The sequence below is a fragment of the Cryptomeria japonica genome, chromosome 2 (assembly GCF_030272615.1).
Source record: "Cryptomeria japonica chromosome 2, Sugi_1.0, whole genome shotgun sequence".
Classification (NCBI taxonomy): domain Eukaryota; kingdom Viridiplantae; phylum Streptophyta; class Pinopsida; order Cupressales; family Cupressaceae; genus Cryptomeria; species Cryptomeria japonica.
The window spans coordinates 120,162,720-120,306,898 of record NC_081406.1 but is presented as its reverse complement, the minus strand read 5'-3'; the positions used below and the strand labels follow the sequence as shown (position 1 = coordinate 120,306,898).

At 36.9% G+C, this 144,179-nt stretch overlaps 1 protein-coding gene across 2 annotated transcripts; it reads left to right on the top strand.

Annotated features, from left to right (window-relative positions):
* Positions 1-41,352: 41,352 nt before the first annotated feature.
* Positions 41,353-129,367, top strand: LOC131049907 (uncharacterized). 2 transcript variants are annotated; one of them, XM_057983990.2, is made up of 8 exons: positions 41,353-41,477; positions 41,594-41,727; positions 81,409-81,445; positions 124,319-124,392; positions 124,478-124,571; positions 125,004-125,086; positions 128,765-128,819; positions 128,897-129,367. In XM_057983990.2, exons 2-8 carry the CDS (start codon positions 41,656-41,658, stop codon positions 129,034-129,036), a joined length of 555 nt encoding a protein of 184 aa, XP_057839973.2. In that variant the 5' UTR covers positions 41,353-41,477; positions 41,594-41,655; the 3' UTR covers positions 129,037-129,367. The 2 variants fall into 2 exon arrangements, with proteins under 2 accessions (XP_057839973.2, XP_059072427.1); XM_059216444.1 differs by having other exon boundaries at positions 41,361-41,477; positions 128,921-129,367.
* Positions 129,368-144,179: the final 14,812 nt, after the last annotated feature.

Here is a 144,179-nt window from a genome sequence, read left to right as displayed (position 1 = left end):
ATGTAGCGTCGTAAAATTACGACACTTGCAATTTTGACTGCATTTGGTTCTTCACGATGGCGGCGCAACGTTGAACCTGAATGGAGACCCCGAAACCTATTTACAACACCAAAAACTACATCTTTCTGCACCTTGGCCTGATCCTCCTTGCACCCTGCTGTCCCGGGAGGTGGGACCATGGTGCCCAGCGCCCTGGTCCCTGGCCCTATTTTGGGCCCGGTCTCTTGTTGGGCATTGGGTCTTCAAGTTTGAAATTTGGAAAATAATGTTCCTAGGTCGGCCTAAGGTCAGAAAAATCAGTCTCCTAACCCTAATTGACAAGTATATAAACTACATTTCCCCTCCCAGAAAAGGAGAAAAAAAAACATATGTGTGCAAGAGGTGGAAGCGATAGACAAACATTCAAACATTCAAGCATTCAAGCATTCCTTCAAGCAATTGAGCATTCTAGGTCTCCATTCAAGGCTAGGTGTTGCATTCAAACCAAGGATTCAACCATTGAAGAGAAGATCATCTACAATCTACAACATACAACATACAACATCATTACACCTTCGCATGTAAGAATACAAACATTCTTACAACAAGGTATCAGTACTTGTTTACATTACAAACATTTACATTTACAGCATTCTCATTTCTTGGTTAATTCCAAAACCGGGGTTTGACTTGAAGGCAAACCCCTAATCCCTAACCCCCCAATCGTCCTCTCTTTTCTGTGTGTAGGTTGCAGGTACGCGGCTGTAATTGAAGATCTAGAATCCTTGTGCAGAGACGAACAGATCCCCCTTCGTTTCGCGGATTTTTTGGAGGACCGTGTGCACTCCGGGCACCATCGTCCCGTCAACTTTCGCTCAAATTTGCAGGATAGCATCGTCTCGACATTTTACAGCTAATTTCAGGTCCGCAACTTCATCCCGTGTCTCTATCTCCGCCTACAAGCGAATCTTTCTTACTTTACATGCACTCCCAGTTCAATCCTTCTATCTACATTCTTTACAAAAGAGGGTATCCTTGCTGTCTCAACCCTTGAAACTCATTTAGAATTCAATCTTGCATTATGTGGGATTGGATCTTGTGAGTTTCAACCCCTCTTTTAGATGTAAAGTCTCTCCTAAGTGAAAACTGTGTGTGTGTATATATATATATATATATATATATATATATATATATATATATATATATATATATATATATAATAAAATAAAATTTAGTGCAAGTTATGCTTCGCGCACGAATAGGTACCTAATTTTCAGGATGTGCTCGATTGGAAAAATCATAAAAAATAAAATACTCAACAAAAAATTACAAAAAAATATACATCTTCTATTTCTCACTCTTAGCTATCTTTTTGCCAAAGTATTTGTCAAAATACTAAATCTAACTATGATTTTTTTGATGTGCACGTCAGACACTATGTTATATTTTTCAAAAAAAATCAGGGTCTATTTTTTCGTGTGCGAAGGATTTGACCCCCTTAATCTTATCCAATTTTGAAAAAGTTTAGTAGTTTGGAAACTATATTCAGCATACTACAATATTTTTTCTTTTAATATATTCATATCTTGAGTGGATGACTTTCAAATTTTGCCTCCAAGTTCAAGTTCACCTGATTTCATAAAAGATTATAAAAAAAAAAGTGTCCACTTATACCCCCCTTTTTTACCACCATCTTTGTGCACTTACCCTAAGATTATTTGTGTATCTTTAGGAAAACATGTAACCTTTGGTAAATGTAACAACATTTAAATATATTATAAACCTTATAATGATCATTTCTCCATTGTACATGGAATCAAATTTATGAGGTTGGATAATTAAGAATGTTCTATTATTTTCTACCTCTCATTTGTTGTATTTTATATCTATATCTATTCTTGTATACTTCAATTCATTATTCTCTGTTTGACAAATTATGACTCTATTACCCAAATATTTGGCGTTACTCCTACAAATAAATGATTTAATCATACTCCTCAAATAATACAAAATTGACAATCATTAGTGTAGGATTTAATTTTCCCACTTAATAACTTCATGATTCAAAATACCTTTAAAACAAAAATTATTGATTAATCATTTTAGGAAGATCTTGTTCTTGTACCTTCACCTTCTTTTCATGCAATGATATTCTTGTTGGTCATATAAGATAGTTAAAGTAGTTGGTTTGTCTTTAACCTAATTACGATATTTAAGATTAAATCTACTTTGCATATTAGTATAAATTATATACATTGTACCATATCTCAATAGCTTGGGTCTTATTCAATATAACTCTAGGAGTGTCCTCTTGAGTCTAAACTAATCTCAAAGTGTAGGATGTTTTATCCACTCTCATAAATTGGCATTTATCCCTCATTAATTTGTGGATAAACATATTTTTACCTTATTGAAGACACCCCCTAACTATTAGGAAATAATGCTTCATACCTAGGTACAATTAATCCATTTCCTACATAAGCCATGACAAAAAATCATGTGTACAAGCTTAAAGAATTACCATAATGCAAAATAAAATAGACAAGCCACAAGATAACACAAGATATGCCCTAGTGTAAACACTTAAAAATAATTATTTTAATTATTTTTAATTCCTCGCATAATTAATTAATTAACTATGTTAATTCAAATTCCTCTCAATATTAATTAAATATAATTAATATTGTCACTATAGCATATGATTGATTTATTTAATAAATAAATCCCTTTCTTTATTCTTCTCAAAAAATCAAATCCTCACAAATCTTCCTCTTAACTAATTAATTTCAATTAATTAGTAACCTACATGATTCCTACAAATCATCTTCTTAATTCATTTTTCTAGAAACTCTCTAAACTCACTTAACATTATTCTTCTAATTTTTTTTATTCCCTCCACTCATTCTCTCCTAGTCAAATTCCCCTACAAATATTAATCCCACCTAACATTTCCTCTAATCTCCCTCCTAATGAGTCATTAATGGTTAATCAGCATGATTAGCCACAAAGTCAACTCTTTGTCCTTTTCATCCAACCACTAACTTTAAATGCTCTTTTCCTAAGTGAATGTAAGATTTTCGAAATCACACATTCCTCTAGGCATCCCCTCTTCCAAGAAATTTTTAATTCCTTTTTATTCCTCCAATCCCCATGATATCCTTTTTTGGAGAATTTTTAATTCCTCCAATGCATCTTGTGGAGTGGAGATACGAAATGCCTTTAAGGCATATTTCTTGGTCTCCACACCCTCTCTTGGACCTTGTGTGAGCTCACAAGTAAATCTTAGCCCTTTATCTCGAATTCATCCTAGCCATCCATTTTTCTCTCCTCTTCCTATAAAATAGGGCTCCATCCCTTCATTCTAAACATCTTGAAATCCAGTAAGTTTATGCTGCCCTTTTGAACCCAGGAAATCATCTTGGCAACTTGATCATCTCATTCTTATCATTTTTCAAATCCATTTCATTTGTGCACAACATTGAAGAGCCATCCACATCTAGCAATCAAAGGAGCACATCAAGTGGAGCATTATCAAGGGGCGTCTTCACTTCATCAAGCTCAATTCGAAGGAGAAGGTAAAATAGCAAGGTGAAATGGTCTTTTAATGATATTTTAGCATTCTGCATGTTTATTTCATTATGTTTTGATCATTTGACCTTCAAATCTGTTTTTCCCTCTTCATTTTGGCACGCCCGGTGGGACCCACGTCTCTAAGAACTAATATTTTTTTAAAGTTTTTGTGAGTTGTGAGACGCAGGTTCCAAAATAGCGCGACTGCAGAAAACAAAACAAAACAAACAAAAAAAATCTTTTTTGCAGGTTCTAGAATAGCAGCTTTGTATTTCTATGCAACTTCTTCTTTTCTATTTCTGTTTGGTTTTTGTTTCTATTCTTTTTATGTTTCTGTTTCTGTTTCTGTTTCAGCCGATAGCTCTGCAATTAGCGCGAGCGTTTTTGTGGGAATTTGAATTCCTGTTATCCGATCTGTTATTTGCTCTATTATCTGCTCTGTTTAATTATAATCTGTGTGAAAGTGGAAGAGTATGCTCTTGTCTATATAGACAATCAGAAATCTAAACCTTTCACTTTTCTATTCTGTTTAGCGCGACTGTATGCTCTGACTGCAGGAAAGTGTGAAAATAGGAGAGTATGTTCTTGTCTATCTAGACAATCAGAAATCCGGACCTTTGACACTTTTCTATCTGTTTAGTGCTACTGTCTACTATGTTAATCTGTCTGAAATTTTTAGGCGCTAACTGTAGTCTGCATTTCTTTTTTTTCTGTTTCCTATTATCTGCTCTATTTAAATATAATTTTTCTGACCGCAGAAAAGTGTGAAAGGAGATTATGCTCTTGTCTATCTAGACAATCAGAAATTCGGACCTTTGATATTTTTTTTTATTCTGTTAAATTTAAGGTTTCTGCTCTATTAAATCTAGAGTTTCTGTCTGCTCTGTTAAATCTAAAGTTGTTTTTTTTAATAATTTTTTTTCTATTTTTTTCGCCATATCTTCTTTATCTTGATTCCATTTTCCTCCAAACTTCACCAGATTCTCCGCATTGCCATTTTCCACATTTCCTTCCTTGGAGACCTTATTCCAAAAATCCACTTTTTGAAGCCCAAAATCTCATGTTTCTCTATTTTTAGGGTTTGTCATAACTCCTTCCCCTTTTATCCAATCACCTCCAAATTTTTCTCATATTATCCATCTCCAACTTTTGCTTCTTTGTCCCTCTTGGACAAATTTTCTCATTCCTTCATCTCTCCTCCAAAATCCCCATTTTTCGCTTGCCTATCCCTTGGAAAGCGACAAAAACCTAGTCAAACCCCATTTACCCATCAAATCTTTCTTCAAATCCACATTTGTCATTAGTAAAAAAGTTTTTATTCATATTTTTCTATTCATTCCCAAAAAATCAAAAAAAAAATTTTTTTTGTCATTTTGTTGTTTTTTGCAGGACGCTTGTTGAAGACTCTATTTTTCCAAACTACTAATCAAGTTGTTTTGCAGGATGCTTTTTGAAGACTCCATTTTTCAAACTACTAATTAAGTGGTTTTGCAGGTTGCCTAGTTGATTCAGCCAAATATTGTGCATTTATTTAAATTAGGCACCTAGATATTAATTAAAATGGAATGAACCATTGTCTTATGTATCTTTAAGAAAAGCATAAAGGTAGGAAAGTATGCTCTTGTCTTACTAGACGATCAGAAATTCAGACCCTCCAACCTTTTTTTGTTTGATTGTGTGTTTACCTCTAGCAGGCCTGCCCTCCCAACTTTCTCTTTGAGAAGGTAAGAGGGGAACGACCCAAGTGAGTACACCCAGACCTGGGGTTCCCAACTCACTATAATAAATAGGCCATTGACTACGAAAGGGTTAATGGTTGGGGCTATATGAGAGTTCACTCTCACATTGGGTGCTTAGTAAGATCCTAGAGATCTCAATCACGTTTGCATGACTACTAAGTTCTTGGTGTTTCGTTGGGCTATAGGCCTCAATTGCACTTGCGCAACTTCGAAAGGTAACTCCTAATGGGAAGACTTACTAAACACCTTGTTCATAGTGGCCAAAAACCTTCTAGTCATTGGTGCAAGAGGTCGGACTTCTGAAGTGGCCCATATTCTTATGGCCCTTAGTAGAGACACAAAGTTCACCATGAGGAGTTTTCATGGGAATTGAAGCTTGGTTGTCCTAAGAATTGAGTGTCATGGAGGGGAGCAAGTGGGGTTAAGCATCTAAGTGTCCGCTTTGGGTAAGCGTAGATGGGAATCCAATTGGGATCCAATGACTATTGTCCTTGCCAGCCTTAAGAATGTTGTATATGAGCATGAGTGTCTTTGATATAATATGCATTTGATCACTGTGTTTGCTTTGTTTGATACATACTTTCCAAGAGTAGACTAAAAACACATCACTATCCCCAAACACTTTGCAAAAACATTTGTCAAGACACAAACAATTGTCCAAGTCATTAACCACACAAAGTCCAAAATTGCATCAAAACTTTGTCCGTCCCATTTTTCATAAGCCCAAGAGAGAAGCTAAGAGTTTATCCTCTACGTCAACATTCAAGTTTGTTCTTTGAAACACCTATTATCGTCCAAATCAGGGTGGTCATATCCCTTCATACAACTTGTCATTCAAATTGATCCTCCATTAAGTCGTATTCATGTCAAAGACAACCTAATTATCAAGTTTCTTCTAAACCATCACTACCATACCTTCTTCATCAATCATCCTCAAATTTCTTAAATCCTTTCATCCTCAAATTTCTCAAATCCTTTCATCACAAATTTCTCAAATTCTTTCATCACAAATTTCTTAAGTCCTTTCATCCTCAAATTTCTTAAATCCTTTCATCACAAATTTCTCAAGTCTTTTCATCTTGAAATTTCTTATATTTTTTTTTTTTTTTCATCACAAATTTCTCAAGTCTTTTCATCCTCAAATTTCTTAAATCCTTTCATCACAAATTTCTTAAGTCCTTTCATCCTCAAATTTCTTAAATCCTTTCATCACAAATTTCTTAAGTCCTTTCATCCTCAAATTTCTTAAATCCTTTCATCACAAATTTCTTAAATCCTTTCATCACATTTTTTATAAGTCTTTTCATCACAAATATCGTGTATGGTCGCAACTCGATCCCAAAAGAAAAAGATGGTTGAACAACAATATGGCATGCCAGACATTGATGTTCTATACAAAGATCCCATGCAAGATCATACACAAAGTGGGCAGCCTAGCGATCAAGATCAAAGTCAAAATCTTGACATGGTTAACCAAGATGAACTTTGTCCGGAAGTGCAAACTTTCCTAGCGGATTCTTATAACCAAGAGATGATGGAAAAGTTTATTAAACACAATCCTACTGCACTTCTAAAAACTCTCCTTGAACATGGAGCTCAACTTCCGCTTGAATTTAATAGATCTTCTCTCACCCAACAACCATAAGGAGACCTCGCTCCCACACAAAGTGTTGCACCTACTATTCAAACTCAATCAATTGCAACACCATCAATCATCTAGGCTCAATCAATGTCACCTGTGGTACCTCCCACCATGGTCTCCATCCCACCTTCTTCCTCCTTACCATCCATACCACTGTCAAATCTGATCTCATCCATTCTCCAACAAACTTCTATACCACCTCCTATTCAACCACAAATTTCTATTCCATAAACTTCCCTTCCTCCCAACAATGTCGCAAATTTTATCCAGGTCATATTCAATCCCGTCACAACAATTGGCGGATCGCAACCAACTGTCCCTCAAACCCCAGTGACATCGGTCATCACATCCCACATTCCCACCTCCTCATCATATCAATATATTGGTGGTGGTGCACCTTCTTTGGTTCATCCAATTCTTGGGGCAAATACAATTCATCAATAGCAAAGTCCACAACAAGACTTCATCAAAGAAATTCAAGACATGAAGAATATCATCAAGGATATGAAACAAAGGACTAATAAAAGGAAAACTTACTCGTTCGAAAAGTTTTTCCCTTATCCTTACGACCCATCTATATCAGTTGCACCATATCCCCCAGGATTTGAGATCCCTAAATTCATCAAGTATGAAGGCAAAGGAGATCCCCACGACCATGTCCAAGAATTCCACATCTTATGCCAAGAAGTCTCCTATAGTGACCTTTATCTTCATAGACTCTTTCCCAAGAGTCTCACGAGAGACACCTTGGCATGGTTCTCATCTTTACCACGAGGTTCTATTGTCTCTTTTTCAGACTTGGCAGAAAAATTTGTGGCCCACTATGCATACAACATGGGTAATTATATATCTATGATGGACTTATGTAATACAAAATAAAGGCCCGAAGAAACCTTTTCCAATTTCCTACAAAGATGGCGACATCTTATCAAGAAACTCCAGTGGGACATGCCAGAACAACATCAAATTGAGCTATTCCAAAAGAACTTGATGCCTGAACTTTCAAGACCTTTAATATCTCAATGTATCAAATCCTTCCGAAAATTGATAGATAAGGGCCTCGCCCTCGAACATGTCTTGTTGGAGGAAGGAACCTTGAAACATTACCAAAAATCAACACAAAGTTCTTCTTCTTATTATAACGACAAGCCAAAATTCTGGTCCAAAAACAAAAATATGGTCAATGATGGTATAACTGATGCAAAGCGGGTCCAAACCGTGGTAGCTCCCCTAAAATCCACCACCAACAATCATCAATTCAACAACCAAAATCAATCCCAAAAACCTCACAACAATGCCTCAATCCAGGGACGACCACTCCAATCGAATAACAGGACTCCAAGAGATTTCACTCCTCTAGCTGAGCCTATTGAAGTGGTGTTTCAAAAACTTGTCCAAGCAGGTATAGTGGTTTTTCCAATCACTCGCCCGTTTGACCCCAATCAACCTAAACCAAGATGGTATAATGAAAATGAATATTGTGAATACCATCATATCAAGGGACATGATACATGAAAATGTATGAAACTGAAGATTTACATACAAGATCTCATTGATAGAGGTGAGATTGAGATAGCAAATACAAAACCTAGTAATAATAATGACAAACTCAAAATGTACCAGGAACCCTTCCCGAAGCATGATAAAGGAAAAGGCTCATCATCTAACGCAATGGGTTATGACTACGCTATTCACGTAACCGGTTTTGACTTTTTGGTAGGTCGCATTGAACCTGCAGACAATAATGTCAATGTCATAACCATCCAAGGAGTTAATCCTCCTTCCCAAAGAAGACCAAATCCTACTCAGATAGTCATTCAAGACGCCACGCCTTCCACCTCCCATTTATAGAATGACTACAATGCAACTACACGTTGAGGAAGAGTCACCATCCAAGGAGTTCCTCCCCCACCAAACCCCCCACCCATGTCTTCCACCCACCGATATAACCTCCTTGATCAACTTGGGAAGACACCCGCATAGATCTCCATTTTGGAACTTCTCAAGACCTCCCCAGTCCATAAAGAAATTTTGGAACAAGCCCTTCTCCAATCACACATTCCAGATAACATCAACACCACCCAATTCCAAGCCCTCATTGGAAACCTTGCTGCCCAGAAACACATTGTATTTAACTCCAAAGATGCTCTCGCAAATGAAGACCATAACAAACCTTTACACATCGAAGCTCTTATCCACAAGCACAAGTTCAAACGTATCCTAATAGATGGTGGGTCCGGGCTCAATCTGTGTACATACAAATTAATAAAACAATTGGGACTTTCTGAGGATCTGATAGACACATCAGGAAGGATCACAATAAAGGCATATGATGATGCAGAAAGAATTTCAAAGGGCGTGATCACCTTACCTCTTCAAGTGGGCCCCATTACAATTGAAACCCCTTGCCAAGTACTAGATCTCGACCTCCCCTACAACATTCTCCTTGGGAGGCCATGGATTCATTCCTTGCAGGCTGTACCCTCCATCTATCACCAATGCATCAAATTCCCCTATAACGAAAGAGAGATCACTATCAAAGGTGATCCCCAACCTTTTCAATATTGCAAACTATTAGAGGGGAAGCATCTGTATCATTGCCCACTAAATAGACCCTCACCAACACCTCCATCTGACACATCAAATGTTGCCTCCACATCATCCCAACCAAATAATCAAATCAAGATCTTGGACAATGGCTGTGGAGAATACAAATTGGAGGACGTCTTATTAATAGGCAACCTCCCTCTCTCTCCTAAGTCATTTGGAAAACCAAAAGAGATAAAAAAAGGACCCAAAACCAGTCATGCAATGTCAAAACACCACCTTCCAGCAATGGGGCCCACTTGATAACGAGAGCCTCAAAGCATATATCTCTTCATGGCTATATCGGGAAGAAGATGAAGATCCAACAAGAATATCCAAAGAGATGTACCCAAAAGCATCTGCCATAGTTAAAAAAATGGGTTACAAAGGACACGATCTGGGACCAAAGGAGAAAGGAAGAAAAACAACCATAAATCCTATCTCCTACAGATACAACAGAGGCTTGGGGTACACCCCGATGCCTAAGATTACTATCGTTGGTGCCCATTCTAGTCCTTCTTCGGATATTGAAAGCGCTGACGAAGAGGAATTCCACGAAATGCCTTATGAATATGAGAAAGATATCTTCTTGGATGCTTACATCAATACCATCACCCCCGTAACCCCTCCCACTTCACATGAGCTACATCTTCTCCATCCTGAACTCATTGACTAGGGCCAATGAGACAAACCCACTTTAGATATTTGCACCGACGATAATGCTCTCATTGCTCTCTTAATAGCGCAAAATATGGAAGATTGTAGCAGAATAGAAGGTATTCAACTACACGAAAAGGGATACTTTGGTAGTCAAGTCAATGCCCTTAGCCACAAAAAAGATAATAAAAGAAAAAGATATGATTCCCTAGGTGAAAACCTTCCTGAGGTGCCTTTGGATGAACAAGAAATAAAAACAAAGGGCGTATTTGAAAGTGAAAACCTGGAAAAGACACTTGACGATGAGGGATTTGACCTCCCTACCATTGGTTACCTTCCACTGGACAAATCAAATTTGTTGATAGAAGAAACAGACAGCATCAACATGGGCACCGAAGTCATTCCAAAAAATGTGCTCATTGTCAAATCCCTTACAGAAATCGAGAAACAAGACTTCATCAACTTCCTTACATAGGTAAAAATCAATTTTGCATGGTCCTATTCCGATATGCCAGGGTTGGACCCTGCCTTGGTGGTTCACAATCTCATCGTCCGCCCAGATGCAAAACCTATAAAACAAAAATTGCGCAAAATGCACCCACATATTGCACTCCTGGTCAAGGCGGAACTCCAAAAGTTGTTAGACGCAAAATTTATCAAACCAATAGATTATGCTGAATGGGTCTCCAACATTGTACCTATCAGCAAACCTACTAGGGGCATCCACATCTGCACAGATTTCTGAGATCTAAATATAGCTTGTCCTAAAGATGATTTCCCACTCCCCAATATAGACATGATTGTGGACCTTACAACAGGACATGAAATGTTATCGCTAATGGATGGGTTTTCTGGATACAACCAAATCAGGATAGCAGACGAGGATCAGCATAAATCTGCATTCACAACACCATGGGGTACCTTTTGTTACTAGGTCATGCCTTTTGGCCTTAAAAATGTTGGAGCTATGAATCAACGGGCAATGACAATAATTTTTCATGACCTCTTGCACAAAATTATGGAGGACTACGTGGATGATCTGCTAGGAAAATCCAAGACAAGACAAGAACACATCCCCATTCTAAAACAAATCTTTGAAAGATTGGAAAAATACAAGTTGCGCCTAAATCCCAAAAAGTGTGTGTTTGGTGTCACATCAGGAAAACTACTGGGATTCATTGTTTCCCACAGAAGCATTGAGGTTGATCCCGCAAAAGTAAAAGCTATTATGGAAATGCCTCTGCCAAAAACTCTCAAACAACTGCGCAGTCTCCAGGGAAAACTCTAGTCTGTCAGGCGTTTCATTTCACAGCTAGCAGACAAGTGCCATCCATTTGCACACCTATTGCATAAAGACGCAAAATTTAAATGGGATTACCTGTGTCAAAAGGACTTTGAGAAATTAAAAGAATATCTAGCATCACCTCCCATATTGATGCCTCTTGCTCCTGGAAAACCCCTTATTTTGTATATATGTGCTACTGCAGCGGCATTGGTGGCATTATTGGTGCAAACAGATGATCAAGGGAAGGAACATGCCATTTACTACATCGGTCAGACATTGGTAGGATATGAACTCAATTACACCCTCATTGAAAGAGCATGCTTGGCATTGGTGTTTAGCACACAAAAACTCTGACATTATATGCTAAACAACAAAACAAAACTAATTGTTAAAATTGATCCACTTAAATATCTCTTGTCCAAGGCTGCTCTCACTAGTCGAATGGCTAAATGGGTCATGCTCTTAAGTGAGTTTGACATTGAATATGTGGACAGAAAGGCAATCAAGGGACAATTCATTGCAGATCAGTTGGCTGAAGCTCCACTTCCAGGTGACCATCCTCTTCTCACAGAATTACTAGATGAGTTCATTATGACTGTTACCACATCCTCCACATGGAAATTGTATTTTGATGGCTCCTACACTCAAAATGGATCGGGTGCAAGAATATTATTGGTCACACCTCAAGGAGATGGCATCCCCAAATCATACAAGATAGCCTTTGCATGTACCAATAACATAGCAGAATACGAGGCCCTCATCACAGGTTTACGCTCGGCTATCCACTGGAAAATAAAGGAATTACAAGTCTATGGTGATTCCCAACTCATCATAAAACAAGTCAATGATGAATACCAGATAAAAGATGATAAACTCCTTCCCTACCGTACCATGGTTGAAGATCTTAAGCAACATTTCATGGCAATCAAGTTTGACCAAATCCCACGAACAAACAACAGGGCTGCAGATGCAATGGCCACCATTGGCTCCCTCCTTCAAATGCCAGCACAACGTCAGAAGTGCAAGTTCTTGGTCAAGCAATTGTTTATACCTGCATACGACCTACCAGAGTCTGAAATGGCATGTGTTCTCATTGGTCCTGAGTCCCCTTGGTACCAAGAAATCTTCACTTTCCTCAAAGACAACACCATTCCCCCACACCTCACCAAAACCCAACAGCAAACCTTCATCCGTCGATGTGCCCGTTACACCATCCTTGTAGACACCTTGTTCAAAAGGCATTTTGATGGTTCCCTCCTAAGGTGTTTAGATAAACAAGAAGCAAAATGGGCATTACGTGAAGTACACGAGGGTATCTGTGGGGCACAGTTAAGTGGACTCACATTGGCTAAAAAAATTTTGAGAATGGGATACTATTGGCCTAAAATGGAAGAAGATGCATACAATTATGTGAAGAAATGCATCCCTTGCCAGCAACATGGCGACAAGATTCATGCATCGTCACAAGAATTGCAGCCATTCATTACACCATGGCCCTTCTCGCAGTGGGGGCTCAATCTCATTGGGAAAATCCACCCTTCATCTTCCAACGGACATAAATTCATTATCACTGCCACTGAATACTTCACCAAGTGGGTAGAGGCTATCCCTCTTACTTTCACCACTGGCAAGCAAATATCCAAATTCATCCTGAACTACCTAATCTGCCGATATGGCATCCCAAAAGTTATCATCATAGATAATGGTAAACAATTTAAGAACCAGGATGTCAAAGAACTCTGCCAAAAATTCAACATCCAACATCACTTCTCCACTCCATATTACCCCTAAGGCAATGGCCAAGCTGAGGCTTCTAATAAAACCTTAATAAAAATCCCCAAAAAGACAGTCAATGAAGCGGGTCATGATTGGCACCTCCAAATCCATCCTGCATTGTGGGCCTACCGCACCTCCATCCACACCCCCATAGGCGCCACTCCTTATTCCCTAGTATTTGGTTCTGAAGCCATCCTTCCCCTTGAGATCGAGATCCCCTCTCTAAGGGTATCACTGCAAAACATCCTACCAGAGGAAGAATACAGAATTGCCTGCTTACAAGAGCTAGAATTGTTAGATGAAAGGCACCTCAAGGCCTTGAATCATCTCCGGGTATATCAAAACCGTTTGCGCATGAGTTATCATAAAAAAAGTCAAAACCCAAGAATTCCAAGTTGGTGATCTTGTCCTCATGGAAAATCAAAAAAATCTACAAGAAAGAGAAAAGAAAGGCAAGTTCGAGCCTAATTGGCTTGGACCATATGTAATCACAGCAAAATATGGATCAGGAGCTTATCAATTGGCTACTCCTGAAGGCGATCCTTTGGATGATCCAATGAATATCATGCACCTCAAAAGATTTTATGCTTAGTCCTTAGAAAGTCTTAAATTGTAAAAAAATAAAAATCAAGAAATTTATTTATTTTTTAAATGAGAAAAAGATCCTGAAAAAATCATCACTTTGGTGAAAACCTAGCAAACAGGCACCTTATGACACAAAAAAATTAAAAAATCAGAAAAAGAAAAAGAAAAAATAATTCGTCCATTAGTGAAAACCACTTGGTGGCGCTATGGACAAGTACCTTGGTGAAAACCTCTATGCAGACACCAAGGTAAATAACTAGATCCACTGTCTATCATGTTGATACTACAAATCATCTGCCATCTAGCCCACCCATGTGCAACATTCCTTCTTTTCCGCCTTCCAATAAAACATGCATATGATGATGAAGTCTTCACCTGAGTCATGAACAAGGAATGTACCATTGAAACTGAGATTTTATGCCTCTGTGTGTAAGCTTCAAGAAGTCTTGAGAAACAATCCCAAGTCCATCCTAGTTCTACTCTTGGCAAGAGGTATCATGTTGTCGCAAGGAAGAGACTTTTAGATTTTGTTAGATCTTTTCATATAGGCTTGCATCTTTTGCCCTACAACTGCCACTATTTACGACTGCCTGGGTTCTTCCATATCCAGGTATGTTATGATAGGTGCATACTGGGGCATATTTCATAGTATGGCATGTTTTGGATCCTTCTTGTATAAATCAGCAACCTAGTACTAGTGTTTATCAACACTTACCTTCTCGTGTACAAGAGGTATCGATGTGTTTGAGGGTTTCCTTGCACGAACCCACAACTATGTATTAGTGTTTCTTAATACTTGCATTGTTGTGTGCAAGAAATTCCCATTTGACTACAAAGTCAGTCCATGCCCTGCGTTTCTCATGGCATCCTGATTTCTATAATCAATGGTGCAAGTCACTCAGGGCAACATCAAACTAGGTTGGCTCTCCACATTTGTTGTGCACAAAATCTCACCATCATTCCATCAAATCCTAAACTCAATAATCCCATGGAGTTCTCAATTGCCCCCATTTTCCTCCGCGATCTCGCATCTCATATTCTTCTTTCCAAATACCTCACGACTGCTTCATATTTGTTCCTCATCTATCCCTTCCACCTTAATTTTTCTTCCTCTTTTTTTTTTTCCTCACATAATCAATTCTGATTCTGATTCATGTCTTATACAGGATGTATCCTTCCTGAAACCAGACGATATGATCATGTCTTATACAGGATGAATCCTTCCTGAAACCAGACATTGTGATCTGATCATGTCTTATACAGGATGAATCCTTCCTGAAACCAGACGTTGTTATCAGTCATGTCTTATACAGGATGTATCCTTCCTGAAACGAGACACTCCGATCATGTCTTATACAGGATGAATCCTTCCTGAAACCAAACGTTGTGATCAATCATGTCTTATACAGGATGAATCCTTCCTGAAACCAGACGTTGTGATTTGATCATGTCTTAAACAGGATGAATCCTTCCTGAAACCAGACGTTGTGATCAATCATGTCTTATACAGGATGTATCCTTCCTGAAACTAGACACTCTGATCATGTCTTATACATGATGAATCCTTCCTGAAACCAAACGTTGTGATCAGTCATGTCTTATACAGGATGTATCCTTCCTGAAACTAGACACTCCGATCATGTCGTATACAGGATGAATCCTTCCTGAAACCAGATATTGTGATCAATCATGTCTTATACAGGATGAATCCTTCCTGAAACTAGACAATTTGATCATCTTTATCTTATACAGGATGAATTCTTCTTGAAACCAGACTGAATCTAGATCTTATCAATCGAATCAAATCAAATCTATCGGGATATCAATTTCGCAAAACTCCAAAGATCAAATACCTCAATTGATCTCCCGAGGGGGCATCACCATACCATAATCTATCAATCAAGAGTCGGGGCATCCTATCAAACCAATATCAGCATCAAAACAAGATTATTCTTTGAATCAATGTGTCATCACACCTCGCTTCAAAGAGGGGCAAAATGTAGACACTTAAAAATAATTATTTTAATTATTTTTAATTCCTTGCATAATTAATTAATTAACTATGTTAATTCAAATTCCTCTCAATATTAATTAAATATAATTAATATTGTCAATATAGCATATGATTGATTTATTAATAAATCAATCCCTTTCTTTATTCTTCTAAAAAAATCAAATCCTCACAAATCTTCCTCTTAACTAATTAATTTCAATTAATTAGTAACCTACATGATTCCTACAAATCATCTTCTTAATTCATTCTTCTAGAAACTCTCTAAACTCACTTAACATTATTCTTCTAATTTTTTTAATTCCCTCCACTCATTCTCTCTCCTAGTCAAATTCTCCTACAAATATTAATCCCACCTAACATTTTCTCTAATCCCCCTCCTAATGAGTCATTAGTGGTTAATCAACATGATTAGCCACAAAGTCAACTCTTTGTCCTTTTCATCCAGCCACTAACTTTAAATGCTCTTTTCCTAGGTGAATGTAAGATTTTCAAAATCACACATTCCTCTAGGCATCCCCTCTCCCAATGAATTTTTAATTCCTTTTTATTCCTCCAATCCCCATGATATCCTTTTTTGGAGAATTTTTAATTCCTCCAATGCATCTTGTGGAGTGTGGAGATACGAAATGTCTTTAAGGCATATTTCTTGGTCTCCACACCTTCTCTTGGACCTTGTGTGAGTTCACAAGTAAATCTTAGCCCTTCATCTCGAATTCATCCTAGCCATCCATTTTCCTCTCCTCTTCCTATAAAATAGGGCTCGATCCCTTCATTCTAAACATCTTGAAATCCAGTAAGTTTATGCTGCCCTTTTGAACCCAAGAAATCATCTTGGCAACTTGATCATCTCATTCTTATCTTTTTTCAAATCCATTCCATTTGTGCACAACATTGGAGAGTCATCCACATCTAGCAATCAAAGGAGCACATCAAGTGGAGCATTATCAAGGGGCACCTTCACTTCATCAAGCTCAATCTGAAGGAGAAGGTAAAATAGCAAGGTGAAATGGTCTTTTAATGATATTTTAGCATTCTGCATGTTTATTTTATTATGTTTTGATCATTTGACCTTCAAATCTGTTTTCCCCTCTTCACCTAGGAAAACCCTCATGAGGGGAAAAAAGAGCCTCCAAAAACATCCATACTCCAATTAGTATTTGTTAATAAAGCAATAAAATGTACTTACAAAGTTACAATGAATACTTCTGAATCATCAAGCCCTCTAATGCATTCTCTGTGTGTACAAGCATCAATCCACACATCCCATGCCATGATTCACATATGCAGCCATTCAAAGGACTCGATAAAATGACAACCCAAACCACCAACCAACTGTAGACATCTAAGATTATCGCATGCCTACAAAGGGTATGTGCACCAAGTTGTGGTACCAAAAGGGGATCTTAAGATGCCACTTTTTTTTATGAAATCAGCAAAGTCTGAACTTCAACGACAAATTGAAGATAGTTACACTCCAAATTTGAAGATGCAAAAAGAACAAGAGTCTAAGTTCTTTGAGTCTACTTTCTAAACTACTAATTTATTTTGAAAATGGTGGAGATTAAGAGCTTCAAAAAGGGGAGCCACAAAAAGTGGTCCCATTTTTATGCAAAAAACATAACATAGCGTTTGTTGTGGCCCCCCTAAAATGTTGACTTTTTTTTTTAATTTTTAAAATCACTTCAATGAGAAATCAACTAACACCTTGTAGTTTATGCCAGATTTTTCAGCTAATTTTTTACTAATTTTCAAAGTGGACACATCCTGAAAAATAGAAATTTGAGCGTGCTCCCCCCTAAAATCATTGATAACTAATCAAAAATCAAAACTTTTTTTTAAAAATTATGTAGAATGGAATCTAGTTTCTAAAAATATAAGTTTCTTCAAAATTCGATGAACGTGTAAAAAACTATACCCAAAATAGTGCATGTTGGTTTTTGACCGAAAATGGACACACTAACAAAAGAAATTATAGATGAAAGCCTTAATGAAATAAAAATGCAAAAAAAATTACATGCTTGGATAGCTAAGAGAGGGATTGAGGTTTCTATGGTGTTTTTTTTAGTTTCATTGAAACACATGCAAACTTGATGGAGAGCACAACCAAAAATATGTGAAATTTTTTAATCTTATGATAAAAACACGTCTCAGACCTGAAATGGTCATCCAACCCTTTGGTTTGGATACCCAAGTACAATCTAACCCAAAGGGTTGGTGGTTTCCAATCCAAACCATTTGGCGAGCGCCAAATATATGGTGCTCACCCTATTTGGTGCTCGCCAAATGCAAAATTTTGAATTTTCACATTTGGCGCGCTAAATTCGGCACTCGCCGAATGTGAAAAGTCAATTTTTTGCATTTGGCAAGCACCAAATTTGGCGCGCGCCAAATGTTCTGCATTGTCCAATGTGAAGGTTTTGTGAGTGTGTAGATTTTCCAATCTAGGCACAAGTTATATCCACCCTCAAAGGAGGATATATACATGAAATATAACATTTAAGTATAAGTCACATTTCAATATGCCTTTTTTATTATACTTTAAGTTATATTTCATGTATATATTGGCAAGATGTTTGAGAGTGGTTTCAACTCTATAGGACTTATAATGTAGATTCTAGTTTTAAGAGGATCATATTAAATTTCAGACTTAGTCAAATTTCAGTAATCAACATGCTCCTATTAGCATTCTTTGGCTATGTATCTCACTCTCTTTATCGTCCCCAAACTCTAGACCTATCTCTATCTCTCTCTTGTCTCTCTCACTTCTCTCTCCCCTCTCTAGGTAAACCCAACTTCTCTACCTTTAATTCCTTCCTTAAACCATATCTATCCTTGACTCCCTCTCTCTCTCTTCTTCTCTCTCATTCTCTTATTATTTCACTCTCCTCCCTCTCCATTCTCTTGGTAACTACCTATCCCTTCTATCTTCTCTCTCCCCATATCTAGGTCTCTTCCTACCTCCCTATTCACCTCACTACCTCTCCCTCCCTATATTATTACCCACCTCTCTCTCCCCTTTAGGTATCTCACCTAATTAATTGTCCACCCTCTATTTCTCTCCCCCCATCTCCATATTTCTCTCCCTCTCCCTTACCCCTATCCATTTATGAACTCTCTCCCTCTATTCTCTCTCTCCAAACCTATCTATCTCTGCATTCCTTAGGTCTCTGAATCCCTCCATGTCTACCTCTCCATCCATCCTCTCTTAGTCATCTCTTTTCTCGTCTATCTATTCCCTCTCTCCATTGTCTAAGTTGTCACCTCTCCCTCCTACTCTCTCTATCTCCCTCTCTCAAATTTATAGGTTTCTCCCTCATTCCCTCTCCACCTCTATACTTATCCATTAATTTCTCATTAGGCACCTATCTTAAAGCCCCTCTATCTATCTCTCTTCTATCTCTCCCATCTAGGTATTTAACCTCTCTCTCATGCTCTACATATCTCATCTCTCTATTTATCCCCTCTCTAGGTATCTCCCTTCCTCTCCACCTCTCTCTCTCTCCATCATCCCTTACCCATCTCCCTTTATGAACTCTCTCCTTCTCTTATCTCTCTCATCACCTCTTTGTCTACCAAAAAATCTAGACCTATTACTTCCCCTTTCTTCTCTCTATTTCTTCTCTCTCCCCTCTCTAGGTCTCTCCTATACTCTTTCCCTCTCTCTCACCTTCCCTCCTTAACTTTATATCTATCCTTCCCTCCCTCCATCTCTCTTCTCTTCTTATTGTTTCTCTTCGCTCTCTCTATGTTCTCTTAATGAATACCTCTCCCTCCTAACATCTCTTTCCATGCCTATTTTTCTCCTTCCCTCCATCTTTATATATCTACACCTCCCTCTTTGTCTCTTAATCCCCATATATCTCCTTCACCTCTATCTTTCCACCCTAGGTCTCTCACCTCTCTCTTCCTAGGATCTAGCTCTCTCTCCTCTCTAATTCTTTCCTTTACACCACCCTACCCCTCTTTCTCTCTTTGTGAACTTTTCTCTCTTATTTCATTCTCTCTATCCCTCACCTATCTACTCTTCCCTCTCTAGGTTTCTCGGCCACTCCCTAACCACCTCTCTCTTTCTTCCTAGATCTCTCTTTCTCTTTATTCTTCCCTCTCCCCTCTTTTTTCTCTCTCCCCTATTTAGGATTTAGATAATAGGTTTTAGGATATAAGGTTTATGGTATGGGGTCCAAGATTGATGGAACATTTTTTAGGGTAGATAGGGTTGAGGGTAGTGGTCATATTGATAGTCAAGACAACATATGACCCCTTAAGACACCATATGACCCCTTAGGACACCATATGACCCCTAACAACACCATATCATGTCCTAAGGGGTCATATGGTGTCGTTAAGGGTCATATGGTATCCTAAGGGGTTATATGGTGTCGTTAGGGGTCATATGGTGTCATATGGTGTTCTATGACCCCTTAGGACACCATATGACCCCTAACAACACCATATGGTATCCTAAGAGGTCATATGGTGTCTTAAGGGGAAATATGGTGTTCTATGACCCCTTAGGACACCATATGACCCCTAATGACACCATATGGTGTCCTAAGGGGTCATATGGTGTTTTATGACCCCTTAGAACACCATATGACCCCTAACAACATAATATGGTGTCCAAAGGGGTCATATAGTTTCCTAAGGGGTCATATGATGTCCTAAGGGGTCATATGGTATTCTATGACCCCTTAGGATACCATATGACCCCACACAACACCATATGATCCCTAATGACACCATATGGTATCCTAAGGGGTCATATGGTATCATTAGAGGTTATATGGTGTTCTATGGGGTCATATGGTGTTCTATAACCCCTTAGGACACCATATGACCCCTAACAACACCAAATGGTGTCCTAAGGGGTCATATAGTATTCTATGACCCCTTAGGACACCATGTGACCCCTAACGTCACCATATGGTGTCCTAAGGAGTCATATGATTTCCTAAGGGGTCATATGGTGTCCTAAGGGGTCATATGGTGCTCTATGACCCCATAGGACACCATATGACCCCATACAATACCATATAATCCCTAACGCCACCATATAGTGTCCTAAAGGGGTCATATGGTGTTCCATGACCCCTTAGGACACCATATGACCCCTAATGACACCACATGGTGTCCTAAGGGGTCATATGGTGTTCTATGACCCCTTGGGACACCATATAACCCATAAAAACATCATATGGTGTCCTAGGGGGTCATATGGTGTTCTATGTCCCCTTAGGACACCATATGACCCCATACGACACCATATGACCCCTCACGACACCATATGGTGTCCTATTAGGTCATATGGTGTCGTAAGGGGTCATAGAACACCATATGACTCCTTAAGACACCATATGACCCCTAAGAACATCAAATGACCCCTTAGGATACCATATCGTGTTGTTAGGGGTCATATGGTGTCCTAAGGGGTCATAGAACACCATATCATCCCTAACAACACCATATGACCCCTTAGGACACCATATGACCCCTAATGACACCATATGGTGTCATTAGGGCTCCGCCTCCCTGCAGAATGAACTGTAGATGGTAACAGCAGAAAACAATTAGTAGTAGGAGCCCCCGAACAATGCCCAAACCGGAGGTGGAGGATGGAGCAGGATGGGAGGCAAGAAACTCTATGTTGGGATGAAAGTCACTTTGGATGACCCGCGGCATCAGAGTCAGTATCATTACCAGGCCGAGGAAAGAACCAAACTAGTTAAGTTATTACCATATATGATAGGACACTTTTGTACTGATTACGCGATAAATAGAATATATTAGCTTAGATTTATTCTCCCATATATGATAGGACACTTTTGTACTGATTACGTGATAAATAGAATATATTAGCTTAGATTTATTCTCCCATATATGATAGGAAAATGTTACTGATTACGCGATAAAGCTTATATTTATGATAGGATACATTTGTACAGATTACGCTTGTTTAGGATAGGTTACTTTTATATAAAATTTTTTGAATGATTATGCTAGTTTAGGATAGGTCAATTTTTGACTGATTATTCTATTTTGTTAATGATTCATCGTATAATTTCCGAATTACGCGATAAAGCTTAGATATATATGATAGCATATAGACTTGAACCTTCAACTGCGGTAGAGTAGCTGCTGGAGCTAGGGCTGGAGATGAAACTGAGACTGCAACTGGAGCTGGAACAGCAGCTGTTGATAACCCTTTCTGGTAAATAATTGGCAATAGTTTTGAAATGTGTGATGTGCAGATTCCTTTTCTAGCTGGTAAATAATTGGCAATAGTTTTAAGACGTGTGAGGTGCAGAATCCTTTTCTAGCCATTGCAAAATCTCACCATTCATTCCCGACACTAATTTGGGGCTTTTGGGGGAGGGAAGCAGGGAACGAAGGAAACGAAGAACGAGGGATGGAAACAAGCAGGGAAGGATGCACAACCACCAATACTCATCTTACCTACCCAACCTTACCTACCTTAACACCACCTACACTTACACCTGTCCTAATGGGTCATAGAATGCCATATGACCTCTTAGGACACCATATGATCCCTAATGACACCATTTGACCCTTTAGGACACCATATGACCCCTAACGACATCATATTGTGTCTTAAGGGGTCATATGGTGTCACAAAGTGGTCATGTCATGTACTAGGATGTTAAAAGGGGTTATATGGTGTCCTAGGGGGTCATCTATATGACCCCTCAGGACACCATATGGTATCGTTAGGGGTCATATGGTGTCCTAAGGAGTCATATGGTGTCATTAGGGGTTATATGGTGTCCTAAGAGGTCATATGGTATTCTATGACCCATTAGGATTTCATATGACCCCTTAGGACACCATATGACGCCTAACGACACCATATGGTGTCCTTAGGGGTCATATGGTGTCCTAAGGGGTCATATGGTGTCATAAGGGGTCATATGGTGTCCTATGACCCCTTAGGACACCATATGACTCCTAAGACCATGATATGGTGTCCTAAGGGGTGATATGGTGTTGTTAGGGGTCATATGGTATTGTTAGGGATCATATTGTGTCCTAAGGGGTCATATGATGTTCCATGACCCCTTAGGACACAATATGACCCCTAACGACACCATATGGTGTCCTAAGGGATCATATGATGTCGTAAGGGCTTGTATGGTGTCATTAGGGGTTATATGGTGTTATATGACCCCTTAGGACATTTCATATGGTGTCCTAAGGGATCATGCAGTGTCCTAAGGGGTTATATGGTGTTGTATGACCCCTTAGGACACTATTTGGCCCCATAGTACCATATGGTGTCCTGAGGGGTGATATGGTGTTGTTAGGGTTCATATGGTGTCGTTAGGGGTCATATGGTGTTCTATGACCCCTTAGGACAAAATATGACCCCTAATGACACCATATTGTGTCCTAAGGGGTCATATGGTATCTGTAGGGGTCATATGGTGTCCCTAGGGGTCATATGATTTTCTATGACCCCTTAAGACACCATATGACCCCTTAGGACATGTCATATGGTGTCTTTAAGGGTCATATGGTGTCCTAAGGGATCATATGGTATTATATGACCCATTAGGACACCATATGACCCCTAACAACACCATATGGTGTCGTTAGGGGTCATATGGTGTCCTAAGGGATTATATAGTGTCCTAAGGGGTTATATGATGTTCTATGACCCCTTATGACACCATCTGACCCCTTAGGACACCATACAACCCCCAATGACACCATATGGTATCGTTAGGGGTCATATGGTGTCCTAATGGGTCATAGAATACCATATGACCCCTTAGAAGACCATATGATCCCTAACGACACCATGTGACCCCTTAGGAAACTATATGACCCCTAACGATACCATATTGTGTCTTGAGGGGTCATACAATGTCACAAGTGGTCATGTCATGTACTAGGATATTAAAAGGGGTCATACAGTGTCCTAGGGGGCCATAGAACACCATATGACCCCTCAGGACACCATATGACCCATTAGGACACCATATGGTGTTAGGGGTCATATGGTGTCCTAAAGGGTCATATGGTACCCATTAGGACACCATATGGTGTTAGGGGTCATATGGTGTCCTTAGGGGTCATATGGTATTCTATGACCCATTAGGATACCATATGACCCCTTAGGACACGATATGACCCCTAATGACACCATATGGCATTTTTAGGGGTCATATGGTGTCCTATGGGGCCATATGGTGTCATAAGAGGTTATATGGTGTTCTATATCTCCTTAGGACACCATATGACCCCTAAGACCACCATATGGTGTCTCGAGGGGTCATATGGTGTTGTTAGGGGTCATATGGTGTCGTTAGGGGTCATATGATGTTCTATGACCCCTTAGGACACCATATGACCCCTACCAACACCATATGGTGTCCTAGTGGTCATATGGTGTCCTTAGGGGTCATATGGTGTTCTATGACCCGTTAAAATACCATATGACCCCTTAGGACATGTCATATGGTGTCGTTAGGGGTCATATGGTGTCCTAAGGGGTCATATGGTATTCTATGACTCATCAGGATACCGTATGACCCCTAATGACACCATATGGTGTTGTTAAGGGTGTCGTTAAGGGTTATATGGTGTCCTGAGGGATCATATGTTGTCCTAAAGGGTTATATGGTGTTCTATGACCCCTTAGGACACCATATGAGCCCTAAGTACACTATATGGTGTTGTTAGGGGTCATATGGTGTTGTTAGGGGTCATATGGTATCCTAAGGGGTCATATGGTGTTCTATAACCCCTTAGGACACCATCTGACCCCTAACTACACCATATGGTGTCCTAAGGGGCCATCTGATGTCGTTAGGGGTCATATGGTGTCCTAAGGAGTCATATGGTGTTCTATGACCCCTTAAGATACCATATGGCCCCTTAGGACACCACGTGGTGTTGTGAGGGGTCATATGGTGTCGTATGGGGTCATATGGTGTCCTAAGGGGATATAAAACACCATATGACCCCTTAGGACACCATATGGTGTTTTTAGGGGTCATATGGTGTCCTGAGGGCTCATATGGTATCCCAAGGGATCATAGAACACTAAATGACCCCTTAGGACACCATATGTTGTCATTAGGGGTCATATGGTGTCTTAAGGGGTCATAAAACACCATATGACCCCTTAGGACACCATACGGTGTCTTTAGGGATTATATGGTGTTGTATGAGGTCATATGGTGTTCTAAGGGGTCATAGAACATCATATGATCCCTTAGGACACCATATGACCCCTTAGGAAACCATATGACCCCTTAGGACACAATAAGGTGACTTTAGGGGTCATATGGTGTCCTAAGGGGTCATAAAATACCATATGACCCCTTAGGACACCATATGACATATCCTAAGTGGTCATATGGTGTCTCAAGGGGTCATAAAACACTACATGACCCCTAAGAACATGATATGACCCCTTAGGACACCATATGGTGTCGTTAGGGGTCATATGGTGTCCTAAGGGGTCATAGAACACCATGTGACCCCTTAGGACACAATATAACCCGTAACGACACCATATGACCTGTAACAACACCATATGACCCCCCAGGACACCATATGGTGGTCTTAGGGGTCATATGGTGTCCTAAGGGGTCATAGAATACCATATGACCCCTTATGACACCATATGACCCCTAGCGACACCATATGGTGTTGTTAGGGGTCATATGGCATCCTAATGGGTCATAGAATACTATATGACCCCTTAGGACACCATATGACCCCTAACGACACCATATGACCCCTACCAACACCATATGGTGTCCTAAGGAGTGATATGGTGTTCTGAGGGGTCATATGGTGTTCTATGACTCCTAGGACACCATATGACCCCTTTTAACAACCTAGTACATGACATGACAACTTTTGACACCATATAATCCCTCAAGACACAATATGGTGTCGTTAGGGGTCATATGGTGTCCTAAGGGATCATATGGTGTCATTAGGGATCATATAGTGTCTTAAGGGGTCATATGGTATTCTATGACCCATTAGGACACCATATGACTCCTAACGACACCATATGACCCCTTAGGACACCATATGACCCCTAATGACACCATCATTAGGGGTCATACGGTGTCATAAGAGGTCATAGAACACCATATGACCCATTAGGACACTATATGGTGATGTTAGGGGTCACATGGTGTCATTAGGTGTCATATGGTGTCCTAAGGGGTCATATGATGTCCTTAGGGGTCATAAAACACCAAATTACCCCTTAGGACATGATATGGTGTCGTTACAGGTCATATGGTGCCCTAAGGGGTCATATGGTGTTCTAAGGGCTCATAGGGCTCATATGGTGTTCTAAGAGATCATATGGTATCCCAAGGGGTCATAGAGCACCATATAACCCCTTAGAATACCATATGACCCGTAACGACACCATATGACCCCTTAGGACACCATATGACTTGTAACGACACTATATGTTGTCCTAAGAGGTGATATGGTGTCTTAAGATAGATAGTAATGGTTTCCTAAGGGGTCATATGGCCCAACATGCTCCTGCACATAACCAGATGGGTTATATAGAGATATAAGATACCTATGGGGGGAGAGATGCGTGAGAGACCTACCTAGGGTGAGAGAGAGAGGGTTGAGATAGATGGAAGGGATAGAGAGAGGTTGGTAATGAGATATGGATGGAGATGTAGAGAGGTGGAGAGAGAATGAGGGAGAAACCTAGAGAGGGGTAGAGAGGGTGTGATGGAAAGCTGATGATGTAGATGATAAAGAGAGAATAAGAATTAATAGGGAAGGGAGAGAGAGATGGGGATAAGGAGGGAGATACATCTTGTCACCATGCACTTTGCTAAGGATAATGCGAATATGTTCTTCTATAAATTCTTCCTAAAAGTATACTGCATTGTGTAGTTTCATCTTCTCGAGGATGCTATACTCTGGTTTGATCTTCTTGTCATCTCCATAGAACAGACTTAGCTGGGAGTGAATTACTAGGGATCCTAGGTCTTCCAACTTACAGTCTATATACCCTGAAATATCTCCCTTGACAATAACTTCGGCAGGAATTTGAGATAGGGCATTGTATCTCATTTTCTTTTAAAGAAACTTAGGTGTATCTACAGGTGCACTAAAACTAGAATGCGATGTAGAAGCCATAATTAAATGATAAGAAAGAATTTCGGAAAATACCTTCACAATCTGAAATTTAGGTTTTCCAATATTGCGCATAGTGCACCACTTCGGTTGCTAGTTCACCGCTTAGTGTTCTTCACTGATTGCTTGAAGATGATTGCAATATTTCACACATGATTTCTCCAAATGCTAAACAAATTGCTCTGGTTGCTTTGCTCTTGAAGATTCTTCTTTCAAAAATAGATAAGTGAAAATGATGACGAAAACCCCTTTTAAACAAACTCTCACCGACCATAATAAATGCATCACTGCTAGGGTACAAACCCTGATTTTGCCTTTTACCACTTCAGATCTTCTACCAACTGATAGGTAACATATATCGGTAAAGGTCTATCGATGATTCGAAATATTTTACCGATATGTTCCCCCTAAGCTTTTCTGAAGCTCAGTTTGCCGGTTTAGAGACTTCCACACTAGGTGCAGAAGCAGGTTCATCCTGTGACTCTTCTTCTGATTTCTTTTTCCAAGTTTTATTCATTTCCACCTGAATGGTTTCAACATCAATATTCCCTTCTGGAGTGATCGGTATATCACCTGATAGGTTCTTTCTCAGTCTGCAAGTTCTGGTAGTGTGTCCCAGTTTGTTGCAATGATAGCATACCATTCCAGGTGTTCTCCATGGTTCGTTATTCATACTTCCATTCTTCCTTCTACATGCTACAATAGTGTGACTGCTACCATGACAGATCAAACAAGTTGCTTTCCAACTAGTTGCCGCTTGATAACCGACTGGCCGATGGTCATAGGTATTGTACCAGTTGGGATTCCAGTTCATAGGAAGTTCTTGAATAACTCCTTGAGTCCTTGGAGAATATCTCCCAGTGTTGTACAAAACTGACGTACATTCAAATTCGCTATGCCCAAACTTGTTGCATGCATAACAGTTTCCATTGAATCTATTGGATCTGGGCATATTGTTTTGAAAATAAGGAAAATTGTTGTAGGCCTTGCTTCTACACACATTGGCAGTATGTCCTTCTTTGAGACAATTAAAGCAAATAGGTTTAAATTTTTGCTTACCTTTATCCTTGGATGTCGGTTTCTTCTTTGATGCTTCAGCTTTTGTTCCAGAGGTCTCACCTTCCTCATACTTAGAGAAACCAAGTACAGTGGTATTCTTTGCTGGTTTTGCCAATTCCAGCTTTTGCTCCAACTTAGCAGTACTCTGATTGAATTTGGAAAGTATTTCCTTTGACTCAGTAAGTTCCTCAGAAATAGTAGCATTAGATTCCATCAAGGTTGTATTCTCAGAAATAGCCATGTTTAGTTCACCTTGTATTACTTATTTTTCCACTTTACTCTCCTGGAGATTAGCGGTAAGGGTACTGATTTCTTGCTTTAGCTTGGAGAACTCATGATCTTTGTGTTTTACCAGATCTTCAGCTTTCCTTCTGTTCTCAAGCTCCTGACTCATTCTGATAGTCAGTCCTTCCAGCTCCCTTCTCAGATTTGACTTTAGATTCATTCAATTTTTCAACTTCTTCAACTAGGGCATCCATGTCAGCTTCATCAGAAGAGCTATTTTTAGTGAGTTCCATAAGTTTCTCAACATGCTATCTTCTTTTGGTCAAAGAGGCTTTATACTTGACTTTGAGTTCATCATAGGCTCTCTCAGTCTGAGTGAGACGATGAGTAAGTTCTCTCACACTGTATTCCCCCATATATCCTTCCAAGTGGTTAGACTTATAGAAAGGTTGGCTATGATACCAATTGATGAATACTAAGAGGGGGAGTGAATTAGTATGCCAAAAAAAACTATAGGTAGTCTTTTAAACAATTTAGCAGATAACCGGTGCAGTAGATTCACTAATAAACTAGTTAGGATAAATGCAAACCAAATAGAAAACAAAGGATTCACCCATAAGAGCACAATCACCATAACACAAGATATTTGACATGGAAACCCAAATGGGAAAAACCATGGTGAGCAAAAACTCACAAGTAACTATCTGCGGAATAGTAACCAGACCGGTTAAGGTCATACAATGTTCTTCACCAGAATAGATCCTCTTCGGAATCTAGATCTCTGTTAGGAGATAAGTCCTATTAAAGACTACTCGTTAGAGGACTTAAGATCCATAGTTGTGAACCACCTTGTTAGAGGATTTACAAAGGCTTTGTTGAGCCTACCCGGTTAAGGGATTTAGACTTGTCAAAGATGTGAGTAATCAACAAGTGAATGATCTAGATGCTAGCACAATATGCTTAATGATATCCTTGACAACTCCTTGTTAATGCATTTCAGCATTACTTCAGTCTTCAATATCTCCACACTCTATCTCTTCACACAGACCTAATCTTCTCTTCAATGATCTCACATAACGTTTTCTATTCTATGTCTGACATATGCAAACCCTAGACATGATGTCCTTATAAAGGAATCTGATTTTATGTTGGTCCAATATAATTAGACTACAAGTTCCTAGGTACAGTGCATCTAGACACATTTGGTAATACGACACAAACACACCACCAAAGTGTCAGTGGATAATAACTCATCACACATTATAGTAATACCGGTTGGTAACTCATCACAAATATATACCGGTTAATATATTATACCGATTACCGGTTGTCAAAAATGAAAACTAGAAGATCGTAGTGTTCCGATCAAAAGTTAACTACCGCTTGGGTCCTTCGTACTGCTTGAGATTCTCGAACCGCTTGGGGTCTTCATACTACTTGAGATCTTCAGTCAATCTGTGACTGGTAAACCATCTTCTGCAAAATACTGATAGTCTAAAGACTATACATTCAATAATACACAATATTGATTGGAATAATTACCGATTGAGCATAACTCATACATCAAGAAAATGTATGTCCATCAATGACAATCAAAACATCATCAAAATGCCAACAAAGATAACTATGGACATAGATAGAGATGGAGATGAGATGAATATGAATATGGAGAAAGAGGAGAGAAAGATGGAGAAAAGGGGAGAGATATGGAGGGGAAAAGAGAGAGAAGAGAGAGAAAGAGAGAGGGGTAAAGAGATAAATATGGAGATATATATAGAGATGAATATGAATATGGAGAAAGAGGAAAGAAATATGGAAAAAAGGAGAGAGAGATGGAGGGAAAAAGAGAGATATAAGAGATAGGATTAGTTAGATGTTGAAGCTCAACAAATAAGTAGAGAGAGAGATTGTAGTATCGAGAGATAAACAAATAGAGATACATGGATAGATGAAAAGAAATATGGAAAGATGGATATAAAGAGGAAAATAGATATGAATATAGAGGTTTAAAAGGAGAGATAGGGAGAGAGAGAAAGAGGGAGAGAGATGGATATATAGAGGGAGACATGTATATAGATAGAGGGGGGATAGAAAGATAGAGGTAGAAAGGAAGATAGAGTGAAAGAGGAAGATGATAAAATAGATAGAGAGATAAAGAGATGTAGAGTGAGAGATAAAGATATAAAGATACATAGATAAAAGAGGTCTATAGAGGAATATGGAGAGATAAAGAGATATATAGATGGTGAGATAGAGTGATAGAGATATAGAGATATAAGGAGACATAGAAAGAGGGAGAGATGGAGAGACATACAAAGATTGATATATAGATATATAGAGAGAACTATAGATAAACAAATAGATATGAAGGGATAGGGAGAGAAATATGGGGAGATAGAGGAAGAGATAGACATATATTTGAACATGAGTGAGATATAGATATACACAAGAAGAGAGAGAGAGAGAGAGAGAGAGAGAGAGAGAGAGAGAGAGAGAGAGAGAGAGAGAGAGAGAGAGAGGGATGCAAAGAGAGAGATAGAGAGAGGGATCCAGAGAAACAAGTAGTGTGTGTTTATGAGTTAGAGAGAGCTATAAAAAAATAATTTTAAAGATAATTATTCTAATTAATAAATTAAATTTTAATAAGACAAATGTATAAATTAAATTAATTCTATTATCTTTTAAAATTATTATTTGTAACTTCATAAGACAAAAATAATTAAAATTAAAGTTTAACGTAATGTAAATAAAACCTTAAAAGAAGAAGACGACGATTAGAATAATTTAATAAAAAATAAGATAGAATATCATAATAAAAGAAGATTAAATTAAAATATATTCTTATCAAAATAAGATATAAATAAAAGATAGATTTCTAGTTCAAAAAATAAGTATTCTACAATAATTAAATAAAAAACAAAATAGAATATCATAATAAAAGAAGATTAAATTAAAATATATTCTTATCAAAAGAAGATATAAATAAAAGATAGATTTATAATTCAAAAAATAAGTATTCTACAATAATTAAAATTTTAATAGGACAAAAAACTACAAATTAAATGAATTTTAATAATTTTGAATTAGTATTTGTAATTTCATTAAAAAAGCTGGGCTTAGCCAAAACACTAAACATTATTGATTCCCCAGATTGTGCAAAAGAGGTGAAGAGAAGAGGGAGGAAATCAAGAATAGAACTCATTAGCAAAGCGGGCAAGGCTGAGGGCCAAACTACTTTAACTAATCTCTTTCATGTAGGGAAGGGGAAGATCCTTCCCAGAGCGAAATGAAGCTCTTCACATGGAATGTTAGGGGCCTGAATGCCCCTAACAAGCAAAGTATCTTAAAACACTGCTTAACTAAATATAACCTAGACATAATTATGATACAAGAAACCAAATTAGGCAAAGATGAGTTAGAAACATTTACCAAAAGATTGGGTAGGAGATGTTTGGAAGGCTTCCCGACCAATGGGACTTCGAGAGGATTAGCAGTAATATGGGACCCAAGGATAGTTGTCTTTAACCTTCTCTATAAAACCCCAAATTGGCTATGCGGCAGGGTCAACAATATAAAGAGCAATTTAAATTTTGCCCTATTTAATATCTATGGACCTATCCAGAATAAGGATAAAAAGAAAATCTGGGATGAGATAGAACAATTCCTCTTCTTTATCCTAGATAAATTATGTATTATTGGTGGGGACTTCAACGCCATCATTGACCCTTCAGAAAAATGGGGGGGCATAAAAAAAGTTAACCAGGCCACTACTGATCGTAGAGACTGGATCCTCAACTGCAACCTCATGGAAATTAAAATAGAAACTAACACGTTCACCTGGAATAATAGAAGGAAAGGTTTCTGCAACATTGCAGAAAAATTGGATAGATTCTTCATAAGAGGAAATATCGCCAACATTTCAAATATCTTTGATGCAAAAATCCTTCGTCTCTCGGGCTCTGACCATTTCCCGATCCAGCTCTTCATCTCTGAATCCACCCCTTCTTTGAAAAGTCCTTTTAGATTCGAATTAATGTGGTTAAGACATGAAAACATTATAAAATTGATAGAACAATGGTGGACATAAGTTAGAGTGATTGGCTCTAAATCCTTCAAATTAATCACCAAGATAAAATCAGTCAAACAAAATCTCATAGCTTGGAATAGAAACTAGTTTGGGGACCTCTTTGAGAAAAAAACTGAAATAGAGATAGCCCTAAAAGAGGTTAATGAAGAGGTCATTAGGTCTGGAATGGAAAATATCCTCTATATGAAGGAGAAATCCTTACTAACAGAATATGAGGAAATCTTGGCTAGAGAGGAAATTTTTTGGAAGCAAAAATCTAGAGAAAACTGGTTGGAATCTAGTGATAAAAACACCAAGTTCTTCCACAACAACACTAAGCAGAGGAGAATAGTTAATAGAATAACTAAAATCAATACCAAATCTGGGGTTCCTAGTTGCAACCCGGAGGTCATAGGGGCATAAGCAATTGACTACTTCATGAATATCTTTCATAATCAAGATGGCTCTAGATTACCCCTGCAGAATGAAGTGATCAAGTGCATTTCGAAAATAATAAATAAGAATCATAACCAGTTATTAAATGCAAACTTTTCTAAGATAGAAATTGAGAAAGCCCTTTTTCAAATGAATCCAGACAAGGCTCCTGGGCCTGATGGATTCCCAACTGCCTTTTTCCAGAAATGTTGGCACTTCATCGGGGATGAAGTCACTGAGGCATTAGAAGGAATCAGGATTTCAGGGAAGATCCTTAAGGAATTATATAATACATTTATAGCCCTGATACCAAAAAAGATAAGGCTGAGAGTTTTGATGAATTCAGATCCATTGCTCTATGTAACACATTATACAAACTTCTCACCAAAACAATAGCAAATAGGCTCCACAATTTGCTCCCCTTGGTAATTAGTGAGGAACAGACAGGTTTTGTTCCAGGCCGCTCAATCTATGATGGAATCATTATTGTCCAAGAAGCAATACATATAGTTCAAAACAATAAACAATCAAGTATGCTCATCAAATTAGACATAAAAAAAGCCTATGATAAAGTTGATTGGCACTTCTTATGCAAGTGCCTAGAAGCTTTTGGCTTCGCTAAACAATGGATCAATCTTATATATGAACGTATATCAACACCAAGAATGTCAATCCTTTTTAATGGGACCCCTGTGAGCTTCTTCAACACCTCTAGCAGTCTAAGGTAAGGAGATCCGATCTCGCCTTTCCTCTTTATATTAATGGTTGAGTCCCTTGGTAGACTATTGAAATTGGCTAGAGAACATTCTTCTATTCAGGGAATTCACATTACTAGTGGTCTGGAAGCAACCACGCATCAACAATTTGTGGATGACACTATGCTCTTTGGACAAAGTAGTGTTTAGGAAGCCAAAGCCATTAAACATATATTGCAAACATATTCAATTGAAGAGAAACTAGTAGACAAAATTTGCAAAATCCTAAATTTCAATAAAGGCATTATGCCATGCAAATACTTGGGCATCCCTTTGGACAAAGGATGCAGATCTTCAAATCCGTGGGATCAAATTATTGAAAGAATAAAAAATAGAATATGCTCATGGAGTAGGAAATGGTTATCTTCAGCTGGCAAGGCTACGATGATAAAATCAGTATTATCGGCTATGCCCATTTACCAACTTTCCTACATAGACCTCCCTTTAGCAAAAAAGAATGAAATTAATAAACACATCAAAACCTTTTTTTGGCAAGGAGCTAGTGAGAAATTTAGAAATCCTTTGATGGCCTGGGATAAAATCTGCAAACCTAAAGAGAAAGGAGGCTTGGGGATTAAGGACATAATACTACAGAGTAGAGCCCTTGGGGCTAAACTAGTGTGGAGAATGCATAATAACCCACATTTAAAATGGGCTAGGATTCTATATAACAAATATCTCCATAGCAATGACCCAACAAGCATCTTTAGAGCTCTTTCACCACCCAAGGGATCCAGAATATGGAATTTCATGATGGATTGCAGGGAATTAGTTTCAAAAAAACTATCATGGAATCTAGGGAATGACAAAAAAGCACTATTCTGGGCAGATTCTTGGGGGGGTTACCCTGTACTAAACCCAAAAAACAAATATGACACCTCTAAGGTTATCCTGGAAAGACTTTGGGGTGATAAGGTTGCTGATTATATTGAGGAAACCACAGTGGAGGGTATTAGAGTGTGGAGGTGGAAACAATTTGATAATCTGGGACTTCCAGCTAATGAAGTTAAGGAACTAACAGAAGCACTACAGCTAAGGAAAATCACTTTGGAGAAGGAGGAGGATGGAGTAATCTGGGTAGGGTCTAAAAATGGCAAGTATAGTACAAAAGATGGATACGACCTTCTCACTGCACATGACCATACCACTACTAAAGACATTCCATTAAAACTATGCTGGGACAATAGATGTCTCCCCAAAGTAGGGCTATATGCCTGGTTGGCATTACATAACAAAGTTTTAACGACTAACTTATTCAGAAAAATGGGTTATGAAGGACCAAACAGATGTCCATTATGTGAGAAGGCTGAGGAATCAATCAACCACCTCTTACTAACTTGTGAATACTTGCACAACTACTGGAGTTGGCTCAGGAAACAAATGAACTGGTACTCACCCATCCCAGATTCAGTCATAGCCATGTTTCAGGCATGACCCATCTTGAACAAAGGGTCCATTTTTGAGGGACTGTGGGTGGCAACTCCCTCTATGCTTGTTTGGGAGCTTTGGAAAGAAAGAAATAGGAGAATATTTAGAGAGGACAAATTGGAATGGCAACAACTCACAAATAAGATTGAGGGGGCCATCATAGAGTTAATTAACAGTCATTGTATGAAAAACCATAAAAATCTGGAAATGTCTCAATGGGATGATAAAATGAGATTAAAATGGATTGGTTTAAAAATTCCTTCGTTTATTGGGGATGGTCCGATTAGTGCTAATCACAAGCGCAAAGAATGCAAGTGGATGCCCCCAGAGGAGGGTCGGGTCAAACTAAATTTTGATGGAGCATCTAGAGGTAATCCAGGTGTGGCAGGCATTGGATGTTGCATGCATAACTCAAATGGTGATGAAATAGAAGCTTTAGCCTACCCTTTGGGACTTAGCACAAATAATGAAGCTGAACTCAGAGCGTTGGAAGAAGGAGTAAAACTATGTAAAATTTTGAAAGTTAATAAAATCAATATAGAAGGAGACTCAACCATTATCATTGACGCCCTCCATAAAGGGACATGCCTAATTGGACACTCAATCCAACCCTTCAAAACATTCTTGATCTGGCCCAATCCTTTGAGGGGATAACATACATATATCTCTTGCATATATATATATATATATATATATATATATATATGAACTTATAAATATGCATATATACTTATGTATAGGTAGATGCATCAAAACATGATTATCTTAGGTATTTGTCATAACAAATTATGTTGACCTTAGTGGAATTTAGAAGGAACCCTCCAATGCTGGTTACTTCCCAAGGCCATTAAGATATGGAAATGCAACACATGTGATTAAAAATTAACATAAAATCCTCGACACTAAATATCTAGGAGATAAGTATACTTGTTGGGAAATTGCCACATTAAGGCAAGTAGGAACCCTATTTTCAGATACCAAAGACTAACGGGGCATGATTCCCTTTTATAATAGGGGCCCTGTCATTTAAAAACTGAGTAATTGGACAGGTATTCACCATGCAATGCATGCCCAGTTGAAGGGCTCGGGGTGGCTTCTATATTATCTCTTTACACTGCATATGACTGTGGCTTACTGCTATTTTAGGCAATGTAGTATGGAAGGTTGTGACATCCCTCCACCATATAGTACTGTCTGAAAGCAAGCTAGCATAACTATGCTGATTTCCTGTTAAATCTCTGGGTTAAAGGGAGGATATGAGGTCCTTTTATCCTGAAGTCAACGCAAATGGAGAATTCCGGATGGGTTGATTTCAGGATACAAGACTCTGTATCCCCCCCTATGTTTTTGATTAACAACTTTGTGTAGCTGGCAGGGGAGGAAGGTGACAGATTTATGACAAACCCATCTTTGTCAGAAGATTCAGGAATATGAAAAAGGCATATTGTTCCACTCACCCCTGGAAGATTGGAAAAGTATGCTAGTACCGGGGCACCACCCAAAAGACACATAGACAAACAACAACACCAACACTATGGAAGGACTGAACACAAAATAGTATTATGAATATGTAAAAGGGCTGGCCAAGCCTAATTGAAATTCAGTAAAATGGCAACTAATGTATACTCAAAATGCTAGGAAGAAATTCCTTGGGCAAGACTGGATGTTTTCTTACATCGGTTCTTTCCTACCAGTGCCCACACTGAACCGAGGTGTAATTTTTTAAATCTTATAAAATTTCGGCTATGGCCTATTACCTATCAAAAAAAAAAAAAATAAAAAAAATTCACTGGATGAACATTTAATCATTTCAAAAAGTAGAAAAAATAGCTAATTCTTTCTTTTTTAATGATTTTGTCTTTTCCACTTTTAAAACTTTAGAAAAATATGGAATATTCAAGATACCATTAAAATATATTATTATTAAAAGCATTAAAAGTCAATTTTTCTTTTGTGCACATTCTTTTTCTAATTAATCATATTAAAATATGCTTCTTTAGTTTACAGAATACTATTGCATTCACTAAACCTGCTTTATTCAATTAGTATGCACCAATCAAAAGTGATTATTATTGTTTTTTTTTAAAAACACTTGGTTTTTGTAAAGTTAAGATTTATATTTTTGAATTTAAAATATTGTAAAAATTATTTATCTACACTATGATTGGTTTAAAAAAATTGGTGTTGTAGAAGCAAATTTTAGGGATGATAGATTTTTTAAGTTTTTTTGGATTTCTTTGTATTTGAAAAACTGAAATTCTTATTTTAAATATTTTTTTCCTTTTTTATCATTATTTTTTTTCTAAATAAACATATAAATTTTAATAATTATTATTATTTATCTCAAAATATAGATAATAAAACCAATTATAAAGATTTCATTTAGTTTAAATGAAATTAAATGAAAAATTAAATATAAATATTTCTATTAAAAAAAAAACACAATCATTATATTTACTTTATAATTATATTTTTTGAAATCGTTCTATTTTTTAATACTTTTTGAAAATCATAATTTTTTTAATCATTTTAATTTATACAGAATAATTTAATAACTTTTAGTCATAAATTTAAATATTTTCATTAAGTTATTTAAAAAATGTCTATTTTCACTTTTATAATCATTAATAGTTATTATATTAAAACTAATTATAATTAATATTATATAAATATAAAAAATAATATAATATTATACTTCAAATTAGTAATTATATTTGAAATTAATTTAATTATTATAATTATAATTATATAATTTTTTAAAACTAAATTAGGATTATGCTTTTAAGAAAAATATATATTTTCATTATAAAATTTGTATTATATTATAATTATTATGTCGAAGCATTCCCTATATGAAATGAACCACCTACTTATTGAAATCAATGGTTTAAAATTGGGGAGAAGAATGAAGACTATAGAATTAATCGCTTAAATTTATATTAATTTAAAAAAAAAGATTTTTTATAACAAAAAATAAAAATATACATTTTAATATTATTTATTAGTAGTTAATTTTTCATTAAGTTTAAAATTTATTTTAATTATTTATGTCTGTTAATAATAATTAAAATTATTATAATTAATTTAATCAATAATTATTTGTCTTATTTAAATTTTAATTATGATAGAATAATTATATTTTGAATTAAAAAAATTATTTTCTTACTATTTTCTTTTAATATTATCTTCTTTTATTAGACATTCTATTATTTATTTATTTATTTAAATTTTTCCTCTTCTTCTTTTAAGGGTTGATTTTTTATTAAGTTAAAATTGTATTCTAACTATTTGTGTTTTTTAATGGAATTACAAATAATAATTAAAAGAGATTAGAATTTATACATTTTGTCTTATTAAAATTTTATTTATTATAGAATAATTATATTTGAATTTTATTCTAATTTATATAATAAAATAAATTTCAACTCAACGCCTACATTAAATGTTTAGAGCAAGAGAGAAAGCAAGCGTAACTTACTTTTGATTACTCATTTCATGCCAATAATTTAAGGATATCATATGTCCTTGGGGATTTATGTTGATGGTAGCATGTCATCTGATTATTATCTCCATCTCCATCTCTCTCCTTTATCTATATCTCCTTACTTCTCCCTATATCTCTCTCTTTTCCCCTTCTACTCCTCTCTCTCTCTCTCTCACTTCCTCTTTTTATATCTCTCTACTTCTATGTCATTTCTCTCCCTCTCCCCCTCCCTCTCTATTCTTTTGTATATCTTTCTTCCTCTTTATATCTATATCTATATATCTTTTACTCACGCATTTTGTCTTACTCCCTCCTTATCTTTATATCTCTATCTCTCTTGCTCACACAAACACACACTCAACTCTATTTCTTCATCCCTATCTCTATTCTATCTCAATATCTTTATATATTATACACTCCTCTTCCTTCATCTCTCTCACTCTCTCCATATCCCTCTCTACCTCTCCATATATCACTTCCTATATCTTTATCTTTCTACCTCTCTATCTCCCCCTCTCTAATTCTCACCATCTTTCTATCTCTATTTCTTTCTCTCCCCCCTTTTCTCTCCTTCCATCTCTCCCTCTTGCTCACCCCCTCTATATTTTACAAGTTATATTTACTCTCTAGATCCTTTCTATCCCTATATCTATCTCTCTATATCCTTATATATTGCTTCTCTTCCTCTTTCTATCTTATCTCTCCCTATATGCCCATCACTCCTTTTTTTATATTTCTCTACTTCTACTCTCTAATACATATACACACACTCCATTTTTCTCCCTCTCCCTTTCCCTCTCTCTCTCTCCCCCCTCTTTATCTCTCACCCTCTCTAAAGTCTAATATTTTCTCTCTATTACTTGTATTTGTCAGCTCCTTTCTCTCACTCTTTCTCCTCCCTCTCTCATTTGCTCCATATCTCTTGCATAATATATCTTTTTCTATTTTTCTCTTCATTTCTTTTCGGCTTGTCTATCTATCTCTTTCTATACATATATCTCCATCTCTCTATCTATCCCTCTATCTATCTATATTTTCCTCTATCTATATCAATTTCCCACCACTCTCTCTCTTTGGGCCATCTCTCTCTTTATCTTACCCTCCTCTCTATTTCTCCCCATCTCTCCCTCTCTCATTCCCTCCATATCCCCCTATTTAACTCTTTATCTCTACCTCTCTCCCTTTTTTCTTCCTATATATCTCTATCTCTCTCTTTCTTTTCCAATATATATCTATGTCTCGTATTTCTCTCACCCTCTCTCTAGTTCTATTTGTCTCTTTAGTTATCTCTCTCCCTCTTCCTCTCTCTCTATATCTCTAACTCTCTAGTTCTATCTCACCATATATATATCATCTCTCCCTCTTCCTTTATATCTTTCTCCATCTCTTCCTCTTTGTCTCTCCCTCTCTATCTCCTCTCTTTCTATCTTTATCTCCCACTCTCCCTTTCTCTATCTTTTTTCCCCTCCTTTTTGCTCTATCTTCATCTCTCCCCCTAATCTCTAGACATGCCTCCTTCTATCCATCTATCTCTCTCTCATTCTCTAGGCTCTTTTTGGACCTCTATATCCATATCTCTTTTCCTCTCTCTATATCTATCTCTCCCTATCACTTCTTTCATCTATCCCTCTATCTTTATCTCTCTCTACCACTATATCTCTCCCTCTCTCTCTATATCACTTCATATCTCTATCTTTATCTTTCTATATCTTCATCTCTCTCCAACTATTTATTTTTCTCTTCCATATCTATATATTCCTCTCTCCTCTCTCTCTGTCTCTCTCATATCTCCCTCCTTCTCTCCATCTTCCTCTCCCTATTCTCCATCTCTATCTTTGACTCCATCTATATCTTCATCTTCTTCTCTACCTCTATATCTATCTCTTTACCAATCTCTCTCACTTTTACCCATCTATATATCCCGCTTTCTAGCCCTATCTTAACCTCACTCCTGCACTGACCCTATTGCAAATATAATATGAGTCTGTTGCTAATAAAACTTGATTATCTTCTCAATCCAAAGGTTTCATTTTAGTTATGATTGAATCCTTGTAAGTGGATACATAGTTGATTTTAAACTATCACCTCTCAATTAAATCCTTTTTTGTACAAACAACATCATGACCACAATTTGACCTCATGCACTACACAAATTTATTCAAAAAATAGACCAATTTTTCCCCAATTGACCTTCCACACCTCTTTAGCACACCCATTGCACACCAAAGTGCAATTGCTAGTTTATATTATTTTATTAAAGTAAAAGTTGTAGTTAATATTATATAAATATAATTATTCTAATATAATTTTAAAATAACAATGATTCAAAATTATGATAATTAAAAATTAGAACAAATATTTTTATTACAATACTATGATGGCAAGTACTTGCCACTACGTGACACTTGTTTTTTTTTAAATAATTTTTTTCTAATTAATCAAATTAAAATATATATATTTTTAGTTTTTTTATCATTTTAAAAAAATTAATATTAACGTAAACATAAGATTGAGATCAATTCAATCATAGTGCATCCTTCTAGTCAATTTTGAACCATTGATTTCAATAAGTAAGTTGAAAACTTCATATAAGACATGCCTTCGACATAATAAAATAAAACAAATCAAATTATAGAATCTAAAATAGTTTAAAATTGCAAAATAAGGCTACCGATATAAAAATAAAACAAGTCAATTTATAGAGCCTAAATTTTTTTAAAATTGCAAAAAAGGACCAAAATTCTAGAACGGTCCAATGTTCATATTAATTTTCAAAACAAATCAATTTATAGAGCCTAAAAGAGCTGGGAAGATAGAAGAAATACTATATCGAAGAGTTTAACCTTACCATCAAAAAACATATATAAGGGTCAATATGTTATGGAAAGCCAAAATCTCCATTGCTCAATTAAAAACTAATTCTCATCAACTCCATCACGAAACTAGACTTATTCAACAAGTAGTTTGTAGAGAAATTAAGAATACTCATCATCATACTACACAAAAAAAAAGAGTTAAAACCAGAAATGGATTTGTGAAAGGTCTTTCCCATAGACCATATTTAGCCTGTTTAAAATAATTTCGTTCTTTCTTTCACGGTCTCAGTAAAAGTATCCACGAGTTAACATCCTTTTTCAAAATCATTTATTTTAAACAGTAAGCATTTTAAATGCCGAAGGCTTTTTTCGTGGCGCATGGAGGTTGAGGCGTTCAGCAAGAATGTTCACTAATGAAGAGAGACAGAAGCAGCGAACTGGCAAATATGGCACTCCCAGGGAACAATACCTCCAGGTTTCCGTTATTTTCCCTCTATTTCTTCTTTGCAAAAGTTGCATTTGTCATAGATTTCGCTTCTCTGGGCTCTTTACAGGGTTCCTGAGTGCTTAGGGTTTCAACTGCTGCAATTTAAAAGAAAATAATTCAGGCTTTAAAATGGGTAGTTTGGTTTTGAAATCGGCAAAAAAATATTATAAATAGTTGAAGAAATTCAAATTCAGAAGTTGGTAATAGATTAAATTTTCAACCATTAACCACTCAACTCCGCTAGAGTGTACATCCAAATAAGAGAAGCCTAAATTATAATCAAAGCAAATAGGAAAAATAACATTTTCTATTAAAAACAGGAGTACAATACATCTCCTGAATTATATCTCTCAAGTGTGACCTATTGTAGAAATCTGGTTAAAACATATGTGAGATTTAATGTTTCATTAAAGCAATAAAGTGAATCGTGGAAATGGACTTAATAATACTATGATACAGCAATGCAATGAAAACATTGGGGGAAGTTGCGGGCTTGAATTTGGAGGGGGTTAAAACCGTACTCCTCATTTGAATTATATATAAAGTAAATGAAAAAAAATCCTTTTGTGGAATGCATCGATAAGGAGTCTTATACACAAAATTTTTGTCTTCCTTGATGATGACCTAAAAACTACCATTCTATCCTCGTTCTCAAAGACAATATACTCGTTAATTCTAACTTAAATTTTGGGCCTTTTGGTGATTTCTTTACATGCTTCTCTTCCTCTTCAGGAATAAGTGTCACATATTTGACTTGGTTTTGAGGAACTTGTTTCTATTTATGCACCTTGTTTCCTAAAGTTCTTAGCCTATGCTTACTTTTGCGCACATAACTAATGATGTTTTTTTTCCAAGATTTCTAGCATCTCTGTAATCTCTTCACTATCTTAGATCATCTCTGCCTTTTCCGTCCTATTTTACCTCTTCCAGCTGCAATTATGTTTTGAGACGTTTCTTAATTTCTCAGTTCACCTCAACCCTCAATTCTGCAATTTTGCACACAACTCAACCTACTATAGATCCTTTTTCACCTACCCAAAACTGGTATCACTCAAATTTTTTCAACACCACATTGTAATAACAAGAGAATTTAACCTACTCCTATTTTCAATATTTTAACCTGTCATGGTATGACAATGAGGGAATGGTTCTGGGTCAAATTGGAAGCCATTAACTACTGAATTGGGCAGAGTGCACACCAAAATATTGAAAGTATAGAACATAAAATTAAAAAACAAAGAGTGAAAAATATGTTATTCTCTTTGATTTTATTTTTTGAAAAATGCACACCACATGGCTACATTCTGTACACATTCTCAAAGTACAATACCACTAATTCTGCCTCAAATTTTGGGCCTTTTGGTGATATCTATTGCAAGCTTTTCTTGTTCAATTCCTTGAAAGATTCTGTCATCTTTTCAAGCTGTTTTTGAGAGTTCCAATTCTTGACAAAATTCTTTTACAATTCCCAAACATCTGGATTGCAGAAGCCTCTGTGTCTAACTTGACTGAATATTTATCTTCATGGTTCTGGTCTATTGCTCAAGGGAGAAATAACGAATGAGAAAGATGAAACAATTCACTTTCTAGGTATTATAAGTCCTGGTTGTTGAGTGGAATTTTGAGCAATACAACTGCAAATTGATCCGATTGAGCAACATGTTAAAATTTCATAAATCAAGCTGCATTTAAAATTTGTCATCTTGATAAGTGTTAACATATCAAAATTTGAAGTCTTCCTTCAGAGTTGGAAGTTAACTTTCTGAAGCATGCATATAATGTCTCATGAGGAGGGTTGATAATAGTAATATAGGATTTGTTAGTTACCTGGTGAATCCAGTGAGTCCTGATCTGAGCAGGACCAAATACGGCTTGCTCCCTTGCACTGCCCTACTTGGTGGGTTTTCACTTAGATCTGTGAGTTTGACAGACTTGCTAGTTTTGATATGACTTGCAAGTTTTGATTTAAGGATTCACCCTCAAAATAGCACCAAAAAAAGCATCATGAAAAGTAAACCTAATGAATTAAACCTAACAAAAAGCAAACATAAAACACACAGTAAGTAAACAGAAAGGGAAAAACAAAATTACAGCAAGCACACAAATGTTTTTGGAGCAGCAATACACAACACAAACAGCAAATGCAAAGTCAAAACAAGAAACACAGGATGACAAAGTACAACTACAAACAGTCAGTTTGGAGCAGCAAATTTGAATCAATTTGTCTTATTTCTTTTTCTGTTGACTGTACTGATTTCACGTCTTTTTTGCTCTTTCCATTATGGAACAAGAGAAAAGTGAAGAGGAAATTTTATTCCCCTCCTTATTCTTCTCTTGTTTTTTTATAGTTGGATAAATAGTAATTCATCCTCCTCCCCTCTATTTTTTTAATCTTCCCTCTATTTGTACTTATGTAGCTTACTTACAAAGAATCATAATTTTGGCACAAGAAAGAGAAAACTTTATTCAAAACATGTCACTTAGGTGTTGAAAATGGGGAATTGGTTTGCAATTATTGAAAACAAAACTTAGCGGGGGAGACATTAATCACCTAAAATTACATCTCATCTATATTCTTCGTTGAGATGCTTCTTTGTGCATACAAACCCCTCTTGAAGTTATGAGAGAGGTGCAAGCTTAGGTAGAAAGCTTTTAGGTAAAACACTTAAGAAAGAGGCAAAGACCAGAGATGACAACCATGGGGCATGTAGACATTTTTTCCTCCATTCCCTTCAAGTTCAAGCTCTAGTGTTGACCCTAGAGTTCATAGATCAGAATCAGACTCCCATATTTTACTATGTAATTTTCCAAGTCCCTGACCATTGCTTGAGAGCGTAGGTTGGAATAGAGACAAACACAAAGCGACAAGTAGCCAGGTAATTAGATTTGATTTTTGTTAAATGTGATCTTTTATTTGTAAAGGTTTCCTTATTTTTAAAAGTGAATGCTATTATTATTTTAGAATAATAATTTAGTGGATGCTATTGTTTTTGTTAGGGAGTGGTGCAAGCCCCCAGTGGTGAAACAATATTGAACAGCTTTATAGATTGTGGAAACTTGATATCATTAAAGGTGGAATTTGCGAGTTCCATAATTGATGGACCATGTGAGATATGCTGGAAGAAGGGTTACGCTAGCATATCTAATGGTTGGACCAAATGAAGAAACATGACAGTGAATTTCCTTGTTTCTTCTATAGGCAGAATGGTTTTCCTAAATTCCATTGATACTTCAAGAAAGTTGAGAATTTTAGAAATTCAATGTGAGGTTTTAAAGGAGGTTGTAGCCAAGGTTGGTGGGTTCAATGTGTTGTTGGTAACTACAAACAATTCAACATGTTATGTTGCTACAAGTATGCCTCCAATGGAGAGGTCTATTTGTTTTTTGGATTCCATATTTTGCACATTACTTTGACCTTACATTGGAAGATCCTCACAAACTTTCTTGGGACAAACCCAATGTTCTTTATGATTGCAAAACTTGCAAATATATACAACCATGCTTTGGTTTTAGACTTAATGAGGAAACATACAAAGGAGGAGTTGGCTTGTCTTCGTTTAACCTACTTTATGATCAATATTATGATATTTTAGTCATTGCTTCTATTGATGGCTACTTTTAAGTTGATGTTTGTTAGTGAGGAATGCTCCCAATCTTCATACTTTAGAAGCAATGTTGGAGTTGATTGTTGGAAACTTGAAGTGTTGAGTTGTGTTGGCATTGATGTCAATTTGTCTGGTGTTGTTATTGACGTCACTATGTGTTGTAGATGGTCTGGAAGTGAGTCTTTTGGTGTGGTGGTGATGTTGAGTATGTATGAAGTGTTTCCAAAAGGTTGGTGTGGTGGAAGTTTCAATATGCAGGAAACACTATTTATGTGCAGGAAAGAGTATTTAATGTCCCCGTAGACAAATGCTTTGCATTCCTCTGGATTGTGAAGATTATGAATTGCGTTTTTGGACATAATGTTTATGATCTGTTTAACTTTGTATTGCACTATCAAGTTTATAGGTCCTTTGTTGCTCAAGTAGTAGAGTTGGTTGCTGTTTCAACAATGGGATTGTTTATTAGAACTAGTCCGAATAATGATTGGCGGTTCCCTGTTATGTGGATTCAAGTGTTGTGGCTTGAGGACATGTTCTTTTGGTTTGTGCAGTGTTCCAGTTTAGTTTTTTGGTGTTGGTTTGATCGGCAAGTGAAGTTATGTTTCTTTGAGTTCAATGTTGTTAACTGGTTTGGTTTCCGGCTGATCGAGGTTGTGTATCTTATTTGGATCACACCTTTTGGTCTGGATATGCATTGGAAGTTGTGTTTGGATGTTGATATGGGTCTCATTGTGGTGTATGTAGATCCGTATGTCATGTTCCCATCCTTAACCTAATAATTAGGTTCATAAACATATTAATAATAAATAGATTATCAATCACATTCATATTAATATTACATTATTGTTGATATGATGTAATGCGCTTGCTATGAGGCCAAGAGGACTAAACCAAACAAACTAATGAAAATGCAAATAATTTAAAAAAATAAAATAAAATAAAACCATACTTATGCATAGAGTTACATACCACAACATGATAAAAGAATAAGATGCACAATTAAAAGCTAGCTAAAGTCCTCAGGGCCCCACAATGTCATTACTCATGCATTACTAGAAAACCCAACATACATAACCATATGAATCATCATTAAATGTTATAACATCGTTTATTACAAATAATCATGACACACAATACATTGTCATTTGAATATACATGAGATTATTACATTACAAGGTATCCACAAGGATATAATCTCTAGGAGAGCAAATAATGGAATGAATACAAAAAATCTGGATTATTATGTAAGTCTTCAGTCTTCTCACGAGCCACCTCGAACATGTTGAAGGATGGACAAGACCCAATGGGTGCAAAAAGCACTCCACCCAACCATGTGGTACCATCAGGTCCTTGCCCCGTGCTAGGAGATATCAGCCAGACCCACAGACAAAAGAAAGCAAACAAGGATACATACAAGACTCCCAAGAACTCACAAGAGACTCACAAGACCACTGCCACAAGAGACTCAAAAGAAACCAACTAAGTCCAGAGGCCCAAATCAAACCATGGAAAGATAAATAACAGGAAGAGACCACTAGGTACGTGTTGTGACCTTTTTCACACATTGCCCTGTTGCAAATGGGGACTCCTTGTTTTTGCTTTTTAGGGTTTTGCATTGGTGTCGCAATTGCTAATAACCAGTCTTTTTACAATGAGGAGTTAGAGTTTTTGAGAATTCATCCCAAGCCAAGTTGAGAAATCATGCTCGAAATCATGTATGAATGTTGTCAAAGTGCTTAGAAGGTCTGAAGGACGAGGATCACAATTGCTTTGGGTCATTTCTGACAACTTTCTATTTTTAGAAATTTTTGCTTTTTTTGCTTTTTTGAAAGTGGCATATGTGTTTTGTTCTTCGGGTTATTTCATTATTGCCCATGTTGTCGGAATTTGAAAATCTTGTCTCTAGGTATAAAAAGTAGGGCTTCAAAATTTTTGCTTTTTTAAGAGATTAGGGTTTTGTTCTTTAGGTCATATTAGTCCTGCCCATGTCTTCAGATTCAAATTTTTTTGCTTCTAAGTATAAAAAGCAAGGGTTTGAAATTTTTGCTTTTTTTGTTTCTGAGATTAGGGTTTTGATCTTCATGCCAAATTATTACTACCCATGTTTTCAGATTTTGAAAATTATGTCTTTAAGGGTAAAAAGCAAAATGCAAATCCTAATTAGGGTTTTGTTCTAGAAGGTCAGCCATATTATCAGTGCCCATGTTCTCAGATTTTGAAAATGAGGTCTTCAAGTGAAAAAAGAAAAATGCAAACCCTAATTAGGGTGTTGTTCTAGATGGACCAGCATGGTATCAACATGGCATGAACACTGTTGATCAAGTATAGAGGAAGAGTTTGGGTATGGCACATTGAAAATTTCACGTAAGTTAGAGAAGTAAAAATGGCACATGCTTAGACAAGCTCATCAAGGCTTAAAGTCAGACAAATGGAATGGCAGATGATTAGTCAAATTCACCCAATTATGTCAAGTATGGAAGATGTTTGGGCAGGATCAATGTCCGCCAGAGCATAAGAAAGTTGTCCAAGACTCAGTCGGGCTCACCTTATGATCAAGTAAAATTGTTCGATAGATGGTAAACTCCTACCAATGGTTAATTAACTCTTGGGAAGATTTAGTTAAACTCCTACTTGAGATTAGACCATGTTGGAAGAAAAAAAAAAAAATTAATAAATAAACTGAGGCATGGAAGTGTAAAGTAAGTTGGAAAATAAATTTGGCACATGAAATAAATTAAAATTATTTTCAAGGATTATTTTTTTAACTCTTAGAATTATTTCAAAAAAAAAATTCAAGAATTTTGGAAATTAAAAGAAAGTTCTAGAAGATTCCTTGATAAAGATGAATTTGAGAGATAAAATAAAACTTTCCATTTTGGAAAGATTAAAACGAAAAAACACAAAAAAATAATAAAATAATTTAAAAACAAAAAAAGAACTAAATTTGAAAATCCTAGACTCTATATATTTTCAACCATTCACTTTCACAATTCATTATTCAGTTTGAGAATTTGGAGAGCAATTGAGAAGAAGTTTTCTCTCAAAATTTGTGAATTTTGGATTTTGAAGAAGAATTTTCCAGAAGTAGATTCTTCTAAGTGTTGAAGGTCTAGAAATTAAGCACTTTTTTCTGATTTTAAGACAGATTTTCAAAATCAGAGGTAAATTTCAGTCATAAGGAGGATTCAAAAACTCAATTTGACTGAATTTCCTCACCTTTCTGTCTTATTTTTTATCAATTTTTATCAATTTCTTGACCAAATCCTTCACTTTCAGTTTGCTTTTTTGCAGAAATTTAACCTTTTGACAGGTTGAAAGTGAAATTTTTAGAAAAGAGGATTAAAAATCAGAATTAAAATCTGAAAATAATATGGAATTTTCATGTGTTTTTGCAGGTTAAAACAGACAAAGGATTCGCCTTGTCTAGAAGCATGGAAGATGGTACATGGCTGTCCAAGTTAAAATTTGCCCATGATAAGGAAACAAGGTTTGATCAGCTTGGAATCATGTCAAAGCCAAAAACCGCCCTGCCCAAGCATGTGCCAAGTCTGCCTTGGCAAGGAAACCATCAAGTCACCAAGCATAAGAAGAATGTCCAAGGTATGAGAAAGTCCGCCCTAACACAAGGAAGATCCAACGAAGCATGAAGTTCACTAGGCACAAGAGGTAGATGGCAAAGAAGTCACAAAGTCCGCCTTGGACAAATGGCTAATGAATATCAAAGTCCGCCTAGGAAGAGTTGGAGTTGGCAAGCATGTTAATTTCTAAGTCGGCCAAAAACAAAGTTGGTATGACTTCCTCCAAATCCACCATGAAAACAAGGTTGAGAGAGAAAAGCAAAGGGCTTAGACATGTTGAGAAGAAGATAAAATTGCACAAACACAAGTTGATTTTGGCTAAAGCATAAATGGAATGTGTGAAGATGTCGAGGCAAACCGTAAAAATTTGCCTATGGCTCAAGGATAAGACATAAAGACAATCAACTTGCCATGCCAAAGAGACAAAATGGCTAAAAGGAAAAACAAATTTGACAAAGTAGCACATGAAATGAAGGATTAATTAATTGAATGAGTTGGAAAATAAAAGCTTGATACATGAAAAATGGCTTAAGTGTGGAATTTTCCACAACCAAAAGAATCAAATTTTGACTAAGTGTTAGAGAGGAAACATGAAGAAAGAAGAAAGACAAAGGGGAAAATCAAAGAGAAAATGAATAAAATCTTTGTTCAGGGGCAGAGTTTGTTCTACTCAGCACAAGCCAAATCCAGAATTGAAGGCAAATCCAAAGGCAAAGTGTCCGAGTATAGAAATGGTCAAAATCTTGGCTAGGTGCAGGAGGATCTACATGTAGGTGTTACAAAATAAAATTGACTAGCCAAAATTTGGCTAAGTATGGGAAATACTTCACAGGAAAATTCCAATTTCCTTCATCGTGGCACAACACTTTGTTTCGCCACACTTAGGACAACTACGTAAAGCATGTGCAATCTTCTAAGGTTGTGCTCAAGATTTTCACACTCGTGAATAATACCAACAATTGAACAATATTACTCAAAGCAGAAGTTAAGCATCCACATCACAAAAACCTAAGCTAACTTTACACATTGAATGAAAATCATCCATCCAACAAAAGTATGAGCAAAAAGTTTCACCAATCTAAACTATCAAATCCTTCATTCATCTAACATACATGAAATAAAATCTAAACTATGATGAGGGATAAGAACCATGCAGACTCCAAAATAAGGGAAATAGGCATAGGGGAATTCTTCTTCAAAATTCAAGACACTTGAAAGAGTTTCTAGGCATCAAGAAAAGTCTTCAGGCTTGGCAAAAATTCTAGACTTTTTGAAAGATTTCATCTCTTGAAGAATTAAAGACAAGCTCCCAATCAGAATCAGATGGTGGCAAGAAGACTATTCCAAGCAAATTTCCATGCTTAGGCAATTTTTCGGCACAAATTGGAGAATTCAAGGAGGACATTCAATTGTTCCAAGTCAACATGTCTAGATTCATTGAACACATTGCCTTTCAGCAGAAGAAGGGGGTGCAATCCTAAAAAATAGCATCTTGTGCCACTCGTCTCTCATCTGACGGATATTTGACCTATTTTGGGAAACTTTGATTAGGGTTAGGTTGTTTTAATCTCGACCGTTAATTGGAAATCAATCCTGGCCACTGGATTGTAATTGGGGAGCCTATAAATTGAGCTCAACCCCTCATTTGTAAATTATGGGAGCATGTTGCAAAGCATGTTGAGATAAGCAATTGTTGCTTAGGATTGCCAAAATAATAAGTAATACATTGTTCGAATTGATGGTGATTATTTCCCTTATTTTGTAGTCTGCATGGTTCTTTTGGAATAAAGGGGTAAAAACGTTATTAAAGAACAAAATCAAGAATTACAAGAGAGAACCAGAGTGTCAAAGCCCCATGAGGGAACCACAAGTCCAACCCAAGAGAGAACCAGAGTCTCAAGGCCCCAGGGGGGAACCACAAGCCCAACCCAAGATCAGTCGGCTTCGTAACTATCCATATCCTCAGCAAATATCTTATGCAGGTCCTGACAGTAACCCGGGGAGAGTTGCTCCCAACCTTCAACTTTCCAATCATCATCATGTTCCGAGGCCCACTTAGCCAAACAATCAACTGCTCTATTCCATTCACGAGGAATGTGGATGAAAGACACCTTCTCCATCATAGAACTAATTTTAAGAATTTGGTGAACAATCCCTGCCAACTGCCAATGAACCCCACTCACCTTCTGCTCAATCAACAAGTTAACAATAATTTGCGAATCTGATTCACAGATAACCTTCCGCCACCCCAACTCCAAGGCCCACTCCATAGAATACAAAATTGCTCATCCCTCCATAAAGTTATTAGACTGCCGCCCTTTATGCACCGAGAAGAAGAAAACCACCTCTCCCCTACTATCCCTACCAACACCGCGAATCCCAGCAGGGCCCAGATTACCCCTAGAGGAGCAATCTGTGTTAATCTTGATGGACTCATCTTGAGGGGGCATCCACCTTCCCATCCTTTGAACCTTCTTCATAGCACGTCTACCTCTCCTAACACACGCTGAGGCGGGTGACATCTCCTGCAGACCCAACCTACTCACAATATCAGCCTCTCCTCTATCCAGAGAAAAATTGACCGCACATTTAGCTTCCACCGTCTCCTGAACCATACCAACGATTCTATTCCACACTTGTTGGACTAACAAGCTGACCTCCCTAAAGATCCTCCTATTCCTCTCCAGTCAGATCTGCCACAGTATGAAAATGGGCCCAATATGCCAAACAGTTTGAAGAAAAGAAGACAAGATAGGAGGCCTGCCCAAACTGCTCCAAAACTCCACCAAAGAATCTGCATGAACATAAGGATGCTTCCACACCCCCCACCAGTAATGCCAAATTAGTAGCGAGAAATGGTATCTGAAGAACAGGTGTGAGGAATCCTCCTCCCCATTACCACACAAAACACAGATGGAAGGCCCAAGGAAACCCCTCTTACGAATGTTGTCCCAAGTTAGACATCTATTCAAAGCCAAAGTCCAAGCGAAACAATTACACTTTGGCCAAGAAAAATTATTCCACACATGTTTCCACCAAAGCACCTCCCTCCCCTCCAATCTTTGGGACAACAACTCCTGATAACCACTAGCAATAGTGAAAACGCCCTTAGGATTCGGGGACCAAGCAAGTTTATCCCTATCCTTAGGGGAGCTACAGTGTCTACTTACCAAAATGCCATACAACTCAGCACACTCTTCATCCATACCAACAATCGACCATTCATTACGAGCCTTCCACCTCTCCAACTCCAAATGCCCACACCTATAAACAACCTTAAAGTCGCTCACCCTAGACCACCCTGCCTCCAGGAACCTCTGGCAAAGGTTCCCAAGGTTGGGAAACTGATCAAGGATGGGGGGATACCTATCCCAAGAGTCGAGCCAGAAAAGCACCTCTTCCCCTCTCTTACATATCCAAAAAAGTCCTTCCTTTATAAGAGAAGCCCCTTTCTTGAGAGTACTCCAAATCGAAGAACCTTTTCCCTCAAGCGGATATCTTGGGATTTCCTCCTTCGGGATCCTCTGCATGTATTTGCAGGCCAAAATCCTAGCCCAATCTCGATCCTGTTCAAAACACCACCTCCAGTACAATTTAGCCACCAAAGCCTCTCCAAATAAAACAGACTGCCTTAAGCCGAGCCCACCCGACTGCTTCGGGCTACACACCAAGTCCCAATTGACAAGACACCATTTGTAGGAGGACAAGTTGCCTGCCCATAAGAACTACCTTGCTAGAGAATCCAATCCCTTCAGGATCCACTTAGGGGCCACTTGGAGCATACACTGATAAATCGGAAGAGCCTGAACCACTGACTGGATCAGTTGAACCCTCCTAGCAAAGGATAACCATCTGTATGTCCAATGTTCAACCTTCATGCGAAATTTGTCCAATATACCCTGCCACGAATCCCTGGGAGGGTTACCAGTAGAGATAGGTATACCCAGGTAAGTCAAGGGAAGAGAACCAACTTGGAACCTCAGGATATGAGCAATACTCCTTTGAATATTTCCAGGTGTGTTGAAGAAGATAATGGAAGATTTATCCTCATTGATCGACTGGCCCGAAGCGACAAGATACACATCCAAGACTTTGCGCAGATTCGAGGCTTCTCTAATCCGAGCTAGTCCCATCAGGGCCGTGTCATCAACAAACTGCAAATGGGATTGACGATGCAGGTCATTTCCCCAATTCCAACCTTGAATAATACCCAGACCCACATTATGCTTAATCAACCTCCCCAAACCCTCAGCCAGAAGAATGAATAAGTATGGGGAGAGGGGATCCCCCTGGCGAAGACCCCTAGAAGCACCAAAAAACTCTGTATGATCTCCATTGATTAGCACAGAGAAGGAGGTAGACGTAACACAACTCATTACCCATTGAATCCATTCATCAGCAAAGCCAAAGGCCCTAAGGATCTTCTGGGGAAAGGACCAACGGACTTTATCATAAGCCTTAGCCATATCCAGCTTAATAAACATAGCTTTTTCCTTGGAAGCCGCCATAGAATGAATGTTCTCAGTAGCAATGACCACACCATCCAGGATTTGGCGACCTTCCACAAACCCACTCTGCTCCTCTAAGATGACATCCCCAAGCCAATTCTTCAACCTCTCCGCTATCAACTTAGAAATGATCTTATAGATCACATTATAGAGAGAGACAGGGCGGAACTGGCCTAATCGGTCAACCCCCTCACACTTGGGGATTAGTGCAATGAAAGTCGCATTCAAAGCCCGAAGCATCTGCTTATTCCTTTGAGACTCCTGGACTACCTCCAATAAGTCCAATTTGATAATATCCCAAAAATCTTGAAAGAACTCAACTGGGAACCCATTCGGACCAGGGGCTTTTCCTTTCCTCATGAGAAAAACAATCCTCTCAAGTTCATCTAGCAAAATAGTACCCATAAGCTGCTCATTCATCTCCCTAGTAACTAGAGAAGGAATACAAGCAAGAACTTGATTCTCCTCTTCCGAATCCTCCTAAGTATCCTTGCTAAAGAGGGACCGAAAATAATGTAAAGCCTCCCTAGAGATCTCCTGCAAGGATAAACACTTCTCACCTCTATCATTGACCAACACAGGAATATAATTACCATGTCTTCTTGCTTTCACTGAATTGAAGAGCGCAGTATTCTTGTCCCCTGCTTGAAGCCAATCAATACGAGCTCTCTGTTTCCAATAGGTTTCCTCCCTAAGCTCCCATTCCTCTAAATCCTTGACAGCCTTGTCTTCCTCCCTAAGCAAGGCTTCAGACAAACCATGCTCTCTATAGCCTTGGTAATGTCATTCAATGCTATTTGAGCAACTTTCTTAGCATGAAAAATATTCCCGAAACATTGGCGGTTCCACTGTTTAAGCTGAGCCTTAACAAATTGCAGCTGCTTGGCAAACTGTACATAGCAGTGCCAAAAGCTGGCCCCCTTTCCTCCACCACCCCGCAACATGATCTTGCAAAGAAAGATCTCGCAACCACATAAGCTGGAATTTGAATGAAGGAGTGCGAGCGATCCGAGCAGAAGAAGACACCAACTTTATGGGCTAGTGGTCCGATCCTCTCTAGTCAAGAATCTCCAAACATGTGGACCACCCCCCACCAACCCGAAAACTAGAAACCAGAAAGCGGTCCAACCTCTTTGCAATCCAATACTTCCCTACCCTCCTGTTGTTCCAAGTGAATAGACCAATACCGGGCTTAATGTTAACAAGATACAATGAAGATATACTATCCCGAAGAAGGAAAGAAGAAGGTTCCAAACGCATAACACCACCCTTCTTCTTCTCACACAGCTCTAAAATGGCATTGAAAGCTCCCGCGATAATCCAGGGATGAAAAGGGAATAGCCCTCGCATAAAAGAAATGTGAGACCATAAATTCTGCTTCCCTTGAAGATCAGTGGGGGCATAAATGTTAGTAAACAAGATATATTCCCCAGTCTCAAGACTAGAGGCAACCCCGGACAACGAAGATCTGGAAGCAACCCACCAAATAGGACGAATCCTCAAGGGGTTCCAAAGGCAGGCCACCCCTCCAGAGGAGCCAGTTGCCCCAATACACTGACACTCGCCTCGCCCCCAAAGCTTCGGCACCACACCCATCATACTCTCCACAGAAAGTTTAGTTTCTTGCAAGAACAGGACATCGGGTGAATGATTCCTAATCAATTCCTGAACAACTTTTTGTCTAGGGCCATTGTTCAAGCCCCTCACATTCCATGATAGCACAATCATTTCAGAGGATTGGAAAAGTGAGAATCCAAAGTCTTTGTAGACCCTGACTCAACCAAATTCTCCCCCATCAATTTGATCTTATCCAAATCCCTCTTTTTGCCGACCTTCGAATTCTTCTTCGAAGCACTTTTCTTAATATCTTTCTGATGAAGACCCATGTGTATGAAGGTCTTATTACTTTTGACCCCAGCCGGTTCCAATTTCAGAGTTATTGGAGAACCCTCCCCCCAGCCAAATTCACTTCCGCACCAGAAGTGGGTCCCAATTGGACCACTATTGGCTGATCCATCTCCATTTGTTGGCTTCCAACCACTTGCAAAGCCTAGGTAGAGTCCTCGATCACTCTTTCCGGAACCACCCCTGATGCACCTTGATCCAAAGGGATTAACCCCGGATTCACTTCTTGTTGGCTAAGGTCATCCAAGGCTTCGAATCTATTAAAGGTATCCTCCTCCTGTCTCTCCTGCAAGGATCTCTTTTGTCCTCGATTCCTGATCTTTGTCTTAACTGAGACAAAACCATCAGCACCCACTACCTGGTCCGACATAGCAGCTTTTCCTTTATCAGCCCCATCTAGGTTATGGGCTGGTTGCTGAGGTTGGCGCACCACCAGTTTATATCTAGGGCACTTGCGCTGTAAATGACCATACTCATGATACGGACGACACCGAAATGGTAAAGTCTCATAATCTAACTGCTGAACCCAAGATTAAGAGCCCACACGCATATCTATAGCATCTGGCAAAGGTTTACTAAGATCAATTTCAACACAGATACGAGCAAAAGTTATTACCTTTCTCCCCAGGGTTTGTGTTGAAGATCCCATTGGCTTCCCAAGCAGTGAGGCAAGCATCCGCAACACATTCTCTTGACAACATTCCACCGGAAAAGGCGGTAAATGAACCCACACTGGAACCCTAGTGGGGTTTGATGAACAACCCCACTTGGTTGTAAAAATACTGGCCTCTTTCAAAAACCCTATTGCGATCCTCCATGCAGTTGAAAGTAACCATGAAGTAGTTGTTTGCTAGCAGCATAATCTCCATTTCCTCTTCCGGTGCCCAAGTCCTCTACGCCCAATTTTCCAAAAATTGCAAAGAAACCCTCATTCCCAAAAACTTGCAATATAGCAAATGTTTTGAAAAGTATTCAACATCTTCAGCTATCATCTCCGGAGGAATAACCAGCCTCTGCTTCTCACTGCATCTCTCCAGACAACCATTAATCTTCATAATCCGAGAGCCACCAGCACTACTAGACCCCGAATCTGAGGAAAAAAGATTATTATTAAAAGTCTTCATACTTTGTGATGGGGATTTTGAACCCACCACAACACGAAAATCCATGGCGGGAGGTGCCTTTGAGGCCTCTCCACCAATACTCGACATTGGACCTCACAAAAAATAAAAAATCCACACCCCAAAGGGGCAAGCTAGAAAGCACGACACCCAAGAGCCCACCCCTCCCAAATACCACCGAGAGGCAGAGCCAACCGCAACCCCCTGCTCCATTGGCAAACCACAGGCCCGCAGAGAATTCTGAACCCCAGTCGTGCGCAACACAACCTCCCTCCCGCAAACCACTGCTCAACCCCCAACACCCTCAAGTGCTTCCTGCTCTGCACAAGCCTCCACTGCCCTCCCCCAATGCACTAGCAAGAACGACCGCCCATGAGCTAGGGCATCGGTGCCCTAGCTCGACAACCTGAATTCTCCCACACCACGACGCCATCCGAGCTCTGCTTCATAGCTAAAATTCCCTCGTCTGCATGGTTCTTATCCCTCATCGTAGTTTAGATTTTATTTCATGTATGTTAGATGAATGAAGGATTTGATAGTTTAGATTGGTGAAACTTTTTGCTCATACTTTTGTTGGATGGATGATTTTCATTCAATGTGTAAAGTTAGCTTGAACTTTTGATGTGGATGCTTAACTTCTACTTTGAGTAATATTGTTCAATTGTTGCTATTATTCATAAGTGTGAAAATCTTGAGCACAACCTTAAAAGATTGCACATGCTTTGCGTAGTTGTCCTAAGTGTGGCAAAACAAAGTGTTGTTATTAGTTTCACCCAATCTTTACTGTCTCCTGAATTCTTAGGAATAGATTAGAATTTCTAAACCTATTCTCCTTTTTCAGTTTTCTTGAAGTCCATGATTTAAGTCCTAGATGATAGAGCTTCATTGTCTAAAACTCCATTGTGAACTGAACACGCCAAGCGTAAGTCCCTTTGTGTATTACCAGCATATCACAACACCCACTGAGCTTATCCACACGCCAAGACCTGACAAAAGAAACATTGGAATCACCATATGATCTTCTCGCAATCTTAACATAACCGGTGATTTTTCAAGAGAGGATAAAGTATCCTTGGGTATTTTACTCTAATGTTTGGTATATGATAAAACATACACCAACAATACGCAATAGGGAAGAGTGTCATCACTAGGTTGTCATGGGTTTCCCTGGCGAGTCTTCACTAGGTCTCGACCCCCATCATGGGTTACCCTGGTAACCTCTACTAACCCTCGGCCCCCATACAAACACTAGTGGACCACACCAACCTTTCAAAGGGACAAGATTGGTTGATGCCATTCTAGGCCTTCTCTACTTACTCCGAACCTAAACAAGCATCCGAGAGTAAGAGAGGCAACAATTAATCTTGTTATCGTGATCTAGCTACTCACCCAAGTACTTTTAAATTAAATTACCACTTGATTACAAAACCCTCATTAAGTTACCTAGGCGACCACTTTGGGTCTTGACCCCCAATGAGAGCCACTCCCCCCTTGACTTGTACCTAGGAATGTATAATACAACACAAGGTCTAAGACACTCGAAACCACAAAAGACATGATCCCCTACCATAGAAGGGCTTGACTCTCTTGCTAGAACAAGATTACAACAAGAGGGTACAATGCAAACAAGGAATGGCCAACTAGCATGAAAGACATTCAGTGACTAAAATACATCAGGAGAGAAAGAATAATCAAGAATACATGTAACACAACAATCCCATGATTCCATCATATCAGACAACTTCCTCACCAAAGAAAAGAAATCCCAAAGGCGATCCAAGTGACACATCATACCATGCTTATGAACTAATTCACAATATAAAACTAATAACGATCATCGATACATGAAGATTTGCAAAGCTACAAATCAAGAGACTATTAAGAATATATACCCTTGAGATGATGGTTGACAGTCCCGTTGTGACGTTTTCACACCTTGCCCCATTGCAAATGGAGACCCCCCACTTTTTAGGCCTTTCCGGTCTTTTGGCTTTGTTCTTGGGTCTTGTCGCAACAATCTCATTAGTCCCTTTGTTTTGCAAGTGTTTGGAGGCATATTGATTAAATCTGCTTTTCGTTTGAGCGAGTTTGGTGAAGTCTAGGGCCTGCTTTGTCTTTTTTTGGGTTTATGCCTATTGTCCTAGATTTTAGGGGTTTTTGTTAGGGTTTTGAAGAAACTGAACATACGATTGGAATTAGGACCCTTCAAGGAACCTCCCAGTAAAATTTGAGCCAAAACGGAGCAACTTTCTATTTTTAGAAAGTTCCTATTTTTTAGGGATTTTACTGAGTCCTGGATTGGTCTAATTTTGCCAAAAATCAAACTTACTATTTTTAGTAAGTGCTTTTCTGACCTATTTTGCCCAAACCTTGACATTTTGAAACACTTACTATTTGGGAAAATCTATTTTTGGCAGGATCTTCATAGGAAAACACTGAAAACTGAATATCTCTGAAGACACTGAAGATTGAACGTTCCTGAAGACCATTTCTAAATCCGGAAGAGTCAGAAGGCAGATAAGTTGGATCAAAAAATGTTTAAGTTTGGAACTCCTATTCCAAAAGGGGAAAGCATGCAAAATCATCCAAGTCCAAAAATTCACATCAATCCACCAATGTCATCCAAGTCCAGAAATATAACTTAAAGTATAAGAAAGGAAAAAAACATATGGAAGATGCCACTTATACTTAAATGTTATATTTCATATATATATCCTGACGAAGAGCCTGGAACTTGTGAAAAGCATCAAAATCCTCCATGCATGAAGAATTCCGCCCAAGGAAATGATTGGGTGCTAGATGAGGCAGGTCAGGAAATGTTTGGAAATTCATGAAGGAAATTCATGAATCCTCCACAGTGGTGAAATTCTGCCCAACTCTGGACTTGGGTGCTAAAAGGAAGGTCTTAAGGATTCACAAAAAAGTTGTGAATTCCTCCACTTAGTGAAAATTCCGCCTTACTCCAAGGGAGGGCGCCAAAGTGGAGTGCTCAAGGAGAATGGAGAAAGTTTAGAATTCCACACCTAAAGGAGATTAGCGCCCAAGGCACGAATAAGGCGCTGAAATGAGGTCCTCAAGGAATTCATAAAAAATGAAGAAATCCATTGCATAGTGATTATAGCAAAGGTATCCATGGAGAGCGGGAAAGAATAAATATCCTCCATCAAAGTCAAAATTCCGCCCAAGATGAAGGACAGGCGCCAAAACCAAGGAGGCATGGAGGATTCACAAAATTCACTGAATCCTCCACCAAGTCAAAATTGCGCCCAAGAAGAAGAAATTCCAAGAAAGTGAAAAATTGGCGCTGTGTCGGAAATTCCTTCCTTTCAGACAGAATTCCAAGAAAGGTAAAAAATTGACTAAGTGTTTGAAATTTCTTCCTTCAGGACATAGTTTTTGGAAATCATGAAACTTGGCTAAGGCATGAAGAATTTCCTTCCTCAGGGTAAGGAACAAATTCCTTTCCAAAGGAGAATTCCTCCACAACAAGAAATCACACCCAAGGATGAATTGAAGATAAACTTTCTAAGGCAAAGAAGGAATCAGGGATGAACTGAACAAGAAATTTTCCCCCAGGGAAAAAATTGAAAAATCCATTTTCAGGGCTCAAATGACCTCCAAATCTAGAAATTTTTGAAGATATGGATACGTGAGAGAATTCTCTCTCTCCTGGACCAAAACCCTAAAATTGTGGAAATTCCTAAAAAATAGGAGATGGTGGAGAATTGTTGAAAATCTCCTCCAGATCAAGGAGAGTTCGAGAAACTTCAAGAAAAATTCTTCATGGATCAAATTCTTCTCTCCTGAAGTTTTCTCTCTGCAAGGTTTTCTCGCCAAGTGGCAGCCGAGTCAATGGACGTTGAATTAATGAAGCATCTCTCTACATGCAGCCATCACATTTATGGCATTATGACATATTCCTTCTGCATGCAATCGTCACATTCAGAAGATGATGGTGCATTTATGGCATCATGAGCGATTTTTGCATGAGGGTACATTCATTGCATAGTGGGCACTTCTGGAATGTAATTAATTGTAATGGGATGGAATTAACTGTATATGGGCATGATGGGTTATTAATTGGAGATTCCCACCTTGTTGAATCTTGAGTGGGGAATCTTCTAGGGTGAAGCCCTAATTAGGGTTTGCATGGCCTGAGGCCTATATAAAGGGGTGACCCCCCTCATTTGAAAGGTAGACTTGTATGAAATTGTTGCGATAAGTTTTGAGATAATAACAGTGAAACATTGTTCTCTGATGGTGTCCACTTAAATTATTTTTTCAAAGCTAGCATGGTTTCACCTTCCTCACTTAGAGTAGAAATAGTGAAGTGCTTTGATTTCAATGGAGAATGTAATGGTGTCTTATGAATTTCCATGGTTCATACTTTTTGCATCTTGCTGATTGTAAGTAGCAGTGTAAAGTTAGTTCGAGCCCCTTAAATTTGTGCTAAGTTCGCTTGTGGATAGTCGTTTGGATTGCGCCGTTTTTGGGTATTCAAATGTACTTTCTCGATTTGAAAATCCTCTAGCATCCCCAAAAGATTGCATCGGTTCTTGTGGAGTTGTAGTTGATCTTGGCGAAGCAGAGCCTGGTTTATTTGGAATTTGTCCACCAAAGCACTATTCATTGTTATCACTGCCCTTAGGAGTAGATTTAGATCCTTCTAAACCCTTTCCCTTTTACTTTCAGTTCATTTTAGTCCGTTCGAAGCAGCAGCATCGCAGAATTGTCATATCTGATGATGGAGTTCCAGCCACAACAAAGAAGTGAAAGAATGATGCAAACGTAAGACCCCTTGGATTACCAACAATCACATCAGCCAATTGAGTCACGCCCATGCATTGAAGGAACCTTGGAGTCGATTGTTTGAACTTCTTGCAATCTTAGCATGCAATCGCACTTTGATCAAGAGAGAGTGAAGTGACCATTAGGCAACTTTATTTTGTGTTCGACGCTGTCATAAAAAAACACATCAACAAGTCCGTACCTATATCTCTCTACATTGGGAAAATGTAGATATTATGTTTCAAGGCATTTGCAAGGATCTAGTTCAGTTATCAATAAACATGAATTAAAACAATTGCTATAATATCTTGAAGACCTTAAGTTATTATTACAAAAGCAATCCTTGTGAATCAAATCTCTCTAGTTAAAATTTAATAGATTATGTTTGGTAATAAAATTTTATCAGTAATCATTAACACCATCACTTCCTACTAAACCATTGGTTAATATTTCGATACATGCTTTCACTGGATTTTTACGAGATTTCTCCGAATAGGTGATACTATTAGAAGAACATTATGTATGAAAATATACACTTACCCCTCTTATTATATTACTATTAAAGATTGAGAATTCATAGAGAAGAAATCCGTAGTACCATATCTAACATTTATTTAGTAATGGTTGAGAGAGAATAACAAATAATGTGAAAACTCATATAATGATAGAAAGGATGTTTGGTTAAGGTTGATATGATGCTAGGTACAGGATAATTTATATCCTAAAAGAAAACTAAGTAGTCTTTCGGTTAAGGGTTACAGTGGAGAGTTAATGGTAGAGCAAACATAGAGGAAAGAGTGCAAATTGCAAATAACACCGTCGCCTTGGTAAGCTATTCAAAACCCAGCCAAAAGGAATATAGATGTGAGTATCATTAAATGTTAATCGGCCAAACCATGAAAGTGTATCGATATTAATCGGTAATTAAAGAAACATATCTTTATTAAAATCAGTAAGAAAAAAAGAAGGTAATCGGCAATTAAAGAAACATATCTTTATTAAAATCAGTAAGAAAAAAAGAAGGCATACTGTTGATGTGTTTTTTATGCACACGCGAACATAGAATAAAATACCATAAGTATCTTATCCTCTCTTGAACAAAATCTTTTGGATGCTGAAGATTTGCGTAAGGTTCAATTAAGAAAGACTCCAAGGTTCCGTATGTAGGATCTCTACGTGTGGATAAACTCTGTTGATATGATGTGATTATGCTGGATTCACAAAGGGACTTACGTACTTTCTATGAAAGTTGGTTCTTGCAACTACTTGACCAACGAGGAACAAGATTTTCATAAAACTAACCGATGTTTCAAAAAAAGGACAAAAGATAAGGGATTAGAGAGGACTATGCTAAACTAAGCCTATGAATGACTAAATGGAGGGCATTCTTAGTGAAACTCTACCAATCTCAGTATTGCCATAGAATAACAATTCTACTGGAATCAGTGCGATCTTCTAAGGGAATTCGAAGATTTTCAAATCATTCATGAACATAGAGATATTACCATCCCAGTATTGCAAGTAGTAAGGAAGACATCAAGACAGGTTTTAGCACAAGGATGGTTGATGGTGGAACTCATAATCTCCTACAATGGTCAACTTTGCTCCAAATGATGGAGGTTCTATTCAAGGACATCAATAGTAGGTGTAGCCAAGTTGAGGACACTATCCATCCTATTCAGGATAAGGTGTTTGATGTACTATGTGCAATCCTTGATAGGAGGATAGAGATTGAAATAGATGTGGATATCCAAGAGTTGGAGGACAGGATCAAGGTCATCTTTTGTAGAGAAGACATCATGATTATAGAAAAGCAGCGGGATCAGATGTATACTACTATGTTCCTGATTGAGAGAACAAAAGAGCTGGAACACGAACGAGAGATGACTCTTCTTGCGGCCTTTGATGAGGTCCTTCACTTGGAGGAACAAATGAAGAACCTGCCTGAGATTCCCATTGCAGAGATTGAAGAGATTACGTCTAGATTCATTGAATATGCCAAAAAGGAACAAGGAAAAGGGAACAAAATTCTAGATGAAAAGTTGTTATGAAATGATGTGGCAATTCAATCCCTATTGGAGGATGCTTCCTCGTTAATTGTGCCAATTTCTATTGGCTATGTTATGATAATGCTTATCTAAATAGGGTTATTTGTGTAACAAACCCTAATTAGGGTTTAGGTGTCAAAATCTCAGCCCTTGATCTTCTTTAAATCTGGGCCATTCATTGTATTTGAGAATGCTACATAAGCTCTCACTCATTTCATTTGTAAGGTTAATAAGGTTATTTGTAGAAGAGAAGTAGTAGTTATTCATAGAGAGTACAAATTTGGTGAAGAGAGAAAGTTGAGCAATTGTTGTTACATTTTGCTATGAGATTGATGAAACATTGAAGTTATGGTGTTTTATTGGAATCTTTGTGGCTTCTTACATGCTTGTTTATCTTCTTGAATCACTTTTATTGAAGATAGTATTTAGATGTTAGAGTTAGATTGAGTGATAAATGCTGTGCTTGATCTTTTAGTGAAGCTCATAGTCCAAACCATTAGCCTCTTATTGATTGTAAGTGCGCCCTGTGTGGTCAACTGGAGATATTGAAATTGTTTAAAGTTCAATCGCTACATGAGTGTTTATATGCACCCTATTGATGGTATCTATGTTCATGAATGATTTGAAAATCTTCGAATTCCCTTAGAAGATTGCACTGATTCCAGTAGAGTTGTTGTTTTATGGTAATACTGAGATTGGTAGAGTTTCACTAAGATTGCCCTCCATTTAGTCATTCATAGGCTTAGTTTAGCATAGTCCTCTCTAATCCCTTATCTTTTGTCCTTTTTTTGAAACATCGGTTAGTTTTATGAAAATCTTGTTCCTCATTGGTCAAGTAGTTGCAAGAACCAGCTTTCATAGAAAGTACGCAAGTCCCTTTGTGAATCCAGCATAATCACATCATATCAACAGAGCTTATCCACACGTAGAGATCCTTCATACGGAACCTTGGAGTCTTTCTTGGATGAACCTATTGTGACCTTTTCACACATCGCCCCATTGCTAACAGGGACCCCCTCTTTTCCGGCTTGCTACGTTGTTAGGTTAGGGTTTTGGCTTCTTAGTGGGCAATTTTGTGTTTCCCGTGCCCAAGTCTCGGAGTTTTTGATCATGCCTAGTGCCGTCTAGGGTTTTTGAAGTTATAGGATCAAGTTGCAAACGTTGATAGTTTAATGATCCTAAGTTTTGTCTAAGTGTTGACCTTTTGAGCGTTAGCGTGTTTTTAAACATGCGCATCAGTGTTCCTAGACCTTTTGGAGTTGTTTTCTCGCTCCTAAGGTATTATTTAAATTGATTTTGCACTTTATCCCAATAATTTCCTAGCGTTTTGCTCATCTTTTTGGAAAATTTGCCTAAGTCCAATCTAATTTTGAAGTTTCTAAGCGATTTTGAGTGGTTAAAATGCCAAATTCCTAAGGGAAATCCATATTCGAAGGGTTAGAAGGTCAACTTCCATGCTAGAGGTGCTTTTCCCCTCATATTCCAGACTACCCACCCTTTTCCCCCACCCAAAATCCACAAGTGACACATGGGTTTGTTAATGCATGATAGCTTTGGTAAGATAAATGAAGTCTCTAATTCAATCATTTATCCTATCGATAATTATGATGAAAACCTTCAAGCAATTAATCCTTCACTTGATAACCATTCTTCATTTGCATTTAATTAATCTATTCAGTTCGATCAAATGCTTAATATCGATAATCATCCTATATCATTATTTGTGTTCACCGATTACTAAATCATGCTAATGCATTTAGATTTATATCAGTTAACATAATTAATAGTAAACAAATGATTAATCGAATTAACCAAACACCGAGTGTTAATATAAACTGACACCGATTGATATCGGGTTATATGTGCACCGATTAATATCGGGTGGCATGATAAAGAAGCACCGATTACCTTCGGGCTGTTAAGGTTAAGCATACACCGATAGTTATCGGTTGTTAAGGTATAACATATACCGGTTGGCATCGATTGTTAATATGCACCGTTTGTTATTAATATAATTAGCAAAGGGGCACGATCAAGTAATGTCTTGATCGGTGATCGGGCTGTTAAGGTTAAGCATACACCGATAGTTATCGGTTGTTAAGGTATAACATATACCGGTTGGCATCGATTGTTAATATGCACCGTTTGTTATTAATATAATTAGCAAAGGGGCACGATCAAGTAATGTCTTGATCGGTGTTTGTTATTAATATAATTAGCAAAGGGGCATGATCAAGTAATGTCTTGATTGGTGACCGATCAAGACATTACTTGATCATGCCCCTTTGCTAATTATATTAATAACAAACAGTGCATATTAACAATCGATGCCAACCGGTATATGTTATACCTTAACAACCGATAACTATCGGTGTATGCTTAACCTTAACAGCCCGATCAAGGCTTTGCTTGATCGTACCCAACTTGCTATATATATATCAAATGGCATTTGTGAGAAAGGACATCGAAATTTATAAATGCTCCTCTCACCTGCCATACAAAAGAAGATAATCAGATTTATATTTTAAATCAGTAATACATAAAACAAGATGATATCAAATAGAATATAACTTGCATGTTGAATGTAAATCGAACATCATTTACAGGGTTTCCCTTGAAATCCATACTGGCTACGATTTTCCACCAATGTTTATCCATGCCTGGATCGATTTTCCCCTAGAAGTGCTAAAATTTGGTTGTGTCAGGATTTTTCCAGACTGCCATCGGTTTTCCACTAGGAGTGCGAACTGGAGTGTGGACAACGTTGAGGATGATTCCATGCCTGGGTCGATTTTCCACCAGGATGTTTTATGACAAGTTAGTGCAGATTATTGTGCAGACTCTCAGTCCAGACCCAAGTCGATTTTCCATTGAGAGCATTTTGATGAGTTTTAAGTCCGTATTTTCATCCAGATTGAGGTCGATTTTCCCCCAGGGAGTATTTTTTGCAAGTAAAGTGAGTTTGGAGTGTGGATTTTGTGTCTAGACTGCCATTGATTTTCCCCTCGAGTGTTTTATGTGCATTTTAATGATTTTTAAAGGGATTGTGTAATCCCAACTAAAGTCGATTTTCCCTTGGAGGCTCAATTTTGATTTAAAATTGAAATATTTAGTAAGTGAGCCCATTTAATTGTTTTTAAATGATGATTAATGATTATTTAAAATTTTAAAAGCAAAAAATTAAATAACTTGCAATGAGCATTTAATATTTTAACCTTCTAGAAGCAAGTTAGTTTTTACCAAACAAGTATATAAGCAAGTGTTTTATCCTACATTGGTTGTTTTATCCAACATTATTTTATTATTAAATCTGTCAGGTGTCTCCATGAAAGGCGATTTTTCTCCCTCATTGGTGAATTTTGGCAAAGTGTTGAAGTGAAGTGTTGGGTTCAGGATTCTTTCCTTCTCCATTTTTTTTAGCTGACAATTCATTCCCTTGCTGCCATTAAAGACCATTTCCAGATTTAGCGATTTTTCCAAGTTTGGCGTTTTTTCCAAATTTGGCAATTTTTGGTGAAGGTGGCGATTTTTGCTGTTTGATAGTTAGGCGATTTTCTCCTCCATTTTTCACTTGCTGTTCCAACCTCCATTGTTGCAGATCCGAGCTGCTATTGAAGACATTTTCAAAATTTTAAGAATGGCGCCATAGCTGGGAAAATTTCGATTTTTATTTGGAGAGCTTTGTGCCATTGTTTGGGGTTATTTTCTTCATGCTTGGTGCTGCCGTCATTCCCAGCTCGCTGATTTGTTTCAGATCTGAGGTTTGCTTCAGATTTGACCTCCATTGTTGGCTGCACATTAATTTTCAGACTTCAATTTTCATTGCCCAGCCAATTCCAACTTAGGCGATTTGCATTCGAAGCTGTTTTATGGAGTTTTTAGTACATTTTCAGACCATTTTATCGCTTTTACAGGTCTGAAAACTCCATTATAGGCCGCTGTTCTCAGAAATTTTCATTTCCAGCCACCTAACCACTTTGGCGATTTTGCTTGGAGCTGATTCCTCAGCTGTTTTCTATCATTTTTGGGGATTTTTAACTACTTTGCAAGGTGCTAGTAAGTCTGAAGTAATTAATTTTCAGACTTGTCCTCAGATATTTATTTTTACCAGCCACACTTACATTCCTGGATATGGTTGTTTTCATCATCAAAACTGATTTTTGTCAAGTTATGCACATTTTTGAAGGATTACAACATGTTTTAAAAGTCTGATTTTCAGGTTGTCTACAGATTTGTTGACCTCCATTGTTGACTGCCGAAGGTGTCTTTAGACATACTTTGTGTGAAAACACAACCTTTCACACCTTTCCTTAGTCATCGTTGATCCAGTATACTCCTTTGCATTTTAGCTTGTATATTTTCTAAGCATAAAGAGGTGTTAATGAATTTTATAGAGGATTTCTATGCCCTAGCGTCGTCATACTTTGAATCTAATTGTCAAGATCTACAAAGAGTATGGATTATTTTCTTGACTTCATGTTCTAATTAGGTAAAATCTTTAGAAAGTCGGGAATTTTATTAAGAGCATTATTTATTTTCCTAAGTCTAACTTCAAGCTTCGTATAGGTACGATGTCGAAGTCCGGATTTAAGGAAAGGAAACAACTTTTGAAGATGCTGGAGACTAGATTCTATCCAGAGCTTAGGATTTCATCCAGATGGAAGGAGATCACAGATACAAACATGCATTTCCTAGACTTCGACCAGATGCAACAGCGGATGTTCGAAGGTGGAGATCAAGTTCCTTCCCCAGCATATGCGAACATTATGAAGAGTTGTATATTTCACACCGTTGGATTTCCACAATCCATATAGTGCAGTGAGCTTCTCCTGGAGTGTGCACAATGTTATGATTCGCTCACGCGAATGTTCAAAACTCCTAAGGGCGTTGTCATTGCCTACCTTGCTGAGGTGTTCGGAATTCCACGCGGAACGGACATGAAGGATGTGACCAAGGATGAATATGAAGAAAGATACATGAAGAAGATGGGTGTATGCAAGAATTTGATAAACAAAGAGTGGATGATTGAGCTTAGGTCTCATCATTCCAAGGCTCCCAAAACACTCATGTGTGTAGACTTCAAGGAGGAGTATAGCGATTTAATTTTCTTACTCAATAGAGTGATGGGGATGTCGCAAGGAGCAATATTCGATGGATGGATGTTCTACTTCATCCAGGATTGTCTTAGAGGAACATTAGTAAATTGGTCTAAGATTATAAGTGACAATTTGGACTTTCAGTTGAGGAATGTAGAGCGGTCCAAGTCATTCGCCTTGACTTCTTACCTGGTATACTTGCTTGCACGGTTTGTTTCATACAGAGGATTGATATGCAAAGGTGAAGTCAGGAATGGGCAAGGACAATCCAGGAGTTATGAATGCTACCCCCAGCTGAGCATGTATAGAATTGAAGACTATAAAAGAGTGAATGATGCATTCACTATGTACATCATACGGATGCTGCAAGGCGGAATCCACATAAGATTGTCCAAGGAGGCAATAGAGTTAATAGAGAAATATGGATCGTGGTATATTCAGTTTCCCACTTTCACCTACCTTAGGATTCATGGGTTTCAATCCGAACCCTACAGACTTCCTAGGTACCTGACCGACAAAATGATCTTGTTGGAAGTGGTGAGACAACTTCTAGAGTTCGATGTCATTCAAAGAGAGAAGCATAGGACATGCATGACATTCCCTATTTCAGTTGGGAAGACGTCAGAGGTTTGCCAGTCTGCTATAGCCGCTAGCACTGTGAGTGAGGAGCTTGCATTCTATCGATTTGCTACATACAAGAAAAGAGAAAGATTTGATCCAGACAAGAAAGTTGGAAGGATCAGGCGAGAGAAGTTCATACACAAAGTTGACATAGAGGATTATTGGGCTAACCTGATGGACGGGCAAGCAGTGAAGAGAAGAATGTGGTCCAGAATGTTAGTCGATTTTATGAGGAAGTGTGGACTTTTCCTCATTCTTGATCAAGTGTTAGATAACAAAGATCATACACACCTACAGTATGAGAGTGAAATGAAGAAGACAATCCTATTGCCTAATTGGTCAGAGTGAGAAGAGATTGATATGAATGTATTGATGAGAGAGGTCTTGAGTTTATCCCGTGCATGGGTAGATATATAGATGAGTAAGTTAGTTGATATGGGTGTTTCCTTCACTTATGAAAGGATGAAGCCGTAAGAGTCTACTTTTGAGGATGATCAGAGGACTATCAGTGATGTCAGGATTCATGCAGACGAAGAGAGTCAGACTCCCAAGAGAAGGAAGAACACGCCAGGAGAAGTCAAGGCCAGAGGAAAGAAGATTGAGGAGGTGAAGAAGAAACAAAAGACTATCATTCCTCCACCTATCATTCCTTCACCACCTCTCAGTGTCTCATCGATTGAAGTTATTGAAGTAACAGAACAGAACAAGGAGACCCAATAGTGTTCCAACACAGTGATACTACCAAGGCATACTCAGGAGTTTTATGCCACAATAACATCTGCGCCTCTTGATGAGAATGATGATCAACCGGGATCCCCTACTGTCATTTTGGAAGTTAGTTTGGGAAATGAGGTATATGATTGGACTAGGAATAATCCTGATGATGATGATGATGTTATCTCGGCATTAAGAGGACTTGATCGAGAAATGTCTCGATGATGGTATGGAGATGGCGACTATTCCTGAATGGCTGATGAGAGGTATGGAGAAAAGTAAGAAAATGATAGAGGTACAACCTATTGACGACATTGATGACTACTAGCTAGGAGTGCTAAGGAGAAAGAGCCCAAGAGAGCGGAGATTTTGTCGCACATAGCTAGAGATGAGACAGGAATGCGGATTGCGCAGATTGTTGTTCCTATTGCAGGTGTGACAACGGACATTGCTACTCCTATGGATTTTCAGATCACTTCAGTTGCCCTTGGTCGTACATCCAAAAAGCAAGAATTTCAAGAGGTTGGTGAAAACCTCAAGGCAATCGATGTAAGGTTAGATAGAGAGATTGCGGAGAAAGAAAGGTACAGAGAAGAGAATATCAGACTTAGAGAGTATATTGCAGGGATAAGGTGTGAAGATCCCACCCTTATTTCCCCTATTGCAGTTGACCATGGAATGCATTCACACTATGAGGCAGTGAGAGGTACACTCTCGGAGGTGGAATAGTGGATTGAGAATACAAGAAAGCTGGTAGATGATTTCCTTACTCAGTTTGTCCATGCATATGATAGGACAACAGGGCTCGCATTCAGAATCCAGTATTTAGAGGGAGTTTGCGAAGAATTCCGGCCTATTCAAGAGAAGACTATTCCATGCCTCCAGGTTTTGAAGAAGGTTCCTAATTCCACCTTGGTCAGCGAGAACATTGTGCACAGTGGAGACAGATACGATTTCCATGGCTGATATTGTTCATTAGCCGTGAAGAAATCAACTTATGAGAACGCCCAGTCGAGTTGTATGGAGATGGAGGGATTGATTTAGGACATTCAGATGAAGATCCTTGCCTCAATTGAGGAATTATTGGGTGTTGATGTTAGTGATGCTAGTGGTTTACACTTAGCCGAATTAAGAGACAAGATGAAATTTGTGTATTTTTGCCAGTTGGACTCTTTGAAGAAGAGTCAGATAGACGACTTGGTCTCTTTGTTGATTCATGTTCATAGTTCGCAGAAGCTCATGCCAGAATGGGAGAACACTTTGGATGCTTGCTCGGATTCATTGGACGTGATTGATTTACAACAGGATACCTTGTCTAGCATTTCCATGGAGGAGTTAGATTCAGTATTGGTTAGATTCTTGGAGTCTGCTACGAAAGAGAGAGATGCATGGAGGAATCTTCTAGAAGATTCCCTATTTGATGACAAGGTATCTTTTTATTGGGCCATATGTAGGTGGCGTCATTTTTGTTGTAAACCCTAATTAGGGCAATTCTAGGGTTTTGTTGGCATGATCTCGACTGTTGATCTTGGATCAATCTTGGCCATCCGTTTTGTAAGAGACTCTATATATGCCTCCTCGTCTCTCATTTGTAAGAGAGTTTTTGTAGAATTGTTGGTATATGCTGCAGCTATTTGAATCATAATCATTGTTCAATTGTTGGTGATTTTGCTCTTCAAGTGTTGTATTTGCATTCATGGTTCTCAATTCCTCCAAGTTAGATTAGAATTTATTTTCATTTATGTTAGATTGAGTGAAAGATTTGTTGAATTCATTTGTGTGGAATCTTTAATCCATACCACTAGCCTCTTGCCGCTGGTAAGTGCGCCTTGTGTGGTCAACTGGAAATTTAAGTAAGCTTAACTTCAACTATTACGCGTCCTTTGACAAGCATCAACTTGGATGGTGTCAACGTTTGATGGTGATAGCCTGAAATCTTTAAGTATACCTTAGACGATTGCACTAAGCTTGTGTCAATACCTGTCTGTGAGACCTTGCCTAGTTTGATTCCACTAGATCTGTTCATCATTTCCTACATTCCTAGGCTTAGAATAGATTTCCTGAACCCTATTCCTTTCGCCCATTTTTTAGGAAGAAGTAAATCCAGAGCCATTTTGATAAATCTTAAGTTGTCAGCACACCTTATCCCACATCATTCATGATAATCCAAACATTTGCGTAAGTCCCCAAGTGAACACAACAATTCACATCGACCATTGAGTTACCCACTCGTCAAGACCTGACATGTAGAAACCTTGGAATCATTTTAGTTGATCTCATTCTTAGCATCTGAGGTGATTTTGTTCAAGAGAGGGTAAATTACCTTGGTATTTTATTTTGAAATGTTATGCGCATAAAAAACACATCAATAGAACCTTAAGCAAATCTTCAACATCCAAAAGATTTTGTTCAAGAGAGTATAAGATACTTATGGTATTTTATTCTGTGTTCGCATGTGCGTAAAAAACACATCAACATAATTGGCGCTAGTAGGAGGGCCTCCACCTACTTTTCTATACAAGATTTGATCGCCAATTCTGTTGATGTGTTTTTTACGCACATGTGAACACAAAATAAAATACCATAAGTATCTTAGTCCTCTCTAATCCCTTATCTTTTGTCCTTTTTTTGAAACATCGGTTAGTTTTATGAAAATCTTGTTCCTCATTGGTCAAGTAGTTGCAAGAACCAACTTTCATAGAAAGTACGTAAGTCCCTTTGTGAATCCAGCATAATCACATCATATCAACAGAGCTTATCCACACGTAGAGATCCTACATACGGAACCTTGGAGTCTTTCTTGGATGAACCTTAAGCAAATCTTCAGCATCCAAAAGATTTTGTTCAAGAGAGGATAAGATACTTATGGTATTTTATTCTGTTTTCGCATGTGCGGAAAAAACACATCAACACATATCGATGATTATTATCGGTTTAAACAAAACAAGGAAGAATAATAAGAACTAGTTGGCTGTCAAGATTGCACTCAGATCTTAAAAAAAATAAAATCGATAAAGCAAGAGCAAATAGGTAAAAGAACAATCGACCAAAACAATGAAATGCACCGAACGACATAAGGAGGCTAGGAGAAGGGTTGGAATAACTCAGTAAAACATTTGATTTAAAAGAAATGAATGCTGATCATAACGAAATCTAAAAATAAGGAATGATTACCGATTAGCAAGAAGCCGCTATAACAGGGACTGCATATCGAATTCAAAAGAAGGCAATGAAGGAGATGTGCCAATTATGTGATTGGCCACTACATAATATTATTTGGATAATACCGAGTAGAGAATTGGTTAACGCAGGACATTGCTTGATTAAGGCAATATATATATCAAACGATTTAAATGTAGTTAAACCGTAAAAAAAAAACAATCGATAAGGAAACAAAAAGTGAACCCTTTATCTCAAACGGTTCATACAGAGGACTAGGGGTAACGATGTTGCATGCGTAAAAGATCAAAGGCTAAATAAGAGGAGATCTAGAACTAGACAAGATTCATACAAAATGTTATTAGACCAATACAAATTCAATCTAGCTACAACAAAGAAATTGGGAACAAACAAATACAGAGAGAAGCAAAGGAAAGTTCAAGCCTATAATATTATTGAAAACATTAAATAAGTTTAATCCATCGAAGATAAGCTAACTCAAAGGACAATTTCCAACTTGAAGTTCTTTGCCCGAAGGAGGCATTTTCCAACGTTGCAAAGGAATCCTCGTTTATTTCACAAAACCAGATTCAAGAGCGCAAATTCCTCATAAAATTTCTTCCCGGCCATGAATTTCCCCCTTCAAACCTTTCAATCCACACCAAATTCAAAACTAGAAACCCAAAAATTCCCCAATTCGATTCCAAAAGCACATACCAGAAATTCTTAGGAAAAACTTCATGGAAATTCTAGAATTCTTCCTCTTTTTTTTTTTTGAAAAAGCAGGGAGTTATCCTTTTCCAAAAAGTAACTTCCCATTTGAATTGCATGCTAGATTCCCCCACGAACTCCAAAAATATCCAATATTCCCCCAAAATACCCCTCCCCACTAACATAATTAATTTTGAAATGATTAATATTAATTTGATTTTTATGAGCACATTTAAAAATACCAAAATGAGTTTTTAATTCTCTTTTTAATTAATCATTTTCAAAATAGTTAACTAATTTAAATCATTTAGCTCAACAAATTAATTTAATATAACGTTGCAACAATTTCTCATTTTTAATAAATTAAATTCAACAAAACATTAATGTATTAATATTAATTTCTTCTTGACACAATATTAAATAAACATAGAACTGCACCCTAGAATAATGAACTGCGAACCAACGAAACACAAAGACTAATAGGACATGACCGGATAACCTCAAGACTATCAACAACCACAAGGTTACCTGACAAGGATTATGGGAACGATGGTCATGTCAAGGGTTTGACTAATAACTCCATATTTTCCACATTACCATTGGGTCATAGAGCACGCTCAAAGTTGAAGGTTCAGGTGGAGTTGATGCTCTGTACCTATAGCTGCATAGACAAACTGTCAAGCATATATACATATGATCCATATAACGTCATACTGTGAAAAGGGAATGGAAGCGACGTAGCTTACTCGTAAAGAGTAGTGTGGCGCTTTTCCTTTTCACCCAAGCACATCAAAGATAGAACACAGTGTATGTCAGATCCAATAAACATCGATAAATATATTGATTAAATCCTAACAACACATATATAATCCATCTCAATAATCATCTGACTAACTGAGCATAAAAAAACACCATATAATCACATCATAGACATCATCATGAAAATCATCATTGATCCATAAAGCATAAAACATGAATACCACATATAAGTCCAAGAGACATAATAAGCATCATATCTAATGTCAAAATTGACCAACACCAAAAGGGTCTAAGCCACACAAAAACTCAAAACCCTAGAGTCTGACAAGCCAAAAAGAGAGTGGGCACTACATATAAGGATTGCATCATGAATCCTGTAATCACCATTGTAGGGAACATACAACCTTGTTAAGCAGCTGTTCATTATTAAGACAATCACCATGAAGATATACTTACATTATAAGAATGAATCGATCATAAAGCATCAACATAATATCACTTGATATTCAACAACATTACCAATGTTCATTCTGCCATAGCTCAGTATCATGTTAAGTATCGACTAGAACTAGAGAAGATCGATAAGCAAGTATTGATAGCCCATGAAGATGTAACGATTATCTTTGAGACATCATACATTATATGATACAGATCGGTGATCAATCAAGGCATATACAATGAAGGGACGCAATGATATCATTAATGAACAATGATCATGCTAATTTCAATTGTGAACAATATAGATGATGGATAGAGATTCTCTTTACCTAGGATGATGTGATAAACAAACCGAATATGATTACAAGTAGATCAATTAAGTCATCCAAGCAAGACATACTGTCAATTAGATTATTGAAACATCTCGACAAATACTGGACAAGCAACGATTAATGCCAAACATTGATCTTAATCATGGAAGATGACGTCCTATATAATTTACAACTATTAATCAATAATCAAGAATATTGACTATGATAAGTGGCAGCGATTACACTAGTAATACAATTGATCATTGTTACAAGATTGATGTTAAGCATCGTTGATGATAGGGGCTGGTCATAAACACAACGGTTATGCTAATTAGTATCATTTATGAAAAACCCGACTCGTTAAGAAGGATGATTAGTAGGAGTTGTTTCTCATCAAACATGAAGAGGTGCAATACTTTGCAAATATAAGAAGGCAATCGATCTTATTCAGGAAGGTATCGATTAGAGCTGGAAGAGCAAGTTGATCAAGGAAAATAGAAAGGCTGAGATCGGTGGATGTCAGCGAGTTGTTGAATCTTTCTGCCAACGATATGTTGATCAATAATTGTTATAATATTAATGTTTCTTTTTGAGAATATTGTGCTGTAATATATATATATACCAACCAATAGGATGATTCCCAAGGTAGGGTAAGGATCAGCATCTCGTAAACTTTGAGGGCATAGTCTCAAGATAGGGTAAGGGCTTGGATTCGTAAACTTTGAGGGAGCCTATTGAGTTTGCTATCTAAGCGCTTGGCAACATAGTCATCTCCTTCTTCCTTAAAACTGGAGTAGTAACAAGGATTGGACTTTGCTTTAAGAATTATGGATGATAAAATTAATTATTTAATATGATAGAATTAATTGTCTAGTATGGTGGATCGACAATTTATTCATTAATAATTGATAAATTATTTAAAACTATGGAATATCGCAGATTTGATTTATGTTAAGGAAAGAGCTAAGAATAGAGTTGTCTCCTAATCAATTTAGTTTAAGTCAAAGTATATTGAAAATAAATTAATTATTGTTATAACAGGCCTAAACTTAGTAGGGGACATTACATTGTAGTATGTATTTTGCATTAGAGGATGTTTTTGGGCCAACTAGTTAATGTGCTTTATTGTTTTTCTACACGTTTCATTTGGTGCCAACTTTGGAGGATGTGTTAGTGTGTGCAGTTCATTGGAATCGTTTTAGAAGGATGTTTTGTGATGTGTTTGAGTCCTCTCTATCTCTTGGAGCGGACTGCATTTGCTATTATTGGTCCAAGTGGCCTAATTTATGTAATATTGCATATTTTGTTTGTGGCCGACCTAGTTGAGAGTTTTAATGACTTATTTTGTATATATAGATGTGCAGTTGTATGAGTTGAGGTATGGAATGTCTGTGAATTGGTGTGAAGTGGATGTGAATGATATGCAAGTAGATTTTGTGCAAAAGTCAGTTTGTGAAGAGCTTTGATGATGATATCTTTAGTGTGATAGTATTTTGAGACAGTGACTGATGTCGGATGTGTTTGCCATGATGTTGGTCGCTTGACATAGAGGTTCAAGTACAACTTCATGATCAAGAGATCTTGTTCATTTCAATTCATTAATTCTTTGCACTTGCCGAAAGAAGGTGTGTTCCTTTTGGCAGATTGTGCAACCATATGTACCTTGCCCTAAGACAACGAGTCTCAGTAATGCAAGTCCTTTGTATCTTGCCCTAAGGTTGTGCCAAGTCCTATTAGGTGTTGTGAGCTCCTTTGCCTTTAGCCTAAAACATTGTAATCGGTTATTAATATTGCAAGTGTGATTCTCATTGTGGTTTTTCTTTGTTTAGGGTTTTCCACATAAATTTGGTGCTCATGTGTTTGTTGTGCCTTGTGCTTTCATATTTCATAATTGTAGTATTAGGTTTGAAGTTTTATAGATCAGAGGTAAAGAATTTTGAGGTCCGGATTGATTCACCCCTGCTCTCAGTTCTGTGGTGTGTTCAACATTGAGGTTATTGATTAGGTCTTTGATGAGAAAAAATATTTGCTCCTAAAGTGAGATACTATAGAGGCAAGTTCTTTCTTTATTCCATTTTTTCCTTTTATGCTAGTTTTATGTTCTTTTTATTTGTTTATGTTCTCTTCTTGAATCTTAATGCTTATATATGGTATATTTTTCATAGGTTGCAAAGACTTTAGTTAGTTTATGTGTTATTGATGGAGAGGAATCCTCAATGAGCTATGCGTATAAAGGCATCAACCATACCAAGCAAGGCACTAGAGTCATTAATGGTGGTATGATGGAAAATACCATTCCATATGGGAAATCATTGATTAACCATGGCACTATCATCATCATAAATCATTACACATGGTGGATTATTTCCTAACATACCATTGGGATGTGTCCCCTGTAATACCCCTTGCTAGTTTTGACCTCAAACTGCTGATTAGAGGCTCAAGGAATATCATCAAACACTTCGCATACAACTTCTATGCTTACTGGATTTGAGTTTCAGTTTGTTTATGCTTGCTTGGAATGATGTCAAATATGATTGAAATGCTTGCAAATGATGTTTTTGAATGCCTATAATGATGCATGATTGGTTAATAATATAATAGAAATGATATACTAACTGTTTTTGACCTTTCTCATACATATAAGTGACTGAAATCAACTCGTACAGCGAGTTAACATTTTGTCAAACACTTTCCATGCATCCTAGGATAACCAATATGCACCTACAACAACTTGGTATTAATGCAAACATTTAGCATACATCTTTCAATTCCAAATGCAAATCTTTATGCCAATTAGTCACTTACAGCAATTGAGCATTTTGGCAAACAAATGGCATGCAACCCTGTATCTCCTTCATTAATATGCTGAACCAAGTAGTAGTTGTTATGCCTCACACTCCAAATGCCATTACAAAGTCTGATATAAAATGTGCATCTACAGCAGCACCATATGCAAATGGATATAATAATGCAAAATACATCAAAGAACCTGATGATGAAATAGCAGCAGCATGTACTTGATCGATTTCTTCATATAGACTTCATAATTGTCCCATAACTCGATGCGCCTAGCCTCCTTGCTGCCCAGCGATCACCACCAAGGCATGAATGGATTTTTTCCTTGCCTTACTAGTCAAAATCACACCACCACAAAGGTGCGCCCAGCCTTTATGCAACTCTGAATTTTGCAAGCAATAAATATGGAAATTGAACCAGCTTGGTACTTGAAGATTTGTCCCCCTCAATCTCAAAGTCACCTTCTTCAAAGGCTGCAAATTAAACCCCTATGATAAACTGCTCAAATACTGAATAAGACCCTCCTTAATGCACATATTGAACCTCTGGATGAAGTCCACGATCAAGCAATGATTCAGCTGATATTTCACAGCCTCAAGATTGCAAACCAATGAGAGATTTCGTTCCCAATGGCTGATGAAGGCAGAAAACCCTTGTCTTTTCCTCACATAGCATAATTTATCAAACAAATGCTCAATAATCACCCCTAATTGACTTCTCTTTGGCTGTTTATATAACACTTCTCCAAAGGTCGATTTCCCTCCAAAAAGCACATTTTAATTCTCATTTAAAATGTTTTAATGTTTGCACTTTGTCATTTAATTACCTCCTTGGCTAGGCACTTAATAATTAATCAAAAACATGGCCCCCTTTTAATGATGATTTGACCCTCACGTTATAAAGTTAAGTTATAACTTAATAATATCACCTTTAAATATTTTTAATATCATTTAAGCCACTAAAACATTAATATCTCCTTCAATATTTATTATTTCACCATGCCATTTGAAACTGGGGTCGACACTGCAGATCCCAATGCGTCTAGGTGTCTTACTAAAAATAGTAAGGGTCCCTCGCAAACATCCATTGACTTACTATAAATAGTAAGTGTGAGAAATTGAGTCAAACAAAGGCTGGTCCTGAACCAAACTAAGTTTCAGAGAAGAGAACACTCTGCCCACTGTCCACCAAAACCCTCTAACCATATGCTTTAGCCTACGAGGGCCAAAATAATAGGCTAAACCATCAAGACAAGAACAAACTAAAAAGAGGACATTACATCCCCATGGTTTTGGGTGATGTCCTAGGGACTTAGGGGCTTGGAGGTGACACCCCATCCTTGTTTGCTTGAAGCTTTTGGGAATGTATCCATTATTTTAGTCATTTTGGGGACTTCAAGAGTTCCCTAGTTGTCATTTGGCCATCCGTGAGACTTTAGGATGTCCCATACATGAAACATTCATAAAACAACAAATAAAAAAAAATCCATTCAAAATGAATAAAACTCTAGAAGGTAGCTCCAGCAAAGTGCTTCAACCCAATTTCTTTTAAAGACCTATCCCCATTGCTATTTTGCATTCACCAAAAGAGAAGAGGAAAGCGAAGAAAATGAAGAGGAAGATGAGAAGTGTGAGATGTCAATAAGATGATGATTCGAATTTCTAAGCTTGTTGCTCAATCTACTCATTCACTATGCATGCATCAACATTCCTTTATTAATATCTCTTAATATAAATCATGTATTATATTATATCCATGATTATTGGTCTATTAGATGATCATGGAATCAATGAATAGTTGTTGTACTTATTCTTTACAATTTCAGCTTCTTTTGGTTTGTTTATGCAATTTTTGACATTTTGATTTATTTGCATTTTATAATTCAATTATAATTTTACACTTTTTTTTTAATATCTGTCCACCTAATGTACACCTAATGTCCCCCTGTTGTTACCAAAAGTAAGAATTTTTTTTGCCATTTTTGAAACCAATCCTCCATTCCCAAAACTTGGAGATACACTATAAATTTCATGATTGCAATATTCCAATTTGACATTAATTTGGAGATGAGAAGTTTAATCCGTCAATATATGGTTGTAGAGTGGATGGAAGTGGATGCTCATATGATAGAGAGGATCATCTCTGAGATTTAAATCTTGAGACTTTCATAAGGGGACTTGGGCCTCTTTGCCCAAGATACATGCAAGTCAACTCAAATGACATTGCCGCTGGTTAAAATTGCTTAAGGTTGTGCTTTTAGTAGTTTTTTTGCATCATTGCTTAGTGAGCTTGACTTCTTTTTTTTTTTCTGTCAACCACGCAGCACTTCAAGAAGCAAGCACAATTGAGTATGGTTTGAGTGCATGCTCTCTAAGAAGCACAGTAGATTGATGGTGCAAATGTTGAACAAATATGTCTAATTTCATCACAAGAAAAACTTGGTTATGATTTACCTCCCATTGTGTTGGAGTCTGATTCACTATTAGATTGGATGATTGAAACAAGGGTCTATTTTTACAAATAAGGGCCACTGGTGGGTTGATTACGCTGAACTTGAGGCAGAGTCAGTAGTAGTGGTGGAGGAGAGAGCATGGTCAGATCATGTGGATGTTGTCAACATACGTAGATATTATTGTTGTAGCAGCATCAAGCACCTCTCTGTTGAGCATAGGATCCACCATAGAGTTAGTGATGCTGGGATTAGTGATGCAATCTCCTTTCGCCCATGTTTTATGACTCCATCTTGTGCTTTTTATCTTTGATGCCTCGAATATCATAATCCATGATTTTTGCACACCAAAAACCCATCAGCCCAAACCTGCTTTTGTATCCAAGTTTAGAGAAGAATGCATAGAAAAATATATGCTTCCTTAGAAAATCTCTGTATACCATTTTCAAATTGAATTGTTTGCTTTGTTTTGAAGGTTTTTTAGGAGATCAAGTACAAATTAAAAACCATCCTGTCAAGTCCAGGTCTGACAACTATGGTTGATAGAGATATATGCATGGCATGGTAATTGCCATGACAGATGATGCCATCACACTTAGCTACTCATTATGGTCTCTTCAGTGTAGAACTCAAGGTGGACCTCAACTCAATTTTTTGGTTTGTTTATTTTTGTAGCATCAAGGCATCGTTAATTTTGTATTGCTTTATCATTTTCTAATTATTTGCTGGATTTTCTAATGAGGGGCTACATAGAAAACACGGTATTAGAAAATGTTAGGGATCCTCTTTTAGGGCAATTAGTGGTTAGAGGGTGTGCCTGCCCACTCCTTCAATTTTCATATTTGTTTTCATGCTGGTGTCAATGATATATATCAAATTTGTTACTGATACTAAACTGAATACTTTTAATCATTGCAATCCAAAATATTTAAAGCTACAGTATTTTTATAATTTTTTAGGAATGACACAAGTCAGACAACTATGTCTACTTCAAAGAATATATAGCAAATTTTATTAGTTTTAGGCCATTCTTTAACATTTCTTTCTTTCTTGATGCAGGAATTAGTGAATGAGTTCCAGCAGACAACTGAGGAAGGTATTAAGATTTTTCTCTTTTCTAGTTTTGTAAACTGATTGTTATGTGCTTCCCCTCTTTTTTATTATGTTTTCATCTTTTTATTCATTGGAGTCTTTTTTGTTTGTATATGATCGTTATTGATTTTTATCACCGTGTTCATAAATAGTCCTGAGGTGTGTGTATAGTTAAACTTTTGAAGTTTGGCTTAATAATTAAACAAGTTGTAAGTTACAAAGGACAATTCCACCTCACATAGGTTATTTATAAGCTCTATAGGAGTGACTTCGATAAATTCAAGGCAATCCTCCTACAAACACTAGGTTTGCTTGCACCAATTAGTGGGTAGCCTAAAATATATATTGCTCTTAGTTGTTGAGCATATCTAGTTTGGCTAATCTGAAAAAAATGTGCACAACGTAAAACCTATGCAAAAAGTGTGGATAAATACTTGAAAACATGCTTTATGTTACAGGGTATACTGAACAGTGAACAAGATGAGACAAGCAATATAAATGATTAATTATTAATCATGAGTTAAAAAATGGTTAAATGCAAAGAAGCATTAATCATTTGGCAAATTAATCTGTAAAACAAGAGTATAAGATTTTTTGAATAAATTGGGAAAAAATCATGAAAAAAGCGGGAAAAAATCGGATGATATAATATTATTATTATATTATATTATAATTTTAATTATAATAATATATTATTATATTATAATTATTAAGCGGGAAAAAATCGGATGATATAATATTATTATTATATTATATTATAATTTTTATTATAATAATATATTATTATATTATAATTATTATATTAATATAATAAAAAAATGAACAATTTTTTATTATAATATTATATAATTACAATAGTATTAATATAATGATATTTTCATACATTAATCATTGTAATTTCATAGTATATTATAGTATAATAATTATAATGTAATAATAATATATTAATATTATAATAGTATATTAATATAATAATATATTAATACCATAATAATATAATAATAATTATTTTATTATTATGGTATTAATATATTATTATATGCATCCTTCGGTGATCATACTTTAATCTTCCTTCTATATGCTTCTATTGGTGGCTTCCTTTATATCTAATGTGGCTTATGTAATTGGGATGGGTTTTTGATGTACTATGCCAATGGGCATTTGGTATGGGGTAGAATAGGCTTGTGTTACTTAAGCAATACTAAAGGGTTTTCTTACTGGTTCTTTCCCTTCAATGCTTTTTGAACCAAACACTTGTTCATATGTTTTTTTTACACATGCGAACACAGAATAAAATACCTAAAGGTACCTTATCCTCTCTTGAGCAAAGTTTCCCGACTGCTGAAGATCTTGCCGAAGGATCAGTCGAGGCAACTCCAAGGTTCTTGTATGTAGGTTCTCTACTCGTGGATAAGCTCTTTGTGGTATGATGTGATTTTGGATAAGCTCTTTGTGGTATGATGTGATTTTGCTGGAATCACAAGGGGACTTACACTTGATGACTAAACGTCTGATTTGCTTTGAATATTGCTGGAACACAGGATTTCACTAGCCTAGATTTTTGAAAAAAAGGAAAAAAGGATGAGGGCGAGGGAAGGATCTAATTCTGACACTAAGAATGTAGGAGCAATGAATGATCTTTGATGAAATTGTAAGTAAGTCTTGTTTTGACATCCCAGGACCATCTCCACAAGATTAGTGCGATCTTCGGAGGAAAGCTTTATGATGTTCAGATCATCTCTACAGGCATAGATACCATCAGGCTGATGCATATCAGTGAAGAAGCGACAATTGAAGTTAAGCTTAAGCTGAATGATTCCAGTTGACTACACAAGGCAAGTCTGCAATCAACAAACTGCTAGTAGTATGGATATACAAATTTCACCATCAATCAAACACATTTCTTCCACTCATCTAATAATATGAAATCAAATATGAGAAGTATAGAGACCATGCAAATTGTTGAATCGGCCCATAGATTTCACCATTTCTTCAATGAAGTTTTACAAGTCTTTTACAACAACATCTTGGCAACAATCTTTGCCTTCTCTTGCTATTCTACTCTAATTGCTATTCTATCAACTGACTATTCACTATTAGCTAACTATTCACCTACTATCAACTATTGACTAACTATTAGCCTTTACAAATGAGGAGCCAGGGCTTATATAGTGCCCTCAATACAATTCGATGGCTCAGATCAACTTGAGATCAATGGCCGAGAGTTTACAATGAAAACCCTAATTAGGGTTTGTTACAACAAACTCAATTCTGGCCAATGAAATAATTGCATTATTTGGACACGTCTTCTCTGGAATATTCGACCAATGGATAGCCGGGGTAGGTATATTGAAGTTTGTGTCATCTTTGATGAGTCAGGTACATTGAACCTGGACACGTTGAGGTGGATCAACCCAACATGGAGGAGTGATGATTGGGACGCCACCTTGCCTGACACTCGGAACTTGGTTGATGTTCAATTTGATGATGTTGCGAAGCTAGCTTTAATTAACTCTTTTGAAACTATTTGCTTCTTCAATGAACCCTTGCTTTATCTTCCTTTGTCTTCGATGTGCAGGATGGATGGTGTACCTTTCCTTCGAATGCTGGACTGGAAGAGGTCGTCTCTGATGATGCTGGACTGGAGAAGGTCGTCCTTGTTGATGTTGGACTGGAGAAGGCCGTCCTTGTTGATGCTGGACTGGAGAAGGTCGTCCTTGTCTTGGCTTGATCTTCTTTCATCTGCAAAAACAAATCAAAAGCTGATTAAGGACATAATAAATTCATTTCAACATAGTATTTCACACCTTAAATCATCAACAAAAGATATTAAAATGAAGTTAGTTCAAGACTCCTTCCAGGGATAGGCCCTATAAGAATTTTGCCTTGACCCTCTGGAAGGGTCAAGAGCGAAATTTGCATTCTTGGCTCATTTAGACCTCTTTTCAACATTACCTCACATCCAACTCTTCGCCTTGATCTTTATCATGAGCAATCTGAGTGAAATTGGGAATTTCGCTCTGGACCCTTTGGAAGGGTCAGGAGCGAAATTCACCTTTTAGGTCACAACTCTTCATTTTCTTCACTTCAATTCATCTTGTAGGGCAAAGTAACATCAATTTAACCTCAACTTCGCCTTAGGACTCCAAGTCTTGACTTGACACAAGGAGGAAATAGGTAGATGAAGAATTTCGCTCTAGACCCTTTGGAAGGGTCAGGAGCGAAATTCACCTTTTAGCTCAAAATTCACACTTTTGAAGGTCAAACATCTTTCCAAGGCATTCCAAATAGCTTCTCTCACCCTAGTCTAGGCCTGACTTAGCACAAAATTTGGAGGATAAGATGGTTTTTAGGATTTTCGCTCTGGACCCTTTGGAAGGGTCAGGAGCGAAAATCTTATTTTAGGCTTATTTCCTCATCTTTTCAACTCCAATCCACCTCCAAGACCAAGGACACATCGTCTCACTCCTATCTAGGCCATAAAAACCAAAAACTTGACTTGATTTGCAAGGAAAAAAGGTTGATCCTAGGAATTTCGCTTTGGACCCTTTGGAAGGGTCAGGAGCGAAATTCTCATTTTGGCTTTAAAATTTGCATTCTTGGTGACCAAAATCCACTCTAAGGCAATCCAATTGACTTCTCTCACCCTTGCCCTGGTTTGATTTTGCTCAAATTTTGGAAGAAAAGATGGTTTTTTAGGATTTTTGCTCTGGACCCTTTGGAAGGGTCATGAGTGAAAATCACTTTTTAGGACAAATTCTACCATTCAACTCACCTCCAAGGTCAAGGAAACTTTGCTCCATCCTTCCCTAAGCCATAAAAACCAAAAGCTTGACTTGATTTGCAAGGAAGATAAGTGATTTTAGGAATTTCGCTTTGGACCCTTTGGAAGGGTCAGGAGCGAAATTCACCATTTGGCTCAATTCCTTCACATTTGATAATCATTGATAAGTCAAAGTTATTTCTAAGGACCTCTTCCATCAAAACTCACCTTAGTCAGCACTAGGCTTGGCACAAAATTGGGAAAAAAGGTGGTTTTTGAGAAAATTCGCTCTGGACCCTTTGGAAGGGTCAGAAGCGAATTTCTTGTGTTGAGCTCATTTCTTCATATTTGATGACTCTTGACAATTCAAGGACATGCCTAAGGACACCTCTAATCTTGACCCACACTAGACTTGGCATAAATTTGAGGGAAACGATAGGTTTTGCACAATTTCGCCTTGCACCCTTTGGAAGGGTCAGGAGCGAATTTCATGATTTGCTTGTTTATCCTCATTCAATTCCATTCTTTTCACTTTATTTACTTGGATTCTTATCCTTGGATCCCTCTCCCATGCTTGCAACATTTCGCTTGACCTCAAAGCGACTAGAAAAGAGAATTTCGCTAGAAATCATGGCTAGGGACATGACCTATAATGAATTTCGCCCTGGACCCTCTGGAAGGGTCAGGAGCGAAATTCTTCCTCTAGCCCAAATCATCATTTTTTGAGACAAAAATCCATTCAAGGGCAATCTTAAGGGCTTTTATCATCCTTGTCTAGGCCTGACTTGGCACAAATGTGAAAGGAACAGGTGGATTTAGGATTTTCGCTTTGGAAGGGTCAGGAGCGAAAATCTCAATCTTGACTTGATCCTTCATCTTTTCACCTCTAATCTTCTCTAGAAGGTAACTAAACATCATTCTCATGCAAGGAACAAAGTCTTAAGCCTAAGCAAGGTCAAAAAGGTAGGCTTGTAAGGAATTTCGCTCTGGACCCTTTGGAAGGGTCAGGAGCAAAATTCACCTTCTTGGCTAGAATCCTTCATTTTTTCAAGGCTTTCAAACATTTCCAAAGTCCAAACATGTCCACACTTCCCTTCAAGATGCCTTGCAACTCAAAATTTGGTCAAACTAGGGAGGAAATGAGCCTTAGGAGGATTTTCGCTTTGGACCCTTTGGAAGGGTCAAGAGCGAAATTCACCATTTGGGCTTGATTGTTCATTTTTTAAACTTCAATTTTCTCCTGGAGGCAAATATAGATCGTTTTCCATCAAAGGAGCAAGGTTTCAAGCCAAAACAAGGAAGCAAAAAAGGTTTATGATGAATTTCGCTCTGGACCCTTTGGAAGGGTCAGGAGCGAAATTCACTTTTTGGCTAAAATCTTCATCTTTCAAAGTGTCCAACTCCCTCCCAAGGCAAGAACATACCAATTCATCCTCCATCACACCAACACCTAGCCAAAACAAAGAAGGAAATAAGAGCTACAAGGATTTTCGCTCTGGACCCTTTGGAAGGGTCAGGAGCGAAAATCATGATTTGACCTTGATTCTTGCTTTTTTCAACTCTAATTTTCTTTGGGAGGCAAACATAGACTACTCTCCTTTCATCTCCATCTTGGTCTTGACTTTAGCAAAGGGGAAAATGAGTGTTTTCAAGAATTTTGCTCTGGACCCTTTGGAAGGGTCAGGAGCGAAATTTCTATTCTAGACTCGATCCTAGATCCATTTCCTTCCATATCCTTGCAAAACTGCTTGACCACTCTTTGACTTAGGCGAGATCTTGAGTCTTTGGTGAATTTTCGCTTTGGACCCTTTGGAAGGGTCAGGAGCGAATTTTGACATTTTAGCCTATTTGTCAGGATTATTTTATGGAATATAACATTGAAGTGTAAGTGACATTTCCTTATACTTTAAGTTATATTCCATATATACTTCCAGGATGTTTGGGAGTGGTTTCGGACCTCCAGGAGTTATATTGCAAAATCTAGTTTTTGGAGGATTCTTCAGTTTTCCAGACTTAGTCAAATTTCAGGATCAGGACATTCCAGACTTAGCCAAATTTCAGGACATTTAAAGATCAGGATGACATTCCAGACTTAATCACTCACCAACTTGACCTAGCTCGGACCTTCAAGAATGATACTCACTCACCAAGCAAGACACAATTAGTAACAAGAGCAAAACCAGGCCCTAAGGAAGACTCTCAAAGAAACCCTAATTCTGGGGCGCTGTGGACTCACCCTGGCTCAAGCAAAGCCTGCAATCCAACGATCCCCTCGACAAGACTCATCCTGCAAAGGCTAACAGACAAAACCCTAAAAGACCTAGAAAACAAACCCTAGAAAGCAAAAAGCAGGGGTCCCCATTTGCAATGGGGTGATGTGTGAATACGTCACAACAACACTGTAAAAAACTTTTAAAATTTAATATAGTTTAGTGGTTCTATCCACTTTTATCAAAAAAAAATATAATAAATATTTTATTAATTGTTATAAATATATTATTATATTCATATACTATTATAATATTAATGTTAATAATATAATAGTATATTAATATAATGATATATTAATACTATAGTCATTATATTTTATAGTATATTATAATATTATAATTATAATGTAATAATAATTTATTAATATAAAATAATATTAATATATTATTATTATATTATAATTATTATACTATAATATATTATAGAATTATAATGATAATATTAAATATCAAAAATAAAAAGATTGATGGTAGGTAAAAATCAAATTGCCGAAAACAGATCAATGGCGGGTACAAATCAAATCGTCGAAAATAGATCGAGGGCATTGTCAAGGGCATTCCGTAGGTGGGTGGAAGAGTTGGTGTGGTTCAACAACAGTCGTCATTATTGAGGAGTGGAAGAAATTCGTGAAGACTCGTTTAGGGTTTTTTCATGGGCCCAAGACATGAACCAAAGCTTCAAATTGACCTAGAATCATTGTGTTAAAATCTCCAAGTCCTCAAAATTTGTCAAGGAAAATGTTTCAAGGTGTTGGTCAACGATTATTGCGATTTTTTGGGAGGGAAAAATCGACATTCAAAAGTTTCATAGTTTTTCCTGATTTATCTGATTTTTTCCTGATTTATGCTTCACTGGTTAAAAGTTTGTGCTGCTGATAAAACAAAAGCACTGTTTCTCATTATTTACTTTAACTCCATTGATCATTTGTATTTGAATGACATAAGATTTCAATGATTCCTAATTTTGCTAATAGCAAGTAGTGTAGTGCTAAGTTGACAACCAACAAAATTTTTCTTCTTGAACTCTTAGTTATTTAATTGGACATGCATTCCAAGTTTTATTTAGACCGCATAACAAAAGAACAATAATGTCCTCATAATCTATTCGAACAATTTGATTTGATCTGAGCTACCAGATACTCTTCCATATGTCTTCAGCCAATGTTTCCACTAAATGGGGGTAAAAATACATCTTGGATATGTTAATGAACAAGCTTCTGCATTGGAGACATCACCATATATGCTGGATCATATTCTAGATACTTGTTTATGTTAATCTTTCCAAACATTTCTTATGGGTTCCACAAACTCATAAACTAGTAATTCCTGTTAATGCATTAGTAGCTTCTGCAAGATAAGACTCTCCTAACTCTCTACTCTGTTATTAGTTTACTTATTCATGCTTTATGTTTATCAGACTATAACATTGATCATAATTATGCTATTGATATTGGATAATGATGGATTAGATTGACGATCTACTTAACTATGTTAAGCATCAATCTAAAGGGCTATCGGGCTACTAACCCGATAGCATACTAATGTCGATTCATATATGAATCGGCATTAATATGCTATCGGGGTATTAACCCGATAGCATATAATGCTAACCGTAATTGTTACTGTTTACTTTATATTATATGCTTTGATACCGATTCATTATCAGGTATGTTTTATCTGAAACAATTAACAAATACCGATTCATGATCGGATGTGTTCATAAGCATTAACCGATTCATGATACCGATTCACCATCGGGTATGTTCATAAGCATTAACTGATTCATAATACCGATTCATCATCGGGTATGTTCATAAGCATTAAACGATTCATTATCGGGTATAAGCACTGTTATCACTATACCGATACATTAATGTTTGAAGCACCGATTAGTTATGGATTGGTTAAAGATAAGGAAGGGTCACGACCAAGTGACATCTTGGTCGGACATGTCTAAAAGACATGTCCGATCAAGGTGCCACTTGATCGTGGTCATCCTTCTACTTATACATCATTCAAACCAAAGGAAATGACATTGAAATCGATACATGTTCATTCTCCTAACCTGCAGTAAAAGAAAGATAGCAATATTAGTGTCATAGCCATAATATCAAAATTAAAATACACCATTCTGCATATAACCTGTTCATCAAATTGGAAATTACAATACTTTTACAATTCCGCCTATTCGTCTCCCTTATGGGCCTTTACACTTGGGCTCCAATGTGCATACATTAGCAAGCTACAATATTCAAATTGAAATTTAGTTTTGCAAGACCATTATGCTACACAATTTTCTTTAGACCAGTGCTCCCATGGGACATGTCCCCTTCCGAGAACTCTTGTTTTCTACATGGAATGTTTTGGGGATGTCTAGGAAGTGCCCCCTCCCCATCCCTTTTCATGCAAAAAATAGCAAACATTATCAAAATGTCCTTGAATGTGTAATGTCCCCATTCGGGAATTTCCTTTATTTAGACCCGTAACAACATTTCTAACTTAAAGTGAGAATTGTACTATATTTATTAATATAATTTCATTAATGTTGAAGAGATTTTGCTATAATATTTAACTCATAATGCTAAGGATAGTTTCTTGAAAGAAAGAACTTATCTTGATAAGTTTCCCAATTTATGTAATTGAGAGTAGTTCATTCGTATCATAAACTCCTGCTCTACTAAAATAGAACTAATTTAAGAACAAAGATGTTACTACCTGTAACTGAGTAACAGTGCGGATCTGATCTGCTACTCTCATTGAGCGCTTTCCTATGAAATAACAACATATATCTCTGATCTTCTTTGATTGGTGACTTTGTTCCTTATGCAGCCGATAGTGTGACCAAGGCAATTTCTCACAAGGAGTGATCCAAAATGGATACCATTAAAACAAAACCATCTTCCCCTCGCTTGAATGAATTCCAACTCCCGTATGTAGCTGCTGATGGGATGGTCGCATTGCTTGGCTATCAAGTAATGCATCTTCTTCCTAATAGTGACTCTTCACACAAATCATATCTCTTCAAAGTGCTGATGATTATTCTATTCCCTTAACCATAATCAGTATCATCATTTAGATGGAAGTCGATGATCCACACTTAATGATTATTAGTTGTGCCTTGACTAATAGCATATATTTATCATTATCGTTGCCTTATGAATAATGGTTTCTTCATCTTCTAATCCCTCTAATCGCATCACGTTGATATTAATCACTGATTTGTTATTTTCTTATAAACATCGCTATTTGGATTGTAGTTTATTGTAATGATCACTGACTCCTATATTATCGCAGATCATGGAATGTCATCTAACAAGGAATTACGGCACAAAATAATGAGAGACTTATACTGTACTGTTTGACCATAGAATTATCGGGGATGAGTAAATATCGGTGATTCTTTTTTTTCCTCATTGATACATTCATTGTCCCATAGTTGAAAAACTCGGACTCGGCAATGACTCAGCAAGCACAAAATATTTAAAAAACTTGGGACTTGCAAAAACTTCGGGGAAAAACTAGGCAATAACTCGGCAACTTTATCGAACATTTGAAAGTATAATTTTTTAAATATTCTTCAAAAACACACATTTATATAAATTTAATGTCATTAAATTTATTTTTTAATTATATTAGAATAAACAAATATTAATAGAAAACTATTTAAGTCATAATAGTATTAATTTAACATCATAGTATTGAAAATTCATGTCTCATAGTGTTAATTTTACATTTAAATACAATGGGTTTTTATGTCTGCGAGTCTTTCTGCGAGTGACTCGGTTGAGCAAATGACCCGTGAGTACGCGTGAGTCCTGCAAGTACTCAGAGTTTTTCAACTATGATTGTCCCTTAATATAAGTCTAGAAGAGTCATTAATGAAGAGGTTGAACCCAAAGTCAAAATAAATCTTTTTAATGAATTGCACGTCCCTAACATTAATCATTATTTACTTAATCATAATGATTCGCACCTCTTGAATTATGCGATTAATAACATATCTTCAACGTATAATAAAGTTGCATCCGCTCAAGGTATTAATTTATTAATCGCTGCATACATTGTTCATATATTTTTAGTGCTGGCTTTTCTTCTTTGGAGATGAACGATGTCTTTCTTTTAATGCATGGATTAATAATTAATGGTTGCAAAGGCAGACAGATATGACATGTGTCAGATCTGGTCTGCTACTAAGTATGTGTTTGCTAATGGCTTAATCAATAGGATGTAGCCAATAGGAATTACTTTCAGGTATGACAAGTCTTCACTGTTATGCTAATAAGGTATATATTAAATCTTGTTTATTTATTATTATTAAGATTTTATAAATATATATATATATATATATATATATATATATATATATATATATTTATATTTTAATTGTATTATTGTTTATCATTAAATTTTATTTTAGAGTGGCATTATCATGTTTTGATTGTTTAGATGGGGACATCACAGAATGTATAGGGGATGTTAGGGGACGACTAGTTGTCCTCAAGACGGCTAGGGGATGTCCAGGCATCCCTTGACCATCTTGGGGATGGCTAACCATCCCCTATGGCCCAACACATTTTAAGTTGAGTAGAAAAAACCACATATTTAAATTAAAAAAAAGGGATGGGCAGGCCCACAAGGACAACCCACCCTTTTAAACAACAACTAAACCTAATTCAGTAGAGATGTAGTTTTGATGAAGAAGGCGGACCTTTTTTGCTCTCTTCTCCCATCCAAAATCTTGAAGATCAGCCTCTGTTGACAAAAGATTTGGGTGTTAGGCTTCCTTTAGCTCCACTTGAAGGGAGGGATTCTCATGATTTTGAACTTGAACTTATGGGATCTCCTAGTCATGACCTCATGCCACCAGATTTTCCTCAGGACAACTTGGATCAGCATCTAGATGATTTCATCCAGGCAGCCCAAGTCATGATGATCGTCCTGATTTGGAAGAAGATGGTTCTACTCTCCGACCTAAGTGGTGGGAAAAGCTCATTGGTGATGTTCGGGATAATGAGCTTGTTGAAGCTAGATCATCCAGAGGCAAGAGCAAGAAGAAGAATACAATGAACTTTGCTCTTATGGCCAACATTCAGAGTGTTTATGAGCCCCAAAATCATTCAGAGACAAAAGGTAATTCTGAATGGGAAAAGGTTATGGAAGTTGAACATCATAGTCTTTTGAAAAATAACACCTGGGTTTTGTTAGATCTTCCACTAGGGAAGAAACCCATTGGCTGCAAATGGGTCTATAAAGTGAAGTACAATGCTGATGGAACACTTGATAAATACAAAATTTGGTTGGTGGCTAAAGGCTTTTCATAGAAAGAAGGCGTTTGCTATGAGAAATCCTTTGCTTCTACAACTAATATGAGCACCATTTGACTAGTTCTAGCCATTGCAACACAATTTGGTTGGAAAGTCCATCAAATGGACGTGAAGAGTGCCTTCATCAATGGTGATTTGGAGGAAGAGGTCTGCACAATGTAGCTAGCACTAGGCATGTAGATTGGTGAAGGTTCTTCATGGCCTAAAGCAAGTCCCTAGGGTATGGTACATCAAGATTGATCAATATTTGGTTGCACAGGGCTTTTAGTGAAGTCCTTCAAATCTCAACTTGTATGTCAAGAGGGTTGGTGATGAGATCATTTTTCTTGTCATCTATGTGGATGACATCATCATTATTGGTAGTGGAGCACAAATGCTTGAGCACATCAAACGGAATTTGTGTTAGGCATTTCATATGACAGATTTGGGACTTTTGCATTATTGTGTCGATGTAAAGGTTTGGGAAACAGGTGGCAACATTTTCATTTCTCAGTCGACTATGTGAAGTATTTGTTGGATAAGTTTGGGATGACAGATTGCAAACCTTCATCTACACCTATAGAGAAAGGGCTAAAACTATTAGCCAAATCAGATGCACCTGTGGTGAATGAGTCAACTTTTAGGCAACTAGTTGGCAGTCTCATCTATCTTACAACCACTATACTTGATCTTAGTTCTGTTGTGAGCTACATATCTTGTTTCATGGACCATTAAGAAGTAGTCAGATGGACTGGTAGGAAGTAGTTCTTTCTTTGACCGAAGTAGAGTATCGGGGAATTGTTAAGGCAGCATGTGAGGCAGTATGGCTATGGAGGATTCTTTCTGACATGAAAATGTCTCAAGTAGGGCTTTCACCCTTGTTTTGTGACAATCAAGGGGTGCTAAAACTTGCCAAGAATCTAGTCTTCCATGAGCAAACCAAACACGTAGAGCTTCATTGTCACTTCATTCGACAACTTGTTGAAGATGGAATTGTGATCGTGTAGTATGTTCCAACTAAGGACCAGACTGCAGACCTTCTTACCGTATTTGACCCCATAAAAGTTTGTAAAATTTAGGGGGCAACTTGGTGTAGTTAGTAGAATGACCATTAAGGGAGTGTATTGAAGTAATTATTGTTGTATTTAATGGTCATATATGTAATTTACCATCTTTCTGTGTTTCTTAGTTTAGATCAGTTCATGATTGTTTCTGATTTAGAAACATCGTTTTGTAATTTGTTACTTATGGAGTCTTTCGTCTCCATTGTTCAATATCAATTTACCATTTCAGTCCATTGTTCCCAAATTTTTGTCGAGGCTGGTAGTGGGATAAATTCCCAAGGATATTTTAAGTTTTTTTATCAACTCATTGTTTTTTAGCTTATACATCTATTAGCTGCAACATCTGACCAAAATGTAGCATTCTAACAGTGTATCTAACACATCATATAACAGTGTATCTTTCACCAGCATATAACATAGTATCTATTACATCATGAAATTGTATATATAGACAACCAACTCAAAAAGGTGCAAAATGGAGTGCAATTTATCAAGAACATTAGTAGTTTCTACTCTTGCCACCTGTGTCCCACTCCATCTCTCCAACTGGAGAGACAACTGACAGTTGTTCATTTGATCAAGTAGCCTCAATAATGAAGATATCTCGTGGAGTGATAAAGTATCTTGGTCCAGCCTCCCTTTCCTTATGCCCTTTTGGTTTTTCATTGTATTTGCTTTGAAACTCCATCCATTCTTTGTAGCTTGGTGTATTTGCGAATGTACTATAGGACGAGGTGTGTCCATATCTCACCTCTTGCCTGTTGGCTGTCACTATCCCATCCCCTAGCAGCTTTAGGAACTTTTGATATCTCCATGGTCACAGTGACCTGCATGAGAATATTAAGAAAAGTGAGTCTTCTAGAAGATTTAGTAAGTGTTCTCATATCCCCATTCAATCTCTCTTCATTTCTAGCCTTCTATATGTGCCGTAATATTTGCAAAACCAAAACATATCGTGACCTTTATTCAATTTAGTAACAAAACCAAAAATGATTTCATTCATACAACTGTTTTTACTACTATCCCAGTTTTTAAGCTCTGAACAAAAAATATTGCAAGTTTGTTTAGCATATAAACATTCAAAAAAAAGAAATCTTAATTGATTCAGGTTTCCTGCAAAGAGAACAAATTTCAATATCGTTATTCTTCATTTTATAAGGCAATTTCTGCAAAGTAAATAGCCTCCTGAAGTAAGCCTTTTTAGGCTCCAAGATATTAGACTAGATTTGCTTAGAGATACCTTGCCAATGTTTTTGATTATGATTGACATTCCAGCAATGGTTAAGATAATCAGAAATGGAAAATTTATCTGATAAAGCCTTATAAACAATCTTTGCCTTAACATTAATTAATGGTTAGCCATCTTCCCATTTAAAGAAGTTATAATTATCAATCTTTGCCTTAACATTAATTAATGGTGAACCATCTTTCTATCTCATTATTACAGATAACAGGGAAGGGAAACCCCTTACAAGCATTTCTCAAGATGGAGAGTGTTCTCCAATTTGTAGAGGGTAAAGAAAATTCATGGCTCAATGAACCCCAATGTTTAAGTTGTCCATCTTGAAGAATGCGGTCAGAGCACTTAATACCTTTTTGGCACCAACTCTTAGCCAAGCAACCTTGTAAAAGAACAAGAGGTTTGCTCTTGTGCTCAAGATTTCACCCTTATGGATCTATGGACATACATACTTGGTGTTGTTCTCAGCAAAGTGACAATTTCTCACTTTACCTTTGTCCATTTCCTAGGGCTTCCAAAGGCTCTTAAACACTGCAGACCTTGCATGGATGATAGGGTATCTACTAATTAGAAGATCACAGAAGGGCAGACTTTTCTAGGTTTTTGCTTGTTTTGGCACGGCAAGCTGAATGTCATTCCTCACTAGAAATTTCCATGGTTCCTCCCCCTCAAGAGCTTTGATGATCCATTTAACTGCTAAGGCAACTCCGTTCCCTTTTAGGTCCTTAGACCTATTCCACCTTGAATTTTCTCCTGATAGCACTAGTCCCATTTGATTGAGTGTTTCTTCTTTTTTCCTTTCCTGTCAGACCATAAGAAACCTCTGATTTTCTTTTGAATGTCATTGATTTGATAATTGCTAAATAGCCACATTGATGCATAATAGAGGGTGTAGAGGAAAAGATTTTTTGACAGACTTGACTCTTGCCATCAAGTGATAGAAATTGATTGTTCCACCTGTCTAATTACTTATCAATTTTGTTCTTAATCCACATCCACATATCCTTAAGATTGGGATTGATTGCAAAAGGAATCTCCAAATATCTTACTTGCTTTTTAGGACTCTCCCATTGAAAATTGTACTTTTGAAACCAACCAGGGAGTTGTCAGTGAAGCCAAGCATTATAGATTTAATATTGGAAACTTTAGCACCTAAAGCTTTGCAGAAAAAAACAAGCTTTTGAACCAAGTTGTTTACATTCTTTTACTCTAGATCCACAAATATTGCTGTGTCATCAGCAAATTGGATGTTAATATGCTCTTATCATCAGAATAAGCAATAGCCCTAATTTTTAGGAGAACTGATTGTGCTCCTAAGTAGATAATGCATAACATTTGATGCAATCATGAAGAGAGCAGGAGCCAATGGGCAACCTTGTCTAATCGATCTCTCTAACGTAAAAACCTCAGATAAAGACCCATTCACATCTACTTGGGCAAGATCACCTAGTAGAATATTGACCATCTTACAGAAAGATTCAGGAAAGCCAAATGCATCCATAGTCATCCTTAAGAGTGACATTCCATCTTATTGTAGGCCTTCTCAAAATCTAGGAGGAGCATTGCAGGGTTCTGCTTAGAGCATTTGGCCCAATTCATGACCTGTTAACTAATGATCAAATTTTCAAGGTTGCATCTTCCTTTGATGAATCCAATTTGTGTTTTGTTTATAATCTTGGGAAGAATATCAATCTGCCTTGTAGCTAAGATATTATAGGAAACATTTAATAATGTGATTGTTCTCCAATTCTTTATGAGTGTTTTGTCCCCTTCCTTTTGGAAGCCTTTATTAATATTGCATCCTAGGGAGCCTTTACTAATTGCTTCCTTACAAACATGCAATGGATCATCACGTATCCATTGGATATTAGATTTATAGAACTCAATGGACAGCCCATCAGCCCCTGAAGTTTTGTCATTATTTAGATTCATTATAGCTTTCTTGATTTCATCAATGGATATATCTTCTGTTAGTCTACAAGCATCCTCATCTTTAATTTTCTTGGGAACAATTTGCTTGAGGTGTCCTCTAGTGCTAAAGTAAATAGTTCCTTATAGAACAAGAGCAATTGTCTTTTTATGCCTTCTTGATCAGTAAGGAGGTTTTTTTCATGCCATATCTTGTCAATCTGTTCCCTTACCCCTTTTTACTTGATATATCTAAAGAAAAGTTTTGTACGTTTGTCTCCATTGTTCATCCAGTTTAATTTGGCTCTAATTTTAAGTCCCTGGATCTTGTGAACCTGTAGCTTCCTTAAGGAATTCTTTGCTGTGGAGAGTTCCTCACAGTGTTTCATTGAAGACGCGTTTCAGCTATCAACAACTTCTCTTGTAGCTTATTCTCTTCTTTTCTTCTGTCCATAGCCTCTTTTTCCCAATGGTTTGGAATAGAATCTTCCACCCATTCACAATATGGTTCCATTTTTCAATTGCACCCTTGTCCTTAAGCATCCATTTGTTAATCTCCCTAAGGGTAAACACTGCATCTTTGCAATCCTCATCATGAAGCAGGTTAGTGTTAAGTGTGAAGCAGGTTGGTGTTAAGTATGAAGCACTTATCTTTTTTGATTTTCTTTGAACATCCATTACCTATTATAATTCTAGCTTTGATAGGAGATGATCAGATAGGGAATATGGATAAGCATTAAGTTTACATCCATTATCTCATCCTTTGCCAGAAGTGTTTCTAATTCCCTTCCCACTTCATGTTGATACCTCCTTTCTCATGTTTAGTATTCTCAATCACATTGAAATCACCCCTTAGAATGCAGGGGATGTCTCTAAGATTGGAAATCCAGTTCCATAAACCAATCCTATCTCTATAGTCGTTGAGAGCATGTGTAGAACATATCCCAAACTTAAACTCTCCCATCTCTATTCTAATCCACATAGCTTTGTTACATGGAGATGCCATGATCAGATACATATTGTGCCCATATTTTGGAAAGTAGTTTTGCAGTCCCACCTCTTCTTCTTTCATGTTTAGTGACAAATTGTGCTGCATCTTTATAGATGAATTTGAGGTTGGTTTCAAGAGCAAATCCCGTAGCCTTAACCTCCTGAAAAACAACATCCTTGTTGTTTTCCTTGTTAAGAAATCTTCTGATAACATATTTCCTTTCAGGGGTTTCCAATCCTCTGACATTCCATGAAATGCAAACAAGATTCATGGCAATCAGTTTTTAGTTGAGTCTCTATAGCATTCCTAAAGCTATCATGGCATTTAGGCATTCTATATTCAACTTCTAGCCTTTTAGATACAGGCTTTGTTATTACCAAATTGGTTTTTCTTCTCTTGTATTTTTTAGAGAAGCTTAATCTACCTTTGCCAGAGGGGATAACTTTACCTTTCTTTTTCTTTTTGGAGATTGGAGGGGAACAAAACCTGCAAACCCTTTGCCCATCCGTGGTCATCTTATTAGTTAAATATCCATTAATCCCTGCATAGTGCTTATTGTTATGTTCCTCTAAGTCAGCATCTTTCCCATCTATATCCATAGATTGTTCTAAACCTTCCTTGCCAGATATCATCTCCTTTTGTCTCACTATGTCTAAACCTGCCCCAAGATCAAGTGAGCTATTGTTACATCCCATTTGTGCCCTAGTTGTTTTTATGCTACATTTACGCCATGTTGTTTGTGCCCTAGTTTTTTAATGCTATATTTACGCGATGTTAATCGTGCCCTAGGTGTTTCATGTTATAATTGAGTGATGATGCCCTAGATGGTATTTGTGCCCAACACAATGAAATGATGACTCACAACTTTTAAATTGATGTTTTGATATTTAACATGATGACATTTAAGATGTTTTACTTTTGTTGATAATATTTTTGAAATGTCAGAGTAAAGACAAGATTTTAGGCTAATTGTTTGAATTGGCCAAGTGCGTGTAGGAGTTTGTCGTCCTCCGAGAAGGGAGGGGAAGTATCATTAGGTCGGGAGGTAATGAAAGAGAGCTCATGACATCTGAAAAACCCTAACCGTTAGTTGAGTTAGGTTGTCTCATGTTGACCATGTCTTTCGTAAGCCTATCGTGTCAGGTAACCCTAATTTGGTCTGAATAGGAGTTTAGGGTTTCATGACTCTAGTTGTGGATTGGTAATCCAAGTTAATTTATTATTATTTTAATTATGAAATTTAACCATTTTATCGCTCATGCATTAATATAATTTATTCATGTATAGATTAATATATATACATATTATATACGCATACTCTCATATATAAGCACGTATATGTATGTATCCTGGACATTAATGAATACATACATATAAGTGCTTGTATAGAGAAATACGCATATAATATATATGTATAAAAATATAAATATTAATTCACACCCTTTTATCATATAATAATATAATATTGATATTAAATATTTTGACCAATCCTTTGATACGGTCTTTTCTAAAATTCATTAACAGGTGCAAGTCCAATGTAATTTTAAAGGACCGATTAATTCCTTTTGGTTTGGACATAAAAACCTTATGTTGAATGGTGGTATGTGTATAAATCATTTTGAAGGCAAATATTAATGTGTTCAGCTCGGTATAGATTTATATCATTTTTGGGCATAAAATAAGGAAAAACTTTTTGTGCTTAAGACCACTGTAAGGGCAAGACAAAATCACGAAATGTTTTTATTTGGTTTGAAATTCATTCAAATTAAAAGGAAGCAAAGCCGAAATATCTAGAGGCAATTCTTCTAGAAGATTAGGAAAGGGAAGCCAGTTTGGTTTGACTAATAACTTCACCCTCAAGAAAAGGGCATGGTATTGGCGTGAGGATTGGGGAATGAAATTTGGAGAAATGCAAGTGAAATTGGAATGAAAGGAAGGAAAAATCATCTCTTATCGGGAAATATGTAGTTTTAATCTGGAGAAGGGATACACGTTACTTTGGGGGTTTGGTTTGCAAAGAAAGAGGAGCGCTGCATATATTGCATTCTTCTTTCCAACATAGGGGTAGCAATTCTGGAAGAACAATACTCCAGGCAGAAATGCAGGAGGCTCATGAATGTTTAAGAGCTGTGTAGAGAGTCTTTGTCAAGTTATTCTTCTTCTAATTGCCATATCATGTTACTTATCTAAGCCTAGAAAGGCTTGAGCCTTCATTTCCTTCTTTCCGAGTTAAGTAAGAAAGTATTATGTTAATTAGAAATAATGGAGCATAGATTCCTTCTTTCTGAGTTGTTTAAAGGAAGAATATTTCAATTTGAAAGCAATTTTTCAGTATGCAGGTCATACTAAATATGTATTGTGTCTTTACATTTTTCATACCCTGCCTTCCAAATGAGAAAGGAAGGGAGAAATTCTATGCTACGGGTTTGCAGTATTAATTCTTGTCTTACTGCTGCTGGTTAGAACGATTCTGTACATTGTACATTGTTAAATGTTCTTTTCGAACTTTAGTAGGGTTCAATCATATTTTGTTATTAGCAAAGAAAATTAGAAAGAAATAAGAGCCCGCGTAGCCTATTTGGGGGCAAATACAAGTTTGAAACATCATGTTATGCATGTAGACGTATATTTATTTATTTATTTTTTAGACTGCAGGGTATAGTAACCCCCTATAAATTGCAGTGCGTCGGGTAAACCTTTTAATGTGACCGGTGACACTGGCACGACATGTCCTCTGGTACCACGTGGGCTGGGGGAGACTAGACCTCGTGACCTCGTGCTTCACCACTAGAAGCTCTCGTCAATTGAGCTAGCCCTCCAACCTATATATATATATATATATATGTATGTATGTATGTATGTATGTATGTATGTATGTATGTATATGTGTGTGTGTGTGTGTGTGTGTGTGTGTGTGTGTGTGTGTGTGTGTGTGATTATAGCCTGATAATTATGGTGAGCATAGCTAGTAAGGAAATGTAGAATAATACCACTCAGAATCGAGTATATACATATCTAGAAAAATACTGGTATTACGAAGAATTCATCTTCTTAATTTAATCTGTTTTAGAATTAACCAAAACAGAGAAATACTGCAGCTGTGAGGCTAATTATACAAATTGAGATTAACCACCGATTGCATGAGATTGAAAACTAAACCCTAGATTGGGAAAAGAAAAACGGGCAAGAGTAGAGCAGCAGTACTCCATAATGCAGTTAGCATATCAATTATAAAAAAAAAGGCACTTATAGAATGCTTTTACAGTAGTCATGTCGTGCATGAGATGCACATAAAACTTATGGTGTACATAAGAGCTAGCAACTCTCTAGCTTGTCTTATCTTTCACAACTAATCAAATCCACATAAGTGCCAAGAGAGAGACATATCATTGGTGACATCTCTAAAATTAATTTTACTGTTCGATGATTATTGAAAATTTATATCAGTTCTGAAGCTCACCAAACCAGGGTTAACTAGTAAGCAACCCTCACTTATGGATAATGCTTAATCAATCCTTAGTATGAAAAGGGTTAGTTAGACATAAGGGAACTCGGCGATGTTCCTTAAAAATACAAATGATTAATATGAAGCTTTCCGGAATAGTACAGTGACAGCTCTAATTCATAATTCATGCTGAATATAGAAATTTGGTTTAAAACATGAGTGTTAGATACCCTGTTGCCTACCTTACCTTTTTCACACTAAGGTAATACTTTTCTGACTTAGACCATGAAATAGTGAATCCAGAGGGGAACACGGTTGCCTTTAAAAACAGTAAGGCTGAATCTTAATTTCAAATAAGCTATGATATATAGTGGAGAAATAATGTTCAAACTCAAAATATGTACTATGTGATTGAAATCCAAGGGATTGACAGTGGATGTCTGCTAATTAAGTTCTTAGGAAAGAACTAATACCTAAAAGTTCAAGTTGCAGCCATGAGGGGTTAACCGTTAAACCATATGCAAGTCAATGGCAGATACCAACTAATAAAGGCCAAGTATGGGCTACTTCTCATGTGTAAACAATATTGAGACTGTGTGAAATGTAAACTATTCAATTGTTGTAATTTAAGACTGGTAAATTTGTACAGAACATTGGTTCATTATAGAGGGATGGTGAATTCTGCATATCTATTAAGCATGGATTCATTCTTGTACTCATGAGAGAGTAGGTTGCAAGCTCAAGGGCACAAGCATGACCTCTATATTAAGTTAATCTAGGGTTTTGTCAAAGAAAGGTTACATTATAAGAGTATAAGTCATCTCGAGTTTGTTGACCAGCATGTGAAACTTCGTTCCAAACATATATGACAGCCAATGAGCCTCATAGAGTCAGAATGTGTAATGTCCCCAATTTTTAAAAGTGACAATTAATTAAATTAATTCTTAAAAAGTTGTCCAAAACAAATATTATTTAAAACGATGACTTATTATTAATTAATTTAATTCTAGAAAATATATATTTTATCTTATTAGCAAAGTCTATTGAATAAGGGATAAAATATTTAAATAAATTATTAAATTGTTTGTTCTTAAATGAGAAGAGCAGATATTCTTTTGTGGGGCCCTTTTTAATAACCCATGCTAAGCCTTGGTGACTAATAATAAAACTTAATTTATTTTTCCTAGCCGCCTAAATTCCTGGAGAAGTCGATTTAATTAATTTGGGCCATACTTTAGGAATTGAATAAAAATTCCATTTTTCCCATGACTCTAGCGGCAGAGAAGAAATTACAAGTAGCGCCAATGTGAAGTCTGCCGTGATTTTTGGAGGTGATGGTGGATTGAAATTTCTCTTGGAGAATATCAGAAGGAATCGCTGAAATGGAAGAATTAATTTTAGATATTGATTTTGGACACTTTTCTTCTTCTTATGTTTTGCCAGGTAGCTTACTAGGGACAAAAACCCTTGGTGGTTAATGATTTGGACGGAAACCCAAGTCATTGAAGGTCAGAGTCCATACAGGGTTTCAAATTGCACATATAGAAGCATTTACAGGTTATTTGGTTGCAAATTCAAGCTGAGATTAGGCGGCTAGGGTTTGCTGAGCAGAATTCAGAGTCTGATTATCATTTCAGACAATTTGATTACATTCATTATTGGTGTCCGGCCCAGCAACAAATCCAATATCTTCCAGTGGTACATTATTTCCAGCGATTCATGATCTGCAGTTGGCGTGGTAATTGTAGAAGCAAATACAGTCTGAATTCTTGAGAGCAGCACAATACTAAAGGGCGATCTGGGAAGAAGTTAGAAATCGACCAGCAAAGTCTCATCATTAGGGTGGGTGCAGCATACTGGGGAATCAGTTCCAAGCATTAATAAAGCATCGAACCATAGTATTCTATTAATTCCTCTTCAATAATTTCACCCAGCTGGAGTAGTAGATTGATGCATTGTAATAAGAAAGCTTCTAGCATCCATAACAATCTTTGTGGATCCAACACAAGTCGATAGTTCTGTAGCAGATTGGAGCATTTCTTATTGTAATTCAAAAATTATTTCTTTCAATAAAACTCATCTGGACGACATTAATTTCCGGGTATGTTTCCTAATAATCCGCTGATGCAATTCACTGTATGATGTTAAATAATAGCTGACTGAAAAAATTAGAATTCTGATTTCATATGAAATTCGGTTAGCATTATAATTTGGATTCAAGTTTTGGATTCGAGTTCCATTTAGTAGCATACATTACCCAACAAGACATAATTCCTACTTTAACACTTAAAAATCCAAAATAGAATCAATTGCAAACAAATTCTTAAACCAATCAGCAGACCAAATAATTCAGAAAATTAGATCAGGACTAGAAAGGGATCTTTCAGAATGCAGTTAGCATAGAGACAGACATGATGACTTGGATACTTACAGGAATTTAATCCAACCGAGCAGGGCGATGAACAATGACTTCATGAATTAATGTGATTGCAATTACATTAAAACCTTCAGCCTAGCTGATGTTACTTCTGTAAGCGTCAACCAATTTGTTAATCCAGATACACAACCCAGTCACAAGTCATACTAGTTAGGGGTAGCCTATGGTGTATGATCGACTAGGGATTTGTATAGGATTATACACTAGTCTTAGATGACATGACATCAACTTTCTGTTACTTCCCTATGAAGGGTTAGGCCAATCCAGTTGGATATGGTACGGGGGACTAGTAAGTCTGTGGTTGGGCGGAAAAGAGCTCTGATGATACTTTTCATCCTCAATGGTCTATTGGTAAAGTTACGAAAGATCAAAATTTTGGCAACTGGAAAATGTATCTTCTAAACCTCTCTATACATTTAATTTGAAATGTTAAGTTTTCATGGTATCAATTATTTTTGCGTATAGCATAGATTTTTGTTTCTGTTCTATGTTGAAAAAAATAAACTGCAAGTGTTTCCTTTCTTTTTGTATTTCCCATTTAAGTTTTTATTACCGTTATTATCAAGAACATTCATATTTCCTTTCTCTTTTTTGTTGTTGCAATGAGTATGTTCAATATTTTCACTATATTCTAAATTTTTATTGTTGTTGATGTTATTAAAACCTTAAATGGTGAAGTTTGATTCATTTATCTCAGAAACACCAGAGGCTTTAGCAGGAGTCAGGTTCTTGCTCTTAGCTATATTAAATTTAATTTGGTCTAACACAATTTGTTTAGCATTCCTCTTAACAGGAGCATCATTAGAGGAGGGAATATTCAGGCCAGACCCTTGTTTGGTCACAAGGGAAGGGTTCTCTAAGATTAAGAAAGGAACCAGGTTACTTTCAGAATCCTTTGGGCCTTCTCCTAAGATACTGAATGAATTGGCAATTAAGATATTGGTATACTTGGAGGATAGATCGGGTTTCTTTGCCAAATTTGTCAAGGGCCAATATTTCTGGTTTCAATATGAAGATTGGAAGTTTCATTTTGCAAACTCTTATCATCGTTCCTTTTCACAAGAGAGCTAGGGTTATTGGATTCAAAATTAACAATTGACAACATTGGAAAATCCTTGTCATTAGGGACTTCAAGATTCATATGCTTCTCGAGAGGATGGAGCTTATTAGGGTTTTAAAGCATAATTAATATTATTAGGGTTTAAATCATTATTTTTAACAGTATGCACCCCTGAAGTAGGGAGCTTTTTAGGGATTCCAAGCATTTCACCTTTTTTGTCTGTGTGAGTTCTTGCGATAAGAATTAACATTAGTAAAGGGACCATTTAAATCAAGTGACTTAGTTAGATTAGCATTAGCAAAAGACACAATTTATGTGTTACCAGTGTTCCTAGAGACAGAGGGAATCTTATTATTAACATCAATGTTACATTTCAGATTCGAAAATTCTTTATTATTCTTATATTTGGGAGGGCTTTTTTGGTTGAGAATTAGGGGACAATTTTTCCTGATATGTCTCGCTTTACGATACAAATAACAAGCATTGATTCCCCCCAAAACCTCGACTTCACAAGAATGGGAGGTCTCATCCAGGTTAATTTCCAAAATTTATGGTATTTCTACTTTGGGCAATAGAGACACAAGGGCTTTGGTATTCATGTGCAGAAGGGATGCTTTCACTTCATCCACTCTAAGGATGTTTCCAATCAGAGCAATTAATTGAGGCAAAAAAACCCATTAAAAAGGTGGAACATTTTTGATCATCATCCACCTAGGGCAATACTTATTCACTGATTGCCTTTGGTGTCCATGCTAGGACACGAAATAGGTATTTGCCCACACTCTAGATTTGTTTTTTAATAACAGTTTTTTGTATCTCATGGTCTTTGAGAAAAATCAAGAATAACCCTTTTTGGACCATGTGGTAGAAAGAAATATGAATACCTAGTTCCTTTTGCCATATGTTTGCAATCCAATCATCAAAGAACTTACGAGCTGACAATTTTTTAATATCTACAACTGCCATAAAATGGAAATGCTTTTTAATCTTATGGTTTCATTCTTAGTAGCACTAGACATTTCCAAGTTTGGCAAAACGGAGAGTTGTGGGGGTGGTTGAGGAACACTTACTGTGATGTCTGTAAATACGAGTTCACAAGTTTAGCTATGTAAACTAGGAATTAGACCCATTTCACACACATTACATTAAAAGTAGAATGAACTCAATAGATTCAACCTCAATTTTATTAGGAAGAGGGTTGAATGCAGATTGAATTCTATTCCTTTTTGATTGAGTTGAATGTGCAATGGAAAGGATGTAATTTGAATGCTAGATCTAGGGTAAATGATGGGAGTTTGACATAAAATAACATAAACAACAAGCTACATACATAGTACGTAGACACAAAGCTAAATATGAGCAGAAGGAACAAAAAGGCACCCTTGTTAGCAAATTCGGCCTAAAGGTACATGACTAGGTGGCTTTGGGCATCCTGGTCCTCCAGCTATCCTGGGTATCCCCGCCCATAAGTGGCAAAGTAGTCTACTCTAGTGAGGGCAAAGCAACATTAAAGGAGGATGCGACATAGTTCAAGCACAACAGACAAAATTTTGCTGTCAAAACATCAACCGCCTAATTATTTATATGGAAAACAATAAATGAAGGGAGATCATCTAGGATATGGGACACAAACCTTGCGGAGGAGGGCCTGTCCTCCATGGATCACTGAACTAATGAGGCCGATGTCAGATGTTTGCATACCCTTGACCTTCAAGCTCCTTGGCTTACTCTCTCCCTCCAAATCTTTGATGTCTCTTAGATTAAGCTATTTTTCTTTTAGATCAAGGACTTTATAAGTTTTGAGAATGAATGTCATGAATTATATCTTGTGAAGTAATCAACTAAAAGACGTGTCTTGATGTTTAGTTTCATGTTTTTGAATAATGACTTAATATTTTGTCAATACCAAAGTGACCTAAGTTCATGAATTGAAAGATTATAGTTTTGATTTAGAATTTGCCACTAATCAAGTTTGAATGAATGATGTGTTTATTTTGTAATTTGGACTAACTTGTGTGTAGGCTTGTGTTATTCATATGAGAAATCCTAGGATCACGATAGTTCAGGAACACAACTTGAACTAAGTTTTAAATTATTGGATCTAGATTTCTAAAGTCTGTTGCACCCTATTGAATGACTATGCCAAAGTTAAATGAATCAAGAATGCAAATGCAAATGCATGAACTAGTTGATACAAGGTATGTTCGACCAAGTCTCTTCATGACCACTCTCTGTATTGAATGGGTTTACTTTCTCACCAATCTTTGCTTGTATTGAATAGAGACATAATAATAACTATTGATGTACTACTCTTCTCAAAACATAATGATTACACATATCAATTGTTCTTCATAAAACAATGAATACTGAAATTCTCAGAATTCGAATATAAAAATAATATTGAAAAGTATCACGATGACAATGAGATGAAGCACACAAACGATTATCTATCAAACTTTGGCAACCTAGCCAATACAAAACAAATATCACAGTAGTAGAATCTAAGAATGCATCAATAAGAAAAAATAATAATTTTGAAGCCAACATCATATCTTTTGGAATGTCCAAACGTATAGTTGTCGTTGGAAGACAAAAGACATTTGCGCCAAAAGAAAACGGTAACACATCTATCATAACTCATGAAGAAGGCAGACGAAGAGACAAGTACGAGCGGAAGAAGACAGGTCATACACCGACAACGATCCAGATAGAAAACAATGAACTTCATCGACAACAAGTGGAAGGAAGACGAAAGAACAAGCCACACTTGCCATGTTGGAAGGACGGTTACGAAGGAGCTAGCCACGCTGAGTAAAAACGGATATGAAATAATTTACCAACGCAAGAGGAAGGCTCTCTCGTAGCTATATAACTTCAACACTCCCTCTTAGCAAGAGAGAGATCTTCAATATGTCATCACATGACAAGTACACATAACTGCAACCTAGAAGATGTCAACAAAAACTCGTCACAAATTTTCTCGAATAAAAATGTTATCTCAGCATAACAATATTCACCATAGCTACTTCTAGAGGGTGAATCAAAAAACAAAAAATAAAGTCATAAGAGTCACACACATGACTTCCACCATGGCTACTCCTAGAGGGTGGATCCACCATAGCTACTCCTAGAGGGTGGAGCAAGGGATTTCACCTCGAACTTCTCTCGCAGAGAAGAACTCATTAACAAGGGATTTCACCTTGAACTTCTCTCTCAGAGAAGAACTCATTAACTACAAATAAAAATTCATTGAAGCTGAGATTGTCTTTCAGCAAGAGCATCATTCTCCACAATACCAAGGTTATCTTGAAAATAACAAAACTTCACTCTAGGAAGTGGCTTGGTAAGAATGTTTGCTGTTTGCTCTTCTGTGCAAATGTATTTGAGCTCCACTGCTTTCCTTTGAACCATATCTCTCAAGTAATATATTTTATTTCCACATGCTTGGTTCTATCATGAAAAACAGGATTAACTGAAAGCTTCACACAGCTTTGGTTATCACAATGAATTACTGTAGGTTTCAAAGGCTGTCCAAACAATCCTGCAAGCAATTTCGAAGTCACACTGCCTCTTTAGCTGCTGTAATAGCTGCAACATATTTAGCTTTTGTTGTACTTTGGGCCACACATGATTGCTTCATGCTGCACCAGGAAATCATAGCTGAACCTAAAGCTAAAACAACAACCGGAAGTGCTCTTCTTGTCAGGTGCACATCCTGCCCAATTTGAATCAGAAAAACCTTGCAATTTCAGACCTCCACAAGAAGTATATTTCAGACCATATCCCACTGTACCACGCACATATCTCAATATATGTTTAGCTGCAACAAAATGAATCTGTCTAGGCTCACTCATAAACTGACTGAGAGTGTTAACAACATAACTTATGTCACGCCTTGAATTGACTAAATACATCAAAGATCCAATCAATTGCCTATACATAGTAAGATCAACTAAATCTGAACTAGCTGCAACTTCATGTAACTTTTTCAGATTTGCTTCCATGGGAGTTGCCATAGACTTGCAATCTAACATACCAAATCTTTTCAAAATGTCGATGGCATATTTCCCTTGACTCGATATGACTTCATTTGGTCTTTGCCACACTTCAAAACCAAGAAAATAATGCATCAAACCAAGATCTTTCATCTCAAATTCAGAAGTTAACTCTTTCTTACATCTAGCAATGAGATCATCCTCTCTAGTAAGAAATAAATCATCAACATATAGAACTAAAATTAAGGCTTTATCATCAATTACCTTGAAATAGATATTTGGATTTGCATCATTTTTGAGAAAAGCCAAGCTCAACAAATACCAATCAATTCTTTCATACCAAGCACGTGGGGCTTTCTTAAGGCCATACAAGGCCTTTTTCAATTTGCACACATGTGATTCTTTCTCATGAATCACAAATCCATCTAGCTGCTCAATAAAAACTTCTTTAATTAAACCATTCAAGAATGCTGTCTTTACATCCATCTAATACAATTTCCACCCTTTAACAACTGCAACAACAATAATAGTTCTGATAGAAGTGTAACGTGCTACAGGTGCAAAAGTCTCTTCATAGTCTATGCCTTCCTTTTGAGAAAAACTTCTAGCTACAAATCTAGCTTTATATATTTCTACACTCCCATCAACTACATGTTTAATTTTGAATAGCCACTTAGAGGAAACAACAAATTTACCTTTGGGCCTAGGAACAATATCCCACACATCATTTTTGATAATGGATTGATACTCCTCCATCATGGCATCCTTCCACACTTGCTGATCTGGGGCTTCTTCAAAATTAGAAGGCTCGGATGCTATAAAATGACTCATCAAAGCTACATATCTTGCAAGCTTATGAGGCCTTTTACTCTCTCTAAAGGTGCCACGAGGGGCTGCATATTTTTCAGCCTCTTCCATAGTGTGCCGAGCCCACAATGGTCTTTTCTTATTAGCTGGAATATTACTGGGACCTGCAGAAGTATCTATAGAATCAATTGGATCAACAGAGTCTTCTAAATCTGTTTTCTCCCTCTGAATCTCTGAAGGTGAATCCAGATCAGCCATATCTCTGTCTTGAGGAGACTCAAAGTCTTCTCAATCAGATTCCATGTTAGACTCTTTGGATTTCTTGCAAGCTATATCTTCATCAAAAGACACATCCCTGCTGATTTCAATTTGCTTTTGACCTGGAATGTAGATTCTGTATGCTTTTGAAGATTTGCTATAACCAACAAAGATGCCTTTCTTTCCTGAAGGTTCTAACTTAGTTTTTTTCTCTTTTGGAACATGAATATAAACAGGACATTCAAAAATCCTGAAATGACTAATGTCAGGTTTGATACCTGAAAAAACTTCTTCTGGAGTCATGTTGTCTAGGATTTGATGAGGACTACGATTCTGAATGTATACTGCTGTCTTGCAAGTCTCCGCCCATAAAAATGTTTGAAGACTTTGATCATGAATCATAGCCTTCGCTGCCTCAACAATTGTCTTGTTCTTTCTTTCAGCTACACCATTTTGTTGAGGATTATAAGGGACACGGAACTCCCTCTTAATCCCTGCTTCAACACAAAAGTTATGAAATAAACCAGAAACTTATTCTTGTTAGATAAATTTTCAACAAGTGCTTTAAATTCTTTAAATCTGGACAACACTTCATCAGATTCTTTAGACTTAAGAAAATAAATCCAACATTTACGAGAAAAATAATCAATGAAGGTAATTGTTGTCATTTTATGACACCCTTGGTCCATCAGAGAGAACCGATCAGAGATACAATCCATGGATCGATGCTGCCCCAGTTGATCAGGGAGAAGAGCAATGGAATCAGGGATTGTGAAGTGATGTCTTGTCTGGAGGAGGTCTTTTCCTTAGCTTCTTCTTCCCTTCTTCGGAACTCCAAAACCCCAAGGTTCTGAAGTTCCTTCCCTTTGCTGCCTATCCTTTCTTCTTTCCCGGAATTCCGGAACCAAAGCTCCTCCCTTTCCTTCCCCTTCCTCTTTTGTTCTCCAGAACTTCGGTTCCCTGAGGTTCCGAAGTTCCTTTCCCTTGCCTTCCCCAGAACCTCGAGGTTCCGAAGTTCCTCCCCTTGGCCTTTTCCTTTTCCGGAACTCCGGAACCCCGAGGTTCCGAAGTTCCTCCCCTTGGCCTTTTCCTTTTCCGGAACTCCGGAACCACGAGGTTCCGAAGTCCCTCCCTTGCTGTCCTTCTCAGTTCCCCGACACTCCGGATCCCCGAGGTTCCAAAGTTCCTTCCTTGTCAACCCACTTTAGGAACCTGTTGATGTGTATTTTGTACACGACCAAACACAGAATAAAATACCCAGAGGTATCTTATCTCCGAATGCTGAAGATGTCGCAAAAAGGATCAATCGGGATGACTTCAAGGTTCTGCTTTGTAGGATCTCTACTTGTGGATAAGCACCAGTGGTCGTTGTGTTTGCTGTTTCTTCAAGGGGCTTTACGTACTTTCAGAGAAAGCTTGTCCGTGCTACTTCCTTTCAAATGAGGGAACAGGATTTTCCTAATGCTAACGGATTTTCAAAAATATCAAAAGATAAGGGTTTCAAGGAAGAGATACTTAAACTAATCCTAAGAACGACTCAATGAAGGCTAGACTTGATAAGATTCTACCAATTTCAGTATCGCCAAGAGATTACAACTCTACTGGAATTGATGCAATCTTCTAAGGGGATTCAATAACTTTCAAATCATCAAGGATATAGATACTATCAAGGAGATACATATCAATACTTCTAATGATGATTGAATTCTTAATCAATCTCAATGTTTCTAGTTGACCACACAAGGCGTTCTTACAATCAGTAAGAAGCTAGTAGTTTGGAATGTGAATCTTATCAAAGATCAAGCACAACAATTCGTCCTTCAAACTTAAAATTTAAATGCTATTTCAATTGAAAGTGATTCAAGAAGATAAACAATCATGAAGATAGCCACAAGTATTGCAATAAAATACCATAACTTCAATATTTTATTGATCTCATAACCAAATGGACAACAATTGTTCAAATTTCTCTCTTCACTACTCAATTTTGCTACAACAATAACTTATTTCTCTCTAACTTTCTAACTTTCTTCTCTCTAAACTCTCTAACCCTTTAAAATGAAATGAGTGAGGGCTTATATAGCATCCTCAAATACAATGAATGGCCCAGATCAAAAGAAGATCAACGACTGAGATTTTGACACCTAAACCCTAATTAGGGTTTGTTACTAAAAAGTCCCCATTTAGATTAACATTATTAATCCATAGCCAATAAAAAAATTGGCACAAATACCGAGGAGACAGACCAATAGGAATTAAGTTGCCACATCATCCTATAACAACTTTTCATCTAGAACTTTGTTCCCTTTCCTATGCTCTTTTCTAGCATATTCAATGAATCTGGACACAATTCCCTCAATCTCAGCAATGGGAATCTCAGGAAGATTCTTCATTTGTTCTTCCAAGTGAAGGACTTGATCAAAAGCCGTGAGAAGAGTCGTCTTCCACCCAGGTTCAAGTTCTTTGGTCTTCTCAATCAGGAACATAGTAGTATACATTTGATCTCGTTGCTTTTCTGTGATGATGTTCTCTTCCTTGCAAAAGATGACCTTGATTCTATCCTCCAACTCTTGGATGTCCACATTTGTCTCGATCTCAATCCGCCTATCAAGGATGGTACACAACACCTCAAACACCTTATCTTGAATTGGATGAATGATGCCTTCAACTCGGCTGCATCTGGTGTTGACGTCTTCAAATAGGACTTCCTTCATCTGGAGCAGAGCTGACCACTGTAGGAGGCTATGGGTTCCTCCATCCATTATCTTTTCTTGCGTGAGAATCTGTCTTGGTGTTTCTCTTATCACTTGTAAGACCGGGATGATAACATTTCTAGTGCGAGTGAATGCAGCTACAGTTATCATTAGATTATGGATAATCTCAAGGACCTTGATAACTCGATGAACTGTCTTCATCATTCTTGTTGCAAATTCAACGGCTACCTTGTGAGATTCATCAATCCAAGAACTCATGAGTTGAATTAGGTTCTTCGCCCTTTCTGCCTCACTTAGATTCAAGAGGAAGTGCATGTAAAGGAGATATTGCTGGATCCTGTCGTCTCAAAGGCTGGTTAAGATGGCTAAAATAATTCCTCCAAGCACTGACCTCCTATTCAAGCTTCTTATTTTTTTCCACTTCCTCTTTGAGTTTGTCTTTGAGGGTTTTCAGTGAATTAGTTGCTTCTTCCATAGTCTGCTCGGTGGTAAGTGGACCAAGATCAAATGTTTCTAGATCGTATTCTTCCGCTAGAATCTCATCCTCATATTTGTCCGCCATTGGTGTAGCTATCTGCACTTTTCTGGATTCTGTCTCATCTCTAATTACCTTTGACATCTTTGTGGCCTTCTTCTTCTCTATTACTTCATGAGAATTTCCTATAAGGCTTTCCAAGTCAAATACATCTTCTTCCTCTTCAACCACAACTACCCTCGTCAGCCTCTCTTTTAGCCAGTCAGGAATGGCAGATCTTGTTTCCCTCACTTGTATTTCTTTAGGTAGAGGTCTATCTTCCTGGAAAGGAGATGTTGCTTCATCATCATTCTTTTCTTCATGTTGCTCATTAGCACCAACTTGGGGAGATTGACTTGATGAATGCTGAGGTGTCTGTCCTTTCCCTTGTTTATCATTCTGTACCATGGATTCCATAGACTCTTCAATTTCATATACTAACTGCCTCTAATCTTCCCCTTGACTTGCTTCCTTTTCATGCCTAGAAGATGTGCTTGGTGGGCGATCAGGATTCATTTTCTGCTTCTTCTTGGAAGCTTCTCTCTTCTCAGGTCCTTCTTTCCTCTTTGAGCCTTTGGAATGAGAAGTATTCTCACTCACACTTGCTTCTCCTTCTTCTGGTCTTGCTTCCAAGGTGAATGTCATAGATACATTCTGCTCCTTCAACTTTTGATGATGTACATCCACCCATCTGCGAGTGCAGGATAAAACGGGAGCCATCAAAGCTCTCAGGTCTAAAACCTCGGGTTCATTCCAATCTATTTTCACTTCTTTGTCTTCCTTCTCATAGGTTGACTGGAGGTATCTACCATTATCCTGGGCTTGATCGACTACTCTATAAATTTTGCATTTCCTGATGAGATCCAAGGGTAACCTGGAATGCATCTTTCTCTTGACCTCGATATCATCTTGGACATTCATCCAAAAGTCTTCCACCTGAGACTCATGCTTGTACTTCTTCCCAACTGTTTCTTCTATATGACCATGAGGATCAAAATTCTCTCTCGAGGCAAAGGATGTGAATGAGTATAGAGATAATTCCTTTTCTGCATCTTCCGCAACTTGAGTATTAGGACACACTTGAACTGAGTTCCCTAGTATGATGGGCACGGGAATTCCATTTCCATGCTTATGTCTGGATGCCTTCGTGTAAGCTGCCAACTGTCTAGTCACCTCAAGTAGTACTATCCTGTCAGTAGGATATCTTGGCAACATGTAGGGAGGTGAAGGACACCCATGAACTCTGAAGTATGTGAATTTTGGAAACTGAATGAACCATGCACCATGCTTCTTCACGAGCTCTTGTGCGTCTAGAGACAGTCGATTGTGAATCCCACCTTGCAATATCCTGGTGATATTCATCGTGAAGGTGTCATTGACTAGCTTGTAGTCACTTCTGGGCGGATGATGTAGTTGAACATAAGAATCACAAACTCTTATTTCTCCGGGTCCTCTTCCAACAACTCCCCTGTGAGGTAGTCCTGCATACTCAAAACCTCTGATCAAGGCGTATACAACATATGAACTCATGTGGAATGACTTGGTAGGTCTTAGTCTTCTCAACTGTACGTCCAGGCTGTTACTAATGATTTTGGCCCAATTGAGCATTCCCTTTCCTTGGACGATCAGCTGTATGAAGAAGAACATCCATTTATCAAAGAAGAAAGCTTGAGAAGCACCTGTGACCCGATTAAGCAAGGTTATCAAATCCTTGAACTCTTCTTGGAAGTCGATTCTGTGTGGTGTATTTGGAATCTTGTTCAGGCGAGGTTTGCTCTTGAGTAGCCAATTCTTGTTGATGAAGTTCAGGCAGGAATCAAGATCATCCTCATAGATCGACCTAGCTCCTTCTAGACTTTTGTAGACCATGTCTTTATGTTCCGGGAGATGAAAAATCTCACTTATAGCTTCCTCCGAAAGATAGGCTAAGATAGTTCCATCATCGGCCACGATTGTCCTTGAGTGTGAATCATAGTGCCGGGCGCACTCAATCATCAACTCATGACACTTGATTGCGGGAGGGAAACCTGCAGCTTTGATGATGCCACTCTCAATTATCTTCTTTGCAACAGGTGACGGCTTGCCGATGTAGGGTGCTTCCCGAAACTTCTTCACATTGAAGTTTCCTAGGTTGGTATCTCCGATATTGCTCCACTTGGACACAATCCTGGTCTCCAATTCGTTAGTCCTCTGATCCTCCTTGATGAGAGCCTGTCGAGTAATGGATCCTCTGGCCTTGGGGGTCGTCATTTGACACCTACACAAAAGCTTAAAGTTAGGCTTTGAGCATAATATCTTAAGGTATAAGATCTAAGACTTTTCAAGGGAATAATTTAGATATTAATTTGAAAATGACATGATAAATCCAAGAATTATGAATTTTCAAATTAATTATGAATGGAAATCAGATTTTACAAGACTTAGATTTTTAAAGATTGCTATGGAAATCAAAATTAACCTTGAATAAAAACTTCAAAAATCTGATTCTTCATATCTCCTCTTTGAATGCTCAACTATCAACCTTGGAAAATGAATAAAAGGAGATCAGAATTTGCTGGATAAGGACTGAATTTCTGGTCTTCCTTTGGATGAACTATGCTTCAATCAGCCTGCAAAAAACTTCACTTTCCACTAACCTCCAAACACTTAGCAAATTCTGGAAATTATCCTCCAATTTAGCAAGAAATTCGCTCCTCTAATCTGCTCTTCAAATTCGCATGAGAAGAATTGAATGAATGATTTACATTTGCTACAATACATCTCCCTTATATAGGGCGCTCACCCTAATTCTCCATGAGGCCGACTTAGCAAATTAACAATAAAATAAATCAAAATCCCTTTCAAAGGATGGCCGACTTGCTTAAAAAAAACAAAATAATAGGCTTGAGCACTCACCTTAATTTTTTATTCTTTAAAATTAATTTCAAGGCTTGAAAGGTGAATTTTTTAATTTATTTTAAGGCTTAAAAATTAATTAATTAAATTGCAAATGCCTTAATTCATGTGAACTTGATTTAGCTTCCCAAATGTCTTGAGATTGGTGAATTTAATGAAAATTATGGGCTAGCTTAGGAATGTCAAGGTTTGATCAAGGCTTAATAAAGCTTCTTTCCTCCTTAGGCATCAAAATATCCAAAGTGATGGTTTGAACCCCTTATCTCGACTTGCTCACTTCATAAATCAAAATCTTCACAACCTAGATTTGCAAATTCCGATGTCCTTGTCTTCACAATCTTGTAACTTGCCTTTGACTCAATCTAACAAGGTTGAATGATAGGCTTTTTGATGATTTCACCTTGGACCCTTTGGAAGGGTCAGGAGCGATTTTTCTAATTAGGACTTGAATACCTTGTTTTCTTGACTCCAAAATCTTCCGGAAGGCGAGCTCATGTTTGTTTTGACCTAATCAAAGTCTTGCATTTCAAATTTTAGCATTTCACATGAGTAAATTAGGTAAAAAATGTGAATTTCGCCCTGGACCCTTTGGAAGGGTCAGGAGCGATTTTCTCTTTTTAGGTCAAAATTCACCTTAGTTTGATCATTGACCTCCTCCAAGACAATTTCCAGGATCTATTCATCTCACCTACTGAGTTGACTCATCAATATTTTGAAGGAAATACCACCCTTTTGGGAATTTCGCTCTGGACCCTTTGGAAGGGTTAGGAGCGAAATTCACTTCTCAGGTCAATTTTCTAGTCTCCTTCACTTCAATTCATCAAAACTTGCTCAGTTTGAATCCACTTCTCAACTTGCTATCATTGATTTGATCTTCACAAGGCGAAAAAGGTCAATTTTGTTCAACAACCGAGCCAGGGTCAGGACCTATCCTGAATTTCGCTCTGGACCCTTTGGAAGGGTCAAGAGCGAAATTCCCTCTTGAGCTCAAAATTCACATTTTTTGAAGGTCCAAATCTTTCCAAGGCATTCTAAATGGCTTCTTTCACTGTAATCCAGGCCTAGTTTTACTTAAATTTTGGAGGAAAAGGTGACTTTAGGGTTTTTCGCCCTGGACCCTTTGGAAGGGTTAGGAGCAATTTTCTTTGCTTGGGCTTACTCCTCCATCATTTTATCTTGAATCCACCACTCAAGGCTAGGAAATAGTCCTCTTCTTTCACCCAATCCAAGTTTGATTTGTTTTTGCAAGGCAAAATAGGGGATTTTAGGATTTTCGCTCTGGACCCTTTGGAAGGGTCAGGAGTGAAAATCCTCCTTTGGCCTAAAATCATCACTTTTGGAAGCCAACATCAACTCAAAGGTGGTCTCAAGGGCAATTTCTACCTTGGTCTAGTCTTGTCTTAGCATAAACTTGAAGGGAATACATAGGTTTTAGGATTTTCGCTCTGGACCCTTTGGAAGGGTCAGGAGCGAAAATTAGGTTTTTAGGGCAATTTTCCCATCCTTTCATCTTCAAATCACCTCCAAGGCATAGAACATCTTGCCTCACTCCTCTCCAAGTCATGAAAACCAAAATCCACTCTAAGGCAAACCAAATGCCTTCTCACACCCTTGTCTAAGTTTAGTTTTGTCCAAAATTTGGAAGAAAAGATGACTTTAAGGATTTTCGTTTTGGACCCTTTGGAAGGGTCAGGAGCGAAAATCTCTTCTAAGCTCAATTCCTTCATCTTTCATGATTTCTTGCAACTTCAAGTCACTCCCAGGGGCAATTCCTTCTTGATTTTACCTTATCCCACACTTGACTTAGCAAAACTTTGATAGCAAAAAGAAGTTTTGAGAAAATTTGCTCTGGACCCTTTGGAAGGGTCAGGAGCGAAATTCTCAATCTTGACCAAAAATCTTCATTTTTTTCAACTTGAAACTTTTTTGCAAGGTAGGATTTTATGTTTCATTGTGCTAGGAATAAAGTTTCATGTCCAAGAAAGGCTAAAAATAGGTTACAAGGAATTTCGCTCTGGGCCCTTTGGAGGGGTTTGGAGCGAAATTTCCTTTCCTGGCCAGAAATCTTTATTTTCACAACTTCTAAACATGCCCAAGGATTTCAATATGTTCATTCTTCCTTTCATCATGTCTTGGACACCTCAATTTGACCAAACCAAGCAAGAAATGTCTCTTATAGAGATTTTCGCTCTGGACCCTTTGGAAGGGTCAGGAGCAAAAATCTTCATTTGGGCTAAATCCTTCATTTTTTCAGTTCAAAACAACCACAAGAGGCAAAAGCAAGTTATTCTTCTTCCATCCATGTCAAAAAACTTGACCTCCTTCAATGCAAAATAAGAGCTTTTGGGAATTTTTCTCTGGACCCTTTGGAAGGGTCAGGAGCGAAATTTCCCTTCTTGTCCAAAATTCTTCATTTTCTCATGCTTTCAGATCTTCAAAGGTGACAAGAATGTCCAACCTTCCTTCCAAGATACCCTGCTCATCAAAATTTAGCCAAAGTTAGGGAGAAATGAGCTTTAAGAAGATTTTTGCTCTGGACCCTTTGGAAGGGTCAGGAGCGAAAATCTCATTCCAGACCATATTGCTCACTTTTCAAGTTTCAAACCACCTCATAAGGAAAAGTTAGGTCATTTTCCAAGCTAGGAACAAGGTTGCAAGTCTATCCAAGGCAAGAAATAGGGTTTATGATGAATTTCGCTCTGGACCCTTTGGAAGGGTCAGGAGCGAAATTCTCCTTTAGGCAACAATCTTGCTCTTCAAAATCAATTAACTCTCTCTCCAGACAAGAACACATCAATTCACCCTTAAACATGCCCTGCAAAGCAACACTTAGCCAAAACTGAGAAGAAAAGGAGGTCTACAAGGATTTTCGCTCTGGACCCTTTGGAAGGGTCAGGAGCGAAAATCAAGATTTGAGCTTGATTCTTGACCTTTTGAATTCCAATTCTCTTTGAGAGGCAAACATAGACTTTCCTTCACACATCTCCATCAAGATCCTGCTTTTAACTAAGCAAAAATGAGAGCTTTCAAGAATTTCGCTCTGGACCCTTTGGAAGGGTCAAGAGCGAAATTCACATTCCAGGCCAGATCTTACCTTGGTTTACTTCATTCTCCATCAAACTTGATCAAACTAACTCCCTTGCTTCAGAATCAGGACAAATCTATCACTCAATTGGGTCCAGGCAGGGTTTTACTAGGTTTTCAGGGCCAAAAGAAGGCAAGAAGGAGAGATTTCACTTTGGACCCTTTGGAAGGGTCAGGAGCAAAAATCTTGTCCTTGACTGGCTTTCATCACATCAAAGCTTAAAACTCTCTTTTAAGGCAAAAGATGACAACTTTCTCCATCATGTCTCAAAAGTCAACAATTTTGGTCATACCCTTCTAAAACGCCTCCAATCATCATTAGGTGCATTCGCTTATCATTCACCATTTCGACCTTCCTTTGATCACTGACTCTGCTCAACTGACTCAGACCGGGAAACAAACAGGACTCTGACAAGAAAACCTTCAAACTAGACCTAACCTGACATGAGACCTATTCACCCTATCCCCTGATCTAACCAACTTGACTTTCCCGAAAGGCATGCTTCATTATGGCAAACTTGAGGTTCCAGGCAGACAACTAATCAACTCCCAAAAACAAGACTAGACTTAGCCTGAAAGAAACCCTAAACGAGCTTCCAGAGATTAACCCTAAACTAGCCAGCCCAGACAACCACTCACTCACTCAAAACCCTAAGGGAAAGCAAAACCCTAAGCAAAAGAGGGGGTCCCCAGCCTGATGGGGCGATGTGTGAAATGGTCACAACAGAACCTGAGTTCTTGAAGTCTTTCGACTTCCTTTCGGCTTGCAACACTTCGGGATGGCATGATCAACACTCAAAGATTTAAATGCTCTGACGACTTTTGTGACTTGTGCACCTTCTTTTGTGGAGCTACAAGGGTGCATTTAATGATTTTGGCAGGATTTCCATCAAGAGAGCTACAAGGCCATGCTTGTTGTGGTTACTTATGTCATGCCTACATGCTCTGACTTTGGAATGTCAGACAATCCACCCTTCTCAGGGTATGGCTAGGTTGCTTTCATGTACAGAAAGTTAGGTGCATGCACTTCCCTGCACTCCTAGACTGACATTTCCTTGCACACACAAGGGTCATGATCTCTCTTATGCAACCAATTTTCTATATAAAGGTTGTTAAGCCTCATTGTAAAGGGTTTTCTCCCTGCTGGTTTGAGCTATTCTATGCTCTTTCACTTCTCTTAAAGACTTGTATACTTTTGCATTTCTACAACTGTAAGTTTGGCCATTGGCCTTTGAATGAATTGAAATTATCATTCTTGCCTTCCTTCAACTTATGCATGCTGTTTGTTTCTTTACCTTCATCATAGGTGTATGTTTTGTGGCTCTTCTCTCATATATGCTATGTTAATTTGTTTCTGAGTGTGACTTGTGGGAAATCTTCTCCCCTTTGACATTTAGCAAAATTCTAACCTCCATACATGCATTGGGGTCACTCATGCAACTGAAGTTTGTGCATCTCTTGGGTATTTCAGTTGACTCTTTGTGCCATTTCGGGTGGGCAGAGAAACATCTCTAATCTTGGTGCATCACCTCCTTTTATTTTAAGCATTTCTCTCTTCCCTTTTCCCTTGCAAGCTGTTAGGATAGGCTTAGAAGTAAAATTTGAAGTGTTGAGTTGGTTCAACACCTGCACTTAGTTGAGAAGGAAGTCGGCCTTCTCCGGAGATTCAACCCCCTTGCCCAAGGTCCCACACTTCGGGGTTGTTTCCATGTTTCACGAGGTTGCTGAGTTGATAGCTCAGCAAGGGTGCAAACTTTTGTGACGACAGTAACATAATACCAAAAACCACTAAGAGAAGCAATTGACATAGGGCCACACAAATCAGAGTGAATTAACTCTAGAATATCCTTTTCTCTATTTTCACTACTATAAAAAGCACTCTTAACATTCTTACCTAGAGCACATCTCTTGCAGACACCTTCATGGTTTTGATTCAGCTTTGGAAGACCAACAACTACCTTCTCCATTGAAGACAGAGTCTTGAAATTTAGGTGACCAAATCTCTTATGCCACAGCTCACTTGAGCTTGAAGAATCATGAGCTAATGCCTGAATAGGATGATCTGAAAGCTTGTAAAGACTGTCATGTCAAACACCAATCACACGAGCTGATTGAATGTTGGTGTTCTTCTTCCAAGCAAGAACTTTTCCATCAATAAAAGAAACATGATAACCTTTGTCTTCTAATGCTGAAATAGAAATCAGATTCCTCTTAATACCAGGAACAAAGGGAATGTTGCTCAGAAGAAGAGGAATACCAGAATCCAACTGAAAAGAAGTAGAACCAGCTCCCTTCACAGAATAACATGCATCATCACCAATGATAACTTGAAGATGAGAATCTTTTTCCTTCAAGTTAGAGAGGTGTTCACGATAACTAGTAATATGGCGGGAGGCTCTACTATCAATAAGCCATGTATCACTGTCAATAGGAATATTACTGGAGAGAGAATAAATAAATAAGAACCCCTCTGAATTTTCACTAGACTCTCTATGAGGAGAAATATTTTCAACATTAGTTGTTGCAGCTTGAGGTTTGGGTCTAGAAGGATATTCACTAGTAAAGTGACCAAACTTCTCACATCTGAAGCATTACACTCTAGAGAGGTCCTTTCTTCTCTTAGATTCAGGAGCTGAATCAAAATTTCTATCTTCGTACTTTTTGAAGTTCCCTTTCCTTCCTTTTCTTTTAGACGTATGGGCAGCAAGAACATGATCTTCTTCATGATGAGACTTATGACCAATTCTTCTTGCCTCCAATCTGCATTCCTCTTGAATGCAATCAACTCTCAAACGATCAAACTTGGGTAACTCATTTCTTCCACTAATACCTTGAATGAAAGATTCCCAAGAGTGAGGAAGGCCATTCATGGCCAGCATAACCAAGTCTTTATCCTCAATAGAATCTCCAATAGCATTGAGTTGATCCTTCAATTTTGTAATCTTCATAAAGAAAAAAACAATAGATTCACCTCTAGCCATTTTGATATGAAGGAGTTGACGTCTCAATGCTAGAGCTCTACTAGTATTGTTGAATTCATACAAGCTTTGAAGGCAGTCGAACATTTCTTTGGCTGAATTCAACTTGGATATAACAGGTACAAGATGATCCTTAACAGAATCAATTATAATTTTTTAGCCATGAGATTATTCTTATTCCATTGAGCTTTCTCGGTGTCATCTGAAGGTTCATCTACAACATATTTCACATAGTTAAGAAGATCATTCTCTTCTAGCACAATAAGAATCTTGAATTTCCATGAAGTGTGATTGGCTGCACCATCCAATTTGTCTTCAACTTTGAGTCCATTCACCATGATGGAAAAACTTGAAATAAACAGACTAAAGCTCCAAATAAAGAAAATTTCAAAATTAAGCAATCTGATTCTGGATCTTTTCTTTATACCCGCTCTGATACCGTGTTAAAATAGAACTAGAAAGCTACAAACGCAGATAACAGAAACTAAGAAAACTTAAGAGAACAAGATATACAACAAATTATCTTGGGAAAACCCTCCACTTGAGGGTGAAAAACCCAGCCCGCAAAAGTAATTCCTTTATTGAAAACTTCAGATGATCAATACAAATATTGAAAGCTTCAATTGACTATCACAAGTCTGAATCGCTTTCTTATCAGATACAACTCCTTGACAGAATAATAACTATTGATATACTCCTCTTCTCAAAACATAATGATTACACATATCAATTGTTCTTCATAAAACAATAAATATACTGAAATTCTCAGAATTCAGATATAAAAATAATACTGAAAAGTATCACGATGACAATGAGATGAAGCACACAAACGACTATCTATCAAACTCTGGCAACCTGCTCAATACAAAACAAATATCGCAGTAGTAGAATCTGAGAGTGCATCAATAAGAATAAATAATAATTCTGAAGTGAACATCATATCTTTTGGAATGTCCAAACGTATAGCTATCGTGGGAAGACAAAAGACATCTGCGCCAAAAGAAAACGGTAACACATCTGTCATAACTCATGAAGAAGGCAGACGAAGAGACAAGTATGAACGGAAGAAGACAGGTCATACACCGACAGCGGTCCAGATAGAAAACAATGAACTTCACCGACAACAAGAGGAAGGAAGACGAAAGAACAAGACACGCTTGCCATGCTGGAAGGACGGTTACGAGGAGCTAGCCACGCTGAATAAAAATGGATATGAAATATATTATCAATGCAAGAGGAAGACTCTCTCGCAGCTATATAACTTCAGCAGTGAATCCATCTCCTTGGTGGCACACCAAGGTAGGTAGTCCAACACATCTAATAATGGCAGATTTCTTGAATGATCCTTGCACTGAAATCCAGTTATTGATTTTAGATTTGAAGAGATATTTCTTTAATTATGAAATGAAAATGAATCAAATTTGTACATTGGTGATCTCTATGTGAATTCCCTCCAAGGACTTGTGGTTTTTTGTTCTCCAATTCTAGACCTAGAGGGTTTTCATCCTTAGATTATTATTTGTTAAATTTTAATTATAATTTTCTTTTATAATATTTACTTAAGTCTTCTTTAAGGTTGGAAATTGCTTTTTCCCTTGTATTGAGATTGCATTTGTTGTGTTGGATAGTACCATTTACTGCACTATGTATGGTGGGCGTTGGGTTTTATATTAAGTTTGAAGAAGGGATGTTACAATATTTATATATTAATATATTGTATGTTTGAATTTATAAAATTATATATATTATTATATACTTATTTGATTAAATATATTAATATATATTATATATAGCTAGCCCCAATCCCAGAAACTTGGAGAAACATTGGAAAGAATTCATTTCTATGACCAGCGTTCTTAATCACCATTGTGGATGCCATTCAAAGGGACGTCTCTATACCACTCCAGTACAGTGTTCTTCTTTGTCAGTGCCTGTGAATATTTTTTGTTAATTATATCTATGCTCTTTCCATCTAGATTGATTTAGTCACTTCTTATTTTTGTCAAGTTTCACATTTTGACTATTTTCATGTTTATGGACATTTTTTTCTTTTCTCCACTATGTTCTGTGTAATTTGCATAAAGAGACACTATTCAGTCATTAATTGGAATATAAAACATTAATCAACAGCTTCTGGTTCTTTTATTGCAGAGTCGAAGGAGCAAATTGTTGCACACTTGGCCAATTTTGCATATGATCCGTACAATTATAATTTTCTTCGCAAGGTATTAAAATATATATGTAACATGTGTAAGTTTAAAGTAACTACGTGATTTTACAACTCTGATTTTGAATTTTATATCTCTGCAGCTGAATGTGTTGGACTTGTTCCTTGATTGCCTAACAGAACCAAATGAAAAGCTGGTAGAATTTGGGGTTGGTGGCATATGCAACTCTTGTGCTGGTAACTTAAGATTCATATTTTTTTCTCCCTCAATGAAGCGTATCTGTGTTTTTCAATAGTATTCATGCAAGAGGACATGTAGAGATGGGACAAATGCCTCTATAACAAACATTGTTTTCTGTGTTTGAATGTAAAAGCATGCTCAATGAAGCATGTCTGTGTTTTTCAATATTCATAATTCATGGAAGAGGATGTGTAGAGATGGGACAAATGCCTCTATAACAAACATTGTATTCTGTGTTTGTATGTAAAAGCATGCAACCAAAGAAAACATACTGAAAATTAGGAGTCGGGTGTTGTCTAAGGGTGCATTGCATTAGTTATTTTTTATGCTTGATGGAATATAATAGTTTCACATGCATATTTGGCAAAAAAAGCTTAGAAAATAGACTGGATGTATCTCTAATTAATGTCTGAATTGTTTAATTGTAGATGCAGCAAATGCTGCGGTTATTGTTAAAAATGGTGGTATCCTGCTTATAATATCTTGCCTGTCCAGTCCAGTACAAAATACAGTAAGTAATATTTGCCTTAAAATTTTTCCATTTTATTCTTCATGTCACAATTTGTATCTATACTAGAATTTGAGGAGAAAAACATCTGTCTTTTCCAGTTTCGGTTGCTTCATAGGACAGCTACTCCTGATATTTTTAGTTATTAGAGGATGATTTAAAATTCAAAGATGGTTTGTAAAAGCCTGATTCTTCCTAGATCTTTTAGCTCTAAGATAAGGGTGCATTTGTGTAAGCCATTATTATATTGGTTTGATGCCTGCAGCATTTGACAAAAGAAACAGTGACAAGGTGTCTGGGGATTTTTAAAACAAAAATGTCTCCCTTGTTTGAAAAGTTATGTTAACAAATTTCAAATCGAATATACCAAACTATCATTATAAGTGGGTTTTGGAGAAAATATGTGGAGGGGGCCCATTTGTTTTGTATCCAAATCTTATTAAATTTCTTATTTTGGAGGCTACAGCTTTTTCTCAGCCATTACATTGATATCACATAACTTTACAAGCACCCCTTTGCCCCAACAAAAAAAGGTTATATAACACAGGAAGCTAGTCTATTATTCTGATTATTTCCTTTCATTTGTATCAATGTTTTACGAGGATTATTGAGGGATGAACTTATGATTCTGGATCTGTGTTGTTGGGCCAGCTCAAGGGTTCATTCTTTGCTTGTAATGAAAGCTGTACAAAGGGTTTCCTCGTAAAGATTGAAGTGGTTTATTGACCCTTGGTCCAAGAACTTTTAACCATGAGAGGACTATTTTGTATTTTATTATGGTAGAAGTGGACGTTGAAGGAAAAAGGAGGATGAAGCAAGTGGCTAACAGTCTAGTATTAAATGATCTGCTTTATTTATAACAGAGAATTGTTGAAGTCAAAAGGGATTTCAACCAGTATTGAAGTTGTTATTAGGATGCACTCAAGCAAATTGCATTGTTTTAAGGCACACCATAGATTTGACACTGGAAGCAATGGAAATTCAGGGATATGTATGGCATTGAATGTGTAAATCTAGGATATGCTTGTAGATAGGGACAGTTTTTGTTGGAAGAATTAAAATTGAGTTAGTGAATAATGATGATTATGTTCGTGAATATGAATTTCTCCTTTTTGGTTCATCAAGATAGTATATCACACAAATTGGAGTTTTTATATAGTCTTGACATTAAACTTAAGTAGATAAGTAGGTATAGATCTAGAAATTTGTGCTTCAAATGGAGAACAACAAATTGCCATTCATATTGTTTGAGGGAGGTCACTTTACATCATTTATGGATTTTGTTGCTTCATGCAAAGCATAAACTCTCTAAAATTGAAACCCAATGCTAATGATAGTCTTTTCAAAATTAATTTCTTCCTTTTCCTTGGTTATATGTGAATGATATAGCATCCCTAACTTTTTTCAAAAACTTGCTGGTGACTTGGCAAAAACTTGCTGACTACTCAACAAAAAGTAAAACTGCTAGGGAGTATATAGGAATCGCCTAACTAATTAATTAATTAATCATCAATTATATAATTAGGCTCTTTTTACTTTATTACATAGTTCCACGGAGTTTCTTGATGGGGGAATGTGAGGATGGGTTTCAAGGATTGGGGGACCAAGGGCCTAGATTTTGGGATGGCGGTGGAGCGGCAGTAGGGAGGCAGCGCTGATATACATACAATACTTGAAAAAATAGTCATAAAAAATATGTATAAGAATTACAAATGAAACTCTGGCAAATTAGTAAAGCTTAAATACTACTGAACTTTGAAGTGAACATTAACAATTTAACATTGAACAATGAAAATTCAAAATGTCGAATTTGAAATTTATATTATATTTGAGATTTCTTAATGATTATAATGTGTAAAATGATGTCAAAATAACAAAATGGAGTGAAGTGAGGCCAAGCTCCGCCATACTAATACCAACCCGCCTTGCTTGTGTAACTGTAGCATCCTTATCCATTTGTGTAGGCTCCTCTAGCTGTACATCCCTGCCACCATGCTGCTGAACTCTCTTTGGACAAAAGTGTCTTGCAGTCAATGAAACACAAAGTACTATGTACAACCATAAGCTTCTCTGCTCTCTTAGAGGTAAGTCTGCTCCTTTTAAGAGAGTGGATGAAGCTATAAGTTGACCAATTCCTCTCAGCAGCAAAAGAACTCGTAATCTGAGATAGCAATCAAATGGCTAGAGTGGTAGTCAAAGAATTCTGTCAATGGCAATTGCACCATGAAATTGGGTCGTCTGCAACCAAATGGCTACAGTGGTAGTCAAAGAATTTGCTCCCTGGCAATTGCACCATGAAATTGGGTCGTCTTGTGCTGTAGTTGCCATATCCATCTTGGCTGCCTCAAAATAACCCCTAAGAGGGACAGTTTTTCACTATGAAGTCAGCTTCTACAAATTCATACATATTTTCAATGGCCCTAGATAACTCTGCTTTCACCTCAGCTTCCTATATGGTTGTAACTCTACTAGGCCTTTTCTTGTATCACTTGGGATCCGAAACCTTAGATAGCAATCAAATGGCTAGAGTGGTAGTCAAAGAATTTGGTCCATGACAAATCCAGCATGAAATTGGGCCCTCTTGTGCTGTAGTTGCCATATCCATCTTGGCTGCCTCAAATTAACCTGAGAGGGAAAGTTTTGTGCACCCACTATGAATGATGCCAGCCTCTACAGATTCTTAATATTTTCGATGGTCCTAGATAACTCTACTTTCACTTCAGCATCTTGAATAAACACTTATTGTATAGGAGGAGCTGAACATTTTTTAAAACCTATCATTATTGGAAGTGGAGCTTAAGCAAAATTTCATTTTCACCATATTTTCACATTTAAGAAAAATAACCACAATAACCTTTAAGGAATTATTACCATAACCGGGACAAGATTCTAATATGAAATTAACTTTTCACTTGTAGACAAAAAATATAAATGCATATTTACTTTCACATGCGATTCAAAATATGAAAATAATTAAATATTAATTACCACGAACAAAACAAAAAATTCAAACCTCTCATTCACCTATCTCCATCCATATCAAAAGAGGTAAAATTATAATTACAGCTGGATATGGGTAAAGAAGTAATTACACTTGCTGCAAGAGTCAAAAGTTAAAAGTAAAGTCTGGCTGAGAGAGTGGATGACTGGGAAGCAGAACTGAAAGAATTCTTCGCTCGTGGGGGTCCTGAGCCAACAGAAAAGATTGATTGCTTTCCAAAACCTCCAGAACTAAATTGGGGTAGGAGGATTCCGGTAATTGTCAACTGGGTGGACACTTCAGTTGTTCCTGGTTCTTCCTCCTCTGCCTCAGGCCCATCTTCTCCCTGCTGAGGTTCATCATGGCCGGGTTTGGCTAAAATAGCTTGCTTTTCTTTTTGGTTGTGTTAGAATTTCCTGCTTATTATGGACGTCGTTTGATTATTTCAGATGCTAGCTTTTTTTTTTTGAAGATTATTTCAGACACTAGTTATTAATTAAGGGTTGCAGCCTAGCAATTGATGCTGCAGTACCATTTATAGAGGAAATTGAAGATTGTGTACAATCTATCTAGTATGAGAATGTATGGCATGAATGAGATGTCTTCTAGGCTCAAATAATTGTAGTTGCCATATCTTGTTTGTTAGAGAATGCTAATGTTGTTTGTCAGTTTCCTTATTCCATTCAATTATTTATGAGCAGGTTCTTTCAGCGATTACAAGCCTCTATTATCTTTGCACTCCATCAACAGAAGCAGGTGAGTTTATTTGAATGGTACTCTTTTACCATGGCTATCTAACTTGTACTTTTACATTACCTTTTTAATATTTGTAGTCTTGTTCTTCTTTGAAATCGCAGAGATCTTGACTCCACAAGTTATTGAAGCTATGAGGAAGTATGAAGATGCACAGTCAGTGAACATCAAATTTAGTAATCTAGCAAAGGCTTTCCTGGGTAAACATGTCAAAAGTTAATTGAGCTTCTGAACGTTCTCTGTCAATATTTCCATGCCCCCGTCCCTAGTTAAGTGGCAACATCCCTTTGCTGCCTTATGCTTTTGTTCGTAAGTATATATGCCTGGTGCCATACGGTGCTGTAGTGGATATCCAACTGTATATATACTTTCTTTACGACAGAAGCGAATAAATGTAATTTACATTTATAACTTGATTACAAATGTTAGCCCAAAAAGAAGAATAATTATGCATTCACCATCAAGGTCAGTTAGTACGAACGTTGGATAGGCATAAAGTGCTTTATCCTAAATAATTTTTGTCTCCATTATTTGTAGAGTTCTTGATTTCATCTTTTTTCCCCAACCCTCAATTTTTTAACATTTTTCTGGATAAATTTGAAAACTTCCCCATCCATGGTCAATAGTAAATGCCTGGAAAGATGCATGACCTTGAATCAGGAACCATCATCGTCGTCATTATCCCCAAAGCTTTTGTCAATAGGGTTTCTATTCCTTAAGAATAATCTTGGGAATTGCCTCTGATCTTGTTTATGGTCCACTTAAAGACAGGTTTTGTCTACAGGGTGTATGGTGAGAGGGGTGCTAAGGTCATCATTACAGTCATCACACTGTTATCGCTAGACCATGGCCTGTTAGGCAGTTTATGAAAATATTTATAAAATAAAGGACAAAAATTGCGATTTTTAATTAACTATAAGAAGAAACACTGTTAACCTTAAAATAAGTTATCATTAAGCTTTATCCATACCTAATTCCAGTTGTCAGAATTCTTTTTCTTTTGCTTAATATAAATAATTTTATCTTGGAATTTTGCGTTCTTTTTAAGTTTTTTTTGGCATTAATTTTGTACAAACTCCCGATTCCCTGGTCCAATCAAGGGACAGGAGGCAAGACTACCTTCACCGAACAATAAATACTTTTATGTTGGTTGCTCAAGGTTCTTTTCTCTCTTGGCAGTCTGTGTACCGCCCTCCTTTATTGTTTTTTTTTAATCTTTGTATTGATTCAATAAATTTTTTTTTTTTTCGGGCTCTTTCCATTAAATTTTGAAAGTCCCATTCATTTAAAAATTACTCAAATCGGTTTTATAATTTGGCACTGACGTATAGTATATAATTCTTGTGTTAGCTCTGCCATGCTCTTTGAGCTCTACCTTAAATTTCTTCTTGAATGGTTCTAGTAGTTAATGTATATTTGACGTTCGATACATTATTTTCTTTATGACTAATCTCAATTAAAGTTTTTCATAGCCAGCAAACCTTTTGTTGCTATGCTCACCTTTAACATAATCTTTATGATATATCTGTACCTTGTATCTAGTTCAATAATTTAAAAAAACTACTTTTGTTGACTCCTCTCTGGAGGATGATGTCTCCTCCCGAAATGAGGTTCCCCTTACTGCTGATGAAGCCTTTGCTTATGTTACTGCTGCCGTGGACTCTTCCACCCCTTTGGCTCCAACTTCTGCTCTTCTCTTGGTGATTCTATTATTGTTGCTGTAGAACAACAACAATATGTTATTGTTCTGCAGCAGCAGTCTGGTAGTGACTCTGCGGAGTCCCTCCCGTCTGATTTTTCTTTGAATGTTCCCAATGACAGTGTTGCCCGGACAGTTGTTTGTCGCAGGCAAAAGGAAAAATCTGCCTCCTTTTTCCAACCCCCCTTCTGTCAAGTTTTGGGTGTTTCTCCCCACTCTTGATTTGGGGTGGGTTGTTGCAGGTTTGATAGGTGTTTGGCTGTTTGACTTGTTAAGTTTGGGGTTTGTACCCCTGCTTGGTCTGTTTGCTGCCTTTGGGTTGTTTTAAAAATGGCTATGTAAAGGGTCAGCGCCCTAGTTAATGTTGCTTTTTTAATCAAAAACATTTAAAAAAACAACATTGATTAAAAAACTTCTCTATACCTCCTTAATAGTTATCATGTATTTTTAAAGGCCCCCTTTTAGATAAAGTGATACTAGGTGATCATTATCATGATCTGTGTTAAAATTATATTCATAGTTTAAAAGAAATATAGGTTAATTATAAGTAGTTGTTTCTTTGTATGTTCAATCTTACACAAATTCATAAGTACTTAGTTGCCTTTTGTTTCTTTGCAGATTAGAATCTTATAAGAATGAATTTGTCTCTTTATAAAACTACATTAATAGGTACAATGTATAGTTTAAATGCCTAACTCGTACTGTATCATGTGTAAAACCAAAGCAGTTGGATTGAAGGGGGGAAATTATTTAAGCATTTATTAGAGGTAAAACAACGCACAAATATAAAAAAAATAAGGGTAGTTGTAGGTTATATATCCACCACATAATTGATGTCTTATATATATCATAAGCACACATAATTATATTAAGATGAAAACATAAATATGCAACTAATAAACACACAAACATAAATATATTGTAAACTATGGAAATTGGATGCAAAGTTGCTATAGGTTCTATTGCTATGCTTGATTTGTATATGATCTTTCCTTCGATACCTTTGAGAAACGATGTGAACCTTGGGAAGTGTTCGTGGCAATTCTCCATATGATCTCATCTTGTGCAACAATGCACTTATGCTTAGGATTCAAGTATGAAGGATGCTGAATTGACTTTGACTCAAGAAGAGGAGGGGGGTTTGGTTTGAACAGTCACATGAAATAATGGATGAAGGTTGATTTGTAATGTGGTTCGATTCATGTTAAACTTGGAACTACAAACGTTTTGGTGATATAGGTGTTCTTTTTGGCTACATAGTTACTTGGAACAATGTTTTATATGTTATCTATAGTTGGATTCTTTTGTAGCATTGTTACAATAGGTGTTCTAAATAGTTGCAAGTTAACTTGCAATAGTACCAAGAAAGTTCCAAGTTATTGGAAGACTTCATAGAGTCAATTTATAATGGGTTTAGTGTTTTAGGGGACTTTCTTTTGTCAAAGTCACTTATGCTAAGCATGATATTGCTTGTAGTAATGTTCCAAGTTGGTTGATTGGCTAAGGGAGGTATTATTAGGTGCTTAAGGATGGGGCAACGAGAGTTCTACTTGGTAATTGGTCTCTCAAGGTTGGGGACTATTTACAAGTTAGTGTTTAACTGGAGAAGCATCATTTGCATGTAGTATGGAAGTAGAATCATTAGCAACAAAAGTGAAATTGTTAGAAAGGGCAGAAAAAATAGAAGTGGTTCTAGAATGGAAATCTAATGGACTAGTGGACAAAGTATAAGGGTGTTTGATCCCTTGTCATGGTAGTGGCTATTCTCCTTGCCTTGTGTATATACATGTTTCATTTCTACATATGATCTATCACACGTTGACAACATTTGGGCATTTGGTTCCAAATAGCTTAGTGACAATTCACATTCACTTGTAGTTTGGGCCATTATTCTCCATTCTTGGTGATGGTTTCTTCTTGCTAGTAGATGGTCTCTTTATGTGATTGTGTCTACTATTCCCTTTGTTTTGGGTGGCATTTTATATGCTCTAGTTTGCAATTGTTTTTATCTTGTTAGGTGGTGGTAGACATGGGATGATTGTTATTGGTGTTGAGAGTTTTTTTATACTACGCAAGCTATTTTGGTGCCATTATTCTAGTTATGTGATCATTCATATTCAACATCAATTGTTCAACCTTGGATGGGTAGCAACTCTTCACTTCCCTAGCAACATGTAAGCCTTTAGAGGATATTAAGTAAGAGTACTGAGGGATTTAGAGGCATTTATTTTGATGAAGATAGAGGGGTGTGATTAGAGATCTTTTAGAGAACAATGAATTGGAGTAGAGGATCACTTTGTTTGTAATGGTTGTTTGGGACAATGCTCATATTTAACCTTGATTGTTCCACAACATGGTAGAACTAACTTTCATTTTGCAAGTAGGAAAGCTAAATGAATTTGTAAGGTGGCACTTAAATAAGCCATTATGGTGTACACCATTTACATTTAATTCCCTTATTGAGGAATTATTCAGGCGTGAACTTATTTAGGTGTTGCATAATGGACCATGTGTAGTCAATGCAACTATGAATGCCATCATATGGAGGATAGAGTCTATCAATTACAACATGTGAGTTAGAGCAAGAAGCCATTGCGGAATACATCGAGGAGGTTATTGTTTATGTATTTAGGTAGTTGTGTGAATTCTTTTAGAGGCTGCATGAACTTCATTTGTATGGAGAGTGGAGTGTTTATTGGTTGTGTCTAAGCTTCTGATAGTTGTTATTTAGTAGTAACCTTATTGCATGTGTCATTTTCAAGGCAATGTGCATACATGTATTGTAAGTCGCACAAGACAAATGCAAAGCTACTCTAATTTGTGGATGAGGGGCATGAAAAATAAAAGTTTACCCTTCCTATATTTTTATTCACTTTAATGTGTGTCTTTAGGTGTAGCTTGTGTTATAATTGTGTGCGCTTATTTTCTATATATTGAGTAGTATTCACATGCTTTCTTTAGGTTGAACATGCATATGCTTGTTCTTGTCCATTTGGGCTTGTTGGTAGAATATTTCTCAACTAACTTTATTTGTTAATGTTTCAGAATGTGACATAACTACTATGGATAATAGATCAACTAGTATTAGATTGGTTTCCTTGTAATTGGAGGTAAATGGTTTCATAGAATTATTTTTTTGTGTTTGTGGATTGCTAACAATCTTGAAGTGAAAAATTGTGGCTTGTAGAGGATAGCCATGGGAAAAACAAAAGTGCATAATAAAATAGTTGGAAGGAGAGAACTTTTATTTTTTTCAAATTAATATCAACTTAATATCATAAGCATATCCATTGCACATTATCATAAGAAGTATAAGAATAGTATAACAATGAACTTTTACTTTTTCAACTTAATACCATAAGCATATCCATTGCACATTATCATTGACATAAGATCTAACTATTGTGCAACACAAATAGAACATGCGATATACATGGAAACCTTTACAAGAGAAAACTATGACAAATTACTTGCTTAGATAATAATCTCTTAGAAATCCCCATCCCCGAACCCCTGAGTACAAGGGACAACTCCGTCCCTAGACTGCCTACATGTCCGTTTCGGCACGGGATCAAGGCGTAAAGTATGTAGTTCTGGTTTCTAACTATGGTTTAATGTAAACTGTTTGGTCGGTACGCAACCCTTTTTAGGGTCAATGTCCCAGACAGTTTCTCTGCGGTTGCTACCCACGATGGTAGCTCTATAAAAAAAAAGGCTCAAGATGGCCTTTTTCTTGTGGCCTAAACAACTAAGTCCTATTTCCTATTAAATACGCCACCCTTAATCCGTTATCATCCACTGAAATCATCAAGATAAAATAAATTTTCAAGATTTTCACATACATCCAAACCCTAATGGGGTTATCTAAAGTTCAACTGATTGGATGTAAATTCATTTAAAAATTAATCTTTTTAGATTATCGATCCAAGGGGGATTACCCACCCCTTGGATTTTAACTTCCAAATGACCCTTATTTCTCCCCGACGATTTAGAGGGACGATGCCACATACGCTGTTATTGCAACTTTATTAGGCGTTAAGTGCAGTAGTTCAACACGACAACATTACCCGTAAGTGTGACCTAGAGGCACCATAGATACCGAACGTCGCTAATTTTTGTTTCAACTCCTCTTGTTTAGTTTTCTAACTAGGAATTTAACTTTGAATTCATGAATCTTAAATGAAGCAATATACCAATACAATTATGAAAAAAAAACTATTATATACAAGGAATTATCGCTTGAATTTAAAAACTATAGTATGAATTTTACGTAATTGAAAGGAACATAAACAAATCGACTACTTGGAATAGTATTTTCTCCTAAGGAAAGTTATGATAATAAAAAATTCGAAAACTTGAATTAAATACATGAAATTACTAATTGCTTGGAAACCATGATACTTTCAAATATAACTTATGAAAATGATTTGAATTACTTGCAAGATATAATTATTTTGGGACAAACCATTACACAATAAGTATAAATCCTAGTATTGATTTGCTTGAAAGAAAATTAAATGATTGAATAGAAAGAATTTGGAAATGAATTTTAACACCTACTTGTTTGAAGTGAAAAGTACTTAATAATAATCCCAACTAATTCTTCCATATGAAGTAATACAAATTTCATCTACAAATGATAACACTACTTTTAAATGTGAATCTTAATACTTGAAAGGTACTAAATTGCTTGAAACAGGATTTAAATTATCAAATAATTATACTTTGGAAATGAATTTAATACTCACTTGTTGAAGGGAAAAGGAAACAACTATTCAACAATAAGCTTCAAACTATCCACATTATTCTTAGTTACTAATTGGTTGAAAAAGAGATTTGACAAGAGTGTAAACACTTGCTAGGTAACCAAGTAAATAATACTAAGTCTCCTAATAAAACAATTCTAATCAATAAACTTCTAGTTGCTTTTGAACTAATACCTTTGCAAGATTATAAAGTGATAACTAATTACTCCTTCCACTTGAAGTAACGTTAACTTTATCGTTGGATACATTCTAAAAATAATAGCTTTATCAATTTCAAATACTTCAAAGGGGGCTAATGTTTGCTCCTTAAACTACTCTCAATTAGAATTGTTATTAAATTTTCTAAGTGATCACGGAATAGGTTTCTTGAAACTCATTTGCTAAAACAATTTCAGTTTTGAATAAACTCTCCTTGCATTCTAATTAATAAGGGCTTCCAACAGAGTTAGAAATTGAATCTTCCTTGGGATCTTGGGTCCAACCGCTCGACTTTGAAGGTATCCCCTTTAGATGTCGAAAGTGCTTTCAAACTGGACATGTTGCTGCACGGTGTGAAAAAGATAAAAAGAAAAAAAGATCTGCTACTTGGTGGAAGGGTGCATCCTCTGAACATTATTTTGTTAAAAAGAAAAGCTTCTCCCAGGTGGTGGCATAGGTTCCTCAACCCGATGAGCCTCTTGTTGTTGCCTTTGTTCCTCAGGAATGTGTGGATGCTTGTGGTGGTACCTCGACTGATTGTTTGAAAAATGTTGGATCTTCTTCTTCAATGGATGACTCTCTCGTGTCCGAGATTGCTGTTGGATCTTCTGCTGTCCCTGCCTCTCTGGATGCTGGCTCTATTCCTCCTGATGTTGGGAGGCCCTCTATTCTGGATCCTTCCTCTTGGCAAAAGGCTACTGCTAGGGTTGAGGAGGGATGGATCACTGTTAAAAGTAAAAAATCTAAATTGTCCCAGTCCTCTTTTGATATGACCCTTCGATCCCACAAGGGTAGGACAAATTCTTGATCCTTCCTGGTTGGGTTAGGGCTGCTGGTTTTTTTTGCAGCCTGTTGGTTTTTGGTGGGGGTATTTGTTGTTCCCCTTCTTTTGGTTGGCTGTGCCGAGTCTCTTTTGTGTTTTGTTTCTTTGAGTGGACTTTCAAGCTTATCTTTCGGTTCGGGTTGCAGGTCCTTCTAAAACCTGTCTTGTAAAGGGTTTCTGGTCCCTTAAAAACTTGTTTTTCCTTAATAAAAAACTATGCAATTTACCTCTAATTTTATTGTTAATTAAATTTATCCTTACTAATTACTTGTATTATTAAATGTAACTTTTCCTTTTTACTAGTCTTATGTTTCTTTTAGCTAGAAGGTAAATGATTTTAACTATTAGAAGAAGTGACTATTCACAATGCCTTATATACTCATATCTTGGAATCTAATAAAGAAACAAATCAAATAATCAACCTTTCGAATTGAGGAAAAACTTTGTCTAACATTAACTCATATTGCTGAAATACCTAAAAGGGTTACTATGAATCTAAACACATCTACTTGTTAGGTAAATTCCTTTACCATTTTATACTTGTACAAATTGAAATATACAAAAGTTAGTTTTGAAATCCAATAATTAAAGAACTTGAATATTTGAAATGTATTGAATGTCTTGAGGGAACCCACTTACTATTAGGATTTATTTATTTGATGAAAAGATCCAAAACTATGGAATAAGTGTATCATTGGTGCAATAACATTTTCCTTTGCTTTGTTTTTCCTAAGTCAAACTAATTTGTTTAATAAGGAGATTTAACTATTATATCTACATCCTAAGAAGGATTAATTCAAGATGATAGATCTCTTAATGCTCGATTATCTATTGAAATTCTCAAGTGTTAATTGACCCTTTTGCCTTTTGCAATATTTATCTTTTCAAAACCCAAGGGACTCTTTTCCCATCATTGAGGAGATACTAACTCTTTAGAATTTAAAAAGAGTTAAAATTTGCAACTTAATTTTTCATAATTAAAACTCCAATAAGGTATCCATTAATATGGGTTAGACCCTTTTCGCTTAAATTTTCTTTCAATATATTAATAATCTAATTCTTAAAACTAGAGATGATATTTTAAACACATTTCTATTAATTTTAATAAGGTTAGATTATAAATAGGTCTCATTAATCCTTTTTAAATAGATATATCAATAAATAAAACCGTTTTTCATTAAATAGACCTCAATAAATAAATCCATCACTAAATTTGATTAATTTTCAATTATTAAAATTTATAATTATAAACTAATCATAAATGATTTTTTTTATCACCAAGTGCATAATTAAATTTCAAAGAACTATAAGCTTATTAATTTTAATCATTCAAAATAACTTTCAATATTCTAAAACATTTTTAATTTTAAATTAAACACATAAAATTTAATTACAAACTCTAAAATATAATTCAATTTTAATAAAACAATTCCTAACTTAAAATATATATATGTTTTTTGTTTTTTTTAAAATAATTGACTCAAAATCTTTTAATAATATAATAATAAATTTAAATCTACAAACAAATTTAGAACATAAATTTAATATGATTTTAAATAAATTTGATATATATGTTTATATAATATATATTTGAAGGGAAATTTACTAATTTATTAATCAATACAAGATTTACTTTTTTTTTAAAAATTCATAGGGAATAATAGTTTTTTTCCTAAAAATCCAAAGAGATAATATGTTTCTAAAAAGTACAGAGATGAATTTTTTTTCTTTTGTAATGCACAAAGATGAATGTTTTCCTAAAATCCACATATGACTATTTTCCTAAAATCCACAGAGATGGGTATTTATCTAACATACACAAAGATGAATATATTTCTATTTTTGTTTTCTTTATTCTGATTTTATATTACTTTGGCAATCGATTTATTTTTGTTCAAGTTATTCTAATATATATATTCCATTCTTAAAAAAAACTAATTTTTTTTGTAAAATAAAGAAAGTTGATTGAGGAAAAGATTTCAGATTAAACAATATTCGAATTTGTATATGCATATTTTTATAGAAATCTATTAACCAATTTATTTCCTACATGCAGAATAAAAAAAAAAAAATTATTTTCCTTTTTTTGGATAGAAAAGCAATTTATTACATGTATTTGATTAAATCAATTAACAAAAAATGAAAAAAGATTTCCTTGCAAAAATCTGAAATGGATAAAAAAGATTTCTTTCAAAAAAATAAAATTAAAATATAAACTTTCTTATGTGCAAAATTTTGAAAGAGACGAGAAGGAGATTTTCTTTGAAAAGAAAAAGCAAGCAATGAATGTGCAAGAGGGGAACCTGGATTTGAATGAAGAACCTTGCTGGCCTCCTTCAATTCCTCCTTGAAGCTTGGTAATTATCTTCTCCAAAATCCTGCAACACATCTACAAAATTTCTCCTACAACTAACATGGTATTGATGTTGGCAATATTGCATTATAACATACAATGAAAGATTGTTGGCATTTCATAAGGATATTGAGAAGGTTGTTGATGATTATGGATATAACTGATTAAAGACGTTTACTATCTTGATATTATTTGTAGACACCCAAAATTGTCCAGCCTAATTAAATAAATATTTTATTTATTTAATTATCTAAGCCTAATTCTTCTATTGATTAAATAAATATTTATTTATTTAATTAATTCATTTATCCTCTTCTAGCCTTATCTCTCATTTAAATAAATACATTTATTTATTTAAATTATCCTTCTCCTAAATTAAATAAATATTTTTAATTTATTTAATTATCCTACTTCTTCTATTAATTAAATAAATCTTTATTTATTTAATTAATTCATTAGCTTTTTCTACACATGACACATGTCATTCATCTCTTAATTCCTACACTACCTACCTCTTTCATTATTTTATTATTTCTTCTACCTACCCTCTAATCCTAGCCGACCTCCTTTTTTACACCTCTCAATCTTATCCCTCCATTTCATATTGTGTCTTCTATTTAAGGAGATGCCTTCTTCATTATCAAACCCTAATGACCTAATGACTAATCTTAAGGACTTGACTACACTACGATCCTACTTGCAACCACATTCCGTTCTTTGTTGAGCTCTTGTGCACATAAAAATCTGAGAGCAAATATATCAAGCAAGATCAATGGAGATAGGAAGAATGGAGATCAAAACCCTATTGGGCATGTGATGGTATAATCTTTCTGATTTTGTTTTATTTACATTGTCTAAGGTAATCTTCATATGTTATGGTAGATCTTTGTTGTTGTTAGGTTAGGGTTTTTGTGGTTGAATTCATTTAGCCTTTCAATCTTGTTATTATTGTATCCATTTTCACCATATACATTTTGGCACGCCCGGTGGGACATGGATTTTTCTTAGATCTATGTTTTTTTTTTTCAGATTTTTCTAACCCTATATTGCTATTTTGTAAAACAATTTGGAGAATAACCTTGTGCAGCTAGGGTTTTGGACACAAAATCAAGATCTTGGAGAGATTCGATCATATCTCATAAACGGCTTGGAAATTGTGCACCAATTTTTTTTTTCAAGTTGAAGAAAGCATCAGGAGCTCTCAATCCAAAATTCAGAATTTTTGAAGCACATTTTCATTTTCTATGAATTTTTTATGATTTTTCATAAAAAATTAATTTTGAGAGCAAATGAGAGAATTTTACGGATTTTATTACATTTTTGGAAATATTTCATAATTATACACAGGATCTGTTCTTTGTGATTTTAATTTTGATGCGAAATATTTCCATAAAAGTCAGATCTTTAAAAATTAGGGTTTTTCTTTATTTTGATCAGATCTCACAAACGGATTCTAATTTTGACATAAAATTTTTTGTGCAGGTCAGGAAAAGTATCAGAAAGATCCAGTAAAAATTTCAGATTTTTTGGATCGATTTTGCATTTTATATGAATTTTTTATGATTTTTCATAAAAAATTAATTGTGAGAGAAAATTAGCGAATTTTTTGGATTTTCTTACATTTTTGGAAATCTCTTAGAATTATACATAGGATCTGTTCTTTGTGATTTTAAATTTGATGCAAAATCATTCCTAAAAAATTAGATCTTTGAAAATTAGGGTTTTGCATTATTTTACTCATATCTCACAAACTGCTTGGATTTGTTGCAGGAAATTTTTTGTGCAAGTTTGGAAGACCATCAAGACTCTTCAGCAAAAATTTTAGATTTTTTGGATTGATTTTGCATTTTATATGAATTTTTTATGATTTTTCATAAAAAATTAATTTTTGGAGCAAATTAGCAAATTTTTTGGATTTTCTTATATTTCTGGAAATCTCTTGAAATTTTACAGGTGGTCTTTTTTTATGATGAATCAGATCTTTGAATTGGTCAACAAAACGCATTATTGAAGGCCCCTATTTCACAAAGTCTTTTGGATCTAAAATTTACCTAACTTGTGTGCTTGTAGGAAGGGGTGATCATTTGAAACAATCCAAACTACTAACAAATCTTTGTTGCAGGTCCTTGGCAAGGGTTTTTAGATTTTTATTGTGTGCTTTGTTTTCATAGACTAGCAAACACTTCCATTGGTGCACTAAAATTGAATCATTGTCTTTTGTGTCTTGAGCAATAGGCTCTTTTTGTTTAATCTTTAGAGGGCCTGTCTTCCCGTGTGGTCATTAGGACTACTAGTGAGAAGAGAATGACCCAAGTGGTAGCGAGGAAAACCTACCTCTTCCGAACCACTATAATCAAATGTATTCATGGTGAAAACTATGAATAACGTGTGCTGATTAGTTCATACCGACACTATGTCTCCCCATAAACCCGTTTGATCAAATTTATTTGATCATTTGTAGGACGTAACCCCTACCGGCTGGGAGCCTTCTGTATTTACAGAGCTGAAAGTGCCGCATGTATGGCCACACGAGCGGATGCCCTTACTAGCACCTTTTTGTTTTAGAAGCCCAAATCCTTCTAGTTGTTGGGGCAGGAGGTTGGACCTCTGGTAGTGGCCCACACACATACGGTTCTTAGTAGAGATACAAAGTTCGCCATGGAGAGTTTTCATGGGGACTGATGCTTGGCTGACCCGAGAAGTGAGTGCCGAGGGTGGAGCCAGTGAGGTCAAGCATCTAAGTATCCGCTCTGAATAGCGTAGCCTCGGGGGTAAAACCCCATGTGGGATCAACAACTATTGTCTTGGCCAGCCATAATAATTGTGCTTGACTTATGTTAAACATTCAAACAATCAAGACCAAACAACAAAACATTGTGTCTTTTGTGTCTTCAAGTGTATGCAAAACAATTTTACATCAAACAACACACTTTTCTTGGAGTCATTTTGGAGTCTAAACACTTGCAAACACTGAGTCCTCATCAACATTATGTCCTCTTGTCACGAAAAATAGTCAAACATTCAGATTTGGTCACAATTTCACAAATTGGAAAAATTTTACAGTCCAGCAAACAAGAGAAATCAGTTTCGGAATACTTGAGCTTCCTAGGTTGTTTCTTCAGGTTTCATCTAGCATTCAACTTGTCTTTGGGTCTCACATAGTCCATCATTGCTTCACACCTTGCATTACATTCACACTTGTCTAAATTTGAGTCAAAAGGTCACTTGCTTGTCCTCATCATACTTTGTCAACACACTACATACAACAACACTTTGCTAAGTGGTCCCTCATCAAGGCTTCTTACCTTTGGGTCTCATTTGGTCTTACTTAGGGTCAAGGTTAGCTTACCTCATCAAGAGAAACTATCCTCTCTTTGGAAGTCACACCTACTCTACTACATACATACCTGGTCTTACACTTGGGACATTGCAAGTACACCTCAGACTCATTTACATTCCATTCAACTCTTGGTCTTCCATACTTTTTCCATTTTTCATCTAGTCTCTCACATCTTGGTCAATACCTAGTTCATGGTTGAAACCCGTCTTCAAAAATCTAGGAGAGAAACTAGAGAGGCTCAAGAGTTCGCAAACATGAGTTTTTATGAGTATGACAACGATTTATTTTTCAATCCTGAGCACACTACATTGCTGGACATGGATGTTTATAGAAACATTCCAAATGTGGAAAACGCAGACACTACAAACAACAATGCTACACACAATGACAATGTGGACAATTTTTCAATACATTCAGCAGATGTGGAAGAATCCATTATGAATCCCCATTTCAATCGATTGGTTGAGGAAATAATGAGGAGGGATAGACAATACTTCTTACAAATGATGGCACAAAGTGGAGCCAAGATACCTCATGATTTTGACATGTCTCAAATAATGGAAAATCGACCTTTGCAACAAACTCACTCCAACATGGATCAAAGGAGACCTAATAGTGGATGAAATAGAGGACCACATATGGTACCTGAATCACCATTAGCTTTGCTTCAGAAACCAGAGGTCCCACATACATATGGTCAAGCATATGATACTCACTTTCGTAGACCATTATGGAAGTCTTATGCAGACAAATATGCTCAATCACATACTAATGCTAAGGATCAACCACCAAAACAATTGGATGTTCAAAGGCATGCGCAAAATTTGGACACAAGGAAATCTCATGTCAAATTTGGGGGCAACACAATAGAACATGACATGCCTGTAGAATATGGTATACATGCACAAAATAGATATGGGGTTCCTCAACATGAAGCTATACCAAGTGCTCCATATATATAGAGACAGACATATCAATCACTACTTTGTGCAATACCAAGCAAAGAGAGGGAGAGTCTTTTGCATCATTTTTACAAAGATGGAGAAATCTAGCCAACAGATGCTCTTGTGAAATTCCACAAAAACAAATGGTAGAAATGTTCACACAAAATGTTAACAAAGACATTGGATATTGTAAAGCGGAAAAAATCGCGATCGAACCCTAGTTGTTCTCTCCTCTTCCAACTCCGAGGAGAGAGAAGGGAGGTTTGCTAGGATTCGATGGTTTTCACTTAGGGGAGAGACTTTACATTCAAAAGAGGGGTTGAAACTCATAAGATCCAATCCCACACAATGTAAGGTTGGATGCTAAATGAATTTCAAGGGTTAGGAAAGCAAGGCTACCCTCTTTTGTAAAGAATGTTGTTAAGGAAATTAAGCTAAGAATACATAGAAAGTCATAAAGATTCGCTTATAAACTGAGTTCGGGTTATAGGATGAAGCTGCGGACCTGGGATTAGCAGTAGAATGTCGATACGGCACTGTCCTGCAAATTTGAGCAAAAGTTGTCGGGACGATGGCGCCCGGCGCCACGGTCCTCCGAAAAATCCGCGAAACGAAGGGGGATCTGTTCGTCTCTGCACAAGGATTCCAGATCTTCAATTTCAGCCGCGTACCTGCAACCTACACACAGAAAAGCGAAGACGATTGTGGGGTTAGGGATTAGGGGTTTGCCTTTAGGTCAAACCCCGGTTTTGGAATTAACCAAGAAATGAGCAAGAGCTGTAAATGTAAATGACTGTAAAACAAGTACTAATACCTTGTTCTAAGGATGTTTGTATCCTTATGTGCGAAGGTATAGATGTTGTATGTTGTATGTTGTAGCATGTAGTATGTGATCTCCTCTTCAATGGTTGAATCCTTGTCTTGAATGCAACACTTAGCCTTGAATGGAGACTTGAAATGATCAATTGCTTGAAAGAATGCTTGAATGCTTGAATTCTTGAGTATAATTTCCACGCTTTGTACACATATCCTCTTCATGCCAAATGAGAGAGAAAAATGTAGTTTATATACTTGTCATTTAGGGCTGATAGACTGATTTTCCCGACCTTAGGCCGACCAGGAAATGTAATTTCCAAATTGCAAACAAAAAGACCCGAGCCCCTTAGGAGACCGGGCCCAAAATAGGACCCAAGGACCAGGGCGCTGGGCGCCATGGTCCTGGGGACCAGGGCGCTGGGAA

What these genes read in the sequence shown, in the direction of transcription:
- LOC131049907 (XM_057983990.2), top strand. Translation starts at nt 41,656, where the DNA reads ATGTTCACTAATGAAGAGAGACAGAAGCAGCGAACTGGCAAATATGGC. An exon ending in ATTATAATTTTCTTCGCAAG is followed by an intron (nt 124,393 to 124,477) that starts GTATTAAAATAT and finishes ATATCTCTGCAG; the next exon opens with CTGAATGTGTTGGACTTGTT. An exon ending in CACTCCATCAACAGAAGCAG is followed by an intron (nt 128,820 to 128,896) that starts GTGAGTTTATTT and finishes TAATATTTGTAG; the next exon opens with TCTTGTTCTTCTTTGAAATC.